The following is a 144,179-nucleotide window of genomic DNA, read 5'->3' as shown; positions in this document are numbered from 1 at the left end:
GGCAGGCTTTCGGGGTCAGGGTGGAAACATCTGAAATATGGTGGTGGGAAGGGGTAACGGTGGCAGGATTGGTGTTGGAATATTAAGTGTAATTAATTATTGTAAACAACTTTAGAAAAGAAGAAAGAGAGAGAGAGATTGAGAGAGAAAGTTTTTAACACCCCTGCGGGCCTTCGGGCCTTCGGGAGTGTGCTAAGTCCCAGAGAAGAGATCATTCCAGGCTGGGGAGAAAGGTCAGGAGGAACTGTCAAGATCAACTTAGGCTCAACTAAGGCTCTGCAGAACCTTGTGGTGGCAAGTGAAGCGTTTCCCGCAGGGCAAAACGTCAGTGAAAACATTTGACCCAATGCTCTAAAACACACACTCCGTTCCATAGTGAGTCATTCCCAGCCTAGCCGCCCCAGGCTGCTTTTGTTGTTTTGTTTTGGGGCCACACCCAGCTGTGCTCTGGGCTTCCTCCTGGCTCTGTACCCAGGAATCATATGGTTATATGGGACACCAGGAATCACACACACACACACACACACACACACACACACACACACACACACACACACACGGGTTGGTCGCATGAAAGACAAGCTCTCTCCACTGTACTACTTCTCCAGCCCCAAAGTCTGGCTTTTTACACTTTAATGAATTAATTTTGGATTTGAGGCCACACCTGGCAGTGCTCAGGGCTTGCTCCTGGCTCTGCGCATTAGGGATCAATCCTGTTAGTACTTAGGGAACCATATGGGGTGCCGGGGACCCATGCAGCCACATACAAGGCAGCGCTGTACCCGCTGTGCTATAGCTCTGGCCCTAAGCCTGGCTTCTTAAACTGTGTGTGGCAACCCTATCTCTGAATGTGGGGGTCACAGAAAACATTGGCAAGAGGAGATGGTCTCTGAATGCCCATCAAAGAGGGTTCTGGGAGCCCTCAATCTTGTGTCTTGTCTCGGGCATAACTAAATAACTAAAATTAAAATTTAAAAAATACGGGCAGAGCATTAGTCCAACGGGTAGGGTGTTTGCCTTGCATGAGGCCATTTCATTTTTTTTTTCATTTCATCATCCTGTTATTCGTCGATTGCCTCGAGCAGGCCCCAGTAACGTCTCTTTCATCCTAACCCTGAGATTATATTCAAGGCTCTTTAGGAGAATGAGACCCATCATTGTTACTGGTATTTGGCATATTTGGTACAGCACGGGGAGTTTGCCAGACTCTGCCCTGTGGGCAGGCTACATTCGATAGCCTGCAAGTTTGTCCAAAGTAGGAATGAGATAATAAGATGTCATAAAAAAAAAAGATGTCAGGACATCTTTTTATGACATCTTTTTGCATGAGGCCAACCCAGATTAAATCCCTGGCATCACATATGGTACTCCAAGCACCGCCAGGAGTAATTCCTGAGTACAGAGCCAGGAGTAACCCCTGAGCATTGCGGATTGTGACCCCCAAAACCAAAAAAAAGTAAACTGGGTGGAGGGGGGCTGTTTCACCGTGGGACCTGGGTGAGGAGTTGAAGAAGTCCCAATTCTTCGTTTTTCTGTTGAAACCAGCACAGATTCAGAAAGATCAGAGTGAGAGTTCAGAATCATTTCAAGTTAGCAGCAAGCCCCTAGGCAGGCCATCTCATGCCAAAGGAGTATTTATGTGCTAGCCTCTAGACATTGGACGTTTTGTTTATTTTTCCAGCAGGAACCAGGGGCCCTGACTTCTCTTGAGGGAAGCTCCCCTGACTCTTTGTTCCAGTCAACTGGGCCCAGTCCCTATGTCACGAGATTCTGGATGGGCTGTGTGGCATAGGCAACTGCTAGATCCTCTGCCAGGTCAGGCCAATCTTTTTTTTTAATCGTATTGCAGTGAAATACAGTGACAAAGTTTTCATGTTTGAGATTCAGCCATACAATGATCGAACACCCCTCCCTCCACCAGTGCATATTTTCCACCACCAATGTCCCAAGTATCCCCCTCCTCCCATCTCAGTCCTCACCCTGCCTCTATGACAGACAATTTCCACAATACTCTCTCTCTACTTTGGGGCTTTATAGTTTGCTTGAATTTTCCCACCACCATTGAAGCCTGCCTGCCAGGGGCAGATGCTAGATCATTTATTTTCCATTGCTTACTTTGTATATCATGAGAGATCGCGCAGCCGCATGCTTCTGGAATTCTAAGATTGTAAATGATTGGGTTCCAGAGACATTTCTGTAGGGCACTAATCCATTTGGGGATTCAATTGGGAGTTTCTGGACCAGGGCTGTTGATGTGCTAAGATGACACGCAGCAGCAGATTGTGGGCATGACAGCCAGTCTGCAGAGCAGGCCGGGAACTGGGAAGGGACAGCCCGTGCAGCCTGGAGACTTACTCCTTGAAACCGCATACCTGGGTCTTGTTTGTGGAAGCTTGTGGTCGCCAGGGTCCATCTGGAGCAGGTGGGGAGAGCGCGCCTGCTCCATCTGGGGTAGGTCAGGCCAATCTTAAGTTTTCCAGGTCCTTTTGCTCATTCAGAAATGTTCATGGGACTCTAGCCTAAGCAATGACAGTACTTTCCTGGGATTTTTATTGGTGAGGGGGAGTTTGGGCCACACCGAGTGGTACACAGGGCTTGCTTCTGGCACTTTGCTAAAGGGAGCATTCTTGGTGGTGCTTAGGAGACCCTCTGCCAATGCCAGGGATTGAACCCAAGTCAGCTATTTTCCAGGGCCTTAAGGCCTGTTCTAACTCTCCAGGCTGGAATATTTTGTTCCAGTTCTGAAATGATGTCATGCTTGTGCCCATCTCAGCAGAAGATGAGGACAACAGCACCCCCAGAGATGTACGAGTGAGCACAGGAAAAGAAGGAGATGGAAGAGGAGAAGATGACAATGACAACATGGTTAGAGTTTCTGGAGCAGCCCCACTGCTATCACTCTCTGTAACCCAAGCATGAATGTGTTTCCCACTTTTCATATTGCTTAACACAGTCACTGATGCAACCACTAGTGGCTTATACAGAATGTAGTTTAATTAACACCAACTGTAGTGTGGGTGTCAAGGAGTTAAACTAGTTTAACACTAGTCCACAGGGGTGGGTAGGTTGGGCAATATCATGCTTAAGAGTGACCTCGAGGCCCTAAGATCAGGGATGAGACAAGGATACCGACTCTCTCCACTGCTGTTCAATATAGTACTGGAAGTACTTGCAATAGCAATTAGGAAAGAAAAAGATATTAAGGGCATCCAGGTAGGAAAGGAAGAAATCAAGCTCTCACTATTCGCAGATGATATGATACTATACTTAGAGAACCCTAAAACCTCTACCAAGAATCTGCTAGAAACAATAAACTTATATAGTAAAGTTGCAGGCTATAAAATCAATACCCAAAAATCCATGGCTTTCCTATATGCAAATAGAGAGAAGAAAGTGACATGAAAAAAAACTATCCCGTTCACAATTGTGCCCCAGAAAATCAACTACCTAGGAATCAGGTTAACTAAGGAAGTAAAGGACCTGTACAAAGAAAACTACAAAAAGCTACTTCAGGAAATAAAAGAGGACAGGAGAAAATGGAAAGATATCCCCTGCTCATGGATCGGGAGAATTAACATTGTCAAAATGGCAATACTTCCCAAAGCATTGTACAAATTCAATGTGATCCCTATAACGATACCCATGACATTCTTCAAAGAAATGGAGCAAACACTCCTGAAATTCATATGGAACAATAACCCCCCACGAAGAGCTGCAAACCAATGAAATAGGGTCGAATATACTGATATCTCCCCCCAAACATATGATCATCTAATCTTTGACAAGGGAGCAAGAAATGTGAAGTGGAGCAAGAAAAGCCTCTTTAACAAATTGTGTTGGCAAAACTGGAAGGCTACATGCAAAAAATGGGCTCAGATCTTTGCCTAACACTATGTACAAAAGTAAGATCAAAATGGATTAAAGACCTCAACATCAGACCGGAATCCATAAAGTACATTGAAGACAAAGTTGTCAAAATCCTCCATGATATTGAAGCTAATGATATCTTTAAAGATGTCACGCCACTGGCCAAGCAAGTGAAAACAGAGATAGACAAATGGGGCTATGTTAAACTAAGAAGCTTCTGCACCTCAAAAGAAACAGTGACCAAAATACAAAGACAATCTACAGAATGGGAAAGGATATTCGCCCAATACACATCCGACAAGGGGTTGATATCAAGGATATACAAAGTACTGGTTGAACTCCACAAGAAGAAAACATTGAACCCCATCAAAAAACGGGGCTACAAAATGAACAGAAACTTTCTCAAAGAAGAAATCCGAATGGCTAAAAGGCATATGAGAAAATGCTCTACATCATTGATCATCAGGGAGATGCAGATCAAAACAACAATGAGATATCATTTCATACTACAGAGACTGGCCCACATCCAAAAGAACAAAAGCAACTGGTGTTGGCGCAGATGTGGCGAGAAAGGGACCTTTCTTTACTGCTGGTGGTAATGCCGACTGGTTCAACCCTTTTGGAAAACAGTATGGACTATTCTCAAAAAATTAGAAATTGATGGGGGCTGAGCGATAGCACAATGGGTAGGGCATTTGCCTTGTACGCGGCCGACCCAGGTTCAATTTCCAGCATAACATATGGTTCCCTGAGCAGCACCAGGAGTAATTTCTGAGTGCAGAGCCAGGAGGAACCCCTGTGTATTTCCTGGTGTGACCCAAAAAGCAAAAAAAAAATTAGAAATTGAGCTCCCATTTGACCAGGCAATACCACTCCTGGGAATATATCCCAGAGAGGCAAAAAAGTATGGTCGAGGTGACATGTGCAGTTGTTTGTTCATTGCAGCACTCTTTACAATAACTAGAATCTGGAAAGAACCTGAGTGCCCGAGAACAGATGACTGGTTAAAGAAACTTTGGTACATCTACACAATGGAGTACTATATAGCTGTTAGAAAAGATGAAGTCATGAAATTTGTATACAAGTGGTACTACATGGAAAGTATCATGCTAAGCGAAATGAGTGAGAAAGAGAGGGACAGACATAGAAAGATTGCATTCATCTGGGGAACATGAAGTAACAAAATAGGAGATTAATACCCATGAATAGCCAAGATAAGTACCAGGAGGTTTACTGACTTGGAGCCAGCCACACATGCTAGGGGAAAATGCAGCTCAGATAGAGAAGGGAACACCAAATAACAGGCGTTGCGAAGATCCGCCCAGGATGGGAGATGCATGCTAAAAGCAGACTATAGACCGAACATGATTGCCACTCAATTCCTCTTTTGAAAACCGTAGCACCCAAAAGGAGAGAGAGAACAAAAGAGAATGCCCTGCCACAGAGGCAGGGTGGGATGATGTTGTTCATTGATTTGCTCGAGCAGCCCAGTAACGTCTCCATTTTGAGACTTGTTACTGTGTTTGGCATATTGAATACATCACGGGTAGCTTGCCAGGCTTTGCCGTGCGGGCGAGATACCCTTGGTAGCTTGCTGGGCTCTCCGAGAGGGGCAGAGGAATCGAACCCTGCTGGGCCAGGCTGGCTGCACGCAAGGCAAACACCCTACCGCAAAAAAAGAGTGACCTCGAGGAGTGCTCAGGGAACCCTACATGGTGCTGGGATCAAACCAGGATAGTGGCAGAAAAGGTCATGCCAAACCCCCCCACCCACCCAAAATAGTAGCCCAAAATGCAGCAAAAGTTTCCCTCCTGGGTGCTCTCTCTGACCTATATTAAGATTCATTTCAGGGGCTGGAGCAATAGCACAGCGGGTAGGGCGTTTGCCTTGCACGCAGCCAACATGGCCGACACAGGTTCGATTCCCAGCATCCCATATGGTCCCCTGAGCACCGCCAGGAGCAATTCCTGAGTGCATGAGCCAGGAGTAACCCCTGAGCATCGCTGGGTGTGACCCAAAAATCAAAAAAAAAAGATTCATTTCATTAACAAGGCCCAGAAGGACTGGTCCATGGTTGGAAGCTTGCCACAATTGAGGGTCAGGGAAGGCAGTTAGGATAGAGAAGGGACCTTTATGACAATGATAGTTAGAAAGGATCACTCTGGACAAGATCTGAGTGCCAAAAGGAGATAAAGTAATATTTATGATAACTTTTCGGTGTCTGTATTGCAAAACATAATGCCTTAAAGGGGAGAGAGAGAGTGAAGAAGAAGAAGAAAAGTGCCTGCCATAGAGGCAGGCGGAGCATGGGGGGAGGTTGGTGAATGGAAAACCGGGGACACTGGTGGTGGGAAGTGTACACTGGTGAAGGAACAGGTGTTTGAACATTGTATGACTGAAAACCAGTCATGGAAAAACTTTGGAACTGTGTATCTCACAATGATTCAGTTTTTTTAAAAGATTAATTTCATTGATTCGTTCCTTAAATACTGAGGGCCTTTAGATGCAAGGCAATGTTCTAGACTCTGGCAACCCAGTGCTAAACAAGAAGTGTTGACCCTGTCCACACGGAGATTCCAATCTAGACTAAGCTGGGGCCAGAGCAATAGTACAACAGGTAGAGTGTTTGCCTTGCACGCCGCCAACCCAGGTTCAATCTTCGGCATCCCATATGGTCCCTTGAGCGCAGCCAAGAGTAAATTCTGAGTGCAGAGCCAAGAGTAAGTCCTGAGCATCACTGGATGTGACCCAAAAATCATCATCATCATCATCATCATCATCATCATCATAGCACTGTAGCGCTGTCCTCCCATTGTTCATCGATTTGCTCGAGCAGGCCCAGTAACGTCTCCATTGTGAGACTGGTTATTACTGTGTTTGGCGTATCGAATATGTCATAGGTAGCTTGCCAGGCTTTGCCGTGCGGTTGAGATACTCTTGGTAGCTTGCCAGGTTCTCCGAAAGGGGTGGAGGAATCGAACCCGGGTCAACTAAGCAGAGCTGCCTGCTGGATGCAGACTTTCCACGTTGGGCCTGAGAACAGGAGCAAGTCTATCCTGCAAGGAAGCAGCTTTGGCTTTGAAATTCCGTGCCCAGAGACATCAGTATGGACTAGGTTAGAATCAGCAAGTATGAAAAAGGTGGTAGAGGCTGAGATTGGCTTCATTTTGGTAACATCTGCAAGAAGAGGATGGTCTGAATCAAGCTTCCTGGCATGATTGAATGGAAGGAAAATAAGGTTGCCTGGACGGTTCCAGGCCCAGCACTTCCAACACATCCAACCCTCTCAGTTATGCTGGGTTTGGCCTGCTCCATTCTCCCAACCTTTACCCTATGCCACTCAGCTCTGCCAGCGTGTGATGTATACATTGTCCCCTGATCTGAATGTGGCGGCAGAATGCCCATGGGAGCTCTAGTTCACCCCCACCTCTTTTTCTGTTAGTGTTTGTTTAGTGCCACAGCCAGCAGTGCTTAGAGACTACTGCCAGCTTTAGCTTTAGGGCCATTCCTGGTGTTGTTCGGGGAAGACATGCAGTGTGAGGGATCAAACCAAGGCCTTTTGCATGCCTAGTGAACTCTCTCTTCTCTCTTTCTCTGTCTCTCTTTCTGTCTCTCTCCTCTCTCTCTCTCTCTCTCTCTTTCTCCCTCACACACCATGGTTCTGTCCACTTTTATTCTCTTTTTCTTTTCTTTCCTTTGTTTACTTTTGGGAGCCATACCCAGCAGTGCTCAGGGCTTGCTCCTGGCTCTGTGCTCAGAGATTATGCCTGGCAGGACTCAGGTACCCATATGTGATATCAGGGATCAAACCTGGGTCAACTGCCTGCAAAACAAGCACCTTACCTTCTGTGCTGTCTCTCCAGTGTTACCCACTTTTATTATTTTAAAATTTACTATTTTGAGGGTGTTTGCTGGTCACACTTGGCAGTGCTCAGGAGCTATTCCTGGCTCCAGGAGTGACCCATAGTAGGGACCATATGCAGTTCCAGGAATTGAACTCAGGTTAATAACATGCAAAACAAATGCCTTACCCCCTGTACTATCTTTCTAGAACCTGCCCACTTTTTTTCTTTGGGCGGGCACACCCAGCACTACTCAGTGCTTACTCCTAACTCTGTGCTCATAACTCACTGCAGACAATATTTGAGAAACCATATGCAATAGCAGGGATTGAATCTGGGTTGACTGTGAGTAAAACAAGTGACTTAATCACTGTACTATCATTCCTGTCTCTCCACACACTTTTAAGGTCTACTAAATAAATTAATTAAAATTAAATATATTTCATTTATGGCAAAAGCTTAAGAAAACTTGGCAGTTTTGCTTTTTTAGGGGCCCTTTATTTTTTTTATTTTGAGTTTGGAGGCTACATCCAGCAGTAGTTGGGGCTAATCTTGGCTCTGCTCAAAGGTAGTGCTCAGGCAACCATGCAGTGCTGAACCAAGACGGGCCATGTGCAAGTAAAAAGCCTTCCCTTCTTTACTCTCTCTCCAATCCCCAGACAGTTGTGTTTGACTGGGTTACTCCCATTCCTCACAGTCTCTCTTTGGTGGGTTCAAGAGGGCATCCAAATCGACACTTCTGCCCCACTAAAATCATTTAGAACTACTTGCCTCAAATCCAAGCTAGCCTCAGTCAGTAACTTTTGGTCATTGCAGCTGAAGTGGCCTTGCAGATTCTAGCAGGATCTCTTGGAACCTTAAGTTTCCATGTATCACTGTCTTCCTGTTGTTCATCAATTGCCTCGAGTAGGCCCCAGTAACGTCTCCTTCGTCCTAGCCCTGAAATTTTAAAAAGTGCCACATTCGAGGCTCTTTCAGGGTCAGGAGAATGAGACCCATCATTGTTACTGTTTTTTGGCATATTGAATACGCCATGGGGAGTTTGCCAGACTCTGCCGTGTGGGCAGTACACTTTTGGTAGCCTGCCAGGTTCTCCAGAGTAAGAACTAGATGATAAGATGTCGCACAGTCGCATTTGCGGCCATGTGCTTCCAGGAGCAGGGTTTTTTTTTATAGTCTCTGGGTCTTGGCTGTTGATGGGATTACATGGCGCCAGGGGCAGTTGGTTGGTGTAACGCCTACATACTGGAAGATGGGGGGTCTGGGTGGAGGAGGCTCCAGTCCCAATCTGAGCAGGCTTAGAGATCTATGCTCTGGGTCCCACACATCTGGGTTCCTCGGCTGGTTCCTTCACGTGTGAGGCTCATCTGAACATGTAGAGAGTGGTCTTAAGCATGGCTGTGACTGGAACTGGAGGTCTTCAGCTGCCGGGGCTCTGCTCAGGGTGGGGAGGGAAACCCACCCTCCTCCAAGGGGCCCCGGTGAGGACAGCCAGGTGCGATTTCCATGTAAGAGTCCAAAACTCAGGACTGGAGAGAGAGAACAGTGGCAAGGTGCTTGCCTTGCATGCGTCTGACCCAGGTTTGATGCACTGCATAGGGCCCCCAAGCTTCAGCAGGAGTGGTTCTTGAGCACAGAATCAGGAGTAATCCCTGAGCACTGCCAAATGTGAGCAAAAAAACATTTAAACAATTTTTAATATATATTTTATTTTCATAGTTCACAATAGTTCATTACAGATAATATTCAAACTCCAATCCCACCACCGAGCACCTTCCCACCACAATAAAAGGTAAGTGTCTGAAGATTGTCATATTTAATTCTGGAGCCATTTAAGCCTGAATATAAGAGAATACAAGCAAGTATGTTAAAATACCAAACAAATGTGTGATACTCTTGATAAGTAAGTGAGGTAGAGTGTAAGAGGTCGCGCGGCCACAAATGCAGCTGCACGCTCCAGGAAATTCTGTGGTCCTCTCTTCCGGGAGCTCTAGTTCAGTCACATGAAAGCTCAGCATTCATGTTTTACCTGCTATACTATATCACTGGCCCCTTAGAGTATGTAAAAAAAATGTTTGTTTTATAGACATGAATGCTGGCCTTGCATGTGACTGACCCGGGTTTGATCCCCAGTACACATATGGTCCTCTGAGCCCCATCAAGGGTGGTTTCACCAGGGGTGGTTTCTGAGCTCAGAGCCAGGAGTAAGGCTTGATCACAGTCAGAGATAACCCCCAAACCAAAATAATTAATTATAATAATTTAAGCTTATTCTAGAAAGGAAATAGTGTGGCCAGTTCTAGGAATCTGGATGGTAGATGCATTGAATGAATGCCTTGCTGGGCCAAATTGATAAAGTAGGGTGGAGGAGGCCAGTTCTAGGAACTGTGGGGCAGAATGGAGCAATGATGCGGTCTCCCGAGCCTCCTGGCATAGCTGCTTAACTTAGCAAGGACAGTCAGCCTGCCAGGCCTGTCAAATGGCAGTGGATCCAAGATATGTAAAGTAGTGGTAGAAGTTTATAAGAATAATATTCAACTTCATCAAAAAATGGGGAGAAGAGATGAACAGAAACTTCCTCAAAGAAGAAATACAAATGGCTGAGAGTCACACGAAAAAATGCTCTACATCACTAATCATCAGGGAGATGCAAATGAAAATGATAATCAGATATCATCTCACACCAAAGAGATTGACCCACATCAGGAAGAACAAAAACAACCAGTGCTGGTGTGGATGTGGGGAGAAAAGGACACTCATTCATTGATGGTGGAAATGTAGACTGATCCAGCCTTTCTAAAAAAATAATATGGACATTCTTCCAAAAACTAAAAATTGAGCTTCCATACCATCCAGCATTACCACTTCTGGGAATATACCCTGGGGACCCCCCCCCCCAAAAAAGCAGGAATGACATCTGCACTTTTATATTCATTGCAGGATTATTTACAATAGCCAGAATCTGGAAGCAACCCAAATGCCCAAGAACAGCTGAGTGGATAAAGGCACAATGGAATATTATGAAGCTGGTAGAAAAATTGAAGTCATGAAATTTGCTTATACATGAATAGACATGTAGAATATCATGTTGAGTGAAATGATTAGAGGTACAGATATATGATGATCACATTGTTGGCAGGATATAAATAAATCATCTGTCAATGTCACTGTCCTCCCATTGTTCATCGATTTGCTTGAGCGAGCCCAGTAACATTGTGAGACTTGTCACTGTGTTTGGCATATTGAATACGTCACAAAATAAATCATAATTGAGAATAATACCCAAAAACAGTAGAAACGAGGACCCAGAGGACTGGTTCATTGTACGAGGTTTGTCACAAGCTCGGGGGTAGGGGTGGGAGAGTGCAGTTAGGACAGAGAAAGGACCACTATGAAAATAGGAATTGGAAATTATCACTCTGGAGAAGAACTGGATGTTGAAATGTGGTAAAGTGATACACATGATACCCTTTCAGTAACAGTATTGCAAACCATAGTGCCTAAAAGGAAAATAAAGCGAAGAAAGGTGTCTTCCATAGAGGTAGGCTGTGGTAGAGGGGTGGAAGAGAAACCGGGAGCGTAGTTGGTAGAGAATGTACACTGGTGGAGGGATGGGTGTTGGGATGTTGTATGACTGAAACTCAATAATAAATATCTTTGTAAGTATATCTCACTGTGATTCAATAAAAAAAGGAGAGAGAGAGAGAAGTAAAGTGCCTACCATAGAGGGAGGATAGTGAGGGTAGCAGGAGGGAAACTGGGGGACATTGGTCGTGGGAAATGTACACTGGTGACGAGTTGGGTGTTGGAACAGTGTATGACTGAAACCCAATCATAAAAAACTTTGGAATTGTGTATCTCATGGTGATTCAATTTTAAAAACCTTTTTAAAGAAATGGGGGATGATGCTAGGCATCTTTTTAGGGGACTTTTGCTAGACCATTTCAGTGCATGAGCCTGAGCATTGGTGTCTAGGATATCCGTGCCACACGGCAACCTAGGACATTGTTTCAGAACCTGGGCAGGGTGTGGAGGCAGACATGTAGGGGCCACATGGCAGGGAGTACCCTGGTTCAAGTAAGTTTTGGAAAACATCCATATGAGGTTTGGGTAGGATGGACCTGCAATACAGAAGATGTGAGCTTTGTAGACCCTTAAAACAGTTGATGATGGCAATTATACGCCAGACCAAAATCAAAATTATCCCATCGAAGTCTAAATGAATGAGAACTCCATTACCTTCACCTCCAGCATCCTGTTCCTATTGAGCTTCCAGAATACTGACCCACCTGGCTTACATCTCACAATCAGGAAATTGGATCTTCCTCTCTGACGTGGACACCTCTGGTGCCTCTGTTCCTTCTCTTCAGACTATCTGAGTTCAGCTGCCCTTTCTTCCAAGGTCAGACTGATCTCTTGCTGACAGCATTTAACTTCCATGGAGCTTTAGGTCTCGTTTCTTTTTATTTTATTGCTTTTTGGGTCACATCCGGTGATGCACAGAGGTTAGTCCTGGACCATGAACTCAGGAATTACTACTGGTGGTGCTTGGGGACCATATGGGATGCTGAGACTTGAACCCGGGAAGGCCGCGTGCAAGGCAAATGCGCTAACCTGCTGTGCTATCGCTCCAGCCACAGGTCTCATTTCTTTTATTTCAAGATCTTCTCTGATACTGAATGTCTTAATGCATCTCCCATCCAACCTAAATTCATGTGCTGAGGCTAGAAGACAGTACAGAGGGTAGGATGCTTGTGTTGCACCACCAGGAGTGATCCTTGAGTGCAGAGACAGGACTAAACCCTGTCACTGTCACTGTCCTCCCGTTGTTCATCGATTTTCTCGAGCGGGCCCAGTAACGTCTCCACTGTGACAATTGTTACTGTGTTTGGCATATCGAATACGTCACGGGTAGCTTGCCAGGCTTTGCCGTGCGGGCAAGATACTCTTGGTAGCTTGCCGGGCTCTCCGAGAGGGGCAGAGAAATCGAACTCGGGTTGGCTGCATGCAAGGTAAACGCACTACCCACTGTGCTATCGCTCCAGCCTAGGAGTAAACCCTAAACCCAAAAACTATAATCAGATTCATATGCTGAAACCTAGAACCCAAGGTGATGAATGTATGAGGTGGGGCCTTTGGGAGGTGATTAGGTCATTATTAGGAATGGACTCACATGACTAGGATTAGTGCCCTCATCACCCCTTCTGTCACATGAGGCCTCAAGAAAGACATCCCTCAAAGAACTAGGAAGCAATCCCTGATTAGACCCTTAATCTACTGATGCCATGATCCTGTACTTCCCATCCTCCAAAATTATAAGAATTAAATTTCTCTTGTTGATAAGTCATTCAGTCTGAGATGCTTTGGTACAGCAGCCCAAAAGAACTAAGACACTACCAGGGGCTAGAGAGATAGTGCAGAGGTGAAAACACTTGCTTTGCATGCAGTGAACCACGGTTTGATCCCTAAGCACCTCCAGGAGTGATGCCTCAGCAGAGGTGGGAGTAATCCCTGAGCACTTTGAAGTGTGACAGAATCCTCTAAAAAAGAAGAGACACTCCCAGAGTCTGTTAAAGGCAGCTTATAAGAGGGGTTAATGAACACCTCAGGGTTAACCTCAATGAGGGGGAGCTGAGAGCTGGTGTTTAAAAGATCTAGCTTCTAGTTCTGCAGTACTCAATTCTGAAAGGTTTCTGAATGCTCCTAAGGAGACCCTGCATGGAATAAATCTCATTCCTATGGGAATATCTCAATACTGTGAAATTATATTGGCTTTTCTCTTTTTTAAATTTTTTATTAGTGAATCATCGTGGGGTACAGTTACAGACTTACAAACTTTCATGCTTGCGTTTCAGTCATACAATGATCAAGTGCCCATCCCTCTATCAGTGCCCATTCTCCACCACCAATGATCCTAATATCCCTCCCACCTCCCCCACCCCATCTCCCTCACCCTGACTCTGTGGCAGGGCATTCCTTTTGCTCTCTCTTCCTTTGGGTGTTGTAGTTTGCACTAGAGGCATTGAGTAGCCATTGTGTTCTGTCTAATAATCTACATTCGGCACGCATCTCCCAACCCGAGCAGGTCCTCAAAATATCCTTGGTGTTCCCTTCTCTATCTGAGCTGCCTTTCCCCCCAGAATTTGAGGCCAGCTTCCAGGCCGTGGAGTAAACCTCCTGGTCCTTACCTCTACTATTCTTGGGTGTTAGTCTCCCATTCTGTTACTTTATATTCCATAGATGAGTGAAATCTTTCTATGTCTCTCCCTCTTTCTGACTCATTTCACTTAACATGATACTTTCCATGTTGATCCATTTATACGCAAATTTCATGAATTAATCTTTTCTAACACCTGCATAGTATTCCATTGTGTAGATGTACCAAAGTTTTTTTAACCAGTCATCTGTTCTTGGGCACTCGGGAATTTTCCAGATTTTGGCTATTGTAAATAGTGCCTCAATGAACATACAAGTACAGATGTCATTTCTACTATACCCTTTTGTCTGTCCAGGATATATTCCCAAAACTGGTATAGCTGGGTCAAATTGGAGTCCAATTTCTAATTTTTTAGAATCGTCCATACTGTTTTCCAAAAGGGCTGAACCATTCAGCATTCCCACCAGCATTGAAGGAGAGTCCCTTTCTCCCCACATCCGTGCCAATACTGGTTGCTTTTGTTCTTTTGAATGTGGGTCAGTCTCTGTGGTGTGAGGTGATATCTCATTGTTGTTTTGATCTGCATCTCCCTGATGATTAGTGATGAAGAGCATTTTTTCATGTGCCTTTTGGCCATTCGGATATCTTCTTTGAGAAAGTTTCTGCTCATTTCATTGACCCATTTTCTGATGGGGTTGGATGTGTTCTTTTTTTAGAGTTCAACCAGTGCCTGGCATATCCTTGATATCAACCCCTTATCCAATGAGTATTGGATAAATATCCTTTCCCGTTCTGTTGACTGTCTTTGTATATTGGTCACTGTTTCTTTTGAGGTGCAGAAGCTTCTTAGTTTACGATAGTCCCACTTGTTTATCTCTGTTTCTACTTGCTTGGCCAGTGGCGGGTCACCTTTAAAAATACCATTAGCTTGGCTTTTTCTCTTTTCTTGTTTTACTTCCACTCTTTCACTCCAACTTCCTGAGATTAATGCATACATACACTACCTGCTCACAAATCTTTTTCTCAGTCTCTGCTTTTGAGGGCACTAAACATCAGGATTCTCTGCATTTGCAGATGGCCTTCAGGTTTGGGTCCTGTCCATGATACTAGAGTGAGGCCAGTGGACAGGCCTTGCCACCAAACTTCTAGTTAGCTTGCTGGTGCTTTAACTCTAAATACGGAATGGGGCCTGGGAAATAGGACAGTGGATAAGGCCCAAGCCTAACATAGTACCTAACTTGAGTCTGATTACCAACAAGTAGCACACAGTTCAGGGCCCAAGCAGCATCAATTCTTGGGCCCTTGCCCCTTTCCAAAATATATGTGGAGGGGCTGAAGTGATAGCACAGCAGGTAGGGCGTTTGCCTTGCACGAGGCCGAACCAGGTTCGATTCCCAGCATCCCATACGGTCTCCCAAGCACCGCTAGGAGTGCATGAGCCAGGAGTAACCACTGTGCATCACTGGGTGTGACCCCAAAAGAAAAAAATATATATATATGTGGATCAGGGCCCCAGGCTGAGTCTAGAATGACATATGAGGGTAAAACAGATAAGTGGGGCTCACTCACCTGATAAAGACTCAATACCTAAGGTATAACTTTACAAGAAAATAATCCAACCCTATTTTGAAAATGGGGAGAAGAGAACAGAAACTTTCTCAAAAACACACAAAAAGGTATATGAAAAAATGTTCTGTGTCCCTATTCATAAGGGAAATGCAAATCAAAACAGCAGTAAGATTGGCACTGCACACGAGAGAGACTGGCACACATCAAAAAGGACAAAAGCAATCAGTGTTGGCATAGGCAGAGGGAAAGGGACCCTCAATCACTGCTGATGGGAATGTCAACTAATCTATTCTTTCTTCTTTTTTCTGGGGGGAGGGACACACCTGGTGACACTCAGTGGTTATTCCTGGCTCTCCACTCAGGAGTTACTCCTAACAGTGCTCAGGGAGCTATATAGGATGCCACAGATCGAATTCAGTTTGGCTGTATGCAAAGTCAGTGCCCTACTTGCTGTGCTATCGCTCTAGTCCCCGGTCCAGCCTTTTTGGAAAACAATACAGACACTCCTCAAAAAACTAGAAATTGACATTCCATATGATCTACCAATTCTTCTTTTTAGAATATACCCAAGGGCCCAAAAACATCATGCAGAAAAGACATTTGCACCCATTCGTTGCAGCACTATTCACAGTAGCCAAAATCTGAAAACAACCCAAGTGTCCAAGAACAGATAATTGTACACAGAAACTATGGTGCATGGACACAATGAGATATAGTAAGACAGTAAGAAAAGATGAAGTTATGCACTTTGCTGCTACATACATGTGTCTGTATAGTTTCGTGCTGAGTGAAATTAGTCGGAGAGAGAGGGCCAAGTGCAGAACGATCTCTCTCACATGTAAAGAAACATAGTAGGTATAACAAATACCCAAAGGCAACAGAAATGAAGAGTATGAGAGGTAATCTTCGGTAGGAAACTTGCCACTTGCCAGGGGTAGGGAGATAGAACGGGGAAGGGAATGTTATGAAAATAGTGAAGTGGTCAGTGGAAGAGGAGCAGGTGCAGAATGGTGTTAACTACCATAAATGATCACTGTATCACTGCATCAATGTCATCCCATTGTTCGTCGATTTACTCAAGCCGGTGCCAGTAACGTCTCCATCCATCCCAGCCCTGAGATTTTAGCAGCCTCTCCTTACTCGTCTTTCCTAATGCTGCCGTATTGGAAGCTCTTTCAGGGTCAGGGGAATGAGACCTGTTATTGTTTTTGGCATATCGAATATGCCATGGGTAGCTTGCCAGGCTCTGCCATGTGGATGGGATAATCTCGGTAGCTTGCCACGCTCTCCAAGATATATATATATATATATATATATATATATATATATAGAGAGAGAGAGAGAGAGAGAGAGATAGCACAGGGGTAGGGCGTTTGCCTTGCATGCAGCCAACATGGCCGACCCGAGTTCGATTCCTCCACCCCTCTCGGAGAGCCCGGCAAGCTACTGAGAGTATCTCGCCCGCACAGCAGAGCCTGGCAAGCTTCCTGTGACGTATTCGATATGCCAAACACAGTAACAACAAAGTCTCCAATGGAGACGTTACTGGGCCTGCTCGAGCAAATCGATGAACAAGGGGAGGGCCTTTACCTTTACCTTTTTTACCCATATAAATATATATATATATATATTTCCCTCTATGATTTGTTGCCTACTGTCTGAACCCCATCAAATATAATGTGGCAATTATGGAAAATGGGTAGGGAGTGTCTTATGATTTGTCACACACAGTATTATAAACCACAAGTGCCTAAAGGGAAACATAGTGCCTGCTATAGAAGCAAGCGGGGGTGAGAGGTGCAAAGAAAACTGGGGACACTGGAAGAGGGAAGTGGGCACTGATGAAAGGATTGGCGGAGTGTATGCCCCAACTACAAATAACTTGTGAATCATGGTGACTCAACAATAAAAAAGATAAGGAGGTGCTTAGTCTCAGGTGCCAAACTGCCATCTGTCTCATAAAGGAGCAACTCCTCCCTAAACTGGGCACCTGGGATGTCCTGTTTGCCTCATCCACATCCCAGATCTAGCCAAGACATTCATTAAAAGCCTCTACTATGATGGAAACCAATAGGAAAAAAAGAAAAAAGACATTCAATTGAAAAGAAAACAATACACAGAGCAGAAAACTGGTAAAAGTTCACAATGCCCTCAGAGACATCAAATAATTTACAGTCATCAAGAAGGAGAAAAAGGAGCATCTAAAGAATAGGAAAGAGGCCTTGGAAATTAGAAGTTTAGGATCTCTCTGAAAGCCCAGAACAAAAAGGCAAAGAAGTAGGGAAAGGGTGAAAAAAGAAAAGGGACACTTAGGGACTATTCCAGGAGGCAAATAATAAGTGTTTTAGAAAGAGAAGAGGAGAAAAGGGTGGGGACGCTGTTATTAAAGAAATAATACATGAAAATGCCCAGAGCTGCAGGATATGAATTTCCCATTTTTTAAAGAAGACACTGAGCACCCACGGGAGGGAAAGAAAAAAGAAAGAAAGAAAACCCACATCAAGCCACCTCATCAAGAACATTTCAAGTACTTATAAGAGAAGATTATAAGAACTTCCAGGGGGAAATAAAGCAGATGACATACAAAAGATCAGAATCAGAATAAGTTTGTATTTTTTTCAAGAAAAACATCTGGCAGCTAGAAGATAAGAAAGTAATGCCAGGGCACAGAGGGCTGGTGGGTAATTTTGAGAGGGGCTTTCTTGGACGGAGGCACACAAGGCAGTGCCCAGTGGCTATTCCTGACTCTATGCTCAGGTGTAATGCTCGACAGTGCTTGAAGGATCATATGTGGTGAACTGGGTTGAACTGGGGTTGGACCCATGGAAGGCAAGCGCTTACCCTTATACTCCTCTCTGGCTCCTTCCAGTGACATTTTTTACATTAAAATTAATTTTTCTGGTGCTAGAGAGATAGTATAGCGAGTAGGGCACTTGCCTTACACACAGGCTGACCAGGGTTCAATCCCCTGCACCCCACATGGTGTCTTGAGCCCCACCAGGAATTATCCCTGCATACATTCTCCATGAGTATGACTTTGCCTCCCTCTTTGATCCTTTCAGGAGAAATGTTTTTTGGAGCGATAGCACAGCGGGTAGGGCGTTCGCCTTACAAGCGGCCAACATGGCCGACCCGAGTTCGATTCCTCCGCCCCTCTCGGAGAGCCCAGCAAGCCACCGAGAGTATTCGATATGCTAGACACAGTAACAACAAAGTCTCCAATGGAGACGTTACTGGGCCCGCTCGAGCAAATCGACGATCAACGGGAGGGCCTTTAGGGGCCTTTACATTCTCCATCACTCTGGGAAAGCCCGGCAAGCTACAGAGAGTATCCCCCCCACATGGCAGAGCCTCGCAAGCTCCCTGTGACGTATTTGATATGCCAAAAACAGTAACAATAACAGGTCTCATTCCCCTGAACCTGAAACAGCCTCTAATATAGCACCGTTGGGAAGGACGAGTAAGGAGAGGCTGCTAAAATCTCAGGGCTGGGACGAATGGAGACATTATTGGAGCCCGCCCAAGCAAATAAATAAACAATGGGATGACAGTGATACAGTGATAATGAGTCAGGAGTAAACCTTGGGCACAGCTGGCCACACAAAACCAAACAAAGCAACGCTTTCCACTTGGGGAAGAAAATTCATAGCCAACCTAGTCTAACCTATGCAGCCCAGACAATCATTTAAATGTAAAAACAAAATATAAGCATTTTTAGACACACAAGACCTCCAAAACTCAACTCTCTCTCTCTAGGATCTAAACAGAAAAGAGAAACTCAGCTATGAACAATGGCCAAGGAGGTGAAGTGGAGTAACATTTCTCCTCAAAGGATCAAAGAGGGAGGCAAAGTCATACTCAAATCCCAACAAAAACAAAATGCCAAGCAAGCTAGGAGGAAGTCCTGATCTAATACCCAGGAGAGGACAGTAAGCAGGAAATAAACCTATTTCTTCAGGACACTTTGCCTGCAGAAGGTTTATTCTAATCAAGAACAGGAAGTTGAGGGACCAACTGTCAGTACAGCGGGTAGGGCGCTTGCCTTGCTCAAGGCTGACCCAGGTTCCTGGGTTCAATCCTCAGCATCCCATCTGAGCACCGCCAGGAGTAATTTTTTTAATTTTTTTTAATTTTAATGAATCACCATGAGATACAATTACAGACTTACACACTTGCATGATTACATTTCGGTCATACAGTGTTTGAGTACCCATCCCTCTACCCATGCCCATTCTCCATCACCAATGTTCCCAGTATCCCTCCAGCCACCCCCCCTCCCCCTCCCGCCCGGCTTGCCTCTGTGGCAGGCACATTCCCTCTTACTCTCTCCTCAGTGTTATGGTTTGCAACACAGGTACTAAGCAGCTATCATGTTTGGTCCATAGTCTACTTTCAGCACACATTTACCATCCCAAGCAAGCCCTCCAACTATCATCTACTTAGTGGTCCCTTCTCTATCCAAGGTGCCTTTGGGGCACACGAGATCGGCTTCCAAGCCATTGAGCGATCCTCCTGGCCCTTATCTCTACTATCCTTAGGTGTTAGTCTCCTATTATGTTACTTTATATTCCACATATGAGTGCAGTCATTCTATGTATGTCCCTCACTTTCTGACTCATTTCACTTAGCATGATACTCTCCAGGTCTGTCCACTTGTATTCAAACTTCATGATTTCAACTTTTCTAATAGCTACATAGTATTCCATTGTGTAGATCTACCAACGTTTCCTTTTTTTTTTTTTTGCTTTTTGGGTTACACCCAGCGATGCTCAGGGTTTACTCCTGACTCTGTACTCAGGAATTACTCCTGGCAGTGCTCAGGGGACCGTATGGGATGCTGGGAATCAAACCTGGTTCAGCCTAGTCAAGGCAAATGCCCTACCTGCTGTGCTATCGCTCCAGTTCCTGCCAAAGTTTCTTTAACCAGTCATCTGTTCTCAGGTACTTGGGCTTTTTCCAGATTCTGGCTATTGTAAATAGTGCTGCAAGTGCAGATGTCATTTATACTGTACTTTTATGCATCTCTGGAAAATATTCCCAGGAGTGGTATTGCTGGGTCAAACAGGAGCTCAAGTTCTAGTTTTTTGAGAAACGTCCATATTCTTTTCCAAAAAGGCTGAACCAGTCAGCATTCCGTCCAGCAGTGAAAGAAAGTCTCCTTCTCCCCACATGCATGCCAACACAGGTGGATTTATGCCAGTCTTTGAGGTGTGGGATGATATCTCATTGTTTTGATCTGCATTGCATCTCCCTAATGATTAGTGATGAAGAGCATTTCATGTGCCTTTTGGCCATTCGGATTTCTTTTGTTGTTGTTGTTTTTTTTTTTTTGCTTTTTGAGTCACGAGGTAGAGCAACAGCACAACAGTAGGGCGTTTACCTTACACGCAGCCAGCCCGACCAAGCTGGGCTCGATTCCGACGCCCCTCTTGGAGAGCCCGGCAAGGTACTGAGAGTATCTCGTCCGCACGGCAAAGCCTGGCAAGCTATCCGTGACGTAGTCAATATGCCAAACACACCAAACACAGTAACAACAAGTCTCAAAATGGAGACGTTACTGGGCCCACTCGAGTAAATCGATGAACAATGGGAGGACAGTGTTTGTGTTTGTTTTGGGTCACACCCAGCGATGCACAGGGTTTACCCCTGGTTCTGCACTCAGGAATCACCACTGTCGGTGCTCAGGGTACCATATGGGATGCTGGAAATCGAACCCGGATCAGCCGCGTGCAAGGCAAATGCCCTATCAGCTGTGCTATTGCTTCAGCCCCACCATTCGGATTTCTTCTTTGAGAAAGTTTCTGTTCATTTCATTGACCCATTTTCTGATGGGATTGGATGATTTTTTTTCTTGTAGAGTTCAACCAGTGCCTTGTATATCCTTGATATTAACCCCTGGTTGGAAAAAATGGACTCCAACTTCTACCTAGCACCACGCACAAAAGTCAGATCAAAATGAATTAAAGACCTCAACATCAGATCTACTTTGGACAAACTTGCAGGCTATCGAATGTAGCCTGCCCACAGGGCAGAGTCTGGCAAACTCCCCGTGGCGTACCAAATATGCCAGATACCAGTAACAATGATGGGTCTCATTCTCCTAAATAGCCTTGAATATAATCTCAGGGCTAGGATGAAAAAGACGTTACTGGGGCCTGCTCGAGGCAATCGACGAATAACAGGATGATGAAATGAAATGAAAAAATGAAACATCAGATCAGAATCCATAAGGAACATTGAAGAAAAGGTCGGCCAAACCCTCCATGACATTGAAGTTAAAGGTATCTTCAAGGATGAAATGTCACTGACCAAACAAGTGGAAACAGAGATAAGCAAATGGAACTATCTTAAACTAAGAAACTTCTGCATCTCAAAAGAAACAGTGACCAGAATACAAAGACAGTCTTCATAACAGAAAAGGAATAAGTGCAGTGCAGAGCCAGGAGTAACCCTTGAGCATCACTGGGTAAATCCCAAAAAGCCCCCCCCCCAAAAAAAGAACAGGAAGTTGAAGAGAGGTTAGTAATATGGCCTTTTGTGGGCAGAGAACAGAAGTCAGAGCCCAGAGTCAGATTAGACACTGGTAAATCATTGCTTTGGACTGATATCAGCAGGAAGAATGAGGATGTGCCCCACTATTTCTGTGCACCCTGCCCTCTTTCCTCTAACCAACCCAGAGAACCTAATAGCCTGAAACTATTTGAAGGCCCAGATATCCTGGGGTAAAAGCAATCAAAACTTGTTCTTAGTAAGAATGTAACTATATTCTAGGCTTTAAAAGATTTCTTTTTAGGCTGGAGCAATAGCACCGCGGGTAGGGAGTTTGCCTTGCACGCAGCCGACCCAGGTTCGATTCCCAACGTCCCATATGGTCCCCCAACCACCCCCAGGAGTGATTCCTGAGTGCAAAGCTAGGAGTAATCCCTGAGCATCGCCAGGTGTGACCCAAAACGCAAAAAATAAAATAAAATAAAAATAAATGGTTTCTTTTATTTTGGATGGTGGGGTTAGGGGCCACACCCAACAGTGCTCAGGGATTACTCCTGGCTCTGTGCTCAAATGTGATCACTGGCAGTGCTTGAGGATCATAGATGTTGAAGATTAAACTACATGGCTGCATGTTGGTTACATGAAAGGCAAGCACTTAACCCCTGTACTATATCTCTCTGGCCTCTTCAAATGATTTATTTACATTAAAATCTAACTTTGGTGCTGGAGAGGTATTATAGCAGGTAGGATGCTTCCCTTGCACGCAGCCGACACAGGTTTAATTCCCAGCATCCTACATGCCCCCCCCCCCCCCCCCGCACCTGAACCTTGCCAAGAGTCATTCCTGAGTGCAGAACCAGTAGTAACCACTAGGTGTGCCCCTCCCCCCCAAAATCTAATGTCCAACATATAATCAAGGGTGATAGAACTACGATGATTGAAGACACTGAGCAAGAACCAGCAGAAATAACAAACATCTGATGGAACTGGAGTGATATTACAGAGGTTCAGTAGCTTGCCTTACATACAGCCAAACCTGATTCAATTTCTGGCACCACATAGGGTGCCCTGAGCACCAGCAGGAATGATTCCTGCACACAAAGCCAGGAGTAAGCCCTGGCTGGGCACCACCAGCTGTGACCCCAAAACAAAAATAAAATGAGAGTATGAGCAGGAGAAATAGAACAGGAGGTAAGACACTTGCCTTACACGTAGCCAGCCCAGGTTTCATTTGCAGCACCACATATGGTCCCCTGAACACGGCTGGGGGTGATCCCTGAGCTCAGAGCCAGGAGCAAGCCAGTCATGACCATAAACCAAAAAGAACTTTTTAAAATTTCTTTTTACATGATTGCCATTCGATGCCTCTTTCGCAAACCACAGCACCCAAAAGGAGAGAGAGAACAAAAGGGAATGCCCTGCCACAGAGGCAGGGTAGGATGGGGGGGGTGGAGGGTGGGAGGGATGGGGGGATGGAGGGTGGGAGGGATACTGGGATCAGAGGTGGTGGAAAATGGGCACTGGTGAAGGGATGGGTACTTGATCATTGTATAACTGAAACCCAAGCACAAAAATTTGTAAATCTACAACTGTACCTCATGGTATTTCACTAATAAAAATTTTAAAATAAATAAATTAAATTAAATTTCTTTTTAATTTTTTTTTTGCTTTTTTAGGTCACACCCAGTGATGCTCAGGGGTTATTCCTGGCTCTGCACTCAGGAATTACTACTGGCAGTGCTTGGGGGACCATATGGGATGCCGGGGATCAAACCCAGGTCGGCCACGTGCAAGGCAAACGCCCTACCTGCTGTGCTATCGCTCTGGCCCCTCTTTTTAATTTTTAAAAATTTTTATTTTATTGAGTTACTATGAGTTACACAGTTGCAAAGCAGTTCAGTCATACAGTGTTCCAGTACTGGTCCCTTCACCTATACTAGATTTTAGTTATTTGTTTATTTTAATTTCCACCCTACACTTTATATAAACACTGTGGTTCACAAAGCTGTTCAGAATGATTTGTTACAGGCTTTCAATGTTCCAACACCAATCTTACTGCCATTCTACCTTCCCTCCACCATTGTCTCCACTTTTTCCAATGACTCCTTAAACCTGTTCCCATAGCAGGTATATGGGAATAATTTATTTTATATTGCTTGCTATCAATAATTTGCTAACAGAATGATCAAGAAATGGAAAAACTTTTTTAATAAAGAAACAACAGGCACTCGAAGTAAGTGCATAAGACCTCCAAAACACAGGGTTTTCAAGCTTGATGGTAGAACAATGGTGCTGCTTCTGTTCAAGGAAAAACCTCCGTGCTTAGCAACAGCAGCAGGAAACCAAAAACTAAATCAAGACATAGAAGATTTGGGGGAGGAAAAAAAACAAAACAAAACAGGAAAGCAAAGCGAGCTGGAAGCATCCACCAATAGGTAATGCAACACAGGACTCAGAAAGAAAATGCCCACAATGATAAGGACGGCAGTTCCCAGGACGTTACTGGCACACGAGACCTTGCAAGAGGGCAGTGCAGACTGGAGTGCAAGATGGAAGGTTGCGGGGCCATTGTTGTCCAGAAGGAAAAAGCAAGGAACTCACAGATCCCTTTAAGTGACCTCCACAGGAAAAACTGAGTTGAAAATGCTTTTCCAGAGTGCCTGAACTGGGCCTTGAGCCAAAAAAAAAAAAAAAAGCACCAAAGTGGCTGAACATTGCACAGAAATGAGATTTGAAGAAATGGGGCCTGCAGGAGGAGGTGAGTGAGTACAAGAACGGATCAGATAAACCAGGAGAGGGTTAGAGTGATAATACAGCAGATAGGGCTTGCACGCGGGCGACCCGGGTTCGATCCTTGGCATCCCTTCTGGTTTCCTGAGCACCGCCAGGAGTAACTCCTGCGTGTAGAGCCAGGAGTAACCCCTGAGCATCCCCGAATGTGGTCCAAGAAGAAACAAACAAACGAACAAAAATCCTTAGAAGAAAGCATAGTCTATGTTTTCTCACAGGCTTGGTTTTGCCACTGCTCTTCATATCTTCTCGAACATTCTGGTTTCCTCTCCATGTGACTGCCCTTTGCTCTAAAAGACACACTTGAGTAGTTTCTTTTTCCTTTTCTTTTTTTTTTTTTTTTTTGGTTTTGGGACACACCCCAGGGGTGCTTAGGAATCACTTCGGGGACCAGGAGGGAAACCAGGTCAGACCAGGTTGACCAGGCCCACCGTTGAGTAGTTTCTTGAATGAAGAGCTGCTATTCACGAATCTTCTCGCCTTTTTTTACCTTACAGTGTTTTTTATCATTTATGAAGAGTAATTTTGGACAGACATACAATCTGGAGACCACATGGCTTTTCTCCTTTTTAGCCATTGTTATGTTATTTCATTGTTTTCTTGCCTCTATTTTTTTCTTTTCTTTTTTTTCTTTTTGTTTTTCAGTCATAGCCAGTGATATTTAGGGGTTCTTCCTGGCTCTACATTTAGGAATCACTTCTGACAGAGCTCAGAAGATCATATGGGATGCTGGGGATCAAACCCAGGTTGGCCTTGTGCAAATCAAGTGCCTTACCACTGTACTGTCTCTCTGGCATCTGCCTCTGTTCTTTTTTCTGATGTCAGCAATAAATTTTATCCTTGTTCTTCTGTATGCAATTTCAAGGTTATTTCTTCAAATTTGACTTTCAGTATATGACTATGATGTACGTAAGTGAGGTTTCCCTTAAAGTTACATTTCTTGGAGTTCAGTGAACATATTGAATCTAGAAGTTATTGTTTTTCTGATTATGTGGGGCATTTTCAGCAGCGAGTTCTTCAAATCTGCTTTCTGCCTTCATCTGCATTTGTTTTCCTTTTCCAGGCTCCAATTACACTTGTATTATATCATTTGAGATTGTCCCACAGGTCCCTGAGGCTACGTTCATTTTTCTTTTTTAAATCATGATTTGAAAAATATGTTCTTGATTTGAATCATGTGTTTGGTCTGCCTTTACATCTCTGGAGTATTTCAACTATAATTTCTAATCTATGTTAAGCTCATCCACTGTATTTTCCATGCCATTTATTTACTGTTTCTTAGAAGTTCCATTTGGGTATTTGCTTTTTTAATGTTTCTCACATTGCTGCTATGATATCTTGAAAATCCTAGCTTTCTTAACTTTTTCACCTGATCTTTGAGTGTTTTAATGTCTTTCTGTTAATTACAGCATCTTACTCACCCCAGGCTCGGCATTAGTGACAAAATATTTCACCTTGATTGTGGATAACATTCTTTTGTTTATGTATCTAATGTTTCTGGTTGAAAACACTAAACTGTGAATAATATATTGTAGTTACTGAGAGTATCCCACCCACATGGCAGAGCCTGGCAAGCTCCCCGTGGCATATTCGATATGCCAGAAACAGTGACAACAAGTCTCACAATGGAGACGTTACTGGTGCCCGCTCAAGCAAATCGATAAACAACAGTGCAGTGCTGCAGTGCTACAGTTATTGTCAATTCAATTCTCTTCCTTCGGAGAGGAGATAGATCAATTTCCAGCTCACCACCTTTATATTGGGGATGGCTTGGACTATCTCTCTTGCCCACATCCCTCACTCTTGACTATTTCTGCTTTATTCATGTTTGAAGGGTGCCATTGTGGGTGGTGCTCAGAGACTATGTACTTAGGAGTGACCTGTAATGGTGCCGGGGATGAGGTGGGGGGGAATATATGTGGTACCAAGGACTTGAAGCAATGGCTGCTGCACCCACATGCTTAACAAGTGCCTTAACACCAGGTACTATCATCTTTGCAGTTTTTTAAATTTCATTATAGGGAGCCAGAGCAACAGGTAAGGCATTTGCCTTGCAAACCTGGGATCAATCCTCAGCATTCCACATGATCCTTGAGCCCTGTCAAGAGTAATTCCTGGGGCTGGAGATATAGCACAGCGGGTAGGACGTTTGCCTTGCATGCGGCCAACTCGGGTTCGATTCCCAGCATCCCATATGGTCCCCTGAGCACCGCCAGGAGTAATTCCTGAGTGCAGAGCCAGGAGTAACCCCTGTGCATCACCAGGTGTGACCCAAAAAGAAAAAAAAGAGTGATTCCTGGGGCTTGAGTGATAGCACACTAGAAAGGGCATTTGCCTTGCACGTGGCAGACCCGGGTTCAATTCCCAGCATGCCATATGGTTCCTTGAGCACTTCCAGGAGTAATTCCTGAGTGCAGAGCCAAGAATAACCCCTGTACATCACTGGGTATGACCCAAAAAGAAAAAAAGAGTGAATCCTAATCACAGAGACAGGTAAACCCTGAGCACAGCAATGTGTGGCAAACAAAAACCAAGAAAGCGTCATTGTCCAGCAGCTACACCTACATCCCAGAACTGCCATCATAAGAGTTCATCCATCAGCCCAACTTTACAGACTCACAATTGAATCTCAGAAGAGATGCAAGTCAAGTTGCACAAATTCACGGGTACTCCAGTCTCTTCACTGAAAACTCTGGGGCACCCTCAGGAGTGCGAGAGAGATTTCCCTCTGCCAAAGCCCTGGCAGGCACACCCACATCCCATAACCACCGTCATGTCAAGTCACAGCCCTGTTACATATCCTGGAATTTCTGGATATCTGTGGTTGCGCAACCCCTCCAAATACTATAGTACTGACATCCCAGTAGGAGCATAGAAAATTAGTTAGAAAAGTAACATTGACACCAAATATGTGCAATAAACAACAGCATAGAAGGCTCACCTTCCAATGAACAGCTTAGTAATCCCTCAGACAAGGATATAACAACCCATGGTGAGATATAAAAATTTTCACAAATTCTCCTGATTGAAGTGTTTTCTGGTAATTCCATTGGCCAGTTAGTGGTAACAAGCAATATGAAATAAATTATTTTGCGCCTGCTAAGGCGAATGGCTTGGGGGGTAATCGGGAAAATGGGGACAATGGTAGAAGGAAGATCACATCAATGGTGGGATTGGTGTTGTAATATTGTATGCTTTTAACAAATACATCATAAACAGTTTTATGAATGACAGTGTTTAAATTAAGGGGGGAAAGTTAAAAATTTTAAAAATTAAAGCAGCATCAATTATATAGGGCTGGAGAGATAGTAGAGCAGGTAGGGTGTTTGCCTTGTACACAGCCAACCTGGGTTCGGTCCTAGCATCCCATATGGTTACCTGAGCACTGCCAGGAGTGATTCCTAGTGCAGAGCCAGGAGTTAACCCTGAAAATCACCAGGCATGACCCCCAAAAAGAAAACGAGAGAGAGAAAAAGGTCAGTTGGGTCCCATGATTGGCCCTCCCGTTGATCTTGGATTTGCTCAAGCGGGCCCAGTAATGTCTCCATTGGAGACATTATTGTTACTGTGTTTGACATATCGAATACGTCACGGGGAGCTTGCCAGGCTCTGCCGTGAGGGCGAGATACTCTCGGTAGCTTGCCGGGCTCTCCAAGAGGGGCGGAGGAATCGAACTCGGGTTGGCCATGTTGGCTGCGTGCAAGGCAAACGCCCTACCGCTGTGCTATCGCTCACCCATGAAGAAGAGTGGCAGTGCTCACAAAAAGCTACTAGGAATCATAGTTCTCATTTCTGCCTCTCCAGTCTAGGAAACAGTTCTCCTACCTTCATAACTTTGCAGGTAGTACAAGGATTGAAAATCACTGACTTTGTGATCTCAAGCATTACCTATACAGGTTAACTAATCTTTGAAAGAAATTTATTACATGTCCAAATTTACAAGTCACACGTGTAAGCACATTTTGAAAATGGGGAGAGCAGAATGCAGTGAAGGCCTTGTCTTCTCTTTAGTTGGAAGTTCCCTCAATTTCCAACCAAAGACCTCCTTGTGCACTTGAGTGTGGACCAAAGTTCATGGGTTGTGGCTATGGACATATTCTGTGGCTGTGGACCAAAGGATTCTTGTGTACTTGGCTGTGAGACACCTAAATATCAGAACAGGGCTTCCCAGAGTTCACCGACATTTTCAGAAGTTGGTTTCAGAAATGCCAAGCTTGAGATATACCTGGATGTGGGGGGGACAAATAATTTGAGGAATAAATAAACAGTATGGAATTTGAACCCTCAACGCCTGTTCCAGTTTGAGTACCAGTTAGGTACCAGGTGGGTCACCTTGGACAAATTCCTTACACTCTCTGGGACCCATTATACTTCCTCATTTAAGAAAATGCAGGAAGTATATTTACCTGGCAGGGAAGATCACCGTTGTGATCATGTATCCATTGCACTCCGGTTGGGCTGACATATGCAATTTCCCCATATATGGGAAACTTGACTGTGTGGTTTGGGGGGGGGGGACTGCATTCGCACTCTCTCCTAAAGATTAAAAAAAGTGCAAGAAGTGATAGTACCTACCTTAGATGTGTTGTGAACACTGGAGGCCTGCAAAAAGACCAACATGGACTAAGTGCTCAGTACAAACCTGATCTTAACTGTCACTGAAAATAGGAAAAGTGTGGGACTGATATCTACACTCTTATGTTCACTGCTGCAAAATAGCCAGAATCTTGAAACAACACAAAGTGCCCAAGAACAGATAACTGGTTAAAGAAACTATGGTACCTATTCACAATGGAATACTATACAGCCATTAGGAAAAACGAAGTCAAGAAATTTGCTGATACATGAATGGAAATGGAGAGTATCATGGTGAGTGAAATAAGTCAGAGGGAGAGGGACAGAAATAGAATGACCACTCTCTTTGTGGGATATATATGTGTGTGTGTGTGTGTGTGTGTGTGTGTGTAAATATAGTGTGTGTATGAGACTAGTACCCAAAGACAATAGAAACAGTGAAACAAGGGCCAGGAGGATTGGTATGTGGTAGGACGCTTGCTAGAAGAGGTTGGGGAGGGCTGTTAGAACAGAGAAAGGACCACTATGACAATGAGAGTTAGAAATGATCACTTTGGACAAGAACTGGGTGCTGAAGGGAGGTAAAGGGATATGCATGATATCCTTTCAGTAATAGTATTGTAAACGACAAACAACAGGTATATCGGGCAATAGTTGCCAATGTCTTGGATGTCTCCCTTCTCCTAGGCTGGCACTATGGCAGACACTTTTCTTCTATTTTTTGTTTTGTTCCTTTTTTCCTCGTAGGCACTATGTTTTACAGTACTGTTCAATTGATCGCTTGACATCCGGTTACTCATCGATTTGCTCAAGTGGGCGCCAGTAATGTCTCCATCCCTGTTGCATGCTAGTGTAGCCCAATGGCGTCTGCTCGCTCCAGGAACAGAAAGAGCTTCAAACCGATCGTTCAGGGTGTTGCCACCCACAAACGGCCTCTCTGGCTCCTGATCGAGCTGCTTAACAGACTCAGGAACAAATCTCGGAACCCATGAGGTTTTGGTAGAAATCCCTCCAGATTTAATTGTTAAAATTTTGGAATTCCAAAATTGCACAGCCACTACTGTGGCCGTGTGACATCATATGTTATTCATAACCAGAAATAGAAAACAAATTGTCTACGGTTGCCTTTTTGGCAGATCTGAGTGCTAGGGTAAAATCTCAAATAATAATGGTGGGTCTGGAGTTGAAATATTGAATGTAATCAAAGTGGAGAGAGAGTAATGTGGAAATCATCTGCCCCACAGGTACGGGGAGGGTGTGGGATGGGGGGTATACTGAGGTTTTTGGTGGTGGAAAACGGGCACTGGTGAAGGGACAGGTGTTTCATCATTGTATGACTGAGACTTAAACCCAAAAGCTTTGTAACTGTTCTCATGGTGATTCAATAAATAAATTTATAAAAAATAAAAAAGTAAGGTGGAGTTCATGCCCAATTCAATCAGCCTAATCAATGGTTGAATAAATAGCAATACTCCTACATTTAAATAAAACACAAAAATGCCTATTCTTGTTTACATATATACATTTTCAACTCTGGAATCTAAAGTATATTACATTAAATTTTATTTTATACTTGGATCTCATTATGGTAATAATCATGTCTCACCTGTCACTAATAACACCTTCAAACCATTCTGTTGTAATATATTTGGAGTTTACATGGAATAGGTTAAGGCCTACATATGGTAATTTTTCCCTTTATATAAACATCATGGTTTACAAAGTTCTTCATGATGATTTGCTACAGACATTCAATATTCCAACACCAATCCCAGTACCTTCCTTCCACCGTTGTCTCTATTTTTCCCAGTGACCCCTTAAGCCTGCTTCCATGGAAGGCCCTCAATAATTTATTTTAAATTGCTTGACTTTGTTGTTACTGTGTTTGGCATATCGAATACATCACGGGTAGCTTGCCAGGCTTTGCCGTGTGGGCTAGAGTATGGCAAAGCCTGGCAAGCTACCCATGACGTATTCAATAAGCAAAACACAGTAACAACAAAGTCTCACAATAGAGACGTTACTGGGCCCGCTCGAGAAAATCGATGAACAATGGGAGGACAGGGACAGTGATAGTGACAGTGCTTGTTATCAATAATTTGCTAACAAAATGTTCAAAAAATATTTCCTCAGAAGAAAGTTGTTCTTACTCTATTTCAACACAACGAAGGAAGGGGAGCTCAGCCATACACTACCAAAAGCAGTAACGTGCATCACGGACAAGTAACACAGCTACTGCTGGAAAGAATGAAGAAGGAAATGAAGTGAATTTAGGAAATGAGATTGGATTGGCTATCATAAGGCTTATGGCAAAAAGACCTAGCTACAAATTCAGGCCTCTCATCAGAGGCTCAATTATAAGCCTAGGTGACTACTTGAAGGGGCTTAAACAAGTAAATGAATAAGCCCCATTCTCATGATAACAGCAAACAATTTGTGGGGGGAAGGCTAAAGGGAAGGACCAGCAAGAATCCTGTGGTTTGGAGATTAATATAGAGGCATCAATAAGGTTAGTGTGTTTATTTGGGGGAAGGAGTGGTTTCAGATCTAGCAGTGTTCGGGGGCTACTTTTGACTCTGTACTCAGGGATCACTCCTGGCCATGTTCAGGAGACCGGGGATCTAAGTGGGGTCAGCGACATGTAAGGCAAGCTCTTAGACCCTGTAGAGCCCAGTAGGTTTATTTTAACACGTGTACAGAGTAATAGAGAGAGGATGTGGCCAAGGATTCAGCTCTAGTGGAAAAGCACAGATCTTGTATGGACAAGGGAAGGAAGGAAGGAAGGAAGGAAGGAAGGAAGGAAGGAAGGAAGGAAGGAAGGAAGGAAGGGAGGGAGGGAGGGAGGGAGGGAGGGAGGGAGGGAAGGAGGGGAGAGAGAGAAAGGAAGGAAGGAAGGAAGGAAGGAAGGAAGGAAGGAAGAGGAGAGAGAGAAAGAAGGAAAGAAAGGAAAAAGGAAGGAAGGAAGAAAGGGGAGAGAGAGAAAGAAAGAAAGAAAAAAAGAAAGAAAGAAAGAAAGAGAGAAAGAAAGAAAGAGAGAATGAAAGAGAAAGGAAGGAAGAGAAAGGAAGGAGGAACAAAAGAGAGAAAGAAAGAAAGAAAGAAAGAAAGAAAGAAAGAAAGAAAGAAAGAAAGAAAGAAAGAAGGAAGGAAGGAAGGAAGGAAGGAAGGAAGGAAAGAAGGAAGGAAGGAAGAAAGAGAGAAAAAAAGAAAGATTACCAGCACTGCCAGCATTAACAGGGACGATTCCCAAGCAGTGCCAGGAGTGTTTCTTGGCACCACCACAGAGATAGCTATAAATGTGTGTATTTGTGTGTGTGCATAGAATTAGTATGCTTGCTCCTTTATCCTACCTCTGTCCACTGAGAAGATATAGAATAACAAACACTCCAGCAATAATCATCACACTTTGCACTCAGATTCCTGCTTGTTTGCTTTTTTTCTTTTTCTTTTCTTTTTCTTTTTTCTTTTTATTCCTTTCTTCCTTTCCCTACTTCCTTCTCCTTCTCTTTCTTTTTCTTTCTTTCTCCTTTATTTCTTTCTCCTTTCTTTCTTTCTTTCTTACTTTCTTTCTTTTTTTCTTTGTTCTTCTTACTTTTTCTTCTTTCCCTACTTCTCTCTTTCTCTTTTTCCTTCTCCTTTTCTTTCCTTTCCCTCCCTCCCTCCCTCCCTCCCTCCTTCCTTCCTTCCTTCCTTCCTTCCTTCCCTCCTTCCTTTCCTCCTTCCTTTTTTTGTTTGTTTTGGGGCCACACCTGGCAATGCTCAGGACTTACTCCTAGCTCTATGCTCAGGAATCCTGGCGGGCTGGGGGACCATATGGGAATCTAGAGATCTAAACTGGGTTGGCTGGGGCTGGAGTGGTAGCACAGTGGATAGGGCATTTGCCTTGCACGTGTCTAACCCGGGTTCGATTCCCAGCATCCCATGTGGCCCCCTGAGCACTTTCAGGAGTAATTCCTGAGTGCAGAGCCAAGAGTAACCCTTGTGCATCACCGGGTGTGACCCCCAAAGCAATAGATAGATAGATAGATAGATAGATAGATAGATAGACAGACAGACAGACAGACAGGGTTGGCTGTGTGTGAGGCAAATGCCCTACCTGCTGTATTATCACTCCAGCCCCATGTTTTTTCCTTTCTGATTTATTACGGTATGGTTAAATGATTATATTAGTGCCAACATATATGATGTTGATGGACAGAATTACTGCATTCCCCCCACCATTAAAGTGGCCATGACCCTCCACCACTGTCCCAATGTTACTTCCAGTCTAGTCATTATTTCCTCTCACTCTCGCCCCATGGATTGGTAATCAGTATTGTCATCCAGGGTCAAAGGTTTGTCATTATCCCACATTGTCTTCTCCCTTATTTCATTTCTCTACATTCCACAAATGAGTGAGATCATTGATCTTTGTCATTCTCTATTGACTTCCCTGAATGTGATGCCCTCCAGTTCCATCCATGTTACAAGAAATGGCAGGATTTCATCTTCTCTTAGAGCTGCATAGTATTCCATCGTGTATACATGCCACATTTCTTTATCCACTCTTCTGTTGTATATTTGGTTTGTTTCTATATTCTGGCTATTGTACTCAGCACTGCAATAAACACCATTTTAAAATTTATTTTATTTTATTTTTTATTTTTTGCTTTTTGGGTCATTCCGGGTTATGCACAGGGGTTACTCCTGGCTCTGCAGTCAGGAATAACTCCTAGTGGTGTTCAGGGACCATAAGGGATGTTGGGAATTGAACCCAGGTCGGCTGCGTGCAAGGCAAACTCCCTACCTGCTGTAATATCGCTCCAGCCCCAATAAACACCTTTTCAACAGGAAGTTTTTGTTGTTGGGGGGGTTATGTCAAGAAGTAGATCCCAGGGCTGGAGGAGCGATAGCACAGTGGGTAGGGCATTTGCCTTGCACGTGGCCCACCCAGGTTTGATTCCCAGCATCCCATATTCCCATATGGTCCCCCAAGCACCGCCAGGAGTAATTCCTGAGTGCAGAGCAAGGAGTAACCCCTGAGCATCGACAGGTGTGACCAAAAAAGAAAAAAAAAGTAGATCCGATTTCTGGTTTCAAATACCACTCGGTAATGAAGGAAGCAAGGCTCTTGGGTGTTAGGGCTAATCCTGGATCAGGGCAGGAAAAACACTAGATGAGCCTGTGCTGCCTTGTAGGGCCAGGTACTGTGGAAGTACTCGAAAGAGAATGTGGCATGACAAGATGGCACAGGAGCCAACAGGAAGATGTGGGGCAAGTGTGCCAGAGGGAATCATGTGCAATCTAACAGAATTTGTGATTTATGTGAGAGAGTTCCACTACTGTCACAATGAAAGGAACCAAAAAATATGAGGAAAGGAAGTGCTACTGACAAACGAGCAAACTTGAAAGTCCTTTCAATCATGAATCACATCAAGGCAGCTGGTTCAGAATGATCACCCGGTTGCGGAAAGAGAAAACTTGCAGCTTCACTTGACAGTTTTGATCAGGCCTGTTGGAAGGTACGAGAACGAATGAAAAATCATTTGGAAAAAAAAAACATTCTTCTTCCCAAGGAGTTGACATGTCTATAAAATGCACATTTAAACATGGCAATGCGCCTCTCCCCTCCACTCCCCCTCGCATCCTTCATGCCAACAAGATGTTTTGTCTGGAGCGCTCCATGGGATCATAAAAGCAGCTGGCAGAAAATCACCTGAAGATCCCACTGAAGGAACTTTTTTCCAACAACAATTGTGTTGGAAAATGCTTCCGAGCGCCAGAGGAAGTGAGTCCACATTCTTAAAGATCAGCTGTGACCTCAAAAAACTGGTTCATGTACAAGTCACTGGAAATGATTGCTTCCAATGAGCTTAATATTTTCCTCTGTGCTATCAGTGTTTCCACACAAGACTTGAGTTCTACAACTTAAGTGGCCACAAACCAAGAGGGCAGGATCTGAAATAAGAGGTTCTGCTGCCAGTTCTTCACCTAGCACTTACTCACATGGGCAAATGCTACGACTTTTCTGGGCCTGCATTTCTTCATATGTAAAACTGGGATGATTCCCCCCTTAGCCCGCCCGCCAAAGACTATCTCCTGAGGATCATCCTAAGAATTCAGATGTGCTTAGTAAAGTTCCATTGCATATGGTAATAATTCAACAGACTTTAGCTTTGAGCAATAATAAATAGTTTCTTTCCTCCACCTGGTCAATGTGCATTTTGCCTCTCATTGTATTGTCTCCAATATGATTTTTAACTATTTGAGTTGCACTTTAACTTCCTATCTTTTATATAAGAATATTTATTGAGCACTGTTAAATCTTCCAGGCACTCTTTTATTTGGGGGTGAGGGTTGTTGTTCCATACGCTCTAATGTTCAGGCGCTACTCCTCTTTTAGTGCTCTGGGGTGACTTCTGGTCAGGGAATTATATGTAGTGCCAGGCATCAGACCAGGGTCGGTTGCATGCAAGGCAAGCACCTTATCCCCTGTTCTATATCTGACCCTGTAAAGCACTCTGGTTGGTTGGTTGCCCATTGACTTTGTTTGGAGTCATACCTGGCAATGCTCAGGGGATACTCCTGGCTCTATACTCAGGGGTCATTTTGTGGGTTTTTAGGGGCCCACATCAGTGGCAGGATTTGAACCAGAGCTGGCCACATGCAAAGCAATGCCTTAACCCTTGTACTATCAAGGGCAAATTTGGCTCAGGATTGAACACCAGGACCTGACACGTGCAAGATACTAACTGGTCTCAAGCATATAGTCATGGACAAGACAGGAAGGGACCAGAATGATAGTCCAGGGGTTAAGGCCTTTGCCTTGAATGTTGCTAATCCTGATCCACATAGGACCACCATAAGTCACTCCTAAGTAGAGCCAGAACTATAGGTTCAAAGGACCACTGGGTGTGGCCCTCCTCAAAATATGTTAAAGGTAGGCTGGGAGAAGATGGTAGCAGCTATTCCAAGTGCTCTCAGCCAGTTTCTCTCACCCTTTCTCCACTGTGACCACCCATTCTTCCGACCCTGCTTTCTTCCTCCCCTGGACCCCTGCTCTACTGCATGGTCTCATGCTGTGGCCCCGCATAGATACAAATTTCTCCCTTGTCCCCATTGGAGCAGGCTGGAGCGATAGCACAGCGGTAGGGCGTTTGCCTTGCACGTGGCCGACCCGGGTTCAATTCCTCCGCCCCTCTCGGCGAGCCCAGCAAGCTACCAAGAGCATCTCGCCTGCACAGCAAAGCCTAGCAAGCTACCCGTAACTCATATGCCAAACACAGTAACAACAAGTCCCACAATGGAGACGTTACTGGGCCCGCTGGAGCAAATCAATGAACAATGGGAGGACAGTGTTACAGTCCCCATTGGAATGTGTTGGGGGCTTGCAGGGTCCCACTTGGCTCCCAGTTGAGACATGGTGCTCTGAACAAAGTGGGTGACAGTCAGGGTGGACAGGTGCCGGAGCTCCCCAACCTCTCTGTGGTAGCTGAGAGCCCTAACGGTGCTGGGAGCAGCCAGGTGCGGGGAGTGGATTAGCTGCCATTGTGAGGACATGGCTTTCATTCCCAAACAGGGAGCCTCAGGAAGGATTTGAGCTAAGGAGAGAATCAATCTGATGCATGTCCTAATTAGGACCACTTATTAAGCTGGTGCGTGGGCATTTTAGCCGGTGGGGAGGGGAAGCCAAGGGTGCAAGTCGGAGATGGAGAGGAAGCCTTTCACAATAACCTGGGAAGGACATGGTGGCCAGTTTGCCCATGGTAGCCTTCCCTCACGCAATCCCTTCCCTCCACCCATCTGCAACCAAACCTCTGAGAGGGGCTTGTGAAAATGTGCAGCAAGCAAAGAATGGGTCTAAAAATCTTAGCACCACAACTGAAACCTATTCAATAGTAGTTCCTGCTGCCTTTTTTTTTTCAGGATTACTCCCGCGGCCCCTGCCTCTGAAAGATGCCATTGACTGCCTTGAAAAATGCAAAAGGCAGGGCTAGAGCGATAGTACAGAGGGAAGGTGTTTGCCTTGCACACGGCCGACCCGGGTTTGATTCCCAGCATCCCATATGATCCTCCGAGCACCACCAGGAGTAATTCCTGAGTGCAGAGCCAGGAGTAACCCCTGTGCATCACCGGGCATGACCCAAAAAGAAAAAAATGCAAAAGGAGGGACCAGAGCCACAGAACAGCGAGGACGATGCTTGACTTACATGAAGCCAACTTGGATTCGATCCACAGCATCCCATATAGTTTTCTGAGCCTGCCAGGTCCTGCCAACCCTGGTTCGAATCCCTGGTGATGCATTAGATCCTCAGAGCACTGCCAGAGGTCACTCATGAGTACAGAGCCAAATAAGAGCCACTGAGCACCAATGGGGGGGTGTCCCCCAACCCCCCCCAAAATGTAAAGGAAATCTAACAGCTCCCTACTTTTTAAATTTTAGCACGTGGGGTAAGGGTGGGGCCACACTCAGAGGTGCTCAGGATTTTCTCCTAGCTCTGCACTCAGGGATCACTGCTAGTGGGCTCAGGGAACTATATGTGGTACTGGGGATTAAACCAGGACACATGCAAGCAAGCACCCTACCTGCTGTACTATAGCTCCGGTCTTGAGGCGGGGGGATGGAGATTGGGCCACATCTGGCCATGCTCAGGGTTTACTCCTGGCTCTGTTCTCAGTGGTCACTCCAGTTGGTGCAGTCACTCCTGTTGGGGAACCCTGTGTGGTGCTGTTTGAACCAGGGTTGGCTGGCAGGAGGCCAAAATCTTACCCCCTGTACTCTCACCCTAGCCCTAAGCTGCCATTTTCGTTGGATTTTTTGGTTTGTTTTGGAGCCACACCTGCTCAGCCGCCTCAATCTCCCTACATTAAATGTATTTAATAAACTTACTTCAAATCTTCCCACTGTGGGTTCTGCACACACTTAGCCACAACTTAGCAGGGGATCCAAGGATGCTCCTGGTCTTGCCCTCCAAACTCAGATGCTGCCATTCAGCTGCTCTATAGGCACACTAGCCTCTATCCGGCTCGCCTGTCTCCATGCCTCCCACATCTGCTTTTCCTCCAGTTTGGAGCTCTGCTCCTCGCTCTCCCTTCCTGCCCAAAATAGTCACGACCCTTCCCTCACTCACTGTTCCATCAGGTGCTGAGCACTCAGGCCACCCCAGATCCTGCATAGTCGATGAAATTCTTTATTTCCTTCCCTTGTCCCCACCTAGAACAGCACCTTCATCCCCGCCTGTGTACCCTAGAACCTGGCACACAGAGAGCGCACATTCATTCCGTGTGGTAGAACTTCAAACTCTAGGAAAGGATTACCTGATGAACTCACCAAGCCAATTTGTTGAAGTCATAGCCCAGATTATCAACAAACCTTTCATATTTGTAAGTTAAGATGGGGACTAATCGGGGCTGGAGCGATAGCACAGTGGGTAGGGCATTTGCCCTGCACACGGCCAACCCGAGTTTGATTCCCAGCATCCCAGATGGTCCCCCGAGCACCGCCAGGAGTAATTCCTGAATGCATGAGCCCTGTGCATCGCCGGATATGCCCAAAAAAGAAAAAAGAAAAAAAAGATGGTGACTAATCTATATTTACAGGTTTGACCTATACAATATTTTGTTATTATTGTTTAGGGGTATTTTTTGGCCATACCTGGGGATGTTCAAAGCTTATTCCTGAGCTCAAGAATCACTCGTGAGCAGTACAGTGGATAGGGTGTTTGCCTTGCACACTGACAACCCAGGTTCAATCCCCGGCATCCCATATGGGGCTCCCTAAGCACAGCAGGAATGATTCATAAGTACAGAGCCAGGGGTGAGCCCAGAGCACCACCAGATGTGGCCCAAAACTCTCTAAAAATAAAAATAAATTTTAAATGATTCCTGAACACAGAGCCAGAAGTGAGCTCTAAGCATGGCCCGGTGTGGCTCCAAAACAAACATAAAAATCAAACAAAAATGGCAGTTTAGGGCTAGTACAGCAGGTAAGGTTTTGGCCTTCCACCAGCCAACCCCGGTTCAAACAGCACCACACAGGGTTCCCAAGCACCAGCAGGAGTGACCGCTGAGAACAGAGCCAGGAGGAAACCCTGAACATGGCCAGATATGGCCCAATCTGCACCCTGCAAAAAAGGAAAGTTACCTGGGGCCTGGAGCTATAGTACAGCAGGTGGGGTGTTTGCCTTACATGCAACTGACCGGGTTCAATCCCCAGCACCCCATATGGTTCTCCAAGCCCCACCAGGAGTGATAAGCATGAGCACTGCAAGGTTTGACCCCACCCCAAAGTTATCTTATCATAGTAAAATGTTTTTTTTTTCTTTTTGGGTCACACCCGGCGATGCACAGGGGTGGTTACTCCTGACTCTGCACTCAGGAGTTACTCCTGGCGGTTCTCAGGGGACCATATGGGATGCTGGGAATTGAACCCGGGTTGGCCGCGTGCAAGGCAAACGCACTCCCACTGTGCTATTGCTCCAGCCCCTCATAGTAAAATGTAATCAAGAATAATTAATGTTCTGAAGAATCTCTCTAGCTTCAACTCATTCTACGACAAACATTATTGCTTGGTGAAGCTTAAAAATAAATCAGTATTAACACTTTACAGACAAGGAATAGGTAACTAAGAAGACTACGCTAGGTAGATTGGTAAAGAACTGATTCAAGACAGACAGCTAGTACAGATTATTACGGCATTTACTTGCCTTGCATGTGGCTGACCCTGGTTCTAATTCCTGGCACCACATATGATCCCAAGCACGGCCACATGTCACTCTTTGAGCACAGAACCAGGAGGAGTAGGAGGAGCCCCTGATCATGGCCAGATGTGTCCTAAACATCCCCCTTTCTATCAGATAGGAATGACACACATGCAGTTTGTTTTTAAAGAGACAGCCTTTATTTTAAGATCAAATACACTTCAGAATTGAAAAAGTGGTAAAGTTTCTCGAACTTATTGATTTGGATATTGAAAAGAAACAACTGTTAACAAATCACCCGAAAAAATCCAAATAAGCAGGAGAATAACAGTTAGTACTACAGAAACGTTACTAAAATAATTCCAGGCTGCGTGGTTTAACTGCCCTTAACACCACCTCCAAGGTGCTGTTGTCGCTGCGCTAACGGACTGCTTCTGTACTAAACAACAGTGGCATCATTAACAACCATCCCACACTCCTGTTCTTTCCTTAATATATAAAAAGAGCTACCAATTACAAAACTAATATATCTTCTCTTTCAATGTTTCTCACAGATACAATTTCAATCTTTCCATTCAGTAGTGGTGTCACTTGAGAGAGAATTCATTCATGAGTCAAACAAACAGCAATCCACCAAAAGGGAACTGATAGTCTAGGCTCATAGTGCAAATAAAAGAGTTCAGGAATGCAGCAACTGACATTTCTAAAATCCCAAACAGACACGATTCATAGAGGATGCATGCAATAAGCTCAATTAAGCAGCTGGCCACAGAACTGGAACATTTGCTAATTTTAATGGTGTCTTCACTGGAATTCCAGGGTTTCCGTATCTAACTGGAACTCTCACATCTTAGGCTTTGTACTTGGCCTTTCCATTTTCACTGATGACACAAACATGCTACAAGATAAAAAGGAAGAAATTCACATTACAAACAAAAGGCAAGAGCAGGGGCAGGCGTGATAGCACAGTGGGTAGGGCGTTTGCCTTGCTTGCGGCCAACCCGGGTCCAATTCCCAGCATCCCATGTAGTCCCCCCGAAAACTTCCAGGAGTAAATCCTGAGTGTAGAGCCAGGAGTAATCCCTGAGCATCACCGGGTGTAACCCCCCCAAAAAAACAATACAAAACAAAAGGCAAGAATAGCATTCGGCATATCTAATAACTACAAGCGTTATGAACAGGCTGTGGTTGTGTGTGTGTATATAGATTTGGGGTAGTGGATGTTTGGGTCATACCTGACTGTACTTAGGCCTTACTCCTGGCTCTGTGCTCTAGGACTGTTCCTGTCGAGTGCTTCGGGACCATTTGTGGTGCTGACAATTGAACCAGAGTAGGCCCTGTGCAATGCAAGCACCTTAACCCCTGGACTATCTCTCTGGCCCAGGGTGTTTGTTTTAGCTCCAAAAGTTTGTGTGAGCTCCCTCGGCTTCCTCCCCCATGTTCATAAACGCCTCTTTGGGATTCTGGCCTCCACAGTAGGGGAGAGAATGAGAAGACGTAAACCAGCTCATTTGCTCTTTACTTATGGCCACATCTATCATCTGAACTAATAATGGGACAGTTATTGTATGTTAAAGCTGTTCAACTGTTTCAGCCAACGAGTGGTGTCACCCTAACCTGGATGGGTTCCAGCTCGAAGGACGTCTGTACTTGACTACAATTTTATGCGACTAATGGGAACCATCAGTCTGCTCAAATTATGAGGTGCTGGAAAGGAAAAAACAATTCCTCTCTTTCGTAAATTTTTATGTGGGTTCTGAAAAATGAGAGTGAGAAAAAGCAGCATTACTTACATTCAAGTCCCTGAAGTATTCATTATAGTCAAGGGCATATCCCACGACAAACTTGTCTGGAATTTCAAATCCAACGACTACAAAAACATCAGAATTCAATCAGGTAGATAGGGAAAACATCACTTTGCACACGCTCACCTCGCAAAGAGACCTTCCCGACCCCGCTCCTCCACCCGTGAGCGCAGAACCAGAGAGGTCAAGAAAAGGAGCTCGGGTCAGAGATGGGGAAACGATGGGCAGAACAAGTCATTCACTTACAGTCTGGTCTGTATCCAACACTGCGAGGTGTCCTTTTCACCAGCAAGCTGTTAATTGCAAAACATGTCTTGTCACATATGGAGACACTACAGAGTCTCCTGTATCCACAAAAGACGATTCCTGCTTAGGGGCCGGAGCGATAGTACAGTGAATAGGGCACTTGCCTTGCATGCAGCCGACCAGGGTTCAATCCCCGGCATCCCACATGGTCCCTTAAGCACCACCAGGAATGATTCCTGAGTGCAGAGCCAGGACTGACCCCTGAGCATTGCCGGTTGTGGCCCCCCCCAAAAACAAACATAAAAATAGGATATTCCTGCTCGGAGATAGGGTTTTATCTACAGTTCGCACAGTTTGTTTGGGTTTCACATCCCCACAAAAAGACTATGAAGCTGAGACGGCTCAATTGGGGACTCACTGCATAGGGAAGAAGAACACTCCCTGAAAGAGGAAGCCCTGGATTGAGGCCCCGCCAGAACCTGATGGTCTGCCCCAAGCACTGCAATGCAAGCAGGAGGGTGAGAGGGTATAGCATGCCAATGAGCAAAGATGAAAACAGGCAGGGGGCTCTTGGCACAGAATCACTGGGAACACATCCCTTAAGCTGCAAAGGGCATATAGGAGAGGCAAGTATTGCCCCTGAAGACTTTGCCATATGTGGTTTACAAAGAGTGAAAGAAATGCATGCACAGGCGCATACGCTGCCTGAGCCCATGTGCTGCTTGCACCCACGTGGCCGAGCACATGTGGTGCCCCAGCACACGTGTCGCCCGCATCTCCCCTCTTGAGATGTGGAGTTTCATGCTTTTGTGTTTAATGCTAGGATGTGTGGAGAGGCTCTCTGTGCCCTTGGAGAAGCCCATGTTCTCTCTTGAGCACATTACTCTCTCACTCTCTCCCCCTCCACACCTTAAAAATCCTCCAAATAAAATCTATTTTTTTTTATTAGTGAAACACCACGAGGTACAGTTGTAGACTTACAGATTTTTGTGCTTGGGTTTCAGTTATACAATGATCTAGTACCCATCCCTCCACCAATGCCCATTCTCCACTACCAATGATCCCAGTATCCCTCCCACTCCCCATCCCCCCATCCCACCCTGCCTCTGTGGCCGGGCATTCCCTTTTGTTCTCTCTCTCCTTTTGGGTGCTGTGGTTTGCAAAAGAGGCATTGAGTGGCAATCATGTTCGGTCTATAGTGTACTTTCAGCATGCATCTCCCATCCTAGGAGAATCCTCCCAACACCTTTTATTTGGTGCTCCCTTCTCTATCTGAGCTGCCTTTTCTCTTAGCATGTGCAGTTGGCCTCCAAGCCATGGGGTGAACCTCCTGGTACCTATCTCGGCCATTCTTGGGTGTTAGTCTCCTATTTTGTTACTTTATGTTCCCCAGATGAATGCAATTTTATTTAAAAAGAGAAATGCATGCACAAGCACAAGTAGCTAGCATTCTTTTGAAGAGCAAAAAACTGCAGGGAGATGAGTCAATTCAAATAAAAGTTCATTGAGGGGAGGGGAGAGAGAATACAGCGGGGAGGGCACTTGCCCTGTACATGGCCAAGCCAGGTTTGATCCCCTATTTCCCATATGGCCCACTGAGCACTGCCAGGATTTAATTTCTGAGAGAAGAACCAGGATTAACCCTGAGCATCACCAGGTGTGTCCCAACAACTGTTCCCAAAAGTTAATTTTGTAACCCTTCTTTCTGTAATTTTCAGAAAACATAAAAATGGTGTTTTGGAAGTCTTTGCATGGGTAAGAGACAGTCTTCCCCCATCCCAAAAGAAATAACACCATACAATGGCATATATTTCAATATACTTAAAGTGTCTGAAGGAGGCACAGTGGAGGAGGCACTTGGCTTTGAGTGCTGCTGACCCCAGTTTCATCCCAGCACGGCATATGGTTCCCCAGCACTGTCAGAGAAACCCCTAAGTAGAGTTGGAAGGAAACCCTGAACAGTGCCAAGAATGGCCAAAATACTTCCCTTGGGGCTGGAGCAATAGCACAGCAGGTAGGGCGTTTGCCTGGCACACGGCCGACCCAGGTTCAATTCCTAGCATCCCATATGGTCCCCTAGCACTGCCAGGAGTAATTCCTAAGTGCAGAGCCAGGACTAACTCCTGTGCATCGCCGGGTGTGACCCAAAAAGCAAAAAAAAAAAAATACTCCCCTTGTCTCCCTGCTTAACTTGAGTCGCACATCACAATCACCTGAGACTGGAAAACAAAACTCAGCTACTCTGACCAATGACATCAGAATTGCTGGGTCTAGAACACACACAGGAGGTATTTTTGTTTCCCAAAACTCTCAGGTGATTCCAGTGTGCAGTTGAGAACATCAGGCCGAAATCTTAAACTCCAAAGGCTTACTAATCAAGTCCCTTATGATTCCCTTTCAATAATGAGACACTTGGATACCCTTGGACTTCTCTTCCACCACAAAAACAACCAAGCCAGCAGAGCAGAAACCTTTTCCTCGACTTAATCTCACTGAGGAACCCTCCAGAAAAAAAAATCCCTAAATGCAATGCAAGCTGTACTGAATGTAAACTGCATCCTCCCTTATGCCTAAAGATCCAAATGTTTATTATGGTTCTATCTCTAAAGCATAACTTGAGCTTGTTTTTGAAGCAGTTTCTGCATTTAAATGGGTCGCCACTACAAAGAAGATACACAAACAGCCAATAAGCAGATGAAGCATTCAACATCATTGGTTGTAAGACAAATGCAAACCTAAACCACAATAAGCTATCACATCCTACCCACTAGATGCCTAGAATAAAAAGAAACAGACAATAACACGTCTTGACCAATATATGGAGATACTGGAATCCTTCTACGTTGATTGGGGCAGGGGGTGAATAGGTTTATCCACTTTAAATTTTGAAATAAGAGCTGGGATGAGAGTACAGGTGGGTAGGATGCTTGCCTTGCATATGACTGACCTAGCTCCATGTGGTCCTCCAAGCCCCACCAGGAGCGATCCCTGAGCACAGAGCCAGGAGCAAGCCCTGAGCACTGCCAAATGTGACCAAAAAATCTGAAATTATAAATTCCCAGGAAATTGCCCCAAAACATACAAGTAACATCTACCATAACTGTCCTAATTACCACAACCAGGACACTGGTCTGGAACCCCTGTTACCCAGTATTCAGTAAATATTACATACATATATTTGTGTGTGTGTGTGGTTGGTGCTTTGTGATTCTTATTGCATGCATGTCTTCATGCAACCACAATCAAGGTACAGAACTTTCTTTCATCACACAGGCTTGCTCCCAATAGGTCTTTGGAGTCATAGTCATCCATCACTCTGGTCTCTCTTTTCAGCCGGGCCCTTTTAATTTTGCATGTGTATGTGTTTATATTAATTTTTTAAATGTTTTAGTGAATCACCGCAAGACACACAGTTACAAAGTTATTCAAGATCAGGTTTTAGTCACAGAATGATCCATTATTCATTCCTTCACCAGTGTGCAATTCCCACCACCAATGTCCCTAGTTTCCCTCCCACCACCCCCTTACACCCCAGCCTCCCCACCTGCCTCTATGGCAGGCACCTTACTTCTCTCACTTTCTTTCCTGTCTCTCTCTCTCTCCCCCTCCTTTCCTCTCCCTCCCTCCCCTTCTGGGCATTATGGTTTAATAGGGTTTGCAATAAAGGCACAGAAAGGTTCTTGTAAATGAAATCTGGAAGCATGTAACTGCAGTTGTGCTGAAGTCCAGCACAGCCCCCCCCCCCCAAGAAAGGCACACACTTTTTCCACTGAGCCCCATCCCTGATCTGGAATGGAGCCTTCTGAGATGGGGTCTTAATCTGTTCTAGAGGTTCTCCTGAGGTTCATCCTCGAGAGCAGAGAGGTATATAACAAACGCTGGTGAGTTCTTACTGCTGACTGAGGAACCCGTGGTAGTCTATCCCCCAGAGTTCTCAAATTGTTCTTCAGATTTGAATCTTCTAGAGAACGTGTAAATATCAATAGGTCTAAGTATTCCGAATCGAATGACTGGGGGCCAGGGCCCAACTCTGATGACAGCAGAATCATCCGAGAGTGGGAGCCAACCTTTCCGTTGGTAAAGTCTGGTCTGGGGATCCCCTTGTGCAGACAAGGCTGAGAAGCCCTGGGGGAGAGCTGTTCACCCATTCAGGCCCAAGGACCTGGTGGCTGTTTCCAGTGTGGGATGGCTGCAAAGCTGCATGTCTCTGGGATACAAATGCTGACGTCACATGGAGATGACACGTTTCATTTCATTCCTTTGGGGGCGACACGAGTAGTGCTGAGTCCGGGAGGACGATACACTGCCCAGGGATGACGGAAGGAATCTAGGGCCTACCACTGTGAACCACATACCCGGTCCAACTTTCATTTCTTTTTCTTTCTTTTTTTTTTTTTTGCTTTTTGGGTCACACCCGGCAATGCTCAGAGGTTACTTCTGGCTCTGCACTCAGGAATTACTCCCAGGGGTGCTCGGGGGGGACCATATGGGGTGCTGGGAATCGAACCCGGGTCAGTCACGTGCAAGGCAAACACCCCACCCGCTGTACTATATCGCACCAGCCCCAGGTCCAATTTTTCATTTCTGCAAAAAAAAAAATGATAATAACTGCATGACTGTTCCCTGAGGACCATTTTTCATACCTCTTAAGAGTCTTTAATTTTTTTTTCATTTAACACCTAAGTGTACTGAGTCATTCTTATATGAGGACTGAACTATAAAAACAAACCAATCTTTAGACCTTCTCAAATCTGTATGTGCAAAAAAAAAGATACATGTGCAGCTGGCTCTTTGAAAAAATAAACAAAATGGAAAAGTACCTAAGCCACTATATTCATGCCACTAAAATTTAATGGTGGGGGAGAGATTAGGGAAAGAAAGGTTACGAAACACATGCATAGGCTGACTCCATCACCAAATGGTCTAAGTATGATGTGGGAGCCTACTTCCAGCAATGCAAAATATCTCTCTCCTGAGGCCATCGATCTTGCTTTGGAGGCATTTTCTAGGCAAGAGGCGCAAAAGATGACCCAGAAAAGTCTGCTCTTGGCCACAGTGGGATGACATAGAGAGCGATCGACAAGAACGCGGACTGCTTTATAGGATGTGACTTAGTGCTCTAGAACACGTTTAAGACATTTTTAACCACTGATAAAATCCTCACCATTTGCCTAATCCCCTGGAAGTAAAAACCGACTGATGATATACAGGCACCACGAACTATCTGGAGAGCCTTAGAGAACAAAGTGCAGGCATCTGACTCATGAGGAGGATTACTCAGATTCAAAAACCTGATCCTTTCAAAGGGGTTTCTACGGCCCAGGTCATCACTGAGCTCAGAGTAAAAAGCAGAGCCAAGGAGGGCAGCTCAAAGGATAGGAGCACGTACCGCATGTGCACAAGGCCCCAGTTTTGAATCCTGGCATAGCAAGACCCACTGAGCCCCGACAGCCCCCAGCACTGGTGGGCCTGAGAAGTCCCATTCATTGCTGGTCCCAAGCACCGCAACATCATTCAGGCCAGGCACTGTGGCTGGGAGTGGCCCCAGGGTACTTGAGCACTGCTGGAGTGGCACACAAAGAAAACTTACAAAGAACAGAGACCATATCCCTCCCTATCTGACCCCTACACCAAAAATATTAATCATAATAATAATAACCACCCACAAAATGTGGCTGTGTCAAAGATTTAAAATTTTTCAGTTAAAGGGCTGGCGAGATAGCTCAACAGGCTGGAATGAGATGCTCTGCATGGGGGAGCTCTGGTCTGATCCCCGGCACTGCGCAAGGTGCCCCAAGCACTACCAAGAACGACCCCGTGGTCACTGAGTCAGAGGTAGCGCCTGAATGAGCAGCTACCCCCAATTTCAAGGAAGGAAGGAAGGCAGGCAGGTGGGAGAGAGTGAGAGAGGGAGAAAGAAAGAAAGAAAGAAAGAAAGAAAGAAAGAAAGAAAGAAAGAAAGGGAAGGAGGGAGGAAGGGAAGGGAGAAAGAAAGAAAGAAAGAAAGAAAGAAAGAAAGAAAGAAAGAAAGGGAGGAAGGAAAGAAGGAAAGAGGAGAGAGAAAAAAGAGAAAGAGAGAAAGGGGAAAAGAGAGAAAGAAAGGAAGGAAGGAAGGAAGGAAGGAAGGAAGGAAGGCAGGCAGGCAGGCAGGCAGGCAGGCAGGCAGCAGGCAGGCAGGCAGGCGGGCGAGAGGGAGAAAGGGAGAAAGAAAGAGAAAGAGAAAGAAAGAAAGAAAGAAAGAAAGAAAGAGAGAGAAAAGAAAGAGAAAGAAAGGGATAAAGAGAGAAAGGAAGGAAGGAAGGAAGGAAGGAAGGAAGGAAGGAAGGAAGGAAGGAAGGAAGGAGGAAGGAAGGAAGGAAGAAAGGTGAGAGGGAGAAAGAAAGAAAGAAAAAGAAAGAAAGACAAGAAAGAGGAGAGAGAAAAAGAAAGGCAAAGGAAGAAAGAGAGGAAGGAAGGAACAGAGGGAGGGAGGAAGGGAGGGAGGGAGGGAGGGAGGGAGGGAGGCAGGCAGGCAGGCAGGCAGGCAGGCAGGCAGGGATATTGAGCCTGGATCCCTGGATTCAACTGTCACCCTCCACTGCCCGTTGAGCTAGGCAAACCCCTATGCCTCAGTAGCTCTGGAAAGTGGAACAAAAAGCTCCAGCTTGCTGGGGGAGGCAACTCAAATGAGGGCTACAACCAGGTGGAACAACCAATCAAGCCAAAGCTGAGTGCCACAGGCAGGGCCAGGAGGTAAGGCTGGCTTAGGGGGAAAAAGAAGTAGGCACTATAAACAGATACAGGGCCAGAAAGATAGTAGTACAGGGCTTCAAGGCACTTGCCTTGCATGCTCTGGTTTGATGCCTGGTGTGGAGCACTACCCAGGGTCACTCCGTAGCACAGAGCCAGGAACAGCCTTTGAGCACCCCTGGGCCCTGGGTGTGACCTCCCAACAACCCCACCCCCACAACTCACATAAAAGAGCACACCAATGTGGATGCAAAGCATGACGCAACATCCCAACACAAAATTCTAAGACCTCCAGACCCTCGGGGGTACAACCTTTCCTACCCTAACCTTCTAACCCTGAGTTGGGAACTTGAGTATTGATTTTATAGGGGGAAAATGACCCAAATCTGCTTCTCTGCCACCCAGAACAAGTTATCGTTATCAGTCTACTGAAAAACCAAATGTTCAGATATTAAGCAAGAAGGTGACTGCAAGAAAGGGCTTTAATAACCCATGAAGAAAATATTTACAAAGAGTTCTGAGTCTTACATGAGATTGAATACCTTTTGAAGATAAAAGGACACTAAGCACATTCACCCAGACAAAGAAATAATCACTTAATCCTCTTCCAAATGAAGAAAAGATCTTATGTCAAAGCTTCATATGGAAGGCTAGGATGCATGCTTTGCACGTGGGAGGCCTGCACTTTATCCCTGCCACCACATGGTCCCTTATGCACCACTGCCCCCAAAACAAAAACAGGTTTTTTTTTAAATAATCCATACCTTGCAACCTTGACCATCTTGGGATTATGCTGCTTGACCAAGGACAGCAAAGTTTGCATTGTTTTGCCAGTGTCAATGATGTCCTTCACAAAAAAGAAAAGGCATGTGAATGATAAATAAAACCATCGGCACTTGAAATTCCAAGTCATTATGCACACATGTAAAATATCCAAACCCCAGGGGTGATCAGGAGAATGTCATTTTCCTCAGAGCGGTGCTTCTCACCATAATCCACACACTGAGCTACCTGGATATCTGAAAATCATCTGGCTGTCCACAGGCAGCAGGAATGAATGCGAGTTGTTAGGACTGGATTTTAGAGTCACCAAGAGGTTTGGGCCAGAGTGGCAGTACAGAAGAGAGGGCGCTTGCCTTGCAAGTGGCTGACCTGGGTTCGATCCCCAGCATCACATATGGCCCCCCAAGCCCTGCCACTAGTGATCCTTGAGCAGAGCCAGGAGTCAGCCCTGAGCACTGCTGGGTGTGGCCCAAAAACCAAAAATAAAAATGAGGTCAACGACAGTAAGTTTTAGAACAGACGTTCTTGTATAAACACAAAAGTAGGAGTGTTTTTTTTTCTTTTTGTTTTTTGGGTCACACCTGGCGATGCACAGGGGTTACTCCTGGCTCTGCACTCAGGAATTACTCCTGCTGTTGCTCAGGGGACCATATGGGATGCTATGAATCGAACCCAGGTCGCTCACATGAAAGGCAAATGCCCTACCCGCTGTGCTATCACTCGAGCCCCAGTAGGAGTGTTTTATCAGAGCTAGGGTGCTGGCCTTCATTATAAATACATAAATTTCATATGCCATATAAATTTGATAAATTTCATAAATACATAAACTTCATATGCATCTCACGCCAACTCTCCAATGTAAGTGGTCAGCAGACCAAACTTTGAGAAACTGCTGTAGACCACCTGAAAGTATCTTGCTAGTTCATGGGCTGAACACATGCTTTGCATGAGGGCTGACTGGGTGTCCTACCAGGCACCACATGGTCCCCTGAGCACCACAGGAGAGAGCCCTGAGCACCACCGAAGGTTACCCTCAACCCCCTGGAAAGTATTCAAATAAATACGGTTTTACTATATAAAATGATTTTACATGCAAGTGACTCAGCTATTCAGTCAGAAGTAGAGCATTAGGGACCAGAGCAGCCGTATAGCGAGTAGGGCACTTCCCTCACCTTCATGCAGCTGAAACGGTTTGATTCCTGGTCCCTGAGCAATACTGGGTGTGCTCCCCACATCACAAAAAATGTGAGGACACTATTCCATCAACACATCTCTATCTGGGAAAATATTTCTGACACCACAACCCTAAGCTCTTCCAGGAAAACACAGATAGAAAGTCGTGCTTTCACCAAATTAGATAGGAAAGTAACACAGCAGCCAACTAGGCTCAACTAACAAAAATACGAACACAGAAGGCTCAACTAGCAATAACAGCTTAGTAAACCCTCAGACAAGGATTTAATGTCCTTCCTGGTGATAGATACCAATCTTCACAAATTTCCTTTTACTGAAGTACTTTTTTAATAATTCCATTAGCCAATTATGCAAGAAGCATCCCATACGGTCCCCTGAGCACCACCAAAAGTGATTCCTGAGTGTAGAGCCAGGAGTAAGCTCTGAGCACTCCTGGGTGTGCCCCCCACCAAAAAAATAATGAAGAACCCCCTGGCAAAATCCAGCAAGAAAATGGACTCCCTTGGGAGCAGGGAGGTAACTCAAAGGGCTGGAGGACATGCCTTGCATGCTTAGAACCCCAAGCTTGATCCCCAGCACTGCCAGGAAGAGCCCTGGAGGTCCCAGAGTATGACCAGGTGTGGTCCTAGTGGCCCCTAGAGGCCAAGGCAGCACCGCCGTGCTGAGCCTGAACATTCAACCATCCATCCAGCCTGTTGGATGAGGATCACCCTGATGGCCTTGAGGTCTCCTGATTACTCTTTGGGAGTACCTCACATGATTACTCTTTGGGAGTACCTCACATGAAAAAGGAACATAGGCCCCTAAGTGTTATAACCACAGGAAATAAATTCTACCATTCAGAAGAATGAACTGATAAGAGGGCCAAAAGCCTTGGGACTCGAGCTCCAACTTCAGTCCTGCCTGAGAAGGAGAGTCCAGAACACTGCCCAGCTAACCTGTACTTGGGACCCGAGACCAGCACTGCATTTTCTTTGAAGCCGTGAAGCCTGTGGCATTCTGTAAAGCAGTACTATCCAAGAAAAAGCAATCGATTCAAAACAGAACTAATGAGTCATCCACGTTTGGAAAAAAAAAAGACAAGCAGCTTCCCAGGCGCTCAATGTACAGAAAGCTTTTAAGTCAAGAAGCTGACATTTCTACAAACCTTAACAAAAGAGGAAGCAAGGGTTACTGTTGTTCTTAAGCCGTCGACTATAATTTTCCATAAAGGAATGGAGTCTGTTTGTGGGGATATAAAGCATCTAACCACTTGGATACGTATGTTGGCAATAGTACAGATGAAAACGCATCAATTCTGCAGCTCTAGTAATTTCACTTCTAAGTGCCTGCATCTAGGGGGATCTCGTACCCGGGCACATGGGAACAGGCAAAAAGGATGCTCTTAGCAGCTCTTTGTCATTGCAAAAATGGGATGCAAACTCCCTATTTATAGGGCAATAAATTCATTTGTACACTGCCATGTTATATGGCACTTAAAGGCCAATTAACTCCATATGTCTCAAACTGAACAACCTTAAAACCAATAGACTGCTTTTTGCTCTGCTTTATTTTGTGTTGTTTGGTTTTGGGTTTGGGAGCCGTATCTATTGATGCCTTGAAGTTACTCCCAGTGGTGTTAGCCGGATCCCTGGGCAGTGCTAGAGATAAAATCCAGGGCTTCCTCATGCAAAGCATACGCTCTGGTTCTCAGAGTCACCACCCCAGTCCCCAAACCAATAGTTTTATGTGAGCACAAGATATACAAGTAGGGGCTGGAGCGATAGCACAGAGGGTAGGGCGTTTGTCTTGCACGCGGCTGACCTGGGTTTGATTCCCAGCATCTCATATGGTTCCCTGAGCACCGCCAGGAGTAATTTCTGAGTGCAGAGCCAGGAGTAACTCCTGTGCATTGCCAGGTGTGACCCAAAAAAGCAAAAAAAAAAAACATAAATAACTGTAAAGTCTAAAGCACAGGCATTGCATGTGGGAGGCCAGGGTTCAATCCCCAGTATAACCTGGTCCCCTGAGCACTACCTGGAGTGACCAGCTCAGAGCTAGTGTAGTCCCTACACACCACCAGGTATGTCCCCAAAACAACACCACACTGCCCAACTCTGCATGGGAATGATATATGCCAATGTTAAGAACCGTCATCCATTGTCTGAGAAAGAAGACAAAGTACAGGGATGGCTTTTAGCCAGTACTGGTAGTTTTTAAAAATCTGGAAAAGTGAAAAGGAAAACCATTTTGATACCAGAAGGAAACATGGCAAAATGTTAACAGTATGCGGTGGGTTTGAGGGTGTTAACATATTCTTTTCAAAGTATTTCATACCGAAGATGTGGGGATGCTTACATCACCCTTGACCCCAGAGAATAGAGAGAAGGACAGAGAATGAAACAAACTGAGGTGGGAAGAATATGAAGAAATGAAGTAACAGGGGAACAGGGTGAGGGGGCCTTCGGTACACTGGTAACATGAGGGTGCAGTACAGCTTTTTTTTTTTTTTTTGCTTTTTGGGTCACACCCGGCGATGCTCAGGGGTTACTCCTGGCTCATGCATTCAGGAACTGCTCCTGGCGGTGCTCAGGGGACCATATGGAGTGCTGGGAATCGAACCTGTGTCGGCGTTATTGGCTGCGTGTAAGACAAACCCCCTACCCGTTGTGCTATCACTCCAGCCCCAGGTGCAGTACAGCTTTAATCCAAACCACAGACTCAACACTGAACAGGAGATCCAATCACCAACCACCAAACTTTAAGGCATGCCTGTCAAGGTGGCAGATTGCGGGAGTTGCAGGGAACTTGGGAACACTGGGAGAGGGGAGCTGACACTGATGATGGGATTGGTGCTATAACACTGTATATCTAAAGCTCAACTATCAACTATCTTTAATACCGTCACAGTACTCCTGTTGTTCATCAATTTGCTCGAGCAGGCCCAGTAACGTCTCCATTGTGAGACTTTGTTGTTACTATGTTTGGCATATGGAACACATCACAGGTAGCTTGCCAGGCTTTGCCGTGCAGGCGAGAAACGCTCAGTAGCTTTTCAGGCTCTCCAAGAGGGGTGGAGGAATTGAACTCGGGTCAGCCATGCTGGCTGCGTGCAAGGCAAACGCCCTACCCGCTGTGCTATCGCTCCAGCCCAAGAAACGGTCACGGTCCTCCCATTGTTCATAGATTTGCTCGAGCAGGCCCAGTAACATTGTGAGACTTGTTACTGTGTTTGGCATATTGAATACGTCATGGGTAGCTTGCCAGGCTTTGCCGTGCAGGCGAGATACTCTCGGTAGCTTGCCAGGCTCTTTGAGAGGGGCGGAGGAATCGAACTCGGGTCAGCCATGTTGGCTGCGTGTAAGGCAAACACCCTACCCGCTGTGCTATTGCTCCAGTCCATTTTTGATAAACTTTAAAAAACCTTAAAGAGTACTAGGACTTCAGTTCGGTTTAAGGCTGTATTAGATTTAGAGAAGGTTTAAAGAAATGGTTTTTGCTCTGGATTGGATGCTGAGATATAAAAAGAACTTGGTCTTTGTTCTGTGTTAAAAAACAAAATACTGGGGCTGGAGCAATAGTACAGTAGATAGGGCATTTGCCATGCACACAGCCAACCTGGGTTTGATTCCTGACCTTCCAGGAGCAACCCCTAAGCATCACCAGGTGTAACCCAAAAATAAGCAAAAACAAAAAAATTATAACTAAAAATAAAAAGCAATAAATGCAAATGAATTGCCTTTGAGGAGGTGATTTTGGAGTGGAATCTGAAAAGGTTAAATACGAGATAAGAGAGGGAATAAGAACACATCCAGCCCAAGAAATAAGAAGCAAGCAGCAGAAACAGTCTAAATGACAATCAGGGAACAGATCAACAAAGTATGGTACATCCATACAAGGGAATTATTATTCAGGAACTCAAAAAAATGAAGTACTGATAAAGGCTACAATATAGAGGGACCCGGAAAGCACTGGGTTAAGAAAAACAAGTCACCTGGGACCAGAGTGATAGTACAGCAGGGAGGGTGTTTGCCTCGCAAGCCCTGGCATCCTGTATGGTCCTCCAAGCACTGACAGGAGTGATCCCTGAGTGCAGAGCCAGGACTAACCCCTAGCAGCGCTGAGTGTGGAGCGAGGGAGGGAGTGAAGGAGGGTCGAGAGGGAGAGAGATAAAGAGGGGGGTGGAGACAGTATTTTTAATGGGGAGAAGAAACAAAAAGATAGGGTCAAGGGAGTCAATTCTAAGTTCCATCTTTATTAAAAAGAACATAAAAGTCTGAGGTCATGTTTGCTTCAACTGGTGACAGTTGGTCTCTGGGAAGGAAAATAAACTAGTGCCATCACTAGTCCCCATGTGGAGAAATTTGCTTGATCAATAACATGTTCTGCAACATTGACTATGGAGATGCTCGCACAATGCTGTAACTACAGTAAACCCTAGTGACCATAACATTAGTGACGGGGATGGATGACATGAATTGTATCTCAATGAAACGGATTTGCAAAAGGAACAGAGAAAGAATGAAGGGCAGAAAACTGGGGGATACAAGTACTGAGAAACAGAGCATTTTTTGTTTGTTTGCTTACCGGGGGTGGGAGATCTGAGCCACATCCAGAGTTCTAAGGCCTACATCCTAGCGCTATGCTCAGGAGTCCTGGTTATGCTCAGGAGACCAAACTGTACTGAGGATGCAAAGCACAGTCGCTGGCAGGCAAGGCAAGTACCTCACTCCCTGTACCAGCTCCGGCAGAGCTTTTTCAGGCTGGGTTAAGGAGCTGAGCAAAATTTTCCTCGTGAGCGAAGTGGAAAAGAGGTAAACATGAAGATTGCCTCGTTGGGTTTAAGAAGATTCATTTGACAGCTCTTTCTGCAGACGTGTCTGTAAACAGCGAGTTTAGGGTCTTTAAATTGCCGAGAATGAGCAGCTAAATGTGTAGCTACGGCACTGCTCGAATCGCACGTGAAAGGCAGTTAATTACATGAACAGACAGAGGCAGGAAGTCTGATAACAGTATGCGTCTTTGCGCTCAATTTCTTGGAAATAGTCAAGCTCTTGGCAGAAGTTGGGCATTGCAGTTTGAACAGATCTATCTGAAGTGGGGCACATTATTCTCCTCTAACTCCACCTGAGAATTATCAGGTGTCGTGTTTGCAATTACTCAGTTGTGTTTGTTTGCTGGCTCATTATGTGACTGAAGACTCTTCGGGGGTTATGTTTAAGAGACAGAGGGAGAGAGCGCCAAGTATAGAGACTAGGACGGGCGGCTGCTGAAGAAATTCAGGCTGATTTCTGGGAAATTTCGAGAAATTTCTGATTTCCGATTTCATGCTGGGGCACCACTGCAAACCTCTGACGGACTAAAGCACTAAAAGCATCTCAGTAGGAGGCACCGATCACAGCTGGACCTTAGGTTTCTAGATAGTGGTAAAGGCAAAGAAAAATATGAAAGGGGGACAGGAAAAAATCCTGAAAAAGCATATATACTTGACACAGTGGTGCAGGGAGGCTGACATTCTGGAGTTAGGATATGCCTGAAACTTTATTATTAACAGTATTGTACATCATAGGGCTCCCAAAATATTAAATAAAAAACAGGAGCGATAGCACAGCGGGTAAGGCATTTGCCTTGCATGCGGGCTGACCCAGGTTCGAATTCCAGCATCCCATTTGGCACCCCGAGCACCACCAGGAGTGATTCCTGAGTGCAGAGGCAGGATTAGGCCATGAACATCGCCGGGTATGACCCAAAAAGTGAAAATAAATAAATAAATAAATAAGGCTGGAGAGATAGTGAAGGCATTTACCTCGAATGCAGCCAACTCCAGTTTAAACCTTGGCACTACTCATGGTTCCCCTGAGTCTCGGCCGGGGTTACTCCTGAGCACTTAAGGGCCCAACACCCCATCCCCCAAATATAAAGTAAAAAGTATGTATATATAGGCTGGTAGCTGGTGATACATGATCAGGGAAATATGAATGGAAGGAGAGAAAAGAAGGTAAGGGGATGCAGGTTCTATACTGGGTGACCAGGGAAGGCTCAGTGAGGTCATTTACGAAACCCACGGAGCTACAGGAAGTGATGATTTGATCTTTACTTACTTCAACTCTGCTGAACTTCTGGGTACCCATCTCCTCAGCACTTAGAAGAAAGGCTGGGACAAAGGGAACCCTTAATACATTTGACTATTGTTAAATACAAGATCCTGAGGGCCATAATAGTAAATGAAAACTACTATCAAATTATATTCTTTTATATGTGTCAAATATTGCATAAGGCATTATTTAAGCAGGATACTTTTGTGCATGTTTTGTTTTGGGGCAACACCCAGTAGTGCTCAGGGCTTACTCCTATCTCAGGGATCATTCCTGGCAATACTCAGGGGGACTAGATGTGGTGCTCGGGATCAAACCTGGGCTCATTACATGCGTAATACAAGGCAAACACCTGACCCACTGTGCCCAACACAAGGATACTTGTTTTCAAAAATTGAAGTTCTAAATCAAAAAGAGAGGGGTAAGAAATACAGCCATTTCCCCCTATTATTCAGAGCTGGAGTGACAGTACAGCGGTAGGGTGTTTGCCTTGCACCCGGCAGACCCGAGTTCGATTCCTCTGCCCCTGTCGGAGAGCCCGGCAAGTTACTGAGAGTATCTTGTCCGCACTGCAAAGCCTGGCAAGCTCCCCGTGACATATTCGATATGCCAAACACAGTAACAACAAGTCTCACAATGGAGACATTACTGAGCCCACTCGAGCAAATTGATGAACAACGGGAGGACAGTGCTACAGTGCTACTCCATAAAAATAAATTACAAATTTTTTTCCAAGAATTTTTTTTTTCTGTCTAAGACAGGTTGAGCAATCAAACTCAGAAAGAGGGGCTGGAAATGTAGTTCAAGTGGGGAGGGTGCTTGCCTTGAACATAGCAGATCTGGGTTTGATTCCCAGCAGCCCAGATGTCAGTCCCCTGAACCAGCCAGGAGTGATCCTGAATGCAGAGCCAAGAATAAGCCCTGTGGCACAGCCAGGTGTGGCCCCCAAACAAACAAAAAGACAAAGAGGAATTTCTTGCCTTGGCTTACCTCTCAGCTTCTGCATACCACATTAAAAAAACATAGACATTACATTAAAAGTATGAAGAACTTACTTCCACGATCAAGACATTCTAGAAGAGAAAAGAAATTGAACATTAGTACAATGAGTCAGTGTTTCCGATTAAGCACGCAAATCACATCATAATAAACTCTAAGGAATTGTACAAATTTTTGTCTGACAACCCTTACTAAATAAACCAAATCCTGATTTACAGAATTTTACCCATGGGTAAAATTGCGAACCTGAACTAGTATCTGTCATCTGACACAAAGAAATCTAATTTGTACAATAACCCCCAAACCAAAACGCTGCATTTAATATACTGGAATCCAGGCTGAAACTTATCTACAACTTTCTGGATGTCCTCATATTCTTGGGATTGGTTTTAAAAAAAACAAAACGATGTTTTCTTCCTCTGTCGCCTCCACCCCAATTTCTACCTCCCAGAAATTTAAAGCTGGAAGAAATCTTAGAGAAAACACTAAGGAGGATGTAGCCACGGTAGACAGTACTCTCTATGCTTCTTTTAGTTAGAAGAACAAGGGAACATCATCTGTCACACTGACTGGAATGACTGTCACAGGGCCAGAGAGATAGAACAGGGGTGAAGGCATTTGCCTTCTATGTGATCAACCTGAGTTTGATCCCGGGCACTGAGTATGGTCCCCTGAGTACCGCCAGGGGTCACTCCTAGCACAGAGCCAGAAACAGCCCCTGAGAACTGCTTGAGCACGGCCCCAAAACAAAAACAAAAAAGAGGGAAAGAGATATCCCCAAATTGCGGCAATCCAAAGGCACAGAACAAATGAGTAATATTAAGATTTTTTTTTAATTTAGGAGACCCACGTCAATTCTAATTCAATTGTGAATACATTAAAGACTGAAGAAAAGCCTTGTGTTTTCTTTTCCAACAAATGCCAGCATTAGTGTAAAGAGTGCCGATATCAAACATTTCTTGACTCAGACTGTGGCGCTGTCACCTTAACAGCTATCTGCTTAGAACATCTTCACAGCCAGCCAGGAAGATGACCGAGACAGTAAGCAGGCAATACAGCCACAGAGAGTTCTTACTTCCCTCCTTCGTACCTCAACTCATTTGCCTCCTTCCAGAGATACTGCATTTTCAAAATTCAGTCAAACAGAATACCACCCATTAACGGATGGATCACTATTTCGCCACAATTGTGGTCCTTTCTCCGCAGTTTCTCTACCCTAACAGACACACCTGAAGGATGACATTTTCCCATCAGTAACCCTGACTCACGACGGCAGTAATTGGTACCATGGAGTAGAATTAAGAGTTTGAACACAGCAATGAATTTGGGAACAGAGACACTCGATTCTAGCCTTCCCTCAAATAAATCTAGCTCGACAATCCTGACTAAGTCATAAGAATACTTTCTTTCTTTACCTTTTCTTTTTTTTTGTATTCTCCCCTAGATGTTCAGTCATATGAGTGAGTGTAGGCAGAGTGTTTCTCAACAGGGGAGGGGGGGGTCATATGGACCCCATGGGTCCTCAGCATATTCCAAGGGGACCAAAGGGGAAAACAACATGTCGATGGGGGAGGCCAGGGCATGAGTCCAGGGAACCAGCTGGTAGGACGGAGAATGGGGCGGGGAGGTGCAGGAAAGGAACAAGACCGGAGTAGGGGGCGCGGGAGGAAATACTGGTTTAGACAAATACAAGTCCCGAGTGATTTAATACTTGTTCTAATACAAAATTGCACTATCTAGATTATGATCAGTACTATTGAAAAAAAATAAAATGAGAAAAGCTGTGCTGCCTGCAAGATAAAAATCTTAAAAATACAATAATGAGAATTACTGCCGTTATAAAGAGCAGCCGTGCTCATTAATAAATGAAAAATGAGCCTCAGAAGTGCAATGACGTCTCTGGAGTCAGAAAAGCAGCCAGGTGGGAGCACAGAGACTCAAAGAGGTGCTCCCTGAGCCCAAAGCCCACAGTATTAAGCATTAATCACTGGTGAGGGGGAGTAAGGTATTGACGTAGATGTGTATCTGCAAACAGTGTCCCCAAAAGAGCGAATGGAATCAAAGTCTAAATGACCCATAATTTCACCACCAAGAAGTAACTTCACCCGATTTATGTGTCTGGACTTCCCCACACACACATACAGACACACACAATAATGTGCTCGACTGCAACTATCATGAAAAGAAAGTGATTTGAAAAAGAGAGACCTTTTAAGATCACAGAGCTACCTAGTGGATCAGAACCATTAGGTGGGAAAGGCAAGGTCAAACGGAATCACAGAGTGCTTTGAAGGCCGGGCCCCTTTCAGCAGTAAAAACTGATTATAGGAGTGAGGCTTCAAATGACTTCTAAATATAGGCAAAGCTCGCTGAAAGGGAAGGAGGACCGGTCTGGCAGGGGTGCACTGAACGGGCAGGAAGGAGAGTCGGCAGATCATAACTTCTCCTTTGAAGTTTTCAAAAGATGTTGAGGAGGACAATGTTAGCCCGCCCTGACCCTGATATGGACCCGCAGAATTGAACACAGGTGTTGTCTGTTCATTTCCTAGCAGACCCGCAGAGGTACTTTGTGAACGTGAGGGCCAGAGACAGGACAGGAGTTCAGGCACTTGCCCTGCACGCGGCCATGCTGGGTTTGACCAACTCCCCCCACCAGACACATTTCCCAGCACTGCATAGGGTCCCCTGAGCCCAGTCAGGAAGAAGCCCTGAGCACCACCATGTGTGGCCCAGCACTCCACACACAACACACACACACACAAATCTAAAAGAAGAAAAGACTGCAAGCCAGATAGACCTACATTCAAATTCCAGCTTGACCACTTACTGCCTGTGGATGGTTGTAGGACTTAGGGAGTCCTTCAACCTTGCTTACTCTTCACAATCTGTAAACAAGGGGAAATAGCGCCTCCAAGCCCACAGGACCACTGTACAACTATTATGAGATAATGCCTTCATATTTGGCGGAGCTTTTAAGTAGAAAAAAAAAAAGAAACTGCAGCTTACACATGGCATGGCAGGGGAGATAGCTCAAAGGGCTGGTGTACATGCTTTGCATGCAGGGGGCCTAGTTAGATCCCAAGCACCACAAAGGCCTCTAAGCACTGTGCCTGCAAACAAGTGTGCCCCCTCTTGCAAAAGAGAGAAAAGCATGAGCAAGTTGACTTTCTTTTTTTTTTTTCTTTTTTCATTTTGGGTCACACCCAGCGATGCACAGGGGTTACTCCTGGCTCTGCACTCAGGAATTCCTCCTGGTATTGCTCGGGGGACCATATGCAATGCTGGGAATCGAACCCAGGTCGGCCGCGTACAAGACAAACGCCCTACCTGCTGTGCTAGGCTCTAGCCCCACAAGTTGACTTTCTAAAACAAGAATTTTTTTAATATTTATTTATTTTTTAATAGTGAGGCACCATGAGGTACAGTTGAAGAATTTTCATACATAAACGCATACTTTTGTTTTGGGGTCACACCCAGCAGTGCTCAAGGCTTTCTCCTGCCTGTTCTGTGCTCAGGGATCATCCCTGGCAGGGCTTGGAGGACATGATGTGGTGCCAGGATCAAACCCGGATCAGCTATACGCAAGGCAAGAGCTTTCCTTGCCCGTACCATATTTCCAGTCTTGCCTACCCACCCAGAGCCACATTATTAATGATCCCCAACTAAACCCTGAGAGATAAATAGCAGGATTTAGCGATAGATTCTTTTCCAGTTTTCTGGTTGATTCTGCTGCCTCTTTTGCTCTACAGACTTAAGAAAGGAACGACCCCACCCCCCCGACCTACACTGCTTGTGAAGATGAACTCTGCGCAAGCCCACAAACAACACTGTAAAGTGCCTCTCAGAGCGTGACAGAGAGCACGGTGTTAGTGACTGACTTCTACTGTAAACTGTCTCCAAAATACATACCTTTCCAGTTAACGTTGACAGGTCATCTCCACCGATGACTTTTATGTCCCCAGTTGACTGGTCATTCTAGTGAAAAACAAAATTGTATGAATATATACGGATGTATATCCTTGAACACAGCCACACTTGAAATTGCCAAACGCGAACTAGGAGATTTTAGAAGTTAGGTCTAATATCAAATCTAATGTCATAGTATTAGGTTATTCTACATGATAGAAATTCTAAGAACTATGTTTCCAGAAATGAATGATAGGGAACTTTTGACTAGAGAGTGATGGGGGAAATGGCTGTTACTGATTTGAGGCTCTCAATGTCCTAAAAATAAGACCCGTTTCTCCATGGGCAGTGTTACAGCAGCTATCCATCTTCAAGGCACGGTTCTGTCTGAAGCATGAGGGGCGTTATGGGCAGGACAGCTGTCTGGTTCTGGTCCTAAACCATTTCCATGAGTCAAGCAAGTTATCTTAGTAGCAAATATCCATATCACGTACAATTCCAAGGTTATTTCCGTGATAAGCTCAGTTCAGGCCCAGGTCATCTTCCACAAAGTCTACTGTAGCACTGTCCTCCTGTTGTTCATCCATTTGCTCGAGTGGGCACCAGTAACGTCTCCATGGTGAGACTTGTCATTACTGTTTTTGGCATATCGAATACACCATGGGGAGCGTGCCAGGCTCTGCCATGCGGGCAGGATACTCTGGGGAGCCTGGCAGGGTCTCCGAGAGGGAGGGAGAAATCGAAGCCAGGTGGGCGGCATGCAAGGCAAATGCCCTACGCACTGTGCTATCGCTCCAGCCTTCATAAGAGTCTAGGTTGCTCTTTTTTTAAAATATGACAATAATTTTATTTTTGTAAGTATATAAAGTGATATTATGGATCTTTGAAAACATCTGTATATAACTACAGTTGTTCATGATTTCATAAAATATTTTATTCTTAATCTTTCTTTTTTTTAAGGCACACCTCTTCAGCTCCCAATTTACTGCTCTTCCAGAATCCAGTAGACACCTTTACCAGAGTTTGACTCTACCTCCGAGAGCTGGGGGATCTGAACGATCACAACTGACTAGGTTCAAGAGAGAAAAATTAAGTGAAAAGGTAGACCAGGGGTTTGTACTTGCCCTCCCAGAAGCAAAACTTTTTTTTAAAAAGGCACAGTAATGACCATAGTGCTGCACCAGCATAGTAATAAAAGAGTACACGGAACAAAATATAGCCCAGAAACAGACCCCAAAGTAGATGAACATTTAGTATATGATAAAGATGGTGTTTTGAGTCAGTAAGTAAGAGATGAATTATTCAACAAATGGTGTTTGATAAATTTGTTATGCATGGGGGGAGGAATAAGTATGATCCCTACCTCATAGCATACACAAAAATAAATTCCGGATGCATTTAAATCTAAATGTAAAAAATAAAGCTATAAATAAACTGGAAGAAAATATAGAATATTTTTGCATTCTTTTTGTTGTCAGTTGTAGGGCCACACCTTTTGGAGGTCATTCTTGGCAGTGCTTGGGCAACCAGTAGGACTAGAAATCAAACCAGGGCTTTTTTTTTTCTTTTTGGGTCACACCCAGCGATGCACAGGGGTTACTCCTGGCTTTGCACTCATGAATTACTCTTAGTGGTGCTCGAGGGGACCATATGGAATGCCGGGAATTGAACCTGGGTTGGCCAATGCCCTACCTACTGTGCATTGCAAGGCAAATGCCCTTCCTACTGTGCTATCTCTCCAGCCCCAAGTCTGGACTCTGCATGCAAAGAATGTTTTGCATGAGGCTCAACATATTGAATTGAGCTCTCTCTCTCTCCAGCCCTAATTTTACATTGTCTTCTCCTTTGTGGTTTTTTTTTTTTTTTGGCTTTTTTGCACCACATCGGCGATGCTCAGGAATTACGCCTGGTTTTGCACTCAGAAATAACTCCCGGCAGTGCTCGGAAAACTATATGGGATGCCTGCCACAGAGGCAGGGTGGAATGGGGGGGGGTGGGGGTGGGAGGGATATTATCCATGGTGGTGGAAAGTGGGCACTGATGGAGGGATGGGTATTTGATCATTGTATAATCGAAACCCAAGCACAAAAAATTGTAAATCTACAACTGTACTTCATGGTGTTTCACTAATAAAAAGAAAAAAATCTAAAAAAAAAAAAAACAACTATATGGGATGCCAGGATCAAGCCTGGCTCGGCCACATGCAAGACAAGCACCCTATCCATTGTACTATCGCTCTGACCCCCTATTTTCATTGTTACAAAGGGTTAAAACCTTGGCTCAACATGTACCAAAACAAAAAGAGCTGTAACAAATATTCCTATTAAACACTGAACTCTAACAATAAGAACACAAGTCTGCAATCCAAAGATGGAAAGGCTATATAACATTTCAACTGATAGCTGGGAAGCACATACTAAAACAGTATAATTCTACTATTCACCCATGCAACTGACAAAACTTAAGGCAAGTGATATATGCTGGGGGGAATGAGGGAAAACAAGCATTCCTGGCACAACCCCTTGGGGGAATAATATTGCAATACCTATTAAAATTATCACTATCCATGCCATTTGCCCAAGTCATCCACTTCCAGGAATCGGTACTACGAATACTCACAAATCTGTAAATGAACATAGGATGACATTCAGAATATAATACTTAGTTATTAAATAAGAGAGGGGCTGAAGCGATAGTACAGCAAACACAGCACTGGTCCTTCATGCAGCCAAACATGGTTTAATCCCTGGCTCCCCATAGAGTCCCCCAGGCCCTGCCAGGAGTGATTCCTAAGTTTTGAGCTAGGAGTGAGCGTTGAGCACCAATGGGTGTGATCCCCACCCCCCCAAAAAAATAACCCTTGGAGAGAAATGTCATTGTTAACAAGAAACTACTTAAATTCATCCACACACTCTGAGACTGTGAGACTATTAAGAAGGAATCTAATAAGCTGTGCACAGAGATGAACAATAGAACACCAAGTAGGTCCAGGGATATATCTTAGAGGCAGAACACTTGGGCAAGTGTGAGGCTCTTGGTTTGATGCCCAACATGATCAAAATAGAGAATAGCATAAAAACAGAACAATGTGCTGCCTTAAAAACCATGTTTGTTTAGCATTTTATTTATTTCTTTTTTTTCAATTTTTTATTTTTATTATTTTGTTTAGCATTTTAAAAGGTACATGACCATCAGTTACTGTTTTGCAGTGAAAACAGAGAAATAAAGTTTACTTTTATTTATCTTTAGTTTTTTGGTTTTTGGGGTCCCACCTGGTGCTGCTTAGGGGTTACTCCCGGTTCTGCACTCAGGAATTATTCCTGGCACTGCAAGGGAGGCCAGAAGGGATGCCAGGGATCAAACCTGAATTGGTTACGTGCAAGGCAAGCGCCCTACCTGCTGTACAGTTGCTCCATCTCCAACAAGTTTACTTTTATATACGTCTTTATCTATGTTCATGTTTTACAGACTGTTATTTTTGAATAACACAAAGGGCCCTATTTCACTCAGTGTTACAAATTAAGCATAAGATATAAGCATGGCTTGATATCAAAAGACCCTTGCGTATTACATCTCAATGCAAATTATCTCCTATTCGATGTAACATAATACCGAGTTTCAAACATACAGAATTGATTAGTCCCTGTTTTTCTTTTCTTTTCTTCTTTTATAAAACCCGAAGCCTTAGAGGAGATTTACACTATAAATGGAAGTTCAACATTGCCATCTTCTGGAAAACTTTGGTATTACACCAGAACGTCAACGGTCCCTTTCTTACAGAACTGAATCATTGGTGAAGGGATTGGTGTTGAAAATATTAAACACAGTAACATTAATTATATCATATGACTAAAATTCAACTACCAATAACTTTGTAAATCACAGTTCCTTACATTTAAATTGAATAGTTTTAAATAAAAAATGTGGGAAAATATTCATGTTTGTTGTGACATTGTTTCATCACTTCATTACTTTTTAACTGATAAATAAAATTCTATTCTATTTTTAAAAAGATCTGAAAACTGGAGTGTAGAGCAAAAACCACTGTAATACAGGGACAGAGCAATAGTACAGTGGGCAAGGCACTTGCCTTGCAGGCAGCTGACCGTATTCGATCCCCAGCATCCCATATCGTCCATATTGTCTGCCAGGAGTGATCCCTGAGCATCAGAGCCAGAAATCAGTTCTGAGCACCACTGGGAGTGCCCCCCCAAAAAAAAGCCTGTGACACAAAAGTCATGAATGATTCCTTGCACTCAAGCCCCAGTGCCTCCTTATTTCACTGCCTTCCTTGTACTAGATCCAAATACATGACCCTAGGCAATGAAAAGAACAAAGGGAAACAAAATACATCCAAACCTCCACACCCTGTTCCTGTTTATAGTTTCAATCTCACTGAGGTTGTGTTTTGTTTTTCACGGACACATTTTTTTGTGGGCTAGAAATTGAACCCAGGACTCGTGCATGCAAAGGATGCAAAGGATGCACAGAGCCACCTTTGAAATGGAGGCTAATAAAGAAGATTCATTTCACATTGTTTGACCCTGCCTCCTGATGTTAGAAGTAAGAGTACAGAGGCAAGTGCCCCGTACTGCATATAAAACCCTATCAGTGAACCACAGTGCCAAAAAAGAGAACTATTTGGGGGCCATATCCAGCAGTGCACAGAGCTCACTCCTCCTGGCTCTGTGTTCAGGGATTACTACTGGCAGGGATCAGGGGACCATATTGAGTGCCCAGGATCAAACCCGGGTCGGTCACATGCAAAGCAAACACCTTACCCGCTGTACTATTGCTCCAGCCCCTTGACTAATTTTTTTTTAATTTTTCATTTTTTAAAAAATTTTTATTAGTGAAACACCATGAGGTACAGTTGTAGACTTACAAATTTTTGTGCTTGGGTTTCAGTTACACAATGATCAAGTACCCATCCCTCCACCAGTGCCCATTCTCCACCACCACTAATCCCAATATCCCTCCCACCCCCCATCCCCCCATCCCACTCCGCCTCTGTGGCAAGGCATTCCCTTTTGCTCTCTCTCTCCTTTTGGGTGCTGTGGTTTGCAAAAGAGGAATTGAGTGGCAATCATATAGTTTTTTAAAAGGCATCCACAAATCAATTCCTCGACTAAAGGCACTTCCTTCCCTCTCTCGTCCTTCCAGTATGGAACAGGTTTCTCAGGGCATCCCTGACCTGAGATGGAGAGGGGCAGAACCTTCCAAAGTTCGTCTTCCCTCTTCCCCCATCACCCCATTTCATCTCTGCAGTTCTCTGACACAGAGTCCAGCCTAAACTGAACTCAAGAGTTTTAGCGTCACCTACATAAACATCCCAGAAAACCTCTGTGGCTTTTCAAATATATACCTCCTTATCCATCGGTACTTCCATTTTTGTCTACTATCTTGAACCCAGGTGAAAAGATGAAAAGGAAAAAGAGAAGGAACTTTGTTTATACCTATTTGTCTATCCCTAGGAATTTGGGAAACTTCCGGGGAGCAACCAGAACTGCAGCCTAATATAGGAAAGGAAGGGAGAATGCAGGACCAAAGATGGCTCAAAGCGCTGGAGCACAGGCTTTTGCATAATACAGGCCTGGGATTGATCCCCAGCACCGCATTAGCACCCCAAACACAGCTGAAAGTGACCCCCTAACACAGAGAGGAGAGTAGTCCTATAGCATCACCAGGTGTGCCCTCAAAAGCCAAAGACAGACAGACGGAGACAGAAAGAAAATTGCCGTGACAAGTGATGACAAGTGATGAGTGGGATGCAAAAGAACAGCCTGAAACAAACTGAAGATGCAAGAGAGGTCAATTACCAAGGCAGGGGTCCCCAAAGGATGTGACTATTATTACCGATGTAGAAAGTTGAGGCTTAGCATTTAAAAATTCAGCCCTGGGCCAGAGCAATGGCACAGCGGGTAGGCCATTTGCCTTGCACGCAGCCGACCTGAGTTCAATCCCCGGCATCCCATATGGTCCCCCAAGCACTGCCAGGAGTAATTCCTGAGTGCAGAGCCAGGAATAAACCCTGAGCATCGCTGGGTGTGACCTAAAAAAGCACAAATAAATAAATAAATAAATAAATAAAAATTCAGCCCTAGTTTTGCCCTAAACTTCAGCCCATGCTTTCACAACAGAAGAACGGAGTTTGGCGGGGGGCGGGGGGAATCAGTCATTCTCTTCTACACCTCTAGTCAGGCTCCAAGTGAACCAAACTCAATCATGTTTTCCCTTATATCATCAAGGATCCTCTGTCCTTCCAACAGTTTTCCCGCATTTAGATCAAGTATCAACAGGAGTGAAAAATATAAGACTTGGGGTTGGAGTGATAGTACAGCAGGTAGGGCGTTTTTCTTGCATGCGGTTGACCCGGGTTCAATTCCCAGCATCCTATATGGTCCCCCGAGCACTGCCAGGAATAATTCCTGTGTGCAGAACCAGAAGTAACCCCTGAGCATTGCCGGGTGTGACCCGAAAAGAAAAAAAATATTAGACAACGTTACTTTTTAACGACATCTCACATGGAAAACATGAAAAATCGTAGATACTCGGCCACTATTCAATCAACTTTCTGCTGTTGCACAGGTATGTGTGAATTACTAGGGATGAAACCCAGGACCTCACACACACAAAGCATGTGCTCTGTGGCTAATCCACCTCTCCTGTCCTAAGAAAGTGTTGTTCTGGCATGTATGTATGCATGCATCTATGTGGACCACACCCAGCTGTGCTTAGAGATTACTCCCAGCAGGGCTGGGGGATTCTAGGCAGTGGCAGGGATCCAATCAGGGCTGGCTGCATGCAAGGCAAGCACTTTCCCCCTATACTACCTCTCCAACCCAGCACTGCTTTATAAAAAAAAAGGTTATCAGTTTTTAAAAGTATAAAGATAGGGGGTGCGGAGAGATCATCCAGCAGGTAGGGCATCTGACTTATATGTGGCCAACCTGGGTTCAATCCCCGACACCACATATGGTCCTCCAAGCCTTCCAGGAGTGACCCCTGACTGCAGAGCCAGGAGCAAGCTCTGAGCACCACTGGATGTGGCCTCGAAACAAAACAAACAAAGAGGTACAGTTTTTTTACCTTTGATATAAAAACAAAGGTGTATTTGATGGTTAGGGCCTATGGACAATCTACAACAGAACATGTGGCATTTTAAGCCTAAATTACTAAATTTTACATCGAATTAAAAAGTCAGCTCCTCTGTTGCACAAGACATTTAAAATACCCAGTAGCTACCAATGACTAGTGGCTCTGCATTAGTTCAGATAGAAAATTTTCCCATAGCTATGAAACAGAAAGTTCTAGTTATCAGTATTGCTCTAATCAGATCAAAATTGTCAATTAGCACAACACAGTACTAAGACTGCAGAGTGAGTACTTATATTTACTATCATAGTTTCAAGTACATTTTTCAAACCTTCAGAAATTACTGCATCATGGGACTGGAGTGATAGTACAGCCGGTAGGGCATTTGTCTTGTATGCAGCCGGCCCAAATTCAATCCCTAGCATCCCATATGGTCCCCCAAGCACTGCCAGGAGTAATTCCTGAGTGCAGAGCCAGGAGGAACCCCTGAGCATCATTGGATGTGACCAAAAAAGCAAATAAAATTATTGAATCCTATTTTCATGCTTTTCAATACAAGTTCTGGCTTGGGTCTAGATGTGATGAAATCATCATAGACAGATAACAGGTCCACGTTCTGCTGTGGATAATACCATATACAAAGAGATAAACTTTTTTCTGAACACATTCTTTCATTTCCTTAATTTCCTTTTTATGGGGCGGGGGTTGGGACCCAGCAGTGCTCAGGGCTCACTCCTGAATTTGCTCAGGGGTCACTCCTGGGTGCTGCTCAGGGGAACCTATGAAATGCCAGGGATTGAACTACAATAAGCCCCCTTAATTTTACTTTTCTATCTCTCCGCCCCCTTAATTTTATTTTTTATTTTTTTAATTTTGTGGTTTCATAGGACGAAATCTGAATCCTGCACCCTTATGTTCTAAAGTGCTTATGTAAGAACTTCAGTTGCCTGAAAATCACATCAAAGTAAAAATCCATCAGAAAGGGCTAGAAATCGTACTAATTCTATTTGTGTGAAAGCTTCCTTATACCAGAAGGGGTACACATCCCCATGCCTGCCAATTTAAATGGAACAAATACTTCCTTTCACCTTTGCTCAGTTCGGTTAATTCAAGGAGCAGGAGAAAGGCACGAATCAGTTCATTTGCTTCAGACAGACAAATGAGAGAGATTACAGAAGACTAGCTTTAGGCAATTGAATGTCAACATCAAAGTGATACACCTACATTTAACTTCTACTCTTCTGGAGAAAAAAAGCCTACCTCCAACTAATTAAATCCTTACAGAGACTACAGATGGACTGAAAACTACTGACCTCTTCTAAGAGACACAGTAAGAAACTATTCCAGAGGACCCCAAAACTCTATTTCATAAAAGATATTTGTGGGGTTGGAGTGATAGCACAGTGGGTAGGGCGTTTGCTTTGCACACGGCCGACCTGGGTTCTAGTCCCAGCATCCCATATGGTTCCCTGAGCACCACCAGGAGTAATTCCTGAGTGCAGAGCCAGGATTAACCCCTGTGCATCGCCAGGTGTGACCCAAAAAGATATTGTGCTCGTCTGTTCACCGCAACCCTATTCATTTTAGCCCAAATCTGGAAACAACCCAAGTGGCCAAAAAAGCAGATGACTGGATAAAGAAATTGTGATCTGTATACAGAATGGAACACTATTTGGCTATAACAAAAGGCAAAATTGTTCAATTTGCTCCTACGTGGATGGAACTGAAGAATATCATGCTGAGTGAAGTCAGAGAGGAGATGGACAGATACAGAATGATCTCTCGTACGTGGGAGATAAAGAAATATAGTAGGGGGCTGGAGCAATAGCACAGTGGGTAGGGCAATTGCGTTGCATGCGGCCGACTCGGGTTCAATTCCCAGAATCCCTTCTGGTCCCCTGAGCACCGCTAGGAGTAATTCCTGAGTGCATGAGCCAGGAGTATCCCCTGTGCATCACTGGGTGTGACCCAAAAAGAAAAAAAAAGAAATATAGTAAAGGAATAACATGGTCAAAGGCAAGACAACATGAGGAGTGGTCGACAGAACTGAACTTTCCCAAGGGTAGAGGGTTGAGTAGGGGATATCAGGGGACAGAGACAATGGTAGAGGGAAGCAGGCACTCTGGTGGAAGGTATGGGACTAAATCACGGTGGCTTTCCTAAGTTATTTGGTGTGGACATACCATAAATCCTATATGGTCCCCTGAGCACCGCCAGGGGTAATTCCTGAGCGCAGAGCCAGGAGTGACCCCTGTGCATTGCCGGGTATGACCCAAAAAGCAAAAAAAAAAAAAAAAACCAAAATAGAAATGGGCGTCTTAGAACAATGGCATGTAGTACTGTATAGACAGGGATGCCCTAGAAAGCTAGGGTAATTTTTCCTTTGCATAAGGCCCACACAACACTAACCCCACAAAATATCATTGCCTGACAACTTTTCTTCCTGAACCTTCCTGAGGCATGATCATTTTACTAAACTATATTAGTAAAAAAAAATAAAGCTGACTACAAAATTGAACTCACTATAGCCAGAGTGATAGTATAAGTGGGTAGGGTGTTTGCCCTGCACGTGGCTGACCTGGGTTCAATCCCTGGCATCCCAAATGATCCCTGAGGACTGCAAGGAGTAATTCCTAAGTGCATAGCCAGGACTAACCCCTGAGCATCGCCAGTTGTGACCCGAAAAGCAAAGAAAAAAATACAGAAAATATATTTGCACATTTTATGAACTGATGTAGCTTTCTAGGGCATCCCTGTCTATACAGTACTACATGCCATTGTTCTAAGACGCATATTTCTATTTTGGGGTTTGGTTTTTTTTTTGCTTTTTGGGTCACACCTGGCAATGCACAGGGGTCACTCCTGGCTCTGCGCTCAGGAATTACCCCTGGCGGTGCTCAGGGGACCATATAAGATGCTGGGAATCGAACCCAGGTTGGCTTGGCCGCGTGCAAGGCAAACGCACTACTCGCTGAGCTATCACTCCAGCCCCATTGTTGGGGTTTTTAAAATTTTGAATTTTTTGGGCCACACCTGGCTCTACACTCAGGAGTTACTCCTGGAGGGTTCCTGGGACCACAGAGGTGCTAGGGGTTGAACCCAGGATGACCGCATTCAAGGCTAGCAGCCTATCGACTGTACTATCACTCCAGTCCCATCACATTCCTATGTCAAAACTTCTACAACATGGGGCTGGAGCGATAGCACAGTGGGTAGGGCGTTTGCCTTGCATGCGGCCAACCCGGGTTCGATTCCCAGCACCGCCAGGAGTAATTCCTGAGTGCATAAGCCAGGAATAACCCCTGTGCAATGCCGGGTGTGACCCAAAAAGAAAAAAATATATATTGGTACTTTCAGAGTTACATGTAACACAGTACCCCTAAAATATACAATCTTATAAAGTAATGCCTCAATTAAACTTAAAAAAAAAACTTCTACAACAAACCACAGCTGACGGCAAATTACAACTGCAACTATCAATGTCTTTTTGTGAGAAATGCCAAAAATGGCCACACCCAGCATCATGGGAAGTCTTCGTGGCTGGGAAATGGCCAGGGGTACTGCAGCGGCAGCCTTGCAAGCATGAGACCATGAGTTTGATCCCGAGGGCTAACTTGACCATTCTATGTTCAGAGTTCTGGAAGCTCATATCTGAGAGGGCTGGAGCCAAGAGCTATTTCCAGCCACACTGTAGCAGAGTGTGTACCATTCGGTTGTGCGTGCACCACACCTGAAGGGTGAGTCCTGCAGTGAGCTCCATGACTGAGAACATATGCAAGCACTGCAGCCAGGAGTGTGGCCCCGAAGAAGTCCATGCTACAACACCCCAAACCGGAAGAGGTGAGGCTCCTCTCTCAGAAAATGGTGAAAAAACGGAAATCACCCCCAGCACAGCAAGAACTCTTGCTGCTTCCATGGCAAAAGCAAGATGAAGAGATGAGCTGTGGGGATCTTGACACGCTAGTTCCTCTGGGGACAGAGGACCAGTGGAGCAGAGGTCTTCAAACCACTTCACAGTCAGCTGGAAGGTACTAAAAGACCATAAAAAGCCCCAGCATTTGGAAGACCGCTCACTTATAGTCGAAGAGTTAATTTATGCAACACTATTTATTTATTTATTTTTGGTTTGGGGGCCACACCCAGCAGTGCCCAGGGTTACTCCTGGCTCTGCACTCAGGAATCAGTCCTGCTATACAGAGTGGCGGGGATCAAACCAGCATTGGCCACTTGCAAGACAAGTGCCGTACCCACTGTACTATCGCTGTGCACCCCCCTCTGTAACACTATCTTCAGAAGAGGACATAAAGTATAGTATGTGTGTGTGCACAGCGAGGAATTTATTTCTTTAGATTTGGGGATTATACCTGGCTGTACTCAGGGCTTACTCTTGACTGTGTTCAGGGAACCAACATGTGGTGCTGGATGGGATCTTGACCACACCCAGTGGTGCTCATGGACCATTATTGGCTCTGTGCTCAGGGATCACGCCAGGTGGTACTTGGGGGAGCATATGTGGTGCTGGGAATTGAGAATAGTGAAGGACCAGTGAGATGACACAAAGAGCTGGAGCACATGCTCTGCATCCAAGAGCTTCAGGTTCAATTTCCAGCACCAGAAGGTCCCCTGAGCACCACTGGGAGCAGCCTGAGCATCACCAAGTGTGGTCCAAATCCTCCCTTCAGAAAAAGTTTAATAAAGAATTAGAGGAGCTGGAGAGATAGTACAGGAGATAGGGTGCTCACTTTGGATACAGCTGACCCGGACTTCATCTCCGGCACTAGATATGGTCCCTCTATGTCCCATCAGAAGCGATCCCTGAGTGCAAGGTGTAATCCTTGAGAATTGCTGGGTGTGGCACCCAAAAAATGAATAAAAAGAAAGCATTAGAAATAAGAGCAGGGGCCGGAGCGATAGCACAGTGGGTAGGGGCATTTGTCTTGCACACGGCCAACCCAGGTTCAATCCCCAGCATCCCATATGATCCCCCAAGCATCACCAGGAGTGATTCCTAAGTGCATAGCCAGGAAGAACCCCTGAGCATCGCCGGGTGTGACCCAAAAAGCATCACTGGCATCACTGTCCTCCCGTTGTTCATCAATTTGCTCGAGCGGGCCCAGTAACGTCTCCATTGGAGACTTTGTTGTTACTGTGTTTGGCATATCGAATACATCACGGGTAGCTTGCCAGGCTCTGCTGTGAGGGCGAGATACTCTCGGTAGCTTGCCGGGCTCTCCGAGAGGGGCGGAGGAATCGAACTCGGGTCGCCATGTTGGCTGCGTGCAAGGCAAACGCCCTACCGCTGTGCTATAGCTCCAGCCCCAAAAAGCAAAAAAAAAAAAAAAAAAAAAAAAGAGCAGTAGTTGATTTTAGGGTAAGTTAATTCATTTCTCAAGTTTCTGTGTTCTATGTTTTGGGCAGTGTTTTTAGAATCAGAAATTTAACATTTTTATTCTGAAGAAAAAGCAGAGAGGTGTGCAGACACTGTTATTGCTCCTTACATATTCTGAGAACATTTGCCAGTTCACAGGGCTTTTCTTTGGAATTAGTACAGATCAATCAAAGGTTAACTCACTACACTGAACTGGTCAGGATCAGCAGGTTAAGGCTACACTAACATCAATGTTAATGATGCTGCAAGGAATTTTAAATCTCCATTTGTGATTTAACCTAAGTTGCCTGGCTTTTAAATATTCATATATAAGTATCTTCCATGACAAGCTAATGAGTATTAAATTGAGTAGAAATGTTACTTCAAAATAACAGAAAATATACCGATGCTTTATATTCCTATGTTTAGCAGTAAAATGACATAGAAATTCACATTAGAAAGAACGGATACTCCTTTCCTTTAGGTGAAAATGAAGCTCAACATGCTTATGCTTCAGTTTGGGTTTTCACAAATTTTTTTTTAAAATGTGTTGACTTCAGATCAATAATCCTCTACAGTTTAAAACCAACTGAAATAAAGTGTTCTTTAAGCTATAGTACAGGGCCACAGAAATAGCTCAACAGGCTGAGAACATGCTTTTTGCTTGTGGAAAGCTCATTTTCTTCAAGCCCAGCAAGTGCCTGGAGAAGTCCCAGCACTGTCAGGTGAGGGCCCCCAGCCGATAAACTGCAAGTCACAATGGAATGAAACTACTCTGTGTTTCTACTGCTTCAAGTGTCACTGTCACTGTCACTGTCCTCCCGTTGTTCATCGATTTGCTCGAGTGGGCCCAGTAACGTCTCCATTGTGACACTTGTTACTGTGTTCGGCTTATCAAATACGCCACGGGGAGCTTGCCAGGCTCTGCAATGTGGGCAAGATACTCTCAGTAGCTTGCCAGGCTCTTTGAGAGAGGCGGAGGAATCGAACCTGGGTCGGCCGGGTCGGCCATGTGCAAGGCAAATGTCCTACCCGCTGTGCTATCGCTCCAGCCCCAAATTGATAATAACTACAAAATATTTCGTGAAACATTAAACCCCCATTGTAATGGGTTTTAATTTTTTTTTCAGTTCTTGGGCCATACCTGGCATGCTCAGGGTTTATTCTTGGCCCTGCACTCAGGAATTACTCCTGGTAGGACTCAGGGGACAATATGGGATGCCAGGGATTAAACCCAGGTTAGCCTCATTTAAGGCAAGCGCCCTACCCACTGTACTGTCATTCCAGCCCCTTAATGGGTTTTGTTTGAGAAATAAAAATATTCAGTGCAAATCCCCAAAGGGATGAAATATATATCATAAAGTGACAAGACTGCTAATGTGTAAGGAAGGGATAGTGAATTAAGAGGGGCAGGAGTGATAGTACAGCAGGTAGGTAGCTTGCCTTGTACATGAAGTACCCAGAGTTTGATTCCTGGCACCATATATGGTCCCCCAAGTCACACCAGGAATGATTCCTGAGCACAGAGACAAGAGTAATCCCTGAGCACTGTCAGGTGTGCCCCCCAAAAAAGGCAACCACAAGATGTACCTAAAGGGGGCTGGAGCGATAGCATGGGGGGTAGGGTGTTTGCCTTGCATGTGGCTGGACTGGGTTCGATTTTCACCATCCCATATGGTTCCCTGAGCACCGCCAGGAGTAACTCCTAAGTGCATGAGCCAGGAGTAACCCTTGTGCAATGCCAGGTATGCCCCAAAAAGAAAAAAAGAAGATGTACCTTAAGTTCAAGGCTGGAGCGATAACACAGCCGGTAGGGTGTTTGCCTTGCACACAGCCAACATGGCCGACCCGAGTTTGATTCCTCCACCCCTCTCAGAGAGCCTGGCAAGCTACCGAGAGTATCTCGCCCGTATGGCAAAGCCTGGCAAGTTCCCCGTGACGTATTCGATATGCCAAACACAGTAACAACAAGTCTCACGATGAAGACGTTACTGGGCCCACTCGAGCAAATCAATGAACAACGGGAGGACAGTGACAGTGACAGACCTTAAGTTCATGACTTTTTAAAATCTCAGCCTGTTGGGCTGGAGCAATAGCACAGTGGGTAGGGAACTGCACGTGGTCAACCAGGGTTCAATTGCCAGCATCACAAATGGTCCCTGAGCACCACCGGGGGTAACTCCTGAGTGCAGAGTCAGGAATAACCCCTGTGCATCACCGGGTGTGACCCAAAAAGCAAAAATATATATATATAAATCTCACATGGCTTTGAGGCCAGCCGCACACACTAGGGGAGAAGGTAGCTCAGATAGAGAAGGGAGCACAAAGTAAAGGGTGTTAGGAGGTTCCTCTCACGATGGGAGATGCGTGATGAGAGTAGACTATAGACCGAACATGATTGCCACTCAATGTCTCTTTTGCAAACCACAGCACTCAAAAGGAGAGAGAGAAAAGGGAATGCCCTGCCACAGAGGTAGGGTGGGAAGGAGAGGATGGGGGGTGGGAGGGATACTGGGATTAGTGGTGGTGGAGAATGGGCACTGGTGGAGGGATGGGTATTCGATCATTGTATAACCGAAACCCAAGCACAAAAATTTGTAAGTCTATAACTGTACCTCATGGTGTTTCACTAATAAAAATTTAAGGAAAAAACAAAGATATATATCTCAGCCTGTTTTGGAGGTAGAGCCAGGGAACACAGAGCCAAGAGCAAGCCCTGAGCACTGTCATGTGCACCCCAAAATAAATAAATGAAAGGAAAAAGGAAAAGGAAAATCAATCATAGGGTGTACCATAAGTTGCCGGCTTTCTTTTTCAGCTTGTTTTGGGGGTAGTGTCAGGGAATAAGCCCAGGGCCTTACATATCCTATCAAATGGTTCTCCTACTGAGCCCCATAAGGACCTGTTTCTACCTTAAACGGCAACACAGGAAAGGGCAGAAAGCTATAGTGATACTACAACTGTCTAGATTTAGATCTTAGCATAGACCAGCAACACGCGAGTGTGCATATATCCACGTATATGACCAACTTAAGCTATGTAAAAATTCTAAGTCTGTGCTTAAACGCATCTTGAATTCGAGCAAGTCCTAAATGAAGTAGAGTTTCTGAGTAGGAAAAAAAGTGCCACAAAGGAAGAGCTTTTAATGGGCCCGGGGAATTGGGCTCATTGGACTTAAATGGTTGCACCACAGCAGCGCAACTGATGGGAATGTAGAAAAGGGCAAAGCCTTGGGCTGCGGTAATTAATAATTAACGGAGAGAATAAAGGTTGAATGCTAAAGACTGAGGAGTGGTTTTGCTCTCCTCGAAAAAAAGAAATAGAAGGCACAGAGATAATACTGCTTCAGAAAGCAGCAGCAACCAAACAAATGTACTAAATTTCATTTGATTTTCATGGATGTTTCCTTTGTTTTAATTTTATGGTGGAGGGGGGCTCCTTTGCAGTGTTCAGGGAACATGGGGGTCATTCCCCAAAGTACTGAGCCTCAGTAAGTGGGCCTGACAGTTCAGTGCTTAGGCCTGGCAGTGTGGTGCTGTTGGGCCCAGGTCACACCAGCAGAGCTACTGAGGGTCTGTAAGCTGCCAGGGATCCAATCCGGGGTGTCACACACACATTTTGCACAGTCAGTCAATTGGGCTAACTCCTGGCCTCTGACCTAGTATTAAAGAACCTAGGAGCATTCCTTTCTTCCTGGAGGGCTCAAGGGCCACAACTGGCAGTTCTCAGGGGTTATTTCTAAGCTCCGTGCTGGCGCTTGTGGGGGTATGAGCAATATCCGGTGCTGGGGACGGAACCTTGGTCTACCATATGCAAAGCAGGTGGCCTAGCCTGCTGAGCTAGCTCTCTGGTCTGAGAGGGTCCACTGTTTAAGGAAAATGGCGACTCATAGGAACTATGACACCAACACATAACCCAAAACGGTAGAGAGCAGGGACTCCTCAAGTGGGCTAGAACAATCCAGAGGGGTGGTAGGGACCCTCTCTGTTTGTCCCCCTAGATTTCTAGGGGGCTAGTGATTTTTTTCTCCTGGAAAGAAGGTTTGAACAATTCTGGTCTGGAATAATAAAATTCAAACATTCCCAATCACCAAAGAAATTGGGTATGACAAAATTCACATGTCAAGATCACACTGATTTTGAGAGGTAAAGCAAATCTCAATAGAAATTTGAAAATTAAAAAACAAACGGTGTTGGCGTGGGTGTGGTGAGAAGGGGACTCTCCTTCATTGCTGGTGGGAATGCTGACTAGAAATTGAGCTCCCATTTGACCCAGCAATACCACTTCTGGGAATATATCCCAGAGATTCAAAACACTATAGTAGAAATGACATCTGCACTTGTATGTTTACTGCAGCACTATTTACAATAGCCAGAATATGGAAAAAACCCGAGTGCCCGAGAACAGATGACTGGTTAAAGAAATTTTGGTAAATATACACAATGGAATACTATGTAGCTGTTAGAAAAGATGAAATCATGAAATTTGCATATAAGTTAATCAACATGGAGAATATCATGCGAATTGAAATGAGTCAGAGAGAGAGAGGGACAGACATAGAATGACTGTACTCATTTGTGGAACATAAAGTAACAGAATGGAAGACTATCACCCAAGGATAATATTAAAAAGGCTCCATGGCTTGGAAGCCGGCCTCACATGCTGGGGAAAAAGGCAGCTGAGATAGAGAAGGAACCACTAAGTGAATGATACTTGAAGGGCTCGCTCAGGATGGGAGATGCATGCTGAAAGTAGACTATAAAGCAAACATGATGGCCACTTACTACCTGTATTGCAAACCATAAAACCCAAAAGGAAAGAGAGAGTAAAGGGAATGTGCCTGCCACTGAGGCAGGAGTGGGGATGGGATGGGGGTGGTGGGAGGGATACTGGGAACACTGGTGGTGGAGAATGGAAACTGGTGGAGGGATGGGTGGATACTCGATCATTATATGATTGAAACACAATCATTAAAGTTTTTAAGTCTTCAACTATATATCATGGTGATTCATTAAAAAATACATTTAAAATTTTTTTTGAAAAATAATGGAGGGCTGGAGCAATAGTACAGCGGGTAGGGCGTTTGCCTTGCACACGGCCAGCCCAGGTTCGATTTCCAGCATCTCATATGGTCCCCCAAGCACCTCCAGGAGTGATTCCTGAGTTCAGAGCCAGGAGTAACCCCTGAGCATCGGCTGGGTGTGACCCAAAAAGCAAAAAAAAAAAAATAAAATAGTGGAGGGGCCGGAGAGATACTACAGAGCAGATAGGGTATCTGCCATGCAAGTAGCCAAGTTTGACCCCCCCAAGCCCTGCTGAATTATCCCTGAGCATAGAGCCATGAGTAAGCCTTGAACACCACTGCTTATAATTGAAAAAAAATTTTTTTAAGTTAAATTAAGTACAGGGGTAAAGGCACTGCCTTGTATATGCAGTCAATCCTTACTTGTTCCCCAGCAAAACATATGGTCCCTCAAGCACCACCAGAGGTCTCTCCTGAGCAAAGAACCAGAAATAGCCCAGAGTATGCCAGCTCTGACTTCCACCCCCAAAATACGTTAACGAAGTTATTTTAATTAAATACATGTGTATGTACCATGACCACATTTTTTTAATCCCACTGATTCTGGTTCAATCCATAAGCAGTGTTAACATGGCTTGCTGTTTCGCTACTGAAAGCATTTGAGACACAGGCAGAGTGGCTAAACCAAGAGCGGCTTCTCCACTGTGCCAGTGCTCTCCTCTCCATGCTCTCTAGGAAGCACTTAGTAAACCTCATTTATCAGGGGCTGGAGCAGTGGGTAGGGCATTTGCCTTGCACGTGGCCGACCCGGGTTCGATCCCCAGCATCCCATATGGTCCCCCACACAAGCACCGCCAGGAGTGATTCCTGAGTGCAGAGCCAGGAGTAACCCCTGAGCATCGCTGGGTGTGACCCAAAAACAGCAAAAAAAAAAAACCCCAAAAAACCTCATTTATCAGACCTAGCTGCAAATAACTTACATCATCCCCACCAACAAACCTTCACCATCAGTAAAGACAGTTAAAGAGAAAAGTAGCTCCGAATGGCTCAGAGAGATAGTATAGAGGTATTAAGTATTAAGGTAAGGTGCTTGCCTTAAAGACAAGCCATGCATTCCATCCCAGTTCCCTAGTTCGATCCCCACCACCACATTTGAACCCCTGAGCATCACCAGGGTTCACTCATCACACAGAGCCAGGAACAGACCCTAAGCAACACAAGGTGTGGCCCCAAACCACACCCCACCAATGTAACTCAAAAGTGCAACAGAAATTCCTAAGAGGTGACTTTTCAAATTACAAACAAAACAAAACCTTAACAATAAGTAGAAAGCCTGAAACGTGACAATTTTTTAAAAAGATTAATAATAATATCCACTTGCCAGAAAGCACTAGTGAATACATTAGAAAATAGTACTGTGACCAAGTGCATGGAACATGTAAGTATGCTGTGCAGAACGAAAATAAGTCCCACTGGAAAACCTGTTTTTATTTTTTAAAGGATCATACTTACGCAGTAACTCTTTAGTCTGATGAAATCGACGGTCATAGGAATTGATCGGTCACTGTTTCTGTTTAGTGCTTTGATGTAATCCAGCAGGTCAGCAAAGAATTTGTAGCCCCCCTTGAGCACACATAGGGCTACAATGTGATGGCCTCCCATCTCCTTCATCACGTCACGAGCGAGCCGCTCTGTCCTGTGGGAATCAATCAATTGGGAAGCAATTGGTATTATAACAGAGATATAGTTCAGTGTCATCGCAAACAACCTTCACACATTCCAGCTGCCCCAGAACAAGAGCCCAGGATGTAGTCCCGCAACAGAGAACTCATCTGGCATCTGTGAGACCCTGGGCACCATCTCCTGGCACTGCAAAAAGAAAAGAAAAAAAAACACCTCCAATGAAAGTCACACATTTAAACTCTGGTTTTAGGGCCACACTCAGCGGTGCTCAAAGGCTACTTTAGCTGTAAGCCGAGGGTCACTCTGAGCAATCCTCATGGAATGATTGTGGGACCAGGGACTGAGCCCAAGCATCCTGCATGCAGAGCATGCACTCAGCTCGTTGATCCCCCTCTCCAGCACCCACAAAATTCATTCCTTTAAAGGTGGGGGCACAGGGCTGGAGTGATAGCACAGCGAGTAGGGCATTTGCCTTGCATGTGGGCCGACCCAGGTTTGAATTTCAGCATCCCATATGGTCCCCTGAGCACAGCTAGGAGTAATTCCTGAGTGCAGAGCCAGGAGTAACCCCTGTGCATTGCCAAGTGTGACCCAAAAAGCAAATAAATAAATAAATAAAAATAAAAATAAATACAAAATAAAGGTGAGGGCACATGCTATACCATGCAGTCCCCCAGGTTTGATCCCACAAAATATATTCTTGCTTACAAGGTGAAAATTAAAAATTCCAAACAAGGCTAGGGAGATAGATAGCTCAAGGGGCTGAAATGCATGCTCTGTATGCAGGAAGCCCAGATTTAATTCATGGCTCTGCATGATCCCACAAGCACTGAGCTGCGAACAGCCTGCAAGTAGCACTGGGTGTTGGTCCCCGCCGAACCAAAAACAAAGCATTTCAAACATCGAACATGTCATGATATCTTTACTAAGTCTAAAATACTCAAATTCAAATGAAAATACCCTTTTCACCTCACTGATTGGCAAGTTCTGAGTAAATAACATCTCCCTAATAACTTAAAGTATTCGAAGAGGCTGGCAGGAGAAAGGAACTCTCATATACCGGTGGGAATCTACCAATTATTGCAACCTCTTAGGAATAATTTGGCAGTATCCAATACTGGATTCAACAGTTGACCCAGAATTTCCACACAAAATTGATCAAGTGTCCAAACAAGTGGAAAAGGATATTTGTTCCTTTTTAGAACGCTCAGTAATAGCAAAAGAACAAGATCTTACATGTTCATGAACAGGAAACAGGTAAGAGCAATCATGGAATATTGAGAAAGTACAAGGTTACACAACATGCTCAGTCATACATCAATATATGGGCTCATTCTGAATGCACTACTATAAAAATTTCAGATCTACTTTAGGTCTTTATGCCTTTATGTTAAAAAGCCTATGAGGGCCAGAGAGATAGTACAGCAGGTAAAGCACTTGCCTTGCAAATGGCTGACCCAGAATCAATCCCTGGCACCACACAGCCCTGTCAGGAGTAATCCCTGAACAGAGCCAGGAATAAGCCATGAGTACAGCAGAGTATGCCCCCAAATCAACAGCAACAAAAAGTAGATGAGTCAGATAGTACAGGGGTTAAGGCACAGGCCTTGCATGTGGCTGACACTGCACAATGTCCTTTGAGTACCACCAGGGGTCACTCCTGAGTACAGAGTACGCCTGAGTGTGGCCGGCAGTCTGTGGCAGTGTGCTCCGGTGCGCCCACCCCCACCCTGCTCCCCCGCCCCTGCAAATATACAGGTATATTTACATACTATATTTACATAGAGTACCCATGCATCCTGGGTTCGATTCCTCTGTCCCTCTCAGAGAGCCCGGCAGCTTGCAAGCTACTGAGAGTGAGTGTCTTGGCCGGAAGGCAAAGCCTGGCAAGCTCCCCGTGACATATTCAATACGCCAAAAAAAAAAAAAAAGTAACAAGTCTCACAATTTGTTGTGAGACGTTACTGGTGATCGCTCAAGCAAATCGATGAACAACGGGAGGACAGTGCAGTGCTACCCATGCATTTTGTGTGTGTGTGTGTGTGTGTGTGTGTGTGTGTGTGTGTAGAGAGAGAGGAAATGTGCACAGGAGGGCAAAGGAAAGAACTTTTATCTTTTCTCATTTATAGTCTTCCTTGTCAGTACATTTTATAACAACACTGGTATAATTTTTTAATTAAAAAAGGGGAGAAATATGGAAGGGAGCTTGGGAATATTGTTGGAAGGAAGTTGACACTGGTGGTGGGATCAGTGCTACAATACTGTGTGTCTAAAACAACTATGAGTAACTTTGCAAATTACAGTTCTTTAATATTTATTTTTAATTATTGAGAAAGTATGAATATATTTCCATATAATAAATGTGGATTTTTCTCAAAAAGAAAAAAAAATATATATATAGCCAGACACAGGACAGATGGATAGTACAGCAAGGCCCTGCATGCAGCAGACTGAGGTTCAGTCCCTCTCTGGGCTCCCAGCACCACCAGGAGCAACTCCAGAGCCCAGCGCCAGGAAGAAGCCTGAGTACCAACAAGTGTGGCCCAAAAGAAAATAAAAACAGCCAGACACAAGACCAGCTAATTCTAATGGCATTCATTTCGGGGGTGGGGGAGGATTTCTAGCTAAAAGCAGATAATCAAGAAAATCTGACCTTACCTTCATGCGCTTCAGTTCTGGCCCATCACTCTGTTCAAGGCTGAGAAATCAAAGACTCTGGGACTAGAGTTTATTCTTTCAATTGCACTCAAGTGTATACTTTATTCTACTCCCCATGGACTCTCCGTATATCATAACTTAGACTGCGTAATTAGTAAGTCCTGCCTCCTTTCCTTGTAAACAGGGCTTTGAAAACTAAAAGCAGCTATTATTGACAAACTGGCCTCATGTATGGTCTAATACTAATGCAAAAGAGTTGCTGCCACTTGAAATGAAGGTAAGAGAAAAAACAAAGAACATCAATGTAAGAGCTTACTAACCTGTCCATAATTAGTCCATGAGGAATAAACACCTTCTCCAAATCCTCGATGTAGTGATTAGGAATACAAAATAAGTCGAGGTCAAAACCTGGTTCATCATCACTGATCTGAAAAATAAAATACAGTTGTGTCAATCAAAGTATTTGGTCGAGCGGGCCCAGTAACGTCTCCATTGGAGACTTTGTTGTTACTGTGTTTGGCATATCGAATACGTCACAGGGAGCTTGCCAGGCCCTGCCGTGTGGGCGAGCTACTCTCAATCAAAGTATTACAGCGCACAAATACTTGATTGCATGTAGAGGTTAAGAAACATTTATCTATCAGAGCAATTTAGACAGCTGTCATCAAAAGTGATAAATTAGACCAAGAAGTCACCCATGTGTGTTAAGAGACAAAGAGACTACATAAAAGCAAAAGTATCTGCTTAAGATGATGAAAGTGGGGCCAGAACAATAGTACAGTGGGTAAGGCATTTGCCTTGCATGTGGCTGACCTGGATTCGATCCCATAGGGTCCCCCAAGCACTGCCAGGAGTAATTCCTGAGTGCAGAGTCAAGAGTAACCCCTGGGTATCGCCAGGTATGACCCATATAGCCAAAAAGGCAAAAAATAAAGACTATGAAAATATTATGACTGAGAGTACAGTGGCTATAATGCTTGCCTTACCCATACCCCCATTGGGTCCCCCAAAGCAGCCAAGAGTGATCCCCAAGTTCAGAGCCTGGAATAAGCTCTAAGCACAGCCAGACATGGCCCCCAAAAAAAGATTATGAAAGTATGATCTTGGGATAGGGGTTTCCTCACACTATTTACTCCATTTTTGAGTATTTTTGAAAATTTACTTTAAAAACTGTAAGGATGGGTCCCCAGAACCCCACATGATCCTTGAGTCCCCACAATAGTGATTCCTGATCACAGAGTCAGGAGTAAGCTTTGAGAACTGCTGAATGTGGCCCCAAATCAAAAATACATGGAGGAAGGGCCAGAGAGATAGTAGTACACGGTGTTAAGGTGCTTGCTCATGGATGACCCAGGTTCGATCCCTGACACTGCATGGGATATACCACCCAATTGCCCAAAGCACCACTGGGTAGGGCTCACCCGCAAAACACAACTCTTAGGGTGCTGGAGAGACAGTACAGGGAGTACAGTGCTTTCCTTGCATATAGTGAACCCTGATTTGATCCCCAACATCACATATGGTCCCCTGAGCACTGCCAGGGGTCACTTCTAAGCACAGAACCAGGAACAGACCAAATTCCACCTTCAGAAAACATTTTAAAAAATTAAAATGTGGGGCTGGAGCCATAGCACAGCAGGTAGGGCATTTGCCTTGCATGCGGCCAACACAGGTTCGAACCCCAGCATCCCATTTGGTCTCCCGAGCATCGCCAGGAGTAATTCCTGAGTGCATAGTCAGGAGGATCCGCTGTGCATCGCCAGGTGTGACCCAAAAAGCAAAAATTAAAAAAAATTAAAATGTTTAGGGGCTGGAGCAATAGCATAGCGGGTAAGGCGTTTGCCTTGCACGCGACCAACCCAGGTTCGATCCCCGGCATCCCATATGGTCACCCAAGCACCGCCAGGAGTAATTCCCGAGTGCAAAGCCAGGAGTAACCCCTGAGCATTGCTGGATGTGACCCCCCCAAAAAAGAAAAAGAAATAAATAAAATAAATTGGCTTCTTTAAAAAAATGTTTAGGGGTAGGCTGTGGTTGTGTGTGAGACAAGTTCAATTCCAGGCACCACAAACATATGAAAAAAATAGGGGCTGCAGAGACAGTTCATGCAGTAAATTACATGCCTGCTATATTGTAAGGCCCTGGCCTTAATCCCCCAAACCACATGCCCGCCAGCAATGCCAGTGTAGTCTGGTGATCCCAGAGCCCCCATACTGCCAGGTGTGGCACCCATTAAAACCAAAAATTAGAGGACAGACGTGTGGCCCACTGGGACAGCGCATACCTCCACGAGCAAGGCCCGGCATCACACACACACAAAAAAAAATCACACTGGGGCTAGAGCAATAGTACAGCAGGCTGACCCGGGTTTGATCCCCAGCATCCCATATGGTTCCCCGAGCACCACCAGGAGTAATTCCTGAGTGCAGAGCCAGGAGGAACCACTGAGCATTGCTGGGTGTGACCCAACAAGAAAAAAAAATAAAAACCACACTTATGAGTAGCTGAATGAGTCAGAGCACCATAGTGCACAGGAAAAACTGCTGCTCCCCACACAAAATCCAAACAGTCTCTCAATATCACAGCAGTCAACAGGAGTGGAAGGGGTAAAGGGGAGCTAGCTTTCCAGTCCAATCCATGCTGAAAACCTTCTTTCGGGGCTGGAGCGATAGCACAGCGGGTAAGGCCTTGCACATGGCCGACCCAGGTTCAATTCCCAGCATCCCATATGGTCCCCTGAGCACTACCAGGATAATTCCTGAGTGCAGAGCCAGGAGTAACCCCTGTGCATTGCCAGGTATGACCCAAAAAGCAAAAAAAATTAAAAAAAAAAAGAAAATCTTCTTTCTCCCCAGTGCCGGGGATCAAACCCAGGCCCTCAGGCATAGAGGTAAATGCTGTACCACTGAGCTACATCCCCAGTTCCAAGTTATTTTTAATAGTATGAGATTTATACATAAATATGCTGGAGCGATAGCACAGCGGGTAGGGCGTTCGCCTTACAAGCGGCCAACATGGCCGACCCGAGTTCGATTCCTCCGCCCCTCTCGGAGAGCCCGGCAAGCTACCGAGAGTATTCGATATGCCAGACACAGTAACAACAAAGTCTCCAATGGAGACGTTACTGGGCCCGCTCGAGCAAATAAAAGTATAGAGAAATTGTAAAAATATATTAAAGTTAAATGTACAAGAAAATGTGATACTGGACTGGGAAGTTAGCTTAAAGGGCCAAAGCACATGGTTTTGCCTGGGGTGGGCTTTGTGTTCAATTACTGACACTACATGGTTCCCTGAGCACTATTGGGCACAACCTCCGAGCACTGAGCTGGGAGTAATCCCAAAGCATCACTCCTGGGTGTTGTCCAAAGACCAAACAAAAATTCGAACACAAGGGGTTGAGCGATAGTATAGCGGGTAGGGTGTTTGCTTTGCATGCGGCTGACCCAGGTTCGATTCCCAGCATCCCATATGGATGGTCCCTTGAGCACTGTCAGGAGTAATTCCCAAGTGCAAAGCCAGGAGTAAACCCTGTGCTGCACCGGGTGTGACCCAAAAAGCAAAAAGAATTTTAAAAGGAAGGAAGGAGGGAAAGGAAGAAAGAAGGAAAGAAGGAAGAACGAGAGTATAGCAGGAAGGGTGTTTGCTTTGCACTAAGCCAACCCAGGTTCAATTCCCCACACCCCATATGGTCACCCCCAGAAGCACCACCAAGAGTGATCCCTGAGTACAGAGCCAGAAGTAAGCACTGAGCACCACCAGCTGTGGCCCAAAAACCAAAAATAAGAAGCAGCTTATGATGTAAGCTTTGGCAGTATTCAAGAAGGACTAGTCAAATCCCAATTAAATCAGGTAATTATCTATATGTGCTGACTCTCGGTCAGCATTGTACTAAGAACAAGCAGCCTGGGGTCTGGTGGAACAGGTCAGAGGCATAGAACCTAGATTGTTAAACTGAGTCACAACCCCATGAAGGAGTCATGGAAAATCTGTCAACGGTAAAAGTTTTCTGAATGTGCAACAATCAAAAGTTAACGCAAAAGTAAACACATAATGAATTTGAGGTATTTCTGACCGTGCTCATGCATATTGCATTTGTCAGGCAAAAAGGGGGGGGGGTCAAAGAGTATATAATGTTTATAAAGTCCTGGCTTAGAACTGCTATGCGTTGGCAGTGTGTGGTCATGTGTTCAAACCCAGGTGCACCGCATGAGTCCAACATGGTCCTGCCAGTTCTGCTGCCTGTGAAAGCCAGAACCACTGGGTATATGTAAGCACAATAGAAGGATGCCAACCATTCCCCCAGTGAGCACTGCAGCTAAAGGCGTGCAAGCACCACCGCCAGGAAGTTTGAGCCCTGGCAGGCACCTGCAATAAGCACCCCCAGAGACTCCCGACAAGCCCCTAACTAGAATGAGCATGCTTCAGCTAAAGATTGTGACTCTGGGAGCATATGCGAGAGCACTGCCATTAGAGTGTCAACTTTGGCAAGCACCACAGCCAGGCATGTGTGTGCATCCCATTGGTCACTGCAATGACAATGAAGGGAAAAGGAGGAATTAAAAAAAAAAAAGAACAAGTAGATTGGCTTTCAAGAAAGGTTTTGTTTTGGGCCCATACCTGGCTGTGTTTGGGGCTTAGTCTGGCCCTGCACTCAGGGATCACTCCTGGCGGGCTCAGGTGATCATATGGGAGGCCAGGGATGGATGAAACCCAGGTCAGCCGCACGCAAGGTAAGCACTCTATCTGCTGTACTATATTTCCTGTCCTGTAGTTTGTCAAAGGGTTAATTTGTCAGCACAAGCATAAAACACAGGGTTGAAGAGACAGTACAGAGGTTAATGTGTTGGCCTTGCATGTGGCCAACCAGGGTTCAATTCCCAGCACCGCATAGGAGTGATGCCTGAGCACTTTGGTCCCAAAATAACAACAAACACTAAAAACAGGTTAATACAACTCTTGCCAAAAGGCAAAAGCAAAAATTCACTAAAAAATGCATTGCTTGAGATACTTCTAGCATGAATTCACCGAGAAATAGGTAAGGAGCTTGCCTTGCACACACCAACATGTGTGTGATTCCCCAGAATCAACTATGTATTCCTAAGAACCGCCAGGAGTGATCCCTGAGCACAGAAGCAGGAGTAATACCCGAGCATGGCCAGGTATGGCCCCCAATCAAAAAATCTTCTGCTCTCAATTCACCATAAATGGGAGAGGTATTTTTGGATGTGGTCCTAATTTAAGAACTCGCTGAAGTTTAGGCCTTGACACATCAGACTGCAAAAACAAAAACAAAAACAAAAACAAAAACACCTGCATCCACTTGGGTCTGTGCACACAGCCAGAAAACTGGCAGTGATTCAAGCAGGTGGATGAGGACTTTACCCCAGGCATGGTCCAGCACAGCACAGCAGAGCTGCTGGGGGCAGTGATGACTCCAAACTGGCGGCTTTTTCCACAGAAACTTTTTACTTTCCTGACCATAGAAAAAATACTTTTTGGGAGGAAAAGATGACGCCAGACCATAGATGCAGTACCAATATAGACACTAAACATTCACATCAGGGGCTGGAGCAATAGCACAGCGGGGAGGGCGTTTGCCTTGCATGTGGCCGACCCGGGTTCGATTCTCAGCATTCCACATGGTCCCCTGAGCACCGCCAGGAGGAATTCCTGAGTGCATGAGCCAGGAATAGCCCCTGTGCATCACCGGGTGTGACCCCAAAACAAAAAAAAAAACAAATTCACATCAGGCAGAAATCAGAGTGCTTCTAGCACAGAGAAGAAATAAGGATATGGGACATTTTTGGTCACATTTGGTGAGCACCTTACAATGCCTATCAATTTTTTTGTTTGTTTTTTGGGGGGTCACCCCGGCGATGCTCAGGGTTTACTCCTGGCTCTGCACTTAGAAATTACTCCTGGCAGTGCTCAGGGCAACATATGGGATGCTGGGGATCGAACCTAGGTCAGTAGCATGCAAGGCCCTACCCACTGTACTTTCAGGCACCATTGCCTATCAATTTTATCAACTAAAGTTTCGCACACGTTTTGGTAACACAGAATGTGCTAGATGCAGTCAGATGGGAGGATAAAACATTCCTGGCAGCTCAGCAGAAACGGATCTATTACCTTCATGATGCTTTCAAATCAAGATGATCCACAGCCCCTAATGGCTTCTCTGAAGCTTACTCAGCCCTTCCTCCCAGTGACTCACACTTCGGCCCCAGGCAAAAAGCAGGACCCACCCAGGACTCAACCATGCTACTGCTGCTATGAAGGTGGATCCGTGCCTGACTACAGGTTTAACAAGCAGCCCGAGAAAAAAAAATTCAGGAGGTGGGGCGCTTGCCTTGCACATGGTGGACCCCCATTCAATCCCCAGTACTGCACCCCTGATCACTGACTAAAGTCACTCTTGAGCACAAAGTCAGATGTAGCCACTGAGCACTGCTGGGTGTTCAAAACAGAAAATGAACATCAAGAGTCTTGTTTGTTGCAATCAAAGCAGAGGTGAATTCTGCCCAGAGGTCATCCAGACAAGCCATCTGAAAAAGGCAGATCAGCAAGAATGTACCCCCCAAATAGGACTCCTCTCTACAGATCAAGTTAATGTCTAATTGTCTAATTCAAAAGTGGTTTCTTTTTTTTTTTCCTTTTGGGTCACACCCGGTGATGCACAGGGTTTACTCCTGGCTCATGCACTCAGGAATTCCTCCTGGCGGTGCTCAGGGGACCATATGGGATGCTGGGAATCGAACCCAGTTCGGCCACGTGCAACGCAAATGCCCCACCCACTGTGCTATCACTCCAGCCCTCAAAAGTGACTTCTTCCGGAAGGTTGACACAGCTTGTGGTTTCTGGGAGCTACTCCCAGCTTGGTGCTTAGGGGGTTGCTGTGTCACGGACTGAAGCCAGGCCTTTGACATGCAAAGCATCTGCTATTTCTGTTGTGCTTTCTTCAGCCCAGTTTTTACATTTTTAACCAACATAATTATATTTATACATCCTATTTAATGTCAAAGCGTTGATTTGTCAGCAGAAGCATAAAAAATAGAGGGCTGAAGAGACAGTACAGAAGTTAAGGTATTAGCTGTGCATGTGGCCAACCCACGTTCAATTTCCGGCACCGCATATGGTCCCCCAAGCACCACCAGGAGTGATCCCTAAGCACTGTCAGGTGTGGTCCCAAAATAACAACAAACATTAAAAACAGATTAATACAACTCTTGCCCAAAAGGGGAAAAAAATCATAAATCATGCATTGCTCAAGATACTTTTGGCATGAATTCACTGGAAATGTGTTTGGTCCCCAGCACCATATATGGTATCCTAAGCACTGATAAGAGTGACTCCTGAGCTCAGAGGCAGGAGTAATCCCTGAGCACGGCCAGATATGACCCTCAAAACAAACAAAAACCGTCTCTTATGAATTCATTATAAATGAGTGGGGTATTTCCAGACAGAGTCCTCATTTCAGAGCTATCTGATTAAAATAGCCCTTAGACTATTATGTCTATCTGTGGCTGTTTCAAATAAGTTAAATAAGGAGCACTTTACTCAAATGACAAGGCACTAATATCTACTTCTTCTAATTTGACATTTAATGAAAAGTTCCTGTCTTTCAAAGTTCCTTCTTGTTCTGGCAGTGCCAGGAATTGAACCCAGGGCCTCCAACATCCAAGGCAAATGCTCTACCATGGGGCCACATCCCTGGCCCTATATTCACATTTAACGGTCAAAAATTTATAATACTGGGGCTGGTGAGATAGGACAGGAGTTAAAGCACTTGCCTTCCACATGGCTGACCCAGGTTCAACACCCCCGGACTGAATATGTCCCCTGAGCACCTCCAGGAGTGACCCTTGAGCAGAGAGCCAAGGATAAAGCCTGCACAGTCAGGTGTGGCTCAGAAATAAAAAAAACAATTCTAATACTAATTTTAAAATAAAAGGACCTTTTGGCGTGTTTTCTTTTTGTGTATGTGCGTGCAGAGATGTTTAAGAACAGCAAAAATGTCTGCTGTGAGCCAAGGCTCAAAACCAGCCCTCTGCTCTATACCCAGTACAGGTTTCCAGAAGGCTTTCTAGAAAGGTGCTATTTTGAGACCAGAAAAAGTACAGTGGATAAGACACTTGCCTTGCACGCGGCCTCCCAGGTATAATCCCTAGAACCCCATATGGTCCCCTGAACACTGCCAGGAGTGTTGCCCGAGTGCAGAGCCAGCAGTAAGCCCTGAGCATCACCGGGTGTGGCCCAAAAAAACAAAGTCTGTCAATTTTACTAGGAGTAATAGTAAGCAGGAAGAGGGTGAGGCCCTAAGGAGCAAAGGAGGCGAGGTGGTGCTTCCCTGGGCACTGTCCTGTTTGTTCACAGAGAAAGGGAGACAGGAAGCTGGGCAGCCAGGGCATCCTCTGCATGAAGCCTGAGGCACCAGGGGGCAGCCCACAGAACACCTGGCAAGTATCACAGTGAAAATATCATCCCCCCCCCACCATTCCCCTCACCCCGGGCTGGAGGGGTAGGGCATTTGCCTTGCACGCGGCTGACCCAGGTTCAATTTTCATATAGTCTCCCAAGCACTGCCATGAGTGATTCCTGAGTGCATGAGCCAGGAGTAACCCCTGTGCATCTCAGGGTGTGACCCAAAAAGAAAAATAAAAAAAGAAAATGTTACCCCACAGAATTCTCACTCTAGCTGGGGAAGCTGTCGTGGTCTTTACGGTGCTACAAGGGCATGTGCTTGACCTGCATTATGACACTCAAGTACTTCACTGTGGTTCATACCAAAACTCTGATCCAGGACTTATGGCGTGGCATGTCCTTGCATGACCAGTTGTTAAACTGCTACAAAGAAGATACAAGCAAAGTATTAATGGAGTGGACAGGGAACTCAAACTCAAAGTGTCACACATTTGGAAACAACAGAAATAAGAAACAGTGATGGGCTGGAATGATAGCCCAGTGAGTAGGGTGTTTGACTTGCATATGGCCAACCAGGGTTCGATTCCCCAGCATCTCATATGGTCCCCTGAGCACCACCAGGAGTAAGTCCTGAGTGCAGAGCCAGGAGTAGCACCTGAGCATCACGAGGTGTGACCCCAAAAAGACCAAAGAAAAAAAAGAAACAGTGATGTGCTAGAGAGATAATACACTGTGTAGGGCAATAGTACAGTGGATAAGGCCTTTGTCTTGCACAGGGCTGACCAGGGTTCGATCCCCAGCAACCATAGGGTCTCCTGAGCACCGTCAAGAATAATTCCTGAGTGCATAACCCGGAGTAAGCCCTGAGCATTGCTGGGTGTGACACAAAAAGTCCAAAAAAATACTTATGGATTTAATAAAGATCATTAATCCTCTCAGACTAGGGTTAGTTCTACGCTCATGATATCCTATCCTAACCAAAAAGCTTGTAATATAGTATAGTGTAGTGTTTACCACAGCAGGAGACATTGTCCCAAGGAGGTACAAGAATGACAAACGGGGGACAGTGGTAGTAAGAGTCTCATGTGCAACTGAGGGGTACTTTCTGTTTGTTAACTTAATTTCATGGGGGGGGGAGGGCTGAGTGATTTTCTGAAAAGGGGGAAATAGGTCAAATAAGTTTGGATATCTCTGATCTAAAGGGAAAGAGTTGGGGAGATCATCCAGTGGCCTATGTACATGCCGTGCATACACAAGGCCCCCAAGTTTGATCCCTAGTGCCATGTGCTCTTCCTCCGACACTTCCGAGTATAGTCCTAGCAGCCTCCAATACTGCCAGGCCGAGCACTGCTAGGGAGGCTCCCAAAATAAAAACATAGGCAACATAAGAATACAGAACACAACAAAACTTGCGGTTGATAATAGAATCTAGTCTGTTAACCACATATGTGTGATTCAAGTGGGTATGCATGCACTAAAGATAAGCCTGGAACCCAAGGCCATGAAGCACCAAAGATCACCCCACCCCAAAGCAATACCAAGCTTCAGTCATTATGTTACCTACATTGTAGGTTGAGGAAAGCTGACTTTATGTCTTTAAAATTGAATTAGCACGGGACCGAAACCAACAAGGCAACAGCATCCAATTGATTATATGAATGAGAATCATAGAAAGTAATATTACTTGTGACCTGGTACAGCATATTTATGCACATGACTAGTATCAACACTCTCCAAAGAACTCCATTGGGGGCTGGACTGATAGATAGCACAGTGGGTAGGGCATCTGCCTTGCACACAGCTGACTCGGGTTCGATCCCCAGCATCCCACGTAGTCCCCGAGCAACGCCAGGAGTAATTACTGAAAGCAGAGCCATGAATAACCACTGAGCATCACTGGGTGTGGCCAAAAAAAATGAACTCTATTAGTTTGCTTAGGCTACCAGAACAAAATTCCCATAGCCTAGTTGGCTAAACAATTTCCCATTGTTCTGAAGTCTGGAAGTCCCAAGGTCAAGGTGACCACAAGATTTCATTCGAAGGCCTTTCCTCTTGGCTTATAGGCAACCACCTTTTCTTCCCTATATTTTCATGGAGGAGGATAGAGCAAACCTCTGGTGTCATTTCTTAAGAGACCATTAATCTATCAGACCAGGAACCCAAGCTCATGACATCTAATCCTACCCATCTCTCAAAGGACCCACTGCCAAACAGGACATGGGAGCCAGGGGTGGTAACAAATATTCAGCCTGTAAAAGGAACTTAAAATAAAATGTCCAGGGGCTGGAACGATAGTACAGCGGGTAGGGCGTTTGCCATGCACACGGCCGTCCCAGGTTCGATTCCCAGCATCCCGTATGGTCCCCTGAGTACCGCCAGGAGTGATTCTTGAGTGTAAAGGCAGGAGTAAGCCCTGTGCATTGCTGGGTGTGACCCAAAAAGGAAAAAAAAATGAAATGGCCAAATAAGATCACAAAGCGCTTATATGGCTTTAGGGAGAGTCTAACTCCAACGTATTTGGGGAGAAAAGGAGAGGGCTGAAATTGGTGAACAAATGAAAGCCTGGTTTCTCTCCAGATGCAGCTTTTTTTTAATAGGGGAAAAAATTACATGTTGAGCTTCATTCATTGTTTTTTGTTTTTGTTCTATAAATTTCCCCCTTTTCAGGGGAGCCTAGGTTGTTTTATTTCAGACACCGAGGCGCCTGATTTGAGAGTCAAATAGGGCAGTATCTTTCCGGCTAGGACAATCTCCGGCTGAACTGGAAATTAAGGATAGGTTATTAATGGCTCTGTATTGCCAGATACCCAGGGAGCTCAGAAATCTAGCTGCATCTCTCCAAGCTTCAACATGCTGCTCTCATATTCTAACCTATCTGTAATATATTTGGGTTCTTTCTCGTTTGGGGGCTACATATGGTGGACCTTCGGGGTTACTCCAGACCTGGGCTGGGGGCTCCAGACACTGCCCAAGACAAAACCCAGGCCTCCTGCATATAAAGCATGCACTCAGCCTATTCAGCTCTTTCCAACAGATTTCTTTCAGAACAAACAGAAAGCCTTATGTGATCTGCTTGTTTATAAAATCTATGCAGGTATTTTATTAACCTGAAAGATTGCTGAAAAAGTATCATCAGTATCCTTCCTCTAGACCCAATATTCAATATCATAAATCTTAATATAAATTGCTGATAAAAGTATTATTTCTAGTAAAACTGGCATTACAATATTTTTTTGGTTTTGGGATCATACCCAGTGGCTTACAGGGCCTACTGCTGGCTCTGTCCTCAGGGATCACTGGGTGGAGGGGTGGGAATTGGGGGACTATATGTGGAAATGAGGAACAAACTTGGTCGGCTGTGTGCAAGGCAAGTGCACTATCCGCTTAATGGCCCTAACATTACATTTTTTGTGTGGTTTTGTGGCCACACCCAGCAGTGCTCAGGGGTGACTCATGGCTGTGTACTCAGGAGTCACTCTTGGTGGTACTCGGGTCTATGTGGTGCCAGGAATTGAAATGGGGATCATTCACATTCCAGGCAAGTGCCTCACCTCATTATTGTCTCTGGCCGGAGAAACTCTTAATTTATGCATCACATCTAAAACAGTGATTTTCTTTCTTTTTTTTTTTGGCTTTTTGGGTCGTACCCAGCAATGTTCAGGGGTTACAGGGGTTCCTCCTGGCTCTGCACTCAGGAATTACTTCTGGCATTGCTTGAGAACCATATGGGATGCCTGGGACTGAACCTAGGTTAGTCGTTCACAAAGCAAACACCCTCTCCACTGTACTGCCCTACCCACTGTACTATCGCTCTGGCCCCTACAACAGTGGTTTTCATATGAAAATTTTTGTGATTTACACATAAAGATTAAATTATAAAAATGTTATTAACTTTAGTTACAGAAAGTAAAAGAAAAACCTGACCTAAGACAATATTTGCAACATTAATTCATCAGCTATGAGCAAGATTGCATAAGCCTCTTTGTGGTCAAACACTAACCATGTTTGTGAGTGCAAACAGACTAAATGGAAACAAGGAAGTGTGCCTTCAGAGGAGCTACAGAATTTAAAAGGTGTACAGAAAAAAAAAACCACAGGATTTTATTCCTGTGACTGAGAATTCCAAGCTCCTAGAAGGGGTAGTAACTGCTAAATGATACATTTAATTTTTTTTATACGAGGGGCCTCCCCAGCAGTGCTGGAGTTTCCGGCCACTGGCAGACTTGATGGGTTCACTGCCTGGGCTGATGACATGGTATGACAGCAGAGCAGTGATGGGGCCTATCTGGGCCACAGCCTAGCTCTGCTGGTAAGGGACACTCAGTGCTGGAGATGGAGCTCAAGGTTTCACACCAGGTGCCTGCTCCACCCCTTTGGGCTAGCTCCCTCCCATCCTGCCTCCCATCACTAATACTGCACTGCACTGTCCTCCCGATGTGCCCTGAGTGGGCACCAGTAACGTCTCCACTGTGAGACTTGTTGTTCCTGCTCTTGGCATATCGAATACACCACGGGGAGCTTGCCAGGCTCTGCCATGAGAGCGGGATACTCTCGGCAGCTCGCCAAGAGGGACGGAAGAATCAAACCCAGGTCGGTTGCGGGCAAGGCAAATGCCCTACCTGCTGTGCTATTGCTCCATCCCATCATTAATACATAAAATATATATCCATTAAATTCCACGGACTTTCCTTTGTTGCTCTTGAGCCACACCTAGCTGTGCACTGGTGCTACTCACAGCTAAATGCTTTCGAGTTGCTTCTGGTGGTGGCTCAGAGAACCATGCAGTGCCAGGGTGGCAAAGCATGTTGCAAAGCAAAATTCAAGCACTTTAAAATGAACTTTATATTGATACTTTACAACAGCAGCTAGGAGGGAGGCTGGAGAGAGAGTACAGCAGGCAGGGCACTCGCCTTGCACACAGCCAACACAGGTTTGATCCCCATCACCTCTTAGGGTCCCCTGAGCACAACCAGGAGTGTTCTCCGAGCACAGAGCAGGAGTAAGCCCTGAGCACCACTGGGTATGGCCCCAAAACCTAACCGAAACACAATAACAGCAGCAAACAATATGACATCTCTTTGAATAATTTGTGATAACTCGGGGTATCGCAACAGCATGCAAATGAACTACTAGTGCAAATATTCCCAAAAGAGAAAGTAATTTACACTAATATTGGGAGGGATGAGCAGATGCACTAGTTGGTAGAAAAATCCAGTGCGAGAAATTATAGGTGCAAGATACTTTATCGGGGAGCCAGAGTGATAATACCTTCAGCACCATATATGATCCCCTGAGCACTACCAAGAATGACTCCCGAGCACAGAGCCAGGAAGTCAGCCCTCTGTGACAACCAACTGGGTGTGTCCCCCCCCCCAGGAAAAAAATAAACAAATAAAACAGATTTACAAGGGAAGGGGACCAGAGAGTACAGAGGGTAATGTACTTGTACTGCACGCAGCCAAGCAGGCTTCGATCCCTGGCAAATGGTGCACCACTAGGCGTCATTCCTGAGCACTGCTCAGTGTGGCCTCCCTCTTCCTCAAAAATTAGAGAAAGCGGGAAGAGCAAAGCAGCACATCATTAGCATATATTCAGCATGAGGGGGAAGGAAATGACAGAGTCCAGTCAGAAACAATGGGGAGAAAAGAAGATGAACCTGTAAGGCCACAGCACTCCACTTGCAAAACAACCCCCCCCAAAACGAACTCCATTGCTTAGTGATCACGAAGCATTCTGATCTACACTCTGTAAGCCTAAACACTAGTGATTAATAGTGAAAAGAGTTAATGCACTTTATCAGTTCTGTACAAGTTATTAACAGGGAAGGATTTCAATTCGGTTAAGACAGGATTACATTTCCCATACTGCTATCTTAAGATTGTGGTGTTCATGCCCACTTCAGTCAGCTTAATCAGTGGCTGAATAAATAGCAGTACTCCTACCATTTAAAAAAAAGATTTTGAAGAAACTGGTCCAAAGACCAGTTATCATACAGTGGGTAGGACACTTGCCTTGCACACAGCCAACTCAGGTTTGACCCCTGGCACCACATACAGTTCCTCAAGCCCTGACAGGAGTGATCCCTGAGCTCAGTCAGGAATAAGTCCTGAGCACCGCCAGGTGTGGCCCCCAAAAAAACAAACAAAAAGACGTAGAAGATACTCTTCTGATTCCACCACTTGGGGGAGTCACAGACTTGGGGCAACTGTGGCCAACTTCAAGAACCATGATGTCCTGAAAATGGCACAGAAACGGAATTAAGAAAAAGGTCAAACGATATGAGCTTTTATTCCTAAGAAACATGGGCTTTGCCAAGAAGCACAGAGACTGCGTTAGATGCTGGCCAACCATGCCAAGATCCTCCAGGCTCTTGTCAAGACCAGGAAGGCCCAGCCTGACATCTCAAAAGGCAGCAGTAGTTGCAAACTCAGCCGGCTTGCCTACATGACTCACCCCAAATTCAGAACAAAAGTATGTGCCAAGGGTCTCAGGCTTTACTGGCCAGAAGGTAAGGCACTTCCCATGCATGTGGCTGACCCTGGTTCAAGTCCCCAGCATCACATCGGGTCCCCTGAGCACCATCAGGAGCAATTCATAAGAAAGCAGAAATGCTGCTTGGTATGGCCCTAAAACCAAAAACAACAAAAAAGTAAGGACCAAGGCTCAACCCAAGACCCAAACCTAGAAACAGGCCACAGCTGCACCTCAAGCTCCTGATGGTGCCCAGGTCCTTCCACAAAGAATCCATGAGAGGTTCTTGTCTGCCAGTGCGAGGCCAAGAACTAGTGGGATCCCCAGTTGCTGTTAGCATGGATCTTCCTGTGCTATTTGTACAAGTAAACCTGAGCAGAGGATCTGTCAGTCCAGAAAAAAAAGAAGGTATCACATGCACAGAATGAGTATCTGATGCTCCTCACATTGATTTGCAAAAAATTGAGAACTTAGTCTTAGTTCAAATGTATTCAATTTTACCCTAGGGCCAGAGAGATAGTCCAGTGGACAGGGCACTTGCCTTGCACGTGGTCGACCTAAGATCAATCCCCAGCAACCCATAGGGTTCCCCGAGTCCACCAGGATGCAGAGCCAGGATAAACCCCTGAGCACAGCCAAATGTGGCCCAAAATGAAAATAAAAAAAAACAAGTGGAGTTCATGCTCAATTCAATCAGCCTAATCAATGGCTGAATAAATAGCAGTACTCCTACATTAAAAAAAAAAAGTTGACTGGAAGAAAATCAATGTAACACTTGCAAGCAACATAGGCTGCATTAGGCAGATCCAGGAGCCAATTTCACCTAAGTTCCTTCACCCATCTGAGCCTCCACATGATTATCTACAGTCTAGGGCCTCTACTGTGTAACTGCAGGGCACGACATTATGTAGATGTCTACAGAACATCACCTCAGTGTCCAAGACATAACAAGAATGACAAAAAGCTACTACTGTCATTACTAACTTACAAGTAGAGGGATTAGCAGTAGACTCATGGGGCCAGAAAATTTGAGACTCCAATCCTAGGACTGCTGGGTGATCTTGAGCAAGTGACTTAACTCCTCTGAGCTGCTTACTCTTCAAAAATAAATATTAAGGGCAGGGAGCAAGCTCCATTGGGAGAGTGCATGCTTATCACTTATAAGACCCTGAGTTCAATCACTGGCATGGCACACCTCCAACCCGCAACACCACCCGGATGGTTCTGGTAGTTCAGTACCTCTGTGCCCACACTACTAATGAATGAGGGACTGGATCCCCACACTGTATTTCATCCCACTGCGGCATGAACCCCAGGCATCAGCAGGGGGTCACTCCTGAGCACTGACTCAGGAAGAGCCCCTAAGCACCCAAGGTATGGCCCCCCAAATCCCACAAAAAGAATTTAAATAAAAATAGGGACCTGAGAGAAAGTAGAATGGGCAGGGTGCCTGCCTTGCATGTGGTCTACCCGGGTTCAATCCCTGGCATTCCATGTGGTCCCGCAAGCCTGCCAGGAGTTAATTCCTGAGTACAGAGCCAGGAGTAACTCCTGAGCACCACCAGGTGTGGCCCCCTAAAAAAAATAGTAATTAGGGCCCAGAGTACAGCAGGTAGGGCGTTCAATCCCCAGCATCCCATATGGTCCCCGGAGCATCGCAGGGAGTAATTCCTGAATGCAGAGCTAGGAGGAACCCTGAGCGTCCGGGTATGACCCAAAAAGCCAAAATAAATAAAAGTAAAGGTAAAGGCCCTCCCGTTGATCGTCGATTTGCTCGAGCGGGCCCAGTAACGTCTCCATTGGAGACTTTGTTGTTACTGTGTCTGGCATATCGAATACTCTCGGTAGCTTGCCGGGCTCTCCGAGAGGGGCGGAGGAATCGAACTCGGGTCGGCCATGTTGGCCGCGTGTAAGGCAAACGCCCTACCCGCTGTGCTATCACTCCAGCCCTTAAAAATAAATAAATATCAGGTTATTTAGTATATGCAATGGGATTTTAGAAAGATAATAACATGTATGGGCCAGAGCAATAGCACAGGATAATAATATGCATGGGCCAGAGCAAAAGCACAGCGGGTAGAGCTTTTGCCTTGCACACAGCCAACCTGGGTTCGATTCCTCCACCCCTCTTGGAGAGCCCGGCAAGCTACCAAAAGTATCCTGCCCGCACAGCAAAGCCTGGCAAGCTCCCCATGAAGTATTCGATATGCCAAAAACAGTAGCAACAAGTCTCACAATTTGTTGTGAGACGTTACTGGTGCCCGGTGGAGCAAATCAATGAACGGGAGGACAATGCTACAGTGCAGTGCTACTTCTGATGTTGCTGGAAAAATAACATGCACAATGGAAAGCACAATTTAAGAGTTCGTTATTGCTAACATGCAGAAAATTTCTCAGAAGAAACTTTCTTAAAAGGAACAGAAACTTGCAAGCTAAAAACACAAAGCTATCTTGAAACAGAACTGCTATCAGGGAGAGGGGGTGGTCAGGAGAAAAATGGGACAAAGGCAGCTGTGGAGGAATGAGTTCTGGAACACTGGATGACTAACATTCAATGAGCAACTTTGTAACAGTCTATCTCAAGGTGATTCAATAAAAAAGTAAAAATAAAATTCAACAAAACTGTAAACAGCCTGTCATAGCCATAACTAACTATCCTGGGGCAGACCTCGCCATCCCCAGCTAGAAGCAACTAAACAAATACCGCCAGCATCATTTCTGAGAACCAATTAACATAGCATTTAAGTCCAGAGGTCTTGAGAAATCAAACTTTTCAGCCTCTTAATTAACCTGAGGTAGCACCAAGAATGCAGCTTAATGGCAGGGCTCATGCCTAGGCCCGGGTTTCAATTCCCAGCACCATAAAAAAGCAAATGTGACCTAGAGTGTGTTAAGAGGTTAAATTTCTACAGATGTAAGAAAGCGTCCTCGCACTGACTATAGCAGACCAAATTGAATGGGGGACCAAATTGAAAGAGAAAAACATGGAATGTGCGCAACTTTGAGACTTAACCAATTAAGCCTCTTTTGATCCTAGAAGAATATAAAACAACTGAGTATTTTTAAAAAGAGGTTAAATTACTGGGCCAGAGAGATAGCTTAAAGGCTGGAGTGCACGCAAGAGCCTCCGGGCTCAATCAATGACTGTACGTCCCCCAGCACTGCCGGGAACAAGCTTTTATCCAGCACTGCACAAACAGCCCCCGGCACTGCCTAGTATGGCCCCCAAACCAGACAGTTTAAAAATAACATAGAGGTGGGGCCAGAGAGATAATAGAGCAGGTTAGGGCGCCTGCCTAGCACGCAGCTAACCTGGGTTCAATCCCCTGAGTACCACCAGGAGTGAGTCCTGAGCAGAGCTAGAAGTAATTCCTGAGCACTGCTGGGTGTGGCTAAAAGACAAAAAAAAAAGGAGGATAAGTTACTTTATCCGTTTGCAGTTTTAAGGATCCCATCTTCTGAAAAACAGTAATTGTCAGGAGGGCTGTGAATGTAGTTCAGAGGTTGAGCACTTATCTTGCATGTAGGAAGCCATGACTTCAATCCCTGGCTTCACACCAAAATGAGATGGTAGTAATCTTACAGGGTTGTTCTGAGAACTAAATAGGACTGTGCAAGTAAGTATGATTAACGTGAATATTACTATTCCTGGTTATGGGCAGTGTGGAGGTTGTATGTTTGTGCATCATAAAAAACACCACGAGGTTCGTCGCCAAACTCAGTGATACGGAAGCCACTTAAGAGACCAGAGAGGTGAAGTAAGCGACCAAGGTCGCACTGTTAGTTAACAGCCCAAAAAGACAATATTCTAGGTAAGACTCCACCAAAAATACCGCTCTTTGCCCTAAATAATGCAATGAGGATCCTTCCTTTCTGGGGCTGAAGCCATAGGGCAACAGGTAGGGACCTGGATTTCATCCCCTCGGGAATGATCCCTGAGCGCAGTGCCAGGACTAAAAACCCAGAGCACTGCCAGTGTGGCCCCAAAACAAACCAACAAGAATCCTTCCCTTTTGAGCTGCAAGGGGTTAATGACTTCACTTTTTAGCCAGTCAACAAACCGTTTCTGAGACTAGGCAAGGCAGGCCGGGCAAACGGACTGGCAGGCCAAGCCATGGCATGGGCTTAGCCTAGCCGCGCGCGCGCGCGCGCGCCGCGTTTTCAGTGTTGAAACCAAGCAGTTCCCCTGTTCGATCTGGGGGGGGGGAGGGGTGGAGGCCGGGGAGACACGCAACAGGTTCATTAGATAACTGCTTAAACTAAACGCCATCACCCGGAGTCGGGTGGGGAGACGACGACAAGGACTGGCGATTTGAACGAGTCACCGGCAGAGGGGGGGGGGGGGGGTAGGGGGAGGGAGACCCGCCCGGTTCGTTCGAGAAACGAGCCCAGGAGCCAATGACGTTTGGAGACTTGGAAATGAACTGGAAATGAACGGCTGGTTAGGGGAATGTCCTTGAAGGTGGAAAGGACCAGGTTGGCGTTCGGGATCGCCCGGCAGCATCCGAAAGCCTGTAAAGCCTGAAACCTCTCCGGAGGGCGCGACGGAATGATCTAATACCTGTCCTCCCCGTGTCCTGCTGTGGAAAAAAAAAAAAGGTCGGCATGGTGACGGGGCTCTCGCGGGGCCGCTTTTCGGCGGGACTGCGCAATCCCACAGACACTGCGGGTCATTTTTGCTCAGCGAGATGAAAAGCCCGACCCCCCACATGTTCTCCATGTGGTCGCTCCCGGGAGCGCCCCATGAGCCCCACATGCCGGCGGAACGGGCTCTCGGGGGGGAGGTGGGGGATGGCCCGGCGGGGGAGCCCCTTGCCCGGGGCGCCACCAGATCGCTCCCGGCCCCCCGCCCTTCCCCCCCACCCCGGCAGCTCGCCGGGCGACGGCACATGTCAGCCCCCAACGCCATTTCCCCCCTCGCTGCCCACACGCAGCCCGCCCTCCCCTGGCCGCGGCTCCCCGAAGAGGAACCCCCCCCCCCGGTCTCCTCATGCCTGACCGGTCCCCGGCCCGAGGCTGCCGGGACGGCCAGGCCGCCCCCAGCCCCCCCACCCCCCGCCAGGGTCGAGCCCGCACTGCCGGGCCCCGCGCCCCTGAGGGCCGCCGCCACCGCCACCGCCACCGCCACAGGCCCGGCGGGCCGAGTCGCTCACCACGACGCTAGGGCTGCGGGTCGCCATAACGGAGAGCGCCAGCTCGCGGGCTCAGGGCCGTCAGGAGACTAGGAAGCCGGCAGCCGGGAGGAGGAGGAGGAGGAGGAGAACGAGGAGGAGGAGGAGGAGGAGGAGGAGGAGGAAGAGGAGGAGGAGGAGGTGGAGACACAGCAGGGGGCGGCGCGGCGGCGGGAAAGATCAGAGATTCGTCCGGGCCCTCCCGGCGGCGGCAACGCCCCTTGAGGTGGGGCGGGAGCAGGCCCCGCCCCCGGCCCCGCCCCGAGACACGCCCCCGAGCCAGCCCCAGGCCCGGCTCCGCCAACGCTTGCGGGTTTCCACGCTTGCGAGGTGACCGTGGGAATTTTCTTCCGGAAGAAGCGGTGGGGCTCGTGGTGCGCAGCCCCTTTCCCGTTCTCCCTGTGCCTCCCCACCCCAGCCACTTGGCATCCCAAGCCTCAAAGCGAACCGATGGCCCTAAACTGGGCGCCCGCTCTCAGGGGCCCACCACGTGGTTCCTCTCCCAGGGCGTACCCTTCCTAAGACCTTGGGCAGCTTTGCGCTTCCATTTTTCAGACTCTTGGCCAACGAGTTGGGACCTACAGCCCGAAAGTCGGCCACGGTAGGGTGCAGTTCCCAAGGGTTCTGTGGCCGAGTACAAATGAAGCACTCAGCTTCTCATTGTAGGCTTAGGTTAGTAAAAATATCGTAAGCATTAAAGGAGATAATGTAAGGGCCAGAGCCATAGTATGGCAGGATAGGGCTCTTGCCTTGCACGTGTATGACCCGAGTTCGATCCTTGGCACCGTATAGGGTCCCCTGAGCCCTGGCAGGAGTGATCCCTGAGCACAGAGCCAGGAGTAATCAATCGTTGAGCATCACCAGGTGTGCCCTCGCCAAAATAAATAAATAAAAGAGATAATACATTAACACATATGCGTCAGCTTTTGTATGTTGTTGAGATGGGTGTGGGGTTTGAACTCAAGACTTCATACGTGCAAGGCAAGTATGAAGTTTTCCATTCCCTGACCCGTGTATGTATATGTGTGGACCTAAGTACAGAACTTAGGGTGATTCAAGATCTGTGAGTGAACTATCTAGACTACTACTTTTTTTTTTTAAATTTTTGCCTCCATAATTCCCTTTATGGAATCTGGAGAAACAAATCTTTTACTATTCTCAAAGAAGTTAGGTAAGGAAGCAAACAGCTTTCCATCAGTTTAGCACCAGACCCCACCAGCAGTGCTGCACCAATCGTATTAAAGCCACTGAGAGCTATGAGGACTGTGTGTAGGTGCATCAGTGAAACTCAGCACTGACTGAACTCCCCTAAGGCTCAGTTTCTTCATCTAACAAAGGAGGTTCCTTCTTGCTCTAAAGAACTAGGAGAATTGCAAAATATATTATTTATGTACCACTGGAAAAATAGTACAGGTTAAGGCGCTAAGGGGGTGGGAATATAAGGCAGGACCACCAGATGGACTACAGGACTCGACCACCACCTGTAGTAGAAGAATGTGGCTAATGGGTTTTTTTGAGGCTCAAGAGAATTTCAGATGGTAGGAACCATTTAACTTTTTCCAATAAGAAATTTAGATTGAAAATTTCGATTTCTTTGTGGGTCCCACTTTCCATTTAGAAAACTTTCAGCTTCTTTGTGGTCCAACAAGGTCCCAAAGCACCTAGACTTTTTAAATTGTGGGGTTACATATCATTCTGCTCTCTAGTGATGATGATGTAACTTGGCCAGATCTCAGGGTTTCTACTGGCTCTAACATTTCAGTGTTCCAAACACAGACAGATGAATTGACTTCCAAACAGAGGGGTGGCCACTACAGATACATACAAGCATGCATGCCTGATTGATCCATTGAGTGTTTCTCTGATCTGCTAAAAATGGCAGGAGGGCAGCTGAGGTTCGTCAAGAAAGATGGGATGTGTCCAGGACGACTTGAAACGACTTGAACCCTGTCTGCCAATTGAGATTTACCCTGTGTTTCCCAATCCTCACAGACTGCTTCCAGTCTGTTTGATAGGGAAGCAGATAAAGAGCCTTTTGGAACCAAGCTAGCAAGGAGGACTTGCAAACTACAGCAGGTTCTGAGGAGAGAGGGTCAAGTGCAAAGGGCAAAGAATTCTTCAACTGGGGCTGGAGTGATAGTACAGCAGGTAGGGCGTTTGCCTTGCATGCAGCCAACCTGGGTTTGATTCCCAGAGTCCTCTGGGGTCCCCCGAGCAAAGCCAGGAGTAATTTTCTGAGTGCAAAGCCAGAAGTAACCCCTGAGCATCGCTGGGTGTGATCCAAAGAGCAAAAAAATAAAAAATAAGAAAAGAATTCTTCAGGGGCTGGAGCAATAGCACAGCGGATAGGGCATTTGCCTTGCACGCAGCCAACCCGGGTTCGATTCCCAGCATCCCATATGGTCCTCTGAGCACCGCCAGGGGTGATTCCTGAGCACAGAGCCAGGAGTAACCCCTGTGCACTGCCGGGTGTGACCCCAAAAAAAGCAAAAAAAAAAAGAATTCTTCAACTTAGGGGATCTCCAGCCATATGCTCATCTTTTGGCAGAAAAGGTCTAAAGCTGAAAGGATGTCATAATGGAAAGTGCCATTTTTCAGCCACTTGGAGCCATTTGGTAAAATACACTGGGGCTTAAGTGTGAGTTCAAATTGTGGGTGTGGGACGCGTGCATTTGGTGGTCAAGAACCGCTTCTCCAGGCCAGACAATGGCAACGGATGAACAAATGAACAGGGAACGAAGGAATGGGCCACAAGCTGGTTGGTAATCAGTGACCATTTATTTATTTCTTTTTCACAGCATCAGTTATATAGAAATCGTGAAAGGTGGGGATACACATAGGTGGGTTGAACATTATCATAACAATAAACAGACATAGGGGCTGGAGCGATAGCACAGCAGGTAGGGCGTTTGCCTTGCACGTGACCGTCCTGGGTTCAATTCCCAGCATCCCATATAGTCCCCTGAGCACCGCCAGGAGTAACTCCTGAGTGTAGAGCCAGGAGTAACCCCTGTGCATCGCCAGGTGTGACCCAAAAGACAAAAAAAAAACAATAAACAGACATAAAGCCCCTCCTTGGGGGGAAGTTCTTCTAGAAGAATAATTCAGGGCCAAAATCTCATCTGGGGGTTCAGCACTCTAGATTACCAGGAGATCTGCTCAAGGGCAGGATTCCATCTAAAGGCATATTGCTTTCTCCTTTGCTTAGCTAGTAATTCATTTAAACAATCATATTAAATTTACTTCTTACTAATATTTTGAGTCATTTTGTATGAACACAGTAAGAGATATACTAATCTTAAAGTGTGGCTCTTCAGGGCTGAAGCGATAGCACAGTGGGTAGGGCGTTTGCCTTGCATGCAGCGTACCTGGGTTCAATTCCCAGCATCCCATATGGTCCTCTGAGCTACCACCAGGAGTAATTCCTGAGTACAGAGCCAGGAGTGACCCCCCGTGCATTGCCGGGTGTGACCCAAAAAGTAAAAAAAAAAAAAAAAAAAGAGTAGCTATATAATCCCAGACTACAGTCCTCAGGGCAGTTTAGTCTTTTCTAACCCCAGCAGGGTCATTATTCAGTTACTTATTTTTGGGTCATGACAGAGTTTGTTTCATAACCATGCATGGCGTTTCGCCTGTCCTCTTTTGATGCCAGGGTAGCTTACAGCGTCCCCTGGGTCTTATCGGGACCCTCCTTTTGGGAGTGTTAGAAAGTAACGACAACCAAAGTAAATATGATGGATGCCCAGGAGTAAATATAATTTGGAGTCAATTAACTCCCATGTTACAAAAATATAGCATCAATTGTTTTCCTGTGTCTATACAAAAAGGACATTGATAAACCGTGCAATGGACACAAAGGAAAGAAAAGCACTATAGGATTATTAGTGCCTGATGGAATTGGGTATGCCTCAGGAGCACCGTGGTGGGAGTAACTCAATAAACCTAAGCTCCCTGTGAGAGAAGCAAGGACAAACCAATGTTATCCCAAACTAAATGACATTAGAGTAATGTGTCAGTCGACTGTCTTTCATTTCTTTCTCCATATCCTGGGCCAATAAGGACCAGATAAGTCACCTCAGAGGTGAGTGTTGATTTTTTTTAGTAAACGCCTCCCATTATTTAAGCAAATGGAGCCACAACAAGTGGAAAGAGAAGGTTAGAGAGGAAAGAGAGATCAGAAGAAGGACCCTTTCAGGGAGTTACCTGACTGACCTCTCGTAGAATCATAAGGACACCTTAGTTTAGGATCATAGTCTGGAGGCAGAAATCTCCATTAGGGTCAGACAGGACAGTTGTCCAGGGAACCACAGGTTTGACCCTGATGAGATCCTGTAACCAAGTCATGGGATGGCCGAACACAGTTCCAAAAGGGAGTGGGGGTGATCAAAGTCAGGAGTCCCCGAAATGCAATTCCTCCCAACCTGCAATGACCAGTCACATCCACATAGGCATCCCCACTAGGAGTGATGGGTCCGTGGTCACACAAAGGATGACCCTGAGATACCAGACGTGGCGCCAAGCTTTCCACCCTGACAGGCACGTTAATGAAAGGGAGGTAGGAAGAGAGAGTATGCGACTCACCACGTGAAACGATGTCTGCCAGAGGGGCTGGAGCAATAGCACAGCGGGTAGGGCATTTTCCTTGCGCGCAGCTGACCCGGGTTCAATTCCCAGCATCCCATATGGTCCTCCGAGCACTTCCAGGAGTAATTCCTGAGTGCATGAGCCAGGAATGATCCCTGTGCAATGCCAGGTGTGACCCAAAAAGCAAAGAAAGAAAGAAAGAAAGAAAGAAAGAAAGAAAGAAAGAAAGAAAGAAAGGAAGGAAGGAAGGAAGGAAGGAAGAAAAGAAAAGAAAACCGATGTCTGCCAGAGGTCCAGAGGTGATTCTTCAAGTGGTGAGGCATGATTCCTGAGCTCCAGGGCCAGAGAATCATGGCAAGAGAATCAGTCGCCTGGTCAGGGAGGGATGAGGGCTTGGGACAAGGAGCATCCCTGACCCACTTAGGAGCCCTCCCGAGCCCTCCCATGTTTCAGCACCAAAACGTTAGGCTGGACTCCACTTGCAAGCAAGAAAAGCTTTCTGGAAGGGAAAAGACTACGTGGCAGATACCACTAGAGCGAAGGCGCCTGGGTGAACTCTATTTAGATCTTAAGTAGCAAGGAAGAAAGAAAGGAGGAGTATCTCGCCCCAGCTGCGGAGTTTACATTGAGCTGGGGCTTCATACTTTGAAGAACGTTCTGTTCCTCTTCTTTTCTCAGAAAAAACCGTTGCCACATTCTTCCGCTACAGATGCCAGTCGAGTGCTGCAGCCCGTCTCGTGGTACCGCCTTACATTACCAACACTGCTTCTAAACCACTAGTTCTTTTTTTAAAAAATTTATTTTAATGTAGAAAAATGCCTCAGCTTTTTGTACAATTCTAGAATTAAAACCGATTAGCTAACAAAGTTGCAATATTAAAATCAACAGATCTAGAAAATCAATTTCTGTGAACATTGTGTTATCTGATGGCACGGTTGTTAAGGGCTTGTCTAAGAATTTATTAGGCTGTTTGTTGCTTTATGTGGCTGGGTGTAAAACCAACGAGTTCTAAACCGCAGAACCACAATCTCCTGAGCACTGTAGAGTACCACCCCCAATTATAATTTATGTAAATCACCTAGCATGGGCTGGAGCGATAGCACAGCAGGTAGGGTGTTTGCCTTGCATGCAGCCAACATGGCCAACCTGAGTTCGATTCCTCCGCCCCTCTCGGAGAGCCCGGTAAGCTACTGAGAGTATCTCGCCCGCACGGCAAAGCCTGACAAGCTACCTGTGACGTATTCAATATGCCATAAACAATTACAACAAGTCTCACAATTTGTTGTGAGATGTTACTGGTGCCCGCTTGAGCAAATCGATGAACAATGGGAGGACAGTGCTACAGGACAGTGCTACACCTAGCATAGTACTTGCTGCATAATATGTGCTCCAGAAATAGTGGCAGTTATAATTTGAGCAAGTATGTATGTTTGGCCTATGTACTTCCCGAGTTTCTCTGCCTTGCCAGTGTACAGTAGAAAAAACAGCAAGCTAAGAGCAAGAGATTTGGACTGAGAAAGGTAAGTTCAAATTTTAAATTTGATGCTAGTTGTTATGATCTTGGGCAAGATCTCCCTACTCTTGTTTGTTTGTTTGTTTACTTGGGGGGGCACTGCACTAAGCTGTGCTTGGTGCTTACTCCTGACTCTGTGCTCAGGGATCACTCCTGGTGGTGCTCAGAAAACCGTATGTGGTCCTGGGGATCTAACCAGAGTAGGACATGTTTTGGGGACTGGAGCAATACAATAGCGGGTAGGGTGCTTGCCTTGCACACAGCTAAACCCGGGTTCAATTCCTGGCACCCCATATGGTTCCCAAACCCTGCCGGGAGTGATCCCTGAGCACAGTGTCAGCCTTGTGCAAGTGCCTTTTTTTTTTTGGCTTTTTGGGTCACACCTGGCGATGTACAGGGGTTGCTCTTGTCTCTGCACTCAGGAATTACTCCTGGAGGTAGCTCAGGGGATCATATGCGATGCTGGGAATCGAACCTGGATTGGCTGCGTACAAGGCAAACGCTCTACCCGCTGTGCTATCACTCCAACCCCAAGACAAGTGCCTTAACCCCTCTACTATCTCTTCAGCCTATTGGGCAGGACCCTTGAATTCCATGTGCCTCAGTTCTTTCATTTGTCAAATAAATGAAACCACAGGTCAGTGAGAACTAAACAAATTAATGCAACAATGCCTAGCATAGTGCTTGCATTAATGAATACTATATTATGTATTTCATATTATATAGTCCACATTGGGGGGACAGTTGAATCATTCCCTGTTGTGCTCAGGGCTTTACTCTTGGCTCTGGGCTCAGGGAGCACTGCACGCAAGACAAGAGCCATAACCCCCGTACAATTGCATTTTTATTTTTGCTTTTTGGGTCACACCCAACAATGCAAAGGGTTTCCTCCTGGTTCTGCACTCAGGAATTATTCCTGGTGGTGCTCGGGGGACCATGTGGGATGCTGGGAATCAAACCCGGGTCAGCTACGTGCAAGGAAAATGCCCTACCAGCTGTACTATCACTCCAGCCACTACAATTGCATTTTTGCCGTAAGGAACTCTACCTATTTCTGGAGAGATAGTACAGAGGGCAGGGTGCTTGCCTTGCATGCAACCAACACAGGTTCAATCCCTGGGATCCCACATGGTCCCCAGAGCACTGCCAGGAGCAATTCCTGAGTATAGAGCCAGGGTTAACCCTTGAGAGTTGCTGGGTATGGCCCAAAAACCTGAAAGAAAAATGAAAAGAAAAATTCTTCACTAATTTTATCCTTCGAGTCTCTAAGGAAGTGAAGGTACTTGCCTGGCATGCAATGGACCATGGAGCACAGATCCAGGAATAGCCACTTAGCACCACCAGGGGTAGCCCCCCAAACCCAGCCCTCTCCAGAAAAAAGACTTCTTGTCCTACAGATGAACTTTTGGGTACTTCCCACATCTGGATTGTAACAAATAGCACTTTTTGTTTAACCCATTTTTTGGTTAATATATTAAAGCACTTTGAGTCTAGATGTTGAAGTTTCTGTCAGCATATTTTTATGATCCGTTGAGCAAACACTGTGTTCTACTGAAAAGTAAACTCCAAAACCACCAGTTAGACATTAAACATTTGTTTCTAAATTAGGTATATCACATTCAGAACTTGTATTCAACTTGCTTCTGGCTTTCTCTGCCCTTGTGATATGACCTATCTACTTTTAACAGCCCGTTGAAAGGAATGGTGATAATTTGGTGATTGTAAACAAAAAGAGCCTTATTCTTTCAGTTCTTGTCATCCTGTGGAACAACTTGGCTCTCTTTATTTTAAGATTTAAAACAGCACCGTGCAAGGTACAAGCAGAAACACATTTGTTTGCAAAGTCAAATCTACTTTGCATGTGAAGTACTCCACCGTATCTGGGACTGTATCATTAAAACAAATGTATTCTTTAAATGCTAGCTGTTTTGAAGCTAAAGAAGAAACCAAGGAAAATAATGCTGACTGCAAACTATTGCAAAAATACTCTTATAATATATCATTTTTTTAAATTCAAAATTATCTATTGGTGGGGCTGGAGTGATGGCACAGCTGGTAGGGCGTTTGCCTTGCACGCGGCCAACCTGGGTTCAATTCCCAGCATCCCATATAGTCCCCTGAGCACCGCCAGGAGTAATTCCTGAGTACATGAGCCAGGAGGAACCCCTGTGCATTGCCTGGTATAACCCAAAAAAACCAACAAAAAAATCTATGGGGGGGGCAGGAGAGATAGCTCAATGGGCTAAGTGAGTGCTTTGCATGTGGAAGGCCCAGATTTGATCCCCAGCAACACATGCTTTCTCTGAGCACCACTGGGAGTAACCCTTGAGTACAGAGCCAGGAGTAACCCCCAGCACTGGTGAATATGGTCCCACAAAAGAAACCCCCAATCATCTATGCTGGGGTTTGGGGATTTGGATTAAAAGGGTAGAGCATATAGTTGGCATGTACCAAGCCCTGAGTTTGATCCCTACCCAGCATCACACGCCCCTGAGTACCACCCAGTGTATCTCTGGTGACCCCCAAGCACCAGGTGGTCCCTGGCACACTGAGTCCCAAGCACTGCAGCACTAGGCCCAAGCGATGAAAGATTGGTCCACAACCAAGGCTAGCATCACTGGGAGTAATCTCTGGGTCCCCCAGCACCAGTGTGTGTGGCCACATAAAAAAGATAGACTCTGGGTGTCAAACAGGCTCTAAATGCCAATATATCTCTATCTATCTATCTATCTGTCTATCTATCTATCTATCTATCTGTCTGTCTGTCTGTCTATATACATAGTTGCTTTTTGGGTCACACCCGGCATTGCACAGGGGTTACTCCTGGATCATGCACTCAGGAATTACTACTGGTGGTGCTCAGGGGACCATATGGGATGCAGGGAATCAAACCCATGTTGGCTGCATACAAGGCAAACACCCTACCCACTGTGCTATCGCTCTAGCCCCTAAATGCCACTATTCTTTTCTAAGATATCTGCATGCAGGTATAAATACACAAAGCAGAGGCCAGCAGGCAAGTTGCTTCGCTTGCAGGTGACTGACCCAGGTTCCATCGCCAGCACACACCTCTGCCAGGAGGGATCCCTGAGCAGAGCCGAGTCTACCCCCACCCAAAAACAAAAAAACAAAAAATGGGATTGGAGAGATGGTACAGAAGGGAGGGTGCTTGCCTTGCAGCCGGCCGACCTGGGTTCAATCCCCAGCATCCCATTTAGTCCACCCAAGCACTGCCAGGAGCGATTCCTGAGTGTAGAGCCAGGAGTAACCCCTGAGCATTGCTGGGTGTGGCCCCCAAACCAAAGAGAGAGTGAGAGAGAGAGACAGAGGAGAGAGAGAGAGATTTGGGGAACCAGTTCCAAAGTTCCTGCTGCTGGAGCATGCTCAGTGTACAGAACCCTGATCTTTCACTCTTCTCATTAAACTCATTTCACTCTTCTCCCCAACACCTGTTAACATACACACCCCAAAGGCATAAAGGAGATACTAATAGAATACATGCAATGTAGGAGCAAGCCTGTAGTTCTTATACACATGCACCACACAAATCACACTATCTATGCTCAACTCTTTCTGCAACCCACCCCCCTCCACACACACACAAACTGAATTAGCTCACACCCAGTTGTTTTATTTTTTTGGCTTTTTGGGTCACACCTGGCAATGTTCAGGGGATACTTCTGGCTCTACTCTCAGGAATCACTCCTGAGGGTGTTCTGACAAATAAACAGGGATTGGGTCACATGCCTGGTTTGTATAGCAGCTGGTTTGACTCCTAACACTACATGTCCCCCGATACACAACTGAGTTGACCCCTATAGGCCCCTGAGCACTGCAGGGCCTGAACGGCATTAAGTCCTTGGACCTTTGTGTTGAAACTTCTAGCCAGTTGGTCAAGAATTAGCGAGTGTGGCCCCAGCATTGTTTGCGAGTTTCCCTCAAAATTACTTTACTGCAGGGCTGGAGCAATAGCACAGCAGGTAGGGCGTTTGCCTTGCACATGGCTGACCCGGGTTCGATTCCCAGGATCCCATATGGTCCCCTGAGCACCACCAGGGGTAATTCCTGAGTTCAGAGGTAGGAGTAACCCCTGTGCATCACTAGGTGTGACCCAAAAAGCAAAAAACAAACAAAAAATTACTGCAAAAAAAAAAAGAAAAGGAAAAAATCAAGTTTTTATATGTTCTTTTTTCTTACAGTCACACCAATTTTGTTAAATTTTTAGGTAAGTGTGCATATGTTCTTGGGAAAAAGATGTTTTAAATGGCATTGAGAGGCCAGAACAATTGTACAGTGAGTAGGGCACTTACCTTGCACATGACCAACCTGGGTTTAATCCCTGGCAATCCACATGGTCTCCCAAACTTGCCATAAGTGATCCCTGAGCACAGATCTAGGAGTAAGTCCTGATCACTACTAGGTGTGGCCCAACCACCTCCCCCCAAATTATTTTTGTTATGCACCATGATTTACAATACTGCTCATGATAGAATTTCATTCATACATTGCTCCAACACCCCCCCCCCCCATCAAACTACCATACCTCAGCTCCCCAGCCCCGCACCATGGTAAACTCAATTCTTAAAAAATCAAATCTTGGGGGCTGGAGCGATAGCACAGCAGGTAGGGCATTTGCCTTGCATGCAGCCAACCCGGGTTCGATTCCCAGCATCCCATATGGTTCTCCAAACACCACCAGGAGTAATTCCTGAGTGCATGAACCAGGAGTAACCCCTGTGCATCGCCGGGTGAGATCCAAAAAGCAAAAAAAAAAAAAAAAGCAAACCTTGACTGATAATAAATCATAAAGGAAAGTATTCTAATACAATTCAGTACAGAGGGTAAGGTTCTTGCTCTGCATGAGGCCAACCTAGGTTTGATCCCCGGCATCCCATATGGTTTCGTGAGCTTACCAAGAGTGATTCCTGAGTGCAGAGCCAGGAGTAACCCCTGAGCATTGCCAACTGTAGCCCCAAACTCCCCCTACCACCCAAAAATGAATTTAATCTTGCCTAAATATTGGACATTGCAGGACATAGAGTATCTTCAACATTTTTCAGAGTTGATGGCTATTTTTAATTTTTCATCATCAGTGTTGAGGATACTGCTTTGCATGAATACATAATGTAATACGCCAGAACTGTGTTTAGCACCCTTTCAGAAATGGTTGGAAATTCTGTCCTAATCCCAAACCAAAATTCATTGAATTTTAGGAAACTCAAGGTTTTTGTTTATCTGGTAATTCTTTCTTTTTTATTTTATTTTTTTTAACCACACCTGGAGATGCTCAGGGATTACTCCTGGCTTTGTGCTAAGGAATCACTCCTGGCAGTGCTTGGGGGACCACATGGGATACTGGCAATTGAACCCGAGTTAGCCTTGTGATAGGCAAACACCCTACCTACTGTACTATGGCTCCAGCCCCGATTCTCTTTTTTTTTTAAACTAAAACAATTTTTTAAAGAACCGTGATATACCAAGTTATTGCTAGTTGGGGCTGGAGCAATAGTACAACAGGGAGGGCAGTTGCCTTGCACGCAGCCAACCCGGGTTCAATCCCCAGCATTCCATATGGTTCCCTGAGTACCGCCAGAAGTAATTCCTGAGTGCATGAGCCCTGAGTAACCCTTGTGCATCGCTGGGTAAGACCCAAAAATAGCAACAACAACAACAAAAAGTTATTGCTAGTTGACTTTTTTTTTGCTTTTTTCTTGGGGGGGGGTCACACCTGATGATGCACAGGAGTTACTCCTGGCTCAGGCACTCAGGAATTACTAATGGCTGTCCTCAGGGGACCATATGGGGTGCTGGGAATCGAACCTGGGTCGGCTGTGTGCAAGGCAAACGCCCTATCCGCTATGCTATTGCTCCAGCCCCGCTAGTTGTGTTTTAGACACACATTGTTCCAGCATGGACCCTATCTCCAGTGTCAACTTCCATCCATCAGTGTTCCTGCATTCCCTCTTGCCACCACCACCCACCTGCCACATCGAACAGTATATATTAGTTTGGCTCTCATGTCTTCAGTGCTGTTCACTCTGGCTTGGCTATAAAGCTATCTCCTCCCCCCGGACCTCACTGCTCCCCCCTGGGATGAGAATGTGTTCATTGTCCCTCATCTCGCACATCTAAGGGCCTCTGCTTCATTATCTGCAAACGCCGTGCATACTGTCCTTGAGAGGGAGATGGCAGTTGCTTGGGAAAGATTAGGAAAAAGCAGAAGGGTTTATCGCTGCTTGTCATTTCTGTTTAACTTTATGTTAAAGTGAGCCCGGGCCTCCCGTACATGTATCTCATAAGCTAGTAGATGGGACCATGGCAGAAGCTGGCATCTGAAAAGAGCCAATCCAGGGCCCAACAAGCTCTTTGATGGTTTAAGGCTCTTGCCTGGCAAGAGGGAATCGAGGTGGTTGTGAGTGCAAGCCCAGGGACCACCGCTTATATTTTGTGCTCAAGACATTTCTGCTCTTTGTGATCCGTGAGTAGAAGGACCCAGAAGGCAGCTTAGGGGCTTTAAGCAAGTGTCTGATAAGGCGGGTTGTAAATGGCTCTGTCTGCAGGCTCTGAAAACAGGCCCACACAACTTGGCCACTAGGAGTTCCAGGATGAAACACCTCAGAAGACTGCACAGTGGCTTAGAAAGAGCCCAGGACAAGCATGAGGTCAAGAGTTTAAGCCCCAGGGGGGGCTGGAGTGATAGCACAGCTGGTAGGGCATTTGCCTTGCACGTGGCCAACCCGTGTTCAATTCCCAGCATCCCATGTGGTCCCCTGAACACCACCAGGAGTAATTTCCGAGTGCATGAGCCAGGAATAACCCCTTTGCATCACCGGGTGTGACCCAAAAAGGAAAAAAAAAGAACTTAAGCCCCGATAGTGCAGCAGGTAAGGGAAGGGTGTTTGCTTGCATGCAGCCCAACTGAATTCCATCCATGACATCCCAAAAGTTCCCCGGAGCACACTGGGAGTGATTCCTGAACACAGCACCAGGAGGAAGTCACAAAACACACAAAAAATGTTAAGCCTCAGTGCTGTGTGCGTGCTGAGGTGATCTTCATCACCCCATGGTCTGGGGTTCCCTGAAGAGGGGGGAAAGTTGGTGGTCGTCCGGACCTGAGAGATAGTATAGCCAGGGGTCAAAGCACTTGTCTTGCATGTAGCCAACCTGGGTTTGATCCCCTGTGTCATAGATGGCCCCCCAAGCACCACCAGTAGTGACCCCTGAACACAGAGCCAGGAGAAGTCCTGAACACCACTGGATATACCCCCCCAAACTCAACAAGGAAAACAGGGGGAATTAATACCTCAGCAGTGCTCAGGAGCCATTCGCCATGGACAGTGCTCAGGGGACCCTGTACCAAGTCAGCATTGACCCTTGGAGACATCTTCCTGGCTCCTAGATCCCTTATTTGAATGACATCAATTGTCCCATTACTGTTCTTTTCCCTGATCTGGATATGACTCACAAACCAGCTGCATTTTCTTAAATCTACAACTTCCCCTCTGAAGACTCAAATTTTCCTTCTTAACTCTGAAAATATCCTTCATACTGCAACAGTTCCTCCATCTTTCTAAGATCTGGCCACTTTTGTCTATAAGTTGAATAGTCAAAATTAATTTTAGCGATGTATTTTTGTTCAATTCAGTATGGCCAATACATTATCATGTAAACAATATGAAATAAAATTTAAATTATCATGTAAGCAATACATACAAAATGAGATTACTGCTATGATTCTGGCTTGTCCAACATCTTAGAAAACGAGGATTTCCTCCCCACACACATATTGGCACTTTTGAAGGGCACTGGCCAGTTACTCTGTAGTAATTTCCCTAATCCACTCTGGCTGGTGTTACTTTAAAGGCCAAGAATTCCATTCTGGAACAAAAACATAGAACAGTAGCAATGGTATAGCCTTCACAGTCCCCACCGAAAGAGACACATACACATACTCTATTTGTCCCTTTCTGGGGCTGGAGCAATAACACAGCAGGTAGGACATTTGCCTTGCACACAGCCGATCTGGGTTTGATTGCCAGCATCCCCGAGCACCACCAGGAGTAATTCCTGAGCACATGAATCAGGAGTAATGCCTATGCATCGCCGGGTGTGACCCAAAAAGAAAAAAATTGTCCCCTTCTTGAAAGCCATTTGTTTTGTTGGATTTGGAGGTTCCACTCTGCAGTGCTTTATTCTGGCTCTGAGCTCAGGGTCAGTCCTGGCAGTATTTGGGGATCCCTATGCAGTGTTTGGAATGGGACCCAAGTGTGACCCAGATGCCATGTGCAAGGCAACTTCTACGCCCACTGTACACTCTTGTTCCCTGTCTCTGTCTCTGTCTGTCTCTCCTCTTGAAGGACATTTGGGTTACTTTGTGAAGGCAATGCCAGGTTTATTCACTTTTAAGAAGGGCTAGAAAGATAGTACAAGGGGTAGGGCACTTGCTTTATATGCAGTTGGCTCAGGTTCAATCCGCGGCACCATTTATGGTCCCTCAAGAATGACCCCTGGGCACAGAGCCAGGAGTAAGCCCTGAGTACTGTCACGTGTGGCACCTGCCCCACCAAAAAAAAAAAAGAAAAGAAAATACAACTTGAAAATATATGTAATTTGCTATCTCTGCAACATGAACACAAATTCTTTGACTTGACAACTTTCCCTATATTGTGTGCCTGAACTATAAATGCTTGCTGTTCATTCTTCGTGTTCATTCCAGTGATAGGGTAATGAGGAATTAGCATTTTAATCCAAAAAATTATAATTTACCCAAAAAAAACCCACAAAAACCCTAATGCCACCCATCCTGAAGTATGTGTGTGTGTGTGTGTGTGTGTGTGTGTGTGTGTGTGTGTAGGTTTCATAGTCTGGCCATGGAGCTCACACATGTTTATGTGTCACTGGTGAGGCTCCTAGCCCAGCGATAGCACAGCGGTAGGGCGTTTGCTTTGCATGCAGCCAACTTGGCCAACCTGAGTTCGATTCCTCCACCCCTCTCAGAGAGCCAGGCAAGCTACCGAGAGTATCTCGCCCGCACGGCAAAGCCTGGCAAGCTACCCGTGACGTATTCAATATGCTAAACACAATAACAACAAGTCTCGTGATGGAGACGTTACTGGGCCCGTTCGAGCAAATCGATGAACAACGGGAGGACAGGAGGAGGACAGGAGGTGAGGCTCCTAGACAGCAGAGCACGGGAACCTTTCCCAGAGCATGGGGGCGGCACTGGGGATCAAATTCACAGCCTCGTACTTGCAAGGTAGGCACTTATAACCACTGAGTCGCCCCCTGTACCCCAATTGACTAAGGGTCCCCTCCAGTATTCACAGATTCATAGTAAGATTGGATTGAAGAGACATACATTGTTCTATGTACCTTCAATTGGTAAGAGAGAAGCAAACCAATACCCCCTAATAGCATTTTTTTATCGGGGGAGGCACACCAGGCAGTGCTCAGGGCTTACTCCTGGCTCTGTGCTCAGGAATCACTCCTTCTGGGCTGGGAGAATCATATGTGATGCCGGGGATCAAACCCAGGTCAGCTGTGTGCAAGTCAAGCACCCTACAGTTGCTCTGGCCCTTCAAGGTATATTTTTGAGAAACATTCGCGTTTATGTGCAAGGTCTAAAGGGTGGCTGTTAAAAAGTGGATTTCTGGGGCTGGAGCGATAGAACAATGGGTAGGGCATTTGCCTTGCACGCGGCCGACCCGGGATCGGTTCCCAGCATCCCTTATGGTCCCCCGAACACCACCAGGAGAAATTCCTGAGTGCATGAGCCAGAAGTAACCCCTGTGCATCATCTCCGGGTGTGACCCAAAAAGCCCCCAAAAAGTGTATTTTGGGGGGCGAGAGCATAGTATAGAAGTTAGTTAGGGTGCTTGCCTTGCATGTGGCTGACCCGGGTTCGATCCCTGGCACCACATACAGTCCTGCGAGTCCACCACGAGTGGTCCCTAAGAACAGAGACAGGAGTAACCTTTAAGCACCACCAAGAAGGGCTTAAGATGCTTTCTTTCTAAATACATTAGACTGGCACTGCATATAGCCCTCCCCAACTTCCAACAGAAGTGAACCCTGAGCACAGAGAAAATAGCAACCCCTGAGTACTACCTGTATATCCCCAAACGCCCACCCCTCCAGCAGAAAGAAGGGAAATCCTGGGACCAGAGGGATAGTATGGCGGGGAGGGAGGGCACTTGCCTTGCATGTAGCTGACCCAGGTTCAATCTCTGGTATCCCATATGGTCCTGCGAGTCCCACCAGGAGTGAATCCTGAATGCAGAGTCAGTAGTAACCCCTGAGCATCGCCAGGTATGGCCCCAAAACAAACCAACGAGGCCTGAACACACACTTTGCATGTGATAGGACTTGGTTTGATGAGAACAACACCTGAGCCAGGAGTAGTCCCAAGCATCACCAGGTGTAACTGCAAAACAAAACAAAAGTTGGCTTCTAACACAGATTCGACGGCTGCATTCCCAACCATTCTGCGGTTTGCTAGTGATTACCACACACTGGACAGTTTCATGGCCTAAGGAGTGATCCTGTCCTCGCCCTCTGGCTATCATACTAAGCAAACAGTCAAAGGTAGCTCCGAGCACCTGTGCATTATGCCCAAATGAGCTTCTTTATTTGCCTACATTTGAATGCTTTGGATAACTATCAGAAATAAAACAGAACCATTTGTTTTCCCAGTTGTGCTCTCAGCAATCTCTTCAGAGTGCCTAAAAGCCTCCTGCTAGAAATGACATAGGAGAGCCAGAGCAATAGTACAGTGGGTAGGCCGTTTGCCATGTACACAGCCAACCTGGGGTTCAACCCCCATCATCCAATTGGTGCCTCGCGCACTGCCAAGATAAATATAATTCATTTCCTCCATCCTACTAATCACATTTCAAATACCCAATAGCCACGCATAGCCATATCTGTATTTGCACAGGCAATCCTTTTTTCTTTATTCTAGAAAGTTTTAGCTCTAAAAAGTTTTCAAGGGGTCAGAGCGATAGCACAGCGGGTAGGGCGTGTGCCTTGCACGCGGCCAACCTGGGTTCAATCCCCGGCATCCCATATGCTCCTCCAAGCACCGCCAGGAGTAATTCCTGAGTGCAGAGCCAGGTGTAACCCTGAACATCGCTGGGTGTGACCCAAAAAGAATAAATAAATAAAATAAAAAAGTTTTCAAGTTTGGAACTAAAGAGTGGGTCTTAAGGATGGAGTGACGAACAGCAGCCTCAGTGTCCCAGTAAGAGGGACTGTACTAGAAGTAGACAACTAACTGGGGGTTGGAGTGATAGCACAGCAGGTAGGGCGTTTGCCTTGCACGCAGCCGACCTAGGTTTGATCCCTGGCATCCCATATGGTCCCCCGAGCACCGTCAAGAATGATTCCTGAGTGTAGAGCCAGGAGTAACCCCTGTGCATAGCCGGGTGTGACCCAAAAAGAAAAAAAAAGGAAATAGACAACTGTGCATATACTGATACTGCTACCAATGGCATATGCCTAACAGACCATCCCAGGCGCTGGAGAGAGAGCTTAAAGGGTGAGTGCATGATTTGTCTGCAGGAGGCCCCCACTGGATCCCCAGGACCGCATGATTTCCCCCAAGGACCTCCGGAAGTGACTGTCACCACAGAGCCAGGACTAGTCCCTGGGCACTGCCTGTTTGTGGCTCAACCTCTCCCATCCCCACGCTAAAACCAAACCAAACAAAACCCTAACAACAATTTCCGAGCACCTGAGACTCAGGATCTGGGCCTAGCTTAGCCCCAAGGCAGAAGACTTCAGCCAAGGAGACTGCCATTGGGAGCGAGAAAGGAAACAGGGCTGAGACAAGGGTGGGGAAATTGAGTTGGGCTGTATTAGCATCTGATGGGAACTATTTTTAATGTTTCATCTCCCAAGAGGCATGGACAGAGCTCCCTTTCCTTTTTGTTCTGCTTCTTGGGGTGCGGATGTGACTCAGCAGTATAGCAGTTAAACTGCATGTGTGAGGCCCTGAATTCAATTCCCTGGGCTACCAAAAAAAGAGAACCCTTTGTGGGAGAGGTATTGGGCAACTCTTGGCTATGCCCAGGGTTTACTCCTGTCTCTGTGCCCAGTGATTACTCGTGGCAGGGCTTGCAGGACCTTATGGGGTGCTAGGGATCAAACTCGTGTTGGATGTGTGCCAGGCCAATAAATGTGCTACCTGCTGTACTGTCTTTGTGTGCCAGCCACACCCAAAATAATCCTGTTTTGTTTAGTTATCAACTCTCAGTTGTGTAGGCAGCATCAATCCCATTTGGAGGGCTGGACAGAGAGGGCAAGGCTGTAGACAAGGCTGTAGACATTGCTTGTCTTGCATGTGCCAAGTTCAGTTCAATCCTCAGCATGTCAAAGAGTCCCTTAAGGGGGCTGGAACAATAGTTCAGCGGGTAGGGCATTTGCCTCGCACGTGGCCAGCCCAGGTTTGATTTTCAGCATCCCATATGGTCCCTTGAGCACTGCCAGGAGTAATTCTTGAGTGCAAAGCCAGGAGTAACCTCTGTGCATCGCTGGGTGTCACCCAAAAACCAAGAAAAGAGTACCTTGAGCCCCTCCAGGAGGGATTCCTGACAACAGATTCTGCATTATGACCCTCAGCACAACCGAGTGTGGCCCAAGACCCCCTCCCCAAATGAAAAAGAGGACAGTGAGGTTTTTTTTTTCCTAAAAGGTCGTAGACTGGTTGGAAGCTTGCCACAAGTGTGTGTGTGGGGGAGGGGGGCAAAGGGAAGTTAGGAGAGAGAAGGGACCAGTATGACAATAATAGTTAGAAATGATCATGCTGGGGCTGAAGCGATAGATAGCACAGTGGGTAGGGCGTTTGCCTTGCACGCGGCTGAGCCAGGTTTGATTCCCAGCATCCCATATGGTCCCACAAGCACCGCCAGGAGTAATTCCTGGGTGCAGAGCCAAGAGTAACCCCTGTGCATCGCCAGGTGTGACCCAAAAAAGCCAAAAAAAGGAAATGATTATGCTGGACAAGAACTGAGTGTTGAAAGTATGTAAAAAAGATATATAGAATAACCTTTCAGTATGTATATTGCAAACCATAATGCCCAGAAGGAGAGGAGGAGGAGAGGGAAGAGGAGGAGGGGGGAGGAGGTGTAGGAGGAGGAGAAGGAGGAAGAAGAAGAAGAAAATGAAGAAGATGAAGAGGAAGAAGAGGAATGAGGAGGGGGAGGAGGAGAAGGAGGAGGAGGAGGAAGAGAAGAAGGAGAAGGAGGAGAAGAAGAAGGAGGAGGAGGAGGAGAAGAAGAAGAAGAAGAAGAAGAAGAAGAAGAAGAAGAAGAAGAAGAAGAAGAAGAAGAAGAGGAAGAGGAAGAGGAAGAGGAAGAGGAAGAGGAGGAGGGAAACTGGGTACATTGGTGGTGGGAACTGATGAAGGGACAGGTGCTAGAACATTAGCACTGTATAGCACTGTACTCCCGTTGTTTGTTGATTTGTTCGAGCAGGCCCAGTAATGTCTCCATTGTGAGACTTGTTGTTACTGTGTTTGTCATATCGAATACGTCACGGGGAGCTTGCCAGGCTCTGCCGTGCGGGCGAGATACTCTCGGTAGCTTGCCGGGCTCTCCGAGAGGGGCGGAGGAATCGAACCCCGGTCGCCGGGCCAGCCGTGTGCAAGGCAAACACCCTACTGCTGTGCTATCTCTCCAGCCCGATAGAACATTATATGACTGAAACCTAATCAATAACTTTGGAACTGTGTATCACTGTGATTTAATAAAAACTTTTCTTTTACTTTTTTGAGTCTCAACTGACAATGCTCAGGGGTTACTCCTGACTCTGCACCCAGGAATTACTCCTGGTGGTGCTCAGGGGACCATATGGGATGCTGGGAATCGAACCCAGGTCGGCCACATGCAAGGCAAACACCGTATCTGCTGGATTATTGCTCTGGCCCCCAAACTATTTTTTAAAATACAAATAACAATAAAACATGATAAATGAATACTATGATTGTATCCTTCAGAATTAAAGAAAAGCCAAATAAAATGAGGTCTAATAAATAAATAACTAAAAAGGTCATAGGCCAAAGAAGATTGGGAACTTGTAAACCAAAATCATACCTCTTTCCCAGACTGGTATATTATTTCAATTATCTGATTTGTGAAGGAAGCTTTCATAAAGAAAACCTGTTAAGGCCCTGTGGATATACATCAGTGGTAGAGTACGTACTGGTTCGACCTCTGGCACTGAAAAACAAAACAATTTCCCAAGGGAGAGCTAGATTCAAGTCAGAAAATGGAGAGACTCACGTGTGTGCCAAGATGTGGTCACAGGCAAACTTCAGCCCAATTACAATATATTCCTAAACCCTTGGTTACGTGAGTATTGTAGGAAAGATTTGAGTAATGAGACTCCCCCAGATAACGAGTTAACCTACTTCTGTGAACCCATCAAGGATTTAAAACTTCTTTTTAAGAAAAATTAGAGGGGCTGGAGTGACAGCACAGCGGGTAGGATGTCTGCCTTGCACTGGGCCAACCCGGGTTCGATTCCGAGCATCCCATATGGTCCCCTGAGCACTGCCAGGAGTAATTCCTGAGTGCATGAGCCAAGAGTAAGCCCTGTGCATTGCCGGGTGTGACCCAAAATGAAAAAAAAAAGAAAAGAAAGAAAGAAAGAAAGAAAGAAAGAAGAAAAATTAGAAAATCCTGCTCATTTAAAAAGCTAAGTATCGGGGCTTGAGCAATAGCACAGCGGGTAGGGTGTTTTCCTTGCACGCGTCTGACCCGGGTTCGATTCCCAGCATCCCATATGGTCCCCCAAGCACCGCCAGGAGTGATTCCTGAGTGCAGAGCCAGGAGTAACCCCTGAGCATCGCCGGGTGCGACCCAAAAAGCAAATAAATAAATAAATAAATAAATTTTTAAAAAATAAAATAAAAAGCTAAGTATCATGTCTCTATCTAAACCTTCTCCTGGCTTCTGTTTTCCCTGGCCTTGGATGTTAGTCTCATACTTTTTTAATATATTCCACAAATGAATACAGTCATTCTCCATGTATCCCCTTCCTTCTGATTCATTTCACTCAATGGTCAAAAGCTTGCCACAAATGCGTGGGGGCGAAGGACATTTAGGACAGAGAAGGGACCAGTATGACAATAATAGTTAGAAATGACCAGTCTGGACATGAACTGAGGATTGAAAGTAGGTAAAGGGATACGCATGATAACCTTTCAGTATCTGTATTGCAAAACATAATGCCCATAAGGAGAGAGAGAGAGAAAGAGGAAGGAAGGGAGGGAGGGGACAGGAAGACAGAGAAAAGAAAAGTGTCATAGAGGCGGGTGGGGGTGTTGGGAGGGAAACTCAGGACATTGGTGGTGGGAAATGTACACTGGTGAAGGGATGGGTTGGAACATTTTTATGACTGAAACCCAATCATGAACAACTTTGTAATTGTTCATCCCACGGTGATTCAGTTAAAAATATAAATAAAAATTTAAAAAATTTTTAACAAGAAGTACTGAACAAAATTTAAACCCGCCGTGAAAGAAAAAAAATTGTGCCTCATAGGGTCAAACAAGTAAAGGCTTTGTCAAGGATGTTAAATATTTCTTTGAAAAAAAATAGGAAAAAGGGGCTGGAGCAATAGCACAGCCAGTAGGGCGGTTGCCTTGCACGCGGCCAACCCGGGTTTGATTCCCAGCATCCCATATGGTCCTCTGAGCACCGCCATGGGTAATTCCTGAGTACAGAGCCAGGAGTAACCCCCATGCATGGCCAGATGTGACCCAAAAAGCAAAAAAAAAAAAAAAAAAATAGAAAAGAAAAAAATGGTAAGACTGCTCCTGTAGCACTGTCCTCCCTTTGTTTATCAATTTGCTAGAGTGGGTACCAGTAACATCTCCATTGGTATGCAGCTAACAGAAACAGGGCCTAACACGTTTCTGCAGTGGGCTCACCAATGTGCAAAAGAAAAAAGTCAAAGGGGGATAATCTAGCAAGAAGGGCGTTTGCCTTGCACGTGGCCAACCCAGGTTCAATCCCCAGCATCCCATAGGATCCTCTGAGCACTGCCAGGAGTAATTCCTGAGGGCAGAGCCAGGAGTAACCCGAGTGTTGCTAGGTGTGACCCAAAAGGTAAAAAAAGGAAAGGAAGAAAAAACGAAAGAAAAGAAAGGAAAAGAAAAGAAAAAAAGAGGGGCTGGAGCGATAGCACAGCTGGTAGGTAGTGTGTTTGCCTTGCACACTGCCCACAGGGGTTCAATTTCCAGCATCCCATATGGTCCCCTGAGCACAGCCAGGAGTAATTCCTGAATGCAAAGCCGGGAGTAACCCCCGTGCATCGCCAGGTGTGAGCCAAAAAAGCAAAAAAAAAAAAAAAAAAACCAAAAAAAGATAACAGAGTGCATGTTGGGAATGTGGGCTTATGCCCCTTTCTAGCACCTGAGGGTTGACCTACTGGGTGTCCCCATTTCAAGTAATAGATTAGTCAGCTCTTCAAGAGCTCATAATATTTATAAGAAACGATTTTCTTTCTCTATCTCTATTATCAGGTCCAATGTATGCGAATGGCTTGGTGTTTCCATGTCTGTTATAGAACCTGGACACAATTCTTTTCAATCAAACAAACTCGAGTTTAAGAAATTACTTTCTGTTCTTATACAACATAGGAATAGGTGCAGTATTAGGTTATTTTGGTTTTTGTTGATTTAACTTCTGTCTCACCATCCCAGAAAGTATTTTCTAAAGCAGCAAACCACTCAGCTTTCCCGTGGACAGAAAAAAAAAGGGCTTTTGACACATCCAGGGCGTCTAATCCTTTCAAAGAGGGCATTCCTCTGCCTAATTGATCTGATTTCTTTCTTTTAGATGTTGATAACTTCCAAAACCCAACCAATTCATTGTCTGGGATCCATTAAAACTAAGGCAGCAGGAGGCTTCACCCCTTATGCAGGCAGGGTATGTAGTACCTTGGTCAGCATGAAGAGGGGGACTTTCACTCACTTTCCCCCAAAAGATTTAAGGCAGTTAAAGCTCTAGGGGCATTATGAAGTCTGCAGGAAGGCAGATAGGGAACAGGGAAGCAGACGCCGCGGTCCCCCCCCTTCCCCCTTCCCCCGCCCCCCCCCCCCCCCCCCCCCGCCGCAATGAAATCTTGGGAAGAAATAAAACCAATAGCCCTAAGGCTGCTAAAAACCTACCTTGTGGACACAGGAATTAAGGCACGATAAGACTTTTACTTGGTGCCAGCACACACCCTGGGAAGGCTGAACACCCCGCCCCCCCCCCCCCCCCCCCGCCGCCCGTCCCCCGCGGCCGCTCCCCCGCCCCCTCAGAGAGCAGCTCTAGCAGGAACAAAGGCCAGGGAAGGAATTTCAAAGACTATCCACTGCTCTCAACGCTACCCCTTGGCAACCACCTTAGCAACGGACTCTTATCTGAGTAGAAAGCTGCGCGCGGGGCAGCTTGTGGGAAACGCTGTAAAAGCCAAGTTGAACAAAGGAAGAAAGGGCCCCGCATATGCTGCCCGAGCCCAAGGGCTGCTGGCGCCCACGTGTTGCAGCAGGAGAACACGCGCCACACACACGCATCTTCCCTCTTGAGATGTGGACGTTCAGAACTTTCCTATCTAAGGCTGGGATGTGTACTGGGACGCGCTCCACTTTGGAGAAAAACTGCATTCTCTCTCTCTCTCTCTTTCTCTCTCTCTCTCTCTCTCTCTCTCTCTCTCCCTCCCTCCCTCTCCACATCACCCCTCTTGAGATGTGGACGTTTATACTTTCCTGACTAACGCTGGGATGTGTACTGGGGTACGCACTCCACTCTGGAGAAGCCTGCTCTCTCTCTCTCTCTCTCTCTCTCTCTCTCTCTCTCTCTCTCTCTTTCTCTCTCTCTCTCCCTCCTAACGCTGGGATGTGTACTGGGACGCGCGCTCCACTATGGAGAAGACTGCATTCTCTCTCTCTCTCTCTCTCTCTCTCTCTCTCTCTCTCTCTCTCTCTCTCTCTCTCTCCCCACACACACACACATCTCCCCTCTTGAGATGTGGACGTTTATACTTTCCTGACTAACGCTGGGATGTGTACTGGGGTAGGCACTCCACTCTGGAGAAGCCTGCTCTCTCTCTCTCTCTCTCTCTCTCTCTCTCTCTCTCTCTCTCTCATCCCCACCCCCTTTCTCAAAACTTCCAAATAAAGTCTGTTAAAATAAAAAGAACTAGTAATATACTTTTGGGCTGGAGCGATAGCACAGCGGTAGGGCATTTGCCTTGCGCGAAGCCAGCCCGGCCAAGCCGGGTTCGATTCCTCCACCCCTCTCAGAGAGCCCGGCAAGCTACCATTGACATATTCAATATGCCAGAAACAGTAACAACTAGACTCAAAATGGAGACGTTACTGGGCCCACTCGAGCAAATCGTTGAACAACGGGAGGACAGTGTTTGTTGTTGTTTCTTGTTGTTGACAGTAATAAACTTTTTTTTTAAAGCGATGCTCAGGGGTTACTCCTGGCTCTGCACTCAGGAATTACTTCTGGCGGTGCTTGGGACCATATGGGATGCTGGGATTTGAATCTGGGTCGGCCGCATGCAAGGCAAACGCCCCACCCATTGTGCTATCGCTCCAGCCCCAGACAGTAATATACTTTTAAAAATTTGGGGGAAATAGGACAGTAATAATAGGGTCTCTTTTAATTAACTTGAGACTTACTTACTTTAACTTTAATAGGGGGTATAAGCTTAGAATTCCGGATGCAAAATTTATAGTGACATCAAGCAAATATATTTAGAAGACCCAAAAAGAAAGGCGAATGGCATCCGATCTCTATATTAATTACAAGGGAAGTGTTAGAGTGCCGAGTTGACCACCCCTCAGGGACAGAGAATAGAGCCGATAATGTAAATCACATAGTGGGGTTTATCGCTCCAGCTAGCTGGGGTCCAAGTATCCACCCATAGTGGGTTTCAACAAGGACCCCGGAGCACTAAGTTCAGCAAGTTCTTATACTTTGTTCTGCCCAAGTCAGAATTACTCAGCAGTTTTCTATTACCTCCAGCACTGTCACTGTAGCACTGTCCTCCCGATGTTCATTGATTTGCTCAGGCAGGCCCAGTAATGTCTCCATCATAAGACTTGTTGTTACTGTGTTTGGCATATCGAATACATCACGGGGAGCCTGCCAGGCTTTGGCTTCGTTGCAGCTTGACCTCATGCAAATGATCAAATGCTCATATGTTCAAGGTATAAATATCTGTTGGTTCTTATTGATAGCTTCAGTGGCTGGGCAGAAGCTTTTTCCAATCTGTACTGAGAAAGCCAGAGAATGGCTTGGTGTTTCTGTGTCCATTAGAAAAATCTGGACACAGGAAATCATTCTTCTATTAACCAAACCTGTGGATAGAGTTACCCCTTTCCATTTTTTTTTTGCTTTTTGGGTCACACCCGGCGGTGCACAGGGGTTATTCCTGGCTCTGCACTCAGGAATTACTCCTGGCGGTGCTCGGGGGACCATATGGGATGCTGGGAATCGAACCCGGGTTGGCCACATGCGAGGCAAACACCCTACCCGCTGTGCTATTGCTCCAGCCCCTCCATTATTTTTAATGATAGATATGGGTATGGTATTGTGTTGCTTTTGTTTCTGTTGCTTTAACTCTTGTTTTTTTAGACAGAAAACAACTCTGTCCTTACTGGGTCAGAAAGAACCTTCTACTTCTCCAGGGTCTAACCATTTCGAAGTGATATCCCTCAGTCTAATTGATCTGATCTTTTCTTTCAGATGATTTCAGGGACCCAACCGATTCATTGTCTGGGGCCCATTATTAACTAAGGTAGTACTGCACTGTAGCACTGTCCTCCCGTTGTTCATCGATTTGCTCGAGCGGGCACCAGTAACGTCTCACAACAAATTGTGAGACTTGTTGTTACTGTTTTTGGCATATTGAATATGTCACGGGTAGCCTGCTAGCTTTGCTGTGTGGGCGAGACACTCTCGGTAGCTTGCCGGGCTCTCCAAGAGGGGCAGAGGAATCGAACTCGGGTTGGCCATGTTGGCTGCGGGCAAGGTAAACTCCCTACCTGCTGTGCTATAGCTCCAGCCCTATTAGCTAAGGTAGTCTGAGATTTCCCCCTTGCACAGGCAGGGTCTGTGCCCCTTGTCAGCATGAAGCAGCTTCAGAAGATGGACCACCAGACCATTTCCCCCTTAACGATTTAAGGTGGTGAAATCTCTAGGGGGGATATGATGTAGGCAGGTAGACAGGGAAGGCCCCCTCCGAAGGCAATAACAAAAGCCAGCCCTGCAGAAAATAGGAAAACAGGAACTAAGGCTTAATAAGACCCTCACCCAGCAACAGACCCAAAGATGTTCCTGCAGGAAGTCACTGTTCTATCAACCAAACCTGTGGGTAGAGTTATTCCTTTCCATTATTTTAATGATAGATATGGGTATGGCATTATGTTGCTTTGGTTTCTGTTGCTTTAACTTTTGTTTTTTTTTTAAATTTTTTTTTTTAATTAGTGAAACACCATGAGGTACAGTTGTAGATTTACAATTTTTTGTGCTTGGGGTTGATTATACAATGATCAGATACCCATCCCTTCACCAGTGCCCATTTTCCACCACCATGGATAATATCCCCCCCACCCCCATCCCCCCATCCCCCCCTGCCTCTGTGGCAGGGCAATCCCCTGTGTTCTCTCTCTCCTTTTGGGTGTTGTGGTCTGCAAAAGAGGCATTGCAAACTCTGTTCTTACTGGGTCAAAAAGGACTTTCTACTCCTCCAGGATCTAACCATTTCAAAGTGATATCCCTCAGTCTAATTGAGCTGATCTTTTCTTTCAGATAACTTCAAGAACCTAACCAATTCATTGCCTGGGGCCCATTAAAAACTAAGGTAGTGAACAAACAAGTGCAGATGTCACTTCGACTATACTTTTTTGCTTTTCTAGGATATATTCCCAGGAGTGGTATTGCAGCACTCTTTACAATAGCCAGAATCTGGAAAAAACCTGAGTGCCTGAGAACAGATGACTGGTTAAAGAAACTTTGGTACATTTACACAATGGAGTACTATGTAGCTGTTAGAAAAGATGAAGTCATGAAATTTACATACAAGTGGTACTACATGGAAAGTATCACGTTAAGCAAAATGAGTCAGAGAGAGAGGGATAGACATAGAAAGATTGCATTCTTCTGGGGAACATAAAGTAACAAAATAGGAGACTAACACCCAAGAATGGCCGAGATTAGTACCAGGAATTTTGCTCCATGGCTTGGAGGCCAGTCACACATGCTAGGGGAAAAGGCAGCTCAGATAGAGAAGGGAGCACCAAATAAAGGATGTTGGGAGGATCCTACCAGGATGGGAGAAGCATGCTGAAAGTAGACTATAGACCAAACATGATTGCCACTCAATGCCTCTTTTGCAAACCACAACACCCAAAAGGGGAGAGAGAACAGAGGGGAATGCCCTGCCACAGAGGCAGGGTGGGATGGGGGAGATGGGGGGTGGGAGGGATACTGGGATCCGTGGTGGTGGGAAATGGGCACTGGTGGAGGGAAGGGTATTTTTGATCATTGTATAATTGAACTCCCGAGAAACCTCAATGAGCTTGGTTATCGTGTGGATATGGTCGATGGTGCTGAATCCTTTGCGGAACTCTGCTTACTCGCATGGTTGTCCTTCATCTAGTGTTCTGCCAATCCTATTCAGGATGACTCGAGTGAACAACTTGTAGATGACAGACAATAGGCAGATCGGGCGATAGTTGCCAATGTCATGGATGTCTCCCTTCTTGAACAGTAGTACGGTCCTGCTGGTTTTCCATTGGGACGGAACCTTGCATTCAGACAGGTAGCGAGTGAAGAGCCGAGCCAGTGTATTGATGAGTACTGACGGCAGGTTCTTCAGGTGTTCAGGTCTGACCTTGTCTGGGCCGGGTGCTGTTTGTTTCTTTACCGACGAAATGGCGTGTCGGATTTCGGAAGGGAGAGCATTGGGAACGACATACCCATCCTGTGGAATTTGGTATGTCGGCAAGTGGACATGGCTATCGAAGAGATTTGAGTAGACGTCATGGATAATCTTCTCCATTGCCGCTCTGGAGGATGTGATGGATCCATCAGGACGTCAGAGGGCAGTCATCTTGGTCTTATAGTTGGCGAAGGACAGGCGGGCGTTACGAATACTTTTCCCGGCTTCTGCCGCATCTACCAGTACTTCTGCTCTTCTCTCTTTGAGGTCTTCCTTGATTGCATCTCTGCACTGCTTTGCAAGCTCGGACGTTAGCTTGCGGTTGCCTGAGGCATGCGCCAAACCACGCTGGCGAATTAGCTCAAGAGTTTTCGAAGATAGGCGACTTTTTGTGGCTATCTCTCTCTTGGCGTTCCTCGCACATTCATGGAGGTGCTGAACCAATCGATCGTATTCCTCGTCAATGTTGCCGCTCTGCTTAACGTTCATTGATTTAAAGAAGGCCTTTGATTCTGTTGAGACGGAAGCGGTCATTGAAGCCCTAGCCAATCAGGGCATTCAAGCCCAATACATCAGGATCCTCCGTGAGCTGTATTGCGGATTCACTACCAGGATCTCACCATTCTACAAAGAAGTGATCGTTGATGTCAAGAGAGGGGTGCGGCAGGGTGATACCATTTCACCGAAACTCTTCAGTGCCACCCTCGAGAACATCATGCGACGACTGGAATGGGAATGGGAGTGAAGATAGATGGTCGGCAAATACACCACCTCCGCTTTGCTGATGACATTGTTTTAATAACACCAAACATTAGCCAAGCGGCACAAATGCTGGCCGACTTTGACCGTGAGTGTGGAAAGGTAGGACTACAGCTGAATCTTACGAAGACAATGTTTATGAGAAACAGCCTTGTTCCTGACGCCCCATTCGCTCTCAATGGAACGACCATCTCCGAATGCAACAGCTATGTGTACCTAGATCGAGAGGTCAACATGACAAATGACCTGGCACCCGAGCTGCGCAGGAGGAAGAGAGCGACTTGGAACGCCTTCAAGAACGTCGAAGAAATAGCTAAGAGGACGAAGAACCTCCGGCTCCGTGGGCCCTACGCAAACAAGATGAGAACGCTATTCAGGTCTCCCAAAGAAGAATAGAAAGAGCTATGCTTGGAATATCACGTTTCACTCAAATGAGAGAACGAATCCGGAGTTCTGACATCCGTCGACGATCAAGGATCAGGGATGCTGTCTCATTTGCCAAGGTGTCGAAAATCAGATGGGCTGGTCACGTAATGAGATTTAAAGACGACCGTTGGACTAGAGCTGTTACTGATTGGATTCCACGGGATGTCAAGAGACCGCGTGGCCGCCCACCTACCAGATGGTCAGACTTCTTCGTCAAGATCATGAACGATCGGTTTGAGGCCCTTCATGTTCCCGGAGCGAACAGATGCCATTGGGCTACACTAGCACGCAACAGGGACAAATGGAGACGTTACTGGCGCCCGCTCGAGCAAATTGACAACTAACGGGAAGTTAAGTTATTTAAGTGTATAATTGAAACCCAAGCATAAAATTTGTAAGTCTACAACTGTACCTCATGGTGTCTCACTAATAAAAAAAAAAACCTAAGGTAGTATAAGATTTCCCCCTTGCACAGATGCACAGATAAGGTCTGCGCCCCTTCTGTCAGCAAGAAGCAGCTTCAGAAGATGGACCACCGACAATTTTCCCCTTAAATATCACTCCATTACCTACAGAGTACACATATATTTGTGCTGTTGTTTTGGCCCGCAACATCCAGTCCCCGTCCCTGACACTTACATTCCAGAGACCTAATGTTATTCTGGGGATGGAATCTTGTTCCTGGAAGAGGCCTAAGTTACTCAGAGCCTGTCATGGCTGTTCTCCACCTAAATGGGTCCTAACAGAAGAAATAAAAAAAATGTCAAAGACATAAAGACAAACCTCCCAAACACTCACATATAGAGGAATTATTTGTTTGTTTTTGTTTCGGGGGCCCTGGTGCTCAGGCGCTATTCTTGAATCTGTGCTTAAGGGTCACTCCTAGTGATACTTGGGGGTGTCATATGTGGTGCCAGGGATTTAAGCGGAAGTGGTCACATGCAAGGCAAGTGCCTTAACCTCAGTACCCTCCGGCCCTTGAAGATTATTAACAATTTAAAATTTTTCAATAATTATGTGAAGCGCCATACTGCCATATAAGTACCGTGCGCTAACCAATTGCACCACTGTGGGCTGGAGCAATAGCATAGTGGTAGGGTGTTTGTCTTGCACGCGGCTGACTGGAGCTGATCCGGGTTTGATTCCTCTGAACCTCTTGAGAGCCCGGCAAGCTACCGACAGTATCTTGCCCACACAGCAAAGCCTGGCAAGCTCCCCGTGACATATTCGATATGCCAAACACAGTAACAAGTCTCACAATGGAGACGTTACTGGGCAACGCTCAAGCAAATCGATGAACAATGTGAGGACAGTGCCACAGACAGTGCTATGTGAAGTGTCAGTGGCCTGAACTTACCAATCAAAAGGCACAGATTGGCCAGATGGATCAGGAAACAAAACCCAGTCTTCTGTCTGTTACAAAAGAGCCACTTGAATTTTCTTTCTTTTTTTTTTTTTTTTACTTTTTGGGTCACACCCAGCGATACTCAGGGGTTATTCCTGGCTCTGCACTCAGGATTACTCCTGGTGGTGCTTGGGGGACCATATGGGATGCTGGGGATTGAACCCAGGTCGGCCACATGCAAGGCAAATGCCCTACCCGCTGTGCTATCGCTCCGGCCCCACCACTTGAATTTTCATGATAAATACTTTCTAAGTAAGAAGGGAAACTTCATCCAGGAAATAATAGACAAAATGGCAGGGATAGACATAACGTATATTAGACACAACAGAAAAATGGAATGAGACAAAAATGAACATTATATTAAGGAGCCAGTAGATCAAGAAGACTTAATAAATGAATATATATGTGCCAAGTGAAGGAGCATCAAAATATATAAAGAAACTTCTCATAGGCCCAAAGAAAGATATGAACAGCAACACAATAGCTGAGCTTTGACCACACTCTTTCATCATTGAATCCATCAGCCAGACAAAACAATCAATAAGGAAACAACAGTCCTCAAAGAATTGAGGACTAATACAGAACTTGTAGTATAGGGACTGTAAACTGTAAAAATTGCATGTGCGAGGCCCTAGGTTTGATCCCTAGCACAAGTGATCACCTGAGCACTTCCAGGAATGATACCTGGACACAGAATCAGGCATCAATCAGGGAATGACACCTGGAGTAGACCCCCAAGTACTGTTTGGTGTGGCCCAAAAAATCAGAGAGAAAGAGAGCCAGAGACAGAGAGACAGAGAGAAACAGACAGAGACGTGGTTAATTACAGACACATTCAATAACCACACAGGGCACATGTAAACACCAAATGTTTAAAGACAATCAAGAAGTACTTTTGAGGCAGGAGAGATAGTACAGCAGGCAGGCAGGGTGTTTGCTTTGCATGCAGCTGACCTGGTTTGATCCCTGGCATCCCATATGATCTCCCAAGCCCACCAGGAGTGACCCCTGAATGTAGAGCCAGTAAGCCCTGAGCACTGTGGGTATGGTCAAAAAACAAACAAACAAAATCAAGAAGTACTATTTAGGGGCTGGAGCAATAGTACAGCGGGTAGGGGATTTGCCTAGCACGCAGCCTGTGTAAACTCAAAAAGAGCAGCAGCTCTATCTCTCCCGCTGCCTGCGTTCGGTAGTCCCACGCCGGTTCCCCCACCCCGGGGAGGTCGATGGCGATAGGCAGGCGAAGGAAGGAAACGAAGGCCAGGCTGGTTGGTCTTAGTTGCAGTTTATCCCAATCCTCTCTCCATTCATTCCTGTCTCTCTCCTCTGCCTCTCCCTCTGCTTCTTCCTCCCCCATGCTACTTCATTCTTCTCGATCCCCCTTCATCCTACTTCTGGCTCTGGAATCTGGATCTGGATCCCCTTTCTCCTTTTTCTTCTGGAGTCTGGATCCCGATCCTGATTCCCTTTCTCCTCTTGCTCTAGAGTCTGGATTTTGATCCCTTTTCTCCTTCTCCTTCTGGAGTCTGGATCCTGATTCCCCAGCCCAATCTTACAGTCTAGTTATATCCCCCAGCATGAGGGGTTGGGGTAACAATTACACATAGGTGAGGTCACAATCAATAGGGGTAAAGTTCTTTCCCTGGGGAAAGCCGCTTCTAGGACAGATTCTCTCTCAGCAGGACAACCCACCCTAGAGCGGAATCCCCTGAGTGTGTTTCTCCTCTCCTTGTCCAACAAACATATAAGCATACATAATATAAATCATTTTGTATGGATACAGTAAGAAATACCTTAAGCTTATAGAATTGCTCTCCTAGGGCCATCTTGATCTCAGACTACAGTGCTCAGGCCAGATAGTCTTTCCTATCCCTAGCAGGGTCCCAGTCTCATCGTTACTTTTGGATCATGACAGCATTTGTCTATGATCAAGCTCTTAACTTATAGTTAAGAATCGTGGGGCTGAACAAAAAAAAAAATAAAAAAAAAACCCAAGCACAAAAAATTGTACATCTACAACTGTAAAAAAAAAAAAGAAAGAAACAAAAAAAATTTAAAAAAAAAGAATCGTGGGGCTGGAGAGGTAGCACAGTGGGTAGGGAGTTTGCCTTGCACGCGGCTGACCCAGGTTCGATTCCCAGCATCCCATATGGTCCCCTGAGCACCACCAGGAGTAATTCCTGAGTGCAGAGCCAGTAGTAACTCCTGTGCATTGCCGGGTGTGACCCAAAAAGCAAAAAAAAAAAAAAAAAAAAAAAAGAATCATGGCACTTTCGCCTGTCCCATTTCGATGCCAGGGTAGCTCACCGCTTGCCCTGGGTCCATTCAGCCCCTCATTGGGACCCTGTTTTTGGGGTGTTAGGAACCAAGGGCAACTGAGGCTTAAGTTGAGAAAGCAGATGCCCGGGAGTGAATAATATTCAAAGCCAATTCAATCCTAAGTTACAAAGCATAATATTAACTGTCTTCCTGTATCTATACAAAAAGGACCTTGCTTTAAAGTAAACTATTCATAAGAGATGGGCTGGAGCGATAGCACAGCGGGTAGGGCATTCGCCTTACAAGCGGCCAACATGGCCGACCCGAGTTCGATTCCTCCGCCCCTCTCGGAGAGCCCGGCAAGCTACCGAGAGTATTCGATATGCCAGACACAGTAACAGCAAAGTCTCCAATGGAGACGTTACTGGGCCCGCTCGAGCAAATCGACGATCAACGGGAGGGCCTTTACCTTTTACCTTTTATTCATAAGAGATAAGGAAAGGAGAAAGGCAATATTAACTTACAAGTTCAGTGTGCTAGAAGGATCTGACCTTATAAATTAATAGAATCTGGTTAGGAGGAAAAGCTGATTAACTGGTTGGGGAAGAGAGCATAGAGAAGTGGTTACAGATAAACGAAGGAATGGGAGTGACTCAGGAGCACTGTGATGGGTGTAACCTGATAAACCTAAGCTCCTTGTGGCAAGGGAGAAAGGACAAAGCAATATCATCCATAGCAGCCGACCCGGGTTCTATTCCCAGCATCCCATATGTTCCCCTGAGCACTGCCAGGAGTAATTCCTGAGTGCAGAGTCAGAAATAAGCCCTGTGCATCACCAGGTGTGACCCAAAAAGCAAAAAAAAAAAAAATGTAGGCACTGCGCCAGAGACATTGACTGCCACTCAGCTGGCCCTGCTTTGAATTCCCACCAAGTACTGCATATGGACCCCTCAGTACCACCAGGACCCTTGAACAAAGTGCCAAGAATAAGCCCCGAGCACCACTGAATGCAGTACAACTTCCATCCCATGCATCCATTGAATGATTCAGAGGCCAAGAAGATATCTTAAAGGGCTGGACCGCATGATTCGCATGCAATTCCTCAAACAATATGGTCACCTGAACATGGCCAGCTGTGGCCCGCAAACAAAACAAAATGCAATTAAATCAGGGGATTCAAAGGCTTGGGGACAGGTAGTTCATTGTAAGTATGTAACTCAGTGCATGCATGATGTCCTGCGTTTGATGCCTAGCATCCCAAATTAAAACAAAACAAAAATTATTTAAAATTGAGGGGTTAGGGCTGGAGCGATTGTACAGCAGGTAGGGCATTTGTCTTGCACATGACCGACCCAGGTCCAATTCCCAGCATCCCTTATGGTTCTCTGAGCACCACCAGGAGCAATTCCTGAGTGCATGAGCCAGGAGTAACCCGTGTGCATGGGTGTGATCCAAAAAGACAAAAAAAAGAGGGGTTAAATAGTAGTATATTGACTGTAAAATTTCAAAGTCTGTTGTCAGTGATTTGATTTAAAATAAAGCAGGATGTGTGGAGCAAGTTATGGGGAGATATAAAGCCAGTTGGAAATTAGCTGAGAACCGCTGAAGCTGAGTAATGTGTTCGTGAAAACAAATGTGTAGGGCATTTAGCAATATGGATTCATTGACTTGAAAGGAAATGTATCAGCCTTTGGATTAGGTTTTTCTGTTTAGGATTTCGCATCGAGCTCCAATAATGCCTTCATAGTATAGCACTTGCCTTTAATGTGTGCGACCCTGGCTTTGATCTCTGGGACCACCAAAAAATTAAAAAATTTTATTTTGAGAGAATCAAAAAAGGGCAGTAAGCTATAGGCATCATAAAATTCACTTTAGAGGGGCTGGAGAGATAGCACAGGAGGTAGGGTCTTTGCCTTGCACGCAACCGACCCGGGTTCGATTCCCAGCATCCCATCTGGTCCCCTGAGCACTGCCAGGAGTAACTCCTGAGTGCAGAGCCAGGAGTAACTCCTGTGCATCGCCAGGTGTGACCCAAAAAGCAAAAAAAAAATTCTCTTTAGGCTGGAGAGAGCACAGACTGAGCACATGCTTTGTTTCCTTCTTCAGCACTGTAGGGTCCTCTGAGCACTACCAGGAGGGACCCCCAAGCACAGAGTCAGGAATAATAGCCTCTGAGCACTACAGGGCATGGAGTCCCCGCAAAAAAGGGAATGTTCATCTCAGCACTATTCATTTTATTTTTAGGCATCTGATCTGCATTCATACTGAAAGAAAAGAAACAAATTTGGGGGTAGGGTACAGCCAGCAGGTCAACCTGTACCCACGGTTGAACGCATCAGTAGTCTGATGGTGCCTTCAGATTTCCTGATATCCCAGAATTGCCACTGTGCCTTTGGCCAGATCCCAACAACTTGGGACCAAGTTTACCAAGAAATTAAACAGCCATAAGCTAGGTCTGTGAAAGCCACACCCACAAACCACTTCCGTTTCAGAGATACAAGGTCATTTATTGGGCTTATTTCAGAGACCCATAAATAAATCTCGAAAGAGATCAAAAGCTGCAGTTAATCTCGGACCTACGCAATAGCTGAACAGACCGGGGTAAATCGGAAGGGGATGGGTCAGCCTGGTGCCTGCCCAAGCAGAGGGCCCCAGAGCTGCTTGCTCCCACAATCTAAAATCGTCACCATTCCCCCTGCCTGACTCCACCATCTCAGGATGGATCTCACCAAGACATAATCTGTTGAAAATTCTGGCATGCAGGTTTTGTGACTGAAATCCCCAGGCTTTCTTGGGGTCGGGATGGGCTACTTCCCCCTATCTCCCTATACTTCCAGAAACCTCGGCAGTCACATCCACATCCGAAAGCTGCCACCCTATTGAAAAGCTACTCCAGCCTTACCATCTTGATAAAAATACCGAATGACCTGAACAAACACCATGACCTCTTAGCAACTGTATTGCAAACCACAATGCACAAAAGGAAAAGGAGAGAGAGAGAGCACGAAGGAAAGTGCCTCCCATAGAAGGAGTCTGGGGGTGGGGGGTGGGGTGTTGGGGGATAGTGGTTGGAAAACAGGGGACATTGGTGGTAGGAAATGTACACTGGTGGAGGGATGAGTGCTGGATCATTGTATGACTGAAACCTAATTATGAACAGCTTTGTAATGGTCTATCTCACGGATATTCAATTAAATTTTTTTTAGTTTTTTAAAGTAATGTGGAGTTCATGCCCAGTTCAATCAGCTTAAACAATGACTGAATAAATAGCAGTACTCCTACACTTTAAAAAAAGAAACAAATTTCATATAGATGAGAACATGAGATAAAGACAAAACAGTGGCAGCAGAAGGCTGAGAGCAGTTCAAAAATTAAATTTCTGGAGCCAGAAACACAGCTTAAAGGGGAAGGTAAACTTGGCCTGTGGTTCTCTGAGCATTGTCAGCTGTGGGCCTGTTGTCCCCTAGCCCTACCTAGCCTAAGGAGCATCCCACCACTGGGCCAATGAACCATTGGGCCCATATAGCCGAGTATCAGTGGGAGTGAACCCCAGGCCTCTGAGCACTGCTTGGGAGGCCCTCACCACCTGTTTAATTTCTGGCTTAGGGATGTTTCATTTCAGTATTGTGCCAGTTTAATTTCTTTTTTTCTTCCTTTTTTTTTTTTTTTTGGCTTTCTGGGCTGGAGCGATAGCACAGCGGGTAGGGCGTTCGCCTTACAAGCGGCCAACATGGCCGACCCGAGTTCGATTCCTCCGCCCCTCTCGGAGAGCCCGGCAAACTACCGAGAGTATTCAATATGCCAGACACAGTAACAACAAAGTCTCCAATGGAGACGTTACTGGGCCCGCTCGAGCAAATCGACGATCAACGGGAGGGGCTTTCTGGATCATTCACAGCAATGTTCAGGGGTTCCTTCTGGCTCTGCACTCAGGAATTACTCCTCACGTTACTCAGGGTTATGGGATGCCAGGGATCGAACCCAGGCGGCCACGTGCAAGGCGAATGCCCTACCCATTGTACTATCATTCGACCCCCCCAGTTTAATTTCATGGCACAGTGCAGGCCTTGCCTGGTTCAATCCCAGACATCACACATTGAAGGTCAATTTCTTCTCAGCGTATTTGGTGAAAAAGGTTGGGCATCACCCTGAGCACTGAAAAAGGAGGGTTTGCTCTAGGTCCATATGACACAAATACAGTTTGTTCTCTCTACTCCCCACTTGATTCCGTGGGAAAAATTCTGAACCCAGTGATTCCCAACGGCTTACTTCAATAGGCCAAGTTTAGAGCTTCCTCAGAAAACTGTGCTGCTGCTGGCATTACGGAGTCCCACCTGGCATTGCTCAGGGACTACTTCTGGTTCTGTGCTCAGGGGACCCAATGCAGTGGCAGGGATGGAACTTGGGTCGGGCATTGCAAGCAAAGTGCCTTGCCCACTGTACTATCTCTCTAAACTTGTGCCCATAAATCTCTTCATAAGAGCTGCTGTTTCTACTGGTGTGTTCAGCTTCAAGACACATCAATGTCAAAAAAGTTGCAAGAATAGTAACTCTTGTGTGTCCTGCACAAGATTGAACAACGTGTGATATTTTATTTGTATTGTTTATCTAACACACACACACACACTTTTTTTAACAGCTGAAACACAGACATGCATCCTTTTATTTCTAAAGGCTTCCGTATGTATTTTTTTTCTAGGGGAGGGGGCACATACAGCAATGCTCAAAGGTTACTCCTGGCTTTGTGCTCAAGAGTGACCCCTGTTGGTGGTCAAGGGACCATAAGTGGTGCTGAGAATTAGAGCAGGGGTCAGCTGTATGCAAGACAAGCACCTTACCCACTCTACTGTCCCTCTTGCATGTCAATATGTATTTTCTTTTTTTTTCCTTTTTGGGTCACATCTGGCGATGCTCAGGGATTACTCCTGGTTTTGCATTCAGGAATTACTCCTGGCGGTGCTCAGGGGACCATATGTGATATGAGAATTGAACCCGGGTTGGCCGCGTGCAAGGCAAACGCCCTACCCGCTGTGCTATCACTCCAGCCCCAATATATGTATTTTCTAAGGATAAGGAAAGTTGCTTATATAACTCCAATGATCCAGATGAGGAAATCAACACTGACGAAATATTATCTCATCTTTAGTCCAGATTTACTGAGTCAGTAATTCCCAAATGTCCCTCTGAGAAACATATTCTTTTTTTTTTTATTTGAGCCACACCCGGTGGTGCTCAGGGCTTATTCCTGGGCATGTGCTCAGGGATCACTTCTAGCAGTGCTCAAAAGAGCATATAGGATGCTGGTATTGAACCTGGGTCAAACATCTGATGTACTCCATCCCCAGAACAAATTCATTCTTGCCGAATTTAAGATTCTATTAAGGATGGTGCAGAACCTAGAGTTGTAAGTTCTCTCTCCTTACTTTCTTTGGGGAAGGGCTTTTGGGGTCACACCCGACTATTCTCAGGGGTTCCTCCTGGCTCTGCACTCAAGAATTACTCCTGGAGGTAATTGGGGGATCATATCGGATGCCAGGGATTGAACCTGGGTCAGCGGTGTGCAAGGAAAACGCCCTACCCATTGTGCTACCACTCTGTCCCTCTCCTAACTGTTGCATAGTAACACTTCTTCAGCTCGTCTTCATTTTTCAAGACATCATCATGTTTTGGTTTTGGTTTGGGGATCAAACTCTGGTGGTGCTCAGAGCTTACACCTGGTTCTGTGCTCAGAGATCACTCTTGGCAATGTTTGAGGTACCACATGTGATGCTGAGCGTTGAATCCAGGTCAGCTGGGTGCAAGCCTTACCTGCTGTACCATGTCTCTGACTCTGATTCGGCTCTTCTGAAGAGCACAGATCAGAGGTTCTTTTCTGTTTCCTCAGGATCAGATCAACAGTTTACAATAGAAAAATAACAGCAAAACCAACCCTGAGAACTACTATCTAATGACAGATTGATTAAACTGTAACACATTCATAAAAAAGGACTATTACTCAACCTATAAACCTATAAAAAGGCCTATACATATCTATATATTACTCAACCTATATATACGTTACTCAACCTATATATATATATATATTTCTCAACCTATATATTTATAAAAAGGACTATAACTCAACATATTTCCTGATCTGTAAAGATATGATCAATTTTGGGTTCACATAAAACAGAATATGATCAGGGATGGGGCTCAGTGGTGCTAGAGCATTTTCCTCACATGTGTGAAGTCCTGGATTCTATTCCCCTTGCCACATGATCACCTATGTACAAAGGAGCACTGAACTGGGAGCAACTTCTGAGCACTGCCAGCCATATTCTCCAAAAATAACCAGAATATACTATGAAAGGTATGACATGAGCACAATCCATTTAATTTCATATAAAATTATTTTTAAAAGATTTTTATAAAACAATAGTGGCCTATGGTTTCTACAGTTCCCAGAATGATTTAAGTTATCTGTACTTTCTAATTTCAGTAGAAGGACCATCACTCATTGGTGAATAGGGAAATCTCAGGGGTTACTCCTGACTCTGTGCTCAGGAATTACTCCTGGCAGTGATTGAGGATCCATATGAGATGCCAAGGATCGAATCCATGTTGGTCATGTGCAAGGCAAACACCCTACCCACTGTACTATCTCTCCAGCCTGAAATTTAAATTTTAAAGTTGAAAGGCCAGGCCAGAGAAATAGCACATGTGTTAATGTTCTTGCCTTGCCCAGGGCTGACTTGGATTGGATCCTCAGCAATGCAAAAGTTTTCTGAAAAATTGCCATGATTCCTGAGCACCACCCATAATAAACCCAAGCCACCCACCCCAAAACTGTCACTGTCACTGTCCTCCCGTTGTTCATCAGTTTGCTCCAGTGGGCCCAGTAACATCTCCATTGTGACAATTGTTACTGTGGTTTGGCATATCAAATATGTCACGGGTAGCTTGCCAGGCTCTGGCGTTCAGGCGAGATACTCTCAGTAGCTTGCTGGGCTCTCCGAGAGGGGCGGAGGAATCGAACTTGGGTCGGCCATGTTGGCTGCTTGCAAGGCAAACTCCCTATCGCTGTGCTATCGCTCCAGCCCACACCCCAAAACAATAAAAAAATAAGGTTCTTGCTTTGCATGCAGCCAACTCCAGTTCAATCCCCCACATCACCATGAGTGATCCTTGAACACAGAACCAAGAGTTAAGTCCTTAGCACTGCCAGGTGTGCCCCTCACCAGTGAATTAACGAAAAATAAAGGGGCAGTCTCACTTTGCTGTCTGAAGGATCACTGTAGAAAAGAGACTATTATTTTTCAAATTAAAAAAGAATAGTGCCGGGGCTGGAGCAATAGCACAGCGGGTAGGGCGTTTGCCTTGCACGCGGCTGACCCAGGTTCGATTCCCATATGGTTCCCCGAGCACCACCAGGAGTGATTCCTGAGTGCAAAGCCAGGAATAACCCCTGAGCATCGCCGGGTGTGACCCCAAAAAAGAAAAAAGAAAAAGAAAAAAAAGAATAGTGCAACAGGGATTACTCAGAGTGTTGGAAAACAAACTTTGCATGTGGGAAGTTTGATACTCAGCATTACATGGTTCCCTAAGCACCAGCAGAGGTGATCCCTGAGCACTGAGCCAGAAGTATCCCTGAGCACTGCTAGGTCTGACCTCCACCAAACCAAAAAATCAATAAAAAGCACTACTCTCTCCCA

General features: G+C 45.7%; 1 protein-coding gene across 1 annotated transcript; it reads right to left on the bottom strand.

Annotated features, from left to right (window-relative positions):
• Nucleotides 1–40,145: 40,145 nt before the first annotated feature.
• On the bottom strand, nucleotides 40,146–103,751 carry HPRT1 (hypoxanthine phosphoribosyltransferase 1). The gene is made up of 9 exons (XM_056130180.1): nucleotides 103,577–103,751; nucleotides 83,852–83,958; nucleotides 80,703–80,886; nucleotides 61,708–61,773; nucleotides 57,855–57,872; nucleotides 49,513–49,595; nucleotides 42,020–42,066; nucleotides 41,762–41,838; nucleotides 40,146–40,866 (listed from the first exon to the last, which is right to left on the bottom strand). Exons 1-9 carry the CDS (start codon nucleotides 103,601–103,603, stop codon nucleotides 40,819–40,821), a joined length of 657 nt encoding a protein of 218 aa, XP_055986155.1. The 5' UTR covers nucleotides 103,604–103,751; the 3' UTR covers nucleotides 40,146–40,818.
• Between the last annotated feature and the right edge of the window lie 40,428 nt (nucleotides 103,752–144,179).

Source organism: Sorex fumeus, unplaced genomic scaffold, assembly GCF_029834395.1.
Source record: "Sorex fumeus unplaced genomic scaffold, SorFum_2.1 ptg000075l, whole genome shotgun sequence".
NCBI classification, from domain to species: domain Eukaryota; kingdom Metazoa; phylum Chordata; class Mammalia; order Eulipotyphla; family Soricidae; genus Sorex; species Sorex fumeus.
Note: the sequence above shows the minus strand (reverse complement) of the source record. Positions and strands in the feature narration are given on the sequence as shown.

Excerpts from the sequence above, each read along its gene's own strand:
- HPRT1 (XM_056130180.1), bottom strand. The coding sequence starts at position 103,603 with ATGGCGACCCGCAGCCCTAGCGTCGTG. Across the intron at positions 42,067-49,512 it reads AAGATGGTCAAGGTTGCAAG|CTTGCTGGTGAAAAGGACAC; the intron begins GTATGGATTATT and ends TGCAATTAACAG. Across the intron at positions 40,867-41,761 it reads AATACTTCAGGGACTTGAAT|CATGTTTGTGTCATCAGTGA; the intron begins GTAAGTAATGCT and ends TTTATCTTGTAG.